The sequence below is a fragment of the Budorcas taxicolor genome, chromosome 2, assembly GCF_023091745.1.
Source record: "Budorcas taxicolor isolate Tak-1 chromosome 2, Takin1.1, whole genome shotgun sequence".
NCBI lineage: Eukaryota > Metazoa > Chordata > Mammalia > Artiodactyla > Bovidae > Budorcas > Budorcas taxicolor.
Window position 1 is genome coordinate 153,004,713 of NC_068911.1, and position 144,179 is coordinate 153,148,891.

Below are 144,179 nucleotides of genomic sequence, written 5' to 3' on the forward strand. Positions count from 1 at the left end.
CTCCCTATAATCTAGTGCCAAGTTTCAATTAACTGTAATTCAAGGTGTACATAATTGCAACTCATCCAGAAGAGATTATTTTTTTTTGAGAGCTTCAAAATGAGAAAATGTGCACATTCCTTTACAGGTTTCATTGAAAGAAAGTTGATTTAAATAAATCTACAGGCACATATACTGTAATGATTGATTTACCCCAAACAAAATGTACTATTGACATCTGTAGAAATATACATAGTAATTTATTTCTCATATTACTATTATCTCATTAGTGATGTCATGAACTACAAGTAGAAATATCATTTGAGTCACCATTTTGCAACTTCTCTATAAAATTCCAGTTCATGTTTGGATTTATAAGACAAAAATGTGTTTTTAAGTCTGAACTAGATATATTTGTATTGTCTGGTTACAAATTAGTTCCCAGTGATTCATGAGGTCATCACAGGAAAATGTGAGAGATCCCTTTGGGGTATCATAATACTCTAACAGGGAAATAAGTATTAACATCTGAAGCCATAAGAGCAGGGACATCTATATTTCAAGGAAATTTCAATCCTGTCATAAAAAATGAGTTGCAACAAAATTACTCTCCAGAGTCACTGAAGAGTATCTCTGTGAGATAACTGAATTAGCCACTCAGGATGTTAAAGACAAAGGTGGATCTTGTTCAATCAAAATGTTTATTCTGCTTATTAGTCCAGCTGAACACTTCTGTGAAATCAAAACAGTGTAAATGTTTGAACTAAATTTCAATTCAGTCAGAATGATCCATCTTTAGGCTTATGTTTCACACACAAACAATAAAAATATCAAATTGTCTCTTATATGTATGAGTCTGGGTACAAAAGGTAAGGACAGAATTACATCAAGTTTTTGACTTTGATTTCAGTGAGTCACGCAAATCTCTGTCACAAAATGGAGAATCATAAGTAAGTTCATTGCAGATAAATGATTTCAGAGCAGCCAATACCCATTCTGGCCAAATTGCTGAGTTCCCAGATTATCTGGAGTCTTGACCTTGCCTCTAAGGGTTTACTTGGGTCTTGAGAGAGGGGACAGGCCTCCCACTATGGAGAAAAATAAACCAAGTCAGTTGGTTTAGATTTAGGTCTTAAAAAGTTCAAAGGTCTTCTGTGGCACTTAGGGAATTCCCAGCCCATTCTAGATTTGAGCCTTCGAAATATTGAAGGGTCCATCTGGTCACTGGATGAGAGCCATGGGAACTTACAACCAAAGGCTACCAGGAAGTACCCTAGAAAAGACCCTAATTTGCTTTTCATCAATCTGAATCTCAGTGACCCGCTTCTACTTTTAGCACAGAAAGCTGACCAAATTAGAATGTTACTACTAGCAATCAAAGCAGTTTTTATTATTATTATTGCATTTTAGACTTCGGCTTCTGCCAAGAATTAGATGCTGAATTGAAATTAACCTCTCCTTTGCCCACAATCCAAGTATACTTTGTTTCTACAACTTACGAATTACTCATTACAGTCTGCACTCATTAGCTTAGAAACACAGATCTGCCTATATAGTTCTTCAAACCTCCAATATTTCTTGGCTTCATATTTAATATACTTCCTTCAATATTTTTTGGCTTCATATTTAATACACTTCCTTCAATATTTCTTGGCTTGGTATTTAATACAGTTCTTAATCTGGCCTAGACTTATACCTTTACCATCTCTTTTCACTTTTCTCAACACAAACTTGATTTCTTAGCTGTATCAGGTTATTTGCTGTTTGCAAATAACGTCTTTTGATGCCTTTGCTTGCATTGTTCTCTCTGTCATTGTCCATCTCATCACTGACATTCATCTTTCAAAGTCTATCACAAATATTATCTACCTCCATACACATTTCCTCAACTCTCACAGACAAAATTAGTGAACTCCCTAGCATGGTCACTTTAATACTTCACACTTCTTCTGTAGTTGCTCAGTTATAGTAGCACTTCCCATATAAAAACTAGTGAGATAGGAGAGCTTATTATTTCCTGTGCTGAAAATTGTATTATTTGAGTTCTGATAACATATCCTTGGGTAGGAAGTGGTCCAGGTGAACCTGAGAGGTGGGGAGGTCTGAAAATTCCTTCATGTTCATGATGAGTCATGCAAATAATTGTAAGTGAGATGCATAGGAAGGCAGAGCTAGGGGCTAAAATTTTCTACAAATGAGAAGGATGATCAGGAGTTTGTAGATGACCACATCAATTGAGCCCAAGAGTGACATATTTGCATGATATGAGTTTCAAGAAAGCAGCAGTTTTGGCAAGAAGTGGGGGTTAGTATTGGACTAGAAGTGGCAATGAGAATCAGGAAGGACATTCCAACATATGAGTGAGGCAATAAAAGTCTCCTCCACGTGACCAGTCTTCAAAGCAGTACTTTGAGGACAATTGGGTTTTAGTTAAGACAAGAAATGAGAAGAATGTTCTGAGAAAGGATGATGGGTGGGAGGAATATTTAACTGACCAAGGTTTGAGAGGGAGAGGAAAAGAGAGGGATGGGTCAGATTAAATGCACCAACCAGGATAAAGAGTGTCTGGGTTGGCAGAGTAGACTTTAAATGGCAATGAAGAGTATGGTGGTGTGAGGCATAGCATGTTGGTCTTGCTGTGTACCTGGACAATTGGACAAATTTCCATGATTTAAAAAGCTTTCCTCTGTGATATGATGGCTCAAAGCACCAGGGCTGTCTGTGACTTCTTGGAGGTTGATGATTTATGTGGTCTAGAACTTAATCCTGGCTTTGCCTTGGGGTGTGTACAAATGCAGGCCAGTGGTGCACCTCAATGGACTTCTATCCCCTTGCATATAATACAAGGAGATTAGATCTAATAATCGTGGAGCTTGACTCTAGCTATTAGTCTACAAAAAGTTTATTTATTTTTCAGTGAGTTTAGGCAGTCCATGTTTCTTGAGTTAATTTAACAGTTGAAAGAGGGCTACTTCCTAAAGACTAAAAGAAGGATATATTATTTTCTTCACTTTCATGCAGGAAGAATTTATTAAGCACTGATTTTGGGTCTCACTTGATGTGCTATGAAGAAATGTATATATTCTGTGCTCTGGAAGATCTTTCAAACTACTAGGAGCCATAACATATGCTCAGAAATAAATGGCGAATGCTGAAGACATATGGCTTCATGAAAGCTTTTAAAATGAGACTCCCCTCACCCTGGTCCACTTCTTGCTTAGACAAATTGCTTAACATTCACCATTTTTATTTGCCCCTCACTATCTTGTAGGGTTAATTGGGAAGTTCATGACCTTACATCTAAAGTTCTTGAAGATTCTAGTGATAAGGTCTGATTTAGACTGTCTTGGCCTCAAGATCGTACAATTTTAATACCAGAGGCAGAGCTGGTGAAACACACACATAGCTTCCTCCTCTCCTTTCCATTAACAGTTTATTTTCCTCTGGGAAAATCTGAAAGTAGGAAATGAGAAGATATTTCTTGATTCCTGTTCACAGGTGGAGGAAAAGATTCAGGTAGCTTGCAGCTGACTGATCTGAAGAACCACTGCTTACCTGACCAGGCACCTTGCTACTATCAAATCATAGCAGAGAATGACCTAGACAGGGGTCATGAGACTTCTGTTTTAAATTTTTGCTCAGACACTAATTCATTGAGTGATCTATGAAAATCACTTCTCGAAACTGGTCCTTCCCCCTTGGGAAAGTGAGAGATTTGGGACAGAGAGTTTATAACCCTTTCCAGCTTAAATGTCTGTTGTTCCAAAAGTCCACCTTTGAAGTGCTGGGATCAGTAGGCAACTGGCTTTTAGGTGTTTGAATGCTTTGGCATTCTGCGAACAGCTGATATATGGGATCATTTTCATTCAAATTCAAAATTCATTTTTTAATTGTAAAATTTTGTTCAGATATATTTTGGAATGATTTTTGTTCCTCTGCCTGGACAAATGTCTCTGAAAAGGGATAGAGGTGATAATTTAATGATACCGATAATTTATGCATAAGGTAGTTTTGTTTTGTTTGAAAACACATTCTTGAATCCCTGGAAACCCAAGGAAGAAAATGTAATATTTCTCAGAACAGGCTCCAGATGAGTTCAAGACCATTCAGCTATGAGGAAATATGTGTTAGTATTTTAAACCAATTTTTCTTGGAGTATAGTTAATGTACAATATTGTGTTAGTTTCTGCTGTACAGCAAAGTGAATCAGTTATTTGTATATATATATATTCACTCTTTTTTAGATTCTTTTCCCATATAGGTCATTATAGAGTACTGAGTACATTTCCCTGTACTGTGCCATTCAATACCTCATGGTTTGCCATATTCCACAGGCCACCAACTGGTTATCTCTGGTTAGGAAAATACTGCTAGTGAATGAGGTTGTCTATTTGGGTTACAAAGAAAGAGGCTGTGTCACAATCTGGCCATGTCTAATAAATGGTTGTTTTAATTTATTTACTTTACAGTTACAGCTATGTGTACAGTTGTTAGTCTGGACCATTTCTGTGTGACTTTAATAAGTTATTTAATTGTTTAGAACTTTCTTTCCTTCATTTGTTCAAGTAAGCACATCAACTTCACGGAACTGTTATAAGAGTTTTATAGATGATGTTTGTGAAAACATATTTTAAACTGTTAAACACCATTGATATTTGGGTTATTGTATCCAATTGGACAAGTAATGACCCAAACAAATTTATTTTGCTTTTGTAAGCCCTCAAAGACAATATTTTTTTCTACACCAGATTTTTTTCTCATCATTGTTTTGCAAAGTGTAATCTACTCCATCTACTTTTGGTAAATTTGCCAATTTGGTAGCTTTGGATCAGATTGGACAAATTTTCTGTAAATCCATTCTGAGCAGGACCCTGTTATTGTTGGAAGCCCAGATTATTAATTGATGCTTGCAGCTGCCAAGACTTTACCACAATTGGAGAAATAACTGTGGAAATTAAACTCACACCTGAATTCCCTTAGATTTGTTCATTTAAATCTGATCCTCAAAGTATTTGTTCTACTCATTATGCTACCTAATTTGCCAAAAATAAATCAGGAGCCAGTCAACACCCAGATCCTGGGGTAATTGGAGTTTTCAGTATAAGCAGTAATGCCTGCTAGTTCTGCAAGTGTGGAGTGTGTGTGTGTGTGTTGGAAATATGAACTAAGAGGATTCCGTTTGCCTGCAATTGCAAATAGTATTTGGGAGTATTTTCAGCACATCTGGAAATGGATTTAAAATGCTACAATCTAATAAAAATAAAAGGCTTCTTGTTTTCAAATACCAATCTTACCAGAAGAAAACAGGATGTTTTCAAATATCAATCTTACTTGAAGAAATGGACTGGAGGAATATATCCTAACTTATTGTCATAGAAATATGGGTAGTATCTTTCAAAATTAATGTATGCTTCTGATGCAACAACCTTAGGGGACAAGTAAGCGTGTGAATACAGCCATTAGAATAAGACAGAATAACATTATTCTGACATTAGTTACTTAATGATTCTTTGTAAGAGTGAGTAAAAGAACAAACAGGCTTCCCTCGTGGCTCAGACAGTAAATAATCTGCCCACAATGTGGGAGACCTAGGTTTGATCCCTGGGTTGGGAAGGTCCCCTAGAAGCGGGCATGGCAACCCACTCCAGTATTCTTGCCTGGAGAATCCCCAGGGACAGAGAAGCCTGGAGGGCTACAGTCCATTGGGCTACAAAAAGTTGGACATGACTAAGCACAGCACAGCACAAAGGAAACAAACACACGACAGGAGACAGATTCATTGTGTTGACTTGATAGTCAGCAATGGTACCCTGACTGCTTGAAATCTGTGTAGTATTTTGTTATGAATAACTGTCAGGAAATAAATAAGAGGTGAGGATTCAGGCAAGTAAAATTCTCACTTACTCGGTAAAAATTGTTTAGATATTGGAGGTTAGGGGGCCTGCTTTTTATTTAGGGCTCTGAACAGAGGGAACTTCACAAAGAGAAGGACAGGCAGGGAATCATTCATTTCTGCCCTGTACTTTGTGAACTGGTTCTGTACTGATGGTTTCTCCTCACTCATTTACCTAGTCACCAGCAGAGATGATGGAACAGCAGAGAAGTTGGGAGAATGGCTAAGGATTCTGTGAGTGCTCAGCCACTTCAGCGGTGTTTGACTCTGTGTGACCCTACGGACTGGAGGCCACCAGGCTCCTCTGTCCATGGGTTGCCATGTCCCCCTGCGGGGGATCTTCCCTACCAGGGATTGAACCTGTGCCTCTTGAGTCTCCTGCTCTGAAGGCAGATTCTTTGCCACTGAGCCATCAGGGAAGCCCAGGGATTCTGGCTTGGGTTTTCCCTTGCACCGCCGAAGAATTCTCAAATACCAGCTGAGCATCCTACAATTCAACTCAATTCTGACACTATCTATGATCAGCTGCCACAGGTTAAGGGCTAGTCTCACAAGACTGCCCTCCACTTCAGAAAGAGTGAAAGTGTTAGTCTCTCAGTCATGTCTAAGTCTTTACGACCGCATGCACTGTAGCCCGCCAGGCTCCTCTGTCCTTGGAATTTACCAGGCAAGAACACTGGAGTGGGTTGCCATTCCCTTTTCCAGGCGAGCTTCCTGACTCAGGGATCAAACCAGGCTCTCTTGCATTGCAGTTGGATTCTTCACCATCTAAGACCAGGGGAGCCTTATGGGCCACCAAGGAGATGACAATCACAAATCCAGGTTGTTATCTGTACTTCTGACTGGCAGGTTATAAATATGAAGTTTCTACAACCCCTTCTTTGGTTGATTAATTTGCCAGAACAGCTTACAGACTCAGGAAACCAGTTTGCTCACTAGGTCATCCATTTACTTCAAAGAAATATTAATCAACCTTCAGATAAAGAGATACTTAGGGTGAGGTCCTGAACAAAGCAACTTCTGTTCCTATGGAGTTTAGGGCATAACACAATGGTACATGGAAGCATTCTGGTTCCTCAATCTGGAAACTCTCAGAACCCAGATTTTTTGGTTTTAATGAAGGTCTCATTATACAGGCCTGATTAATTACATCATTGACTGTTGGTGATAATTCAATTTCAATCCCTCCCCGCTTCCTCAGACCTCAGGGGGTGAGACTGAAAGTTCCAATTCTCAAATTACATGTTGGTTCCTTTGGTGACCAGCCCAATTTGTAGACTTGGTGGGGTCTACAAGTCATCTCATTCACCTAATAAAAGACACCTTCATGATTTTTATCACTTAGGGAACCTGAAAAGTTTTAGAAGCTCTGTGTCTGAAAAGAAGACAATGATACAATATATATTTCATACCATCACACTGGGCCTGGGGTCTTGGGTATATCATAGGGGAACAAAAAGGAGAGGAGATGGGCCTTGTGGAGCAATGACCTTGAACCCCAGTAAAGTGGCCCAGCTATGGTTGGGATGATACCAGTAAGATTGGCTACTTTTCCCTGGGGGAGGAAAGAGAAGAGTGGAAAGCCAGAAACAGTATAAGCTCAGGCCAGTGCCAGCTGTGGGGGATAGCAAGGATGGCAGAGACCCCCCTGAGCACTCTGGAAGAGACAGAAATACTCAAGAAAATGTCTCTGCCTTAAAGAAGCTAATCAACCTGTGAAAGCACACACCACATTTCTTTTTGCACAGAATGAAGACAAAAAAATTCCTATACATTCTAAAAAATAGCATCCAAGAAAAATGTCTGTTTATATTTACATGCTTTAGATCAAAGTCTTTAAGAGGGATTGGAGGAAATTCTTAGTGGACAGGTTGGCATTTGGGGAGATATATGAATACGTGCTTCTGCCGTGGTCTCCATTTTGGTTCCAAGATAAGGACAGTATTTTCTGCAACAAAATCAATGGATTGATTCTGAATAATGAGATATAATATTTGAAATGAGGACAGACCTAAATATTACAATCTGGTTAATCTCTTTTTTTTTCCCATAGACCATGACCTGCAGCAGCTAAACCAGGACCATGCCCTTGCCCAGCTGTTATCTCCAGTTATTCACTTCACCAGATTAATGCAGAGAACTGTTGCCCTGTTATTAGAAATGGAATGGTGATTTTAATAGACGTCTTCATTGACACCCAAACTCAGATAGCATAATATGAAATGTTGTGATCCTCTAAGTGATTACTGTGGTTCTGAAAGTCAAGTCTGCAAGATTTTCTGAATCCTTTCATTTTCATCCAACTATCTGGTTGTCATATTGATATTGGGTGTAATTAAATGTAATTAAATGGCAGTGTTCTGTGCTGCTTTCCACAAGGAGTCTGTTGCCTAGAATATATAGGAATTGTGAGGCAGCGTGATGTTTCTGCCGAATGTGGAAGTGTTTTTAGATCAGACACAGCAGACAGAGGCTCTTCATCCTTTTGGAGTTTAAAGATTGTCCCCTGCCAAGTGCCCTGTCCCCTCAGCTTTCCACTCTGTGCAGGGAATGCTGAAGCCTCCATCCTCACCCCAGACCTCCGCAATGAATGATAAAAATCCCTGAGATGATTCATGCTGAAGCCTCACACACCTGTAATGAGCAGGGCACACTGAAAGGAATTAAGCATCTCTGCAGAAACTCACTGAGGCAAAATCATTTTCCAAAGATTGGTTGGAGACACTGTGACCTCAGAGTAATGGACTTCCTGATGGAAGAAGCAACCCAGGACATGAGGGGAAACAGGGACTCTGGGGAACAGACAGAACAATGAAAAACTAGCTAGGGAGGATCACCACCAAAATGAGTGAGGAAGAACCAGAAATTCTTGTTAAAATCTACCATATAGTCTTTAATTATGTCAAATTTGTCTATTCTCATTGAGTGTAGATCTTGTCATTGTCAGCAAAAACTTTTGATATCTTTAAAAGACCAAGTTAAAAACTTCTTCCAGGGTTAGTAAAAGTGGACACTTTCCCCAAGATCTCTGTTTATTAAGAGACAAGACATGATGCCTATAGTTGGCAAAGCTGGCTAAGCAGCTCCCTTAGAGCAGGGATGATCTGAGGTTGAACTGATGTAATAATAATAATAAATAGAAATAAAGTACATAATAAATGCAATGCTCTTGAATCATCCCCAAACCATCCCTCTACCTGGGTCTGTGGAAAAAATTGTCTTCAACAAAACTGGTCCCTGATGCCAAAAAAGTTGGGAATTAGAGAATTCTGACCTAACAAAGTTTCCAGAAACGTAGGGAGAACAGGGGTCAGCAAGCTATGGCCTGGGGGCCAAATCTATCTTAAACAAAGTTTAATCAGAACATACCCATCCTCACTTATTTGTGGATTGTCTATGGTTACCTTTGTTGACAGCCAAGTTGAATAGGTATAGCAAAAATTATATGACCCACAAAGCTGAAAATATTTCCATCTGACCCTTTCTAGAAAAAGTCTGCAACCCCTTGTGATTGACTCACACAAAACATTGCTTGCCACAAGCATCTACAGTTAGAACCATAGACATCTATCTGTTCACTGTTTTCTGTTCATTTGCAAACATTCACTGGGCACCTACTATCTGTCCCACTCTTCTGGGATGCTTAAATGACTGAAAAAGACAAAAATTTCTTTCTTCATGGTGCTTACTTTCTTATAGGGAGAGACAGACCATAAATAATAAAATAAAAGTGACATTATTTGCTAAGTGCTGAGGCAAATAAGAGAGCAGGTGTACAAGGATGGGAGCCCTTGGAAAGCACTGCACATTGTGGAAGCCAATTTGAGAAGGTGATATCTGAATGAAGACGTGAAGGAACTCGAGGCTGCACATCTGGAGGAAAAATGTGTCAGACCAGGGAGCAGCCAGTGTGAAACTCTGAGTAACAGCTTATGGGACCACAGGCTGGCTTTCCAGATGCGTGAAAATAATCTCCAAAGTCCACCCCCTAAGCCCAAGCCGATTTTAGTGACTCCTGCAGATCTTGATCTAGAAAGTCTAGGGTGGGGACTGGAAATTTGTATTCTGTGAAATGGGGGAGCATTTTTATTTTTTTAGGTGTCTCATTTTGGGAATCACTATCTAAATCAAAATCAGAGTGCCCTCCAAATATGCTGAGTGTCATTCAGCCTCTGCTTAAACATTTCCAGTAATGGGAAGCTCTCAACTCTTTGAGAGAGTTCATTCCATAAAACATTTATAACATTTAATTAATTTATTCATTTATTCAACAAAAGATGTATAGCCTTCCTACTGTGAGTCAGGTACCAGGGATATGAGCAAACACATTCTGTGTCTTCATTGTTTATTTTGCTTGTCTGTTTCTGATTGCAAAATGTTTATGGTATTTTAATTTTAGACAGATTGGAAAAAAAATAAAACACATAAGATAAAGTTACTCTTTATCTTACAAGTAGCTATGTTAGTATTGTGGCATTTTTCATTTTCTTTCTAGATTTAAAAATTTGAGCTCCCTTTTTCAACTAAGTTTGTTATGAATATTTCTGTTTTTACAAAAATTTTTTGTTATGTGCTTTTAAAATAACAGTTTAGTATTCTATTTTATACACATAAATATATTCCATATATACACACTATATATATATATATATATATATATATAATGGCTATTTAGGTTATCTCAAAATGTACACTACTACCCAAAACTCTGCAAATAATTAATTTTATTTTAAGTTTTTTCCAACATTTCTAGTTATGTAGGTAAATGTCTACAAGTGAAACTTCTGAATTAAAAGATATAGACTCTTAAGTCTTTTGAATACTTTGCCAAATTGCCTCTCCAGAAAGAATGATCCAATTTCTACCTCCATTTCAATTATATAAAAATATTCATATTTTCATACCCTTGGCAATACTTCTATTTTATTCTTTTTAATAAAAAGCTATAATTACTAGAAAGTTCTTTTTTTTATGCTGAGCTCAATTTTGCCTATTCAAATCTTCAATCTATTGATCTGACTTTTGTCTCCTGGAGTTTTGTGGGTAAGTTCAACCCCCATTCTTTAAAATGAAATCTCAAATATTTAAAAATAATGATCATGCCTCTACTGTACTCTGACTCCAGTTAGATAATTACTCTTTTCACCCACTTTCTAGACTCTCCGTGGTTCTGGTCTCACTGTTCTAGATAAGCCTTTGTTAATCAGTCTTTCTCTTAAAATGTAGTAACAAGGATTAACTGAAGACTGTCACTGAAAAACACCGACTTCTTTGTTTTGAGCAAGAGTCTTTTAATTGGTGCAGGAAAGGTAGGGGTTAGCGTTTCTTGGCAAACACGCTGTCCTTTTGGCTCTTACAGAGGTTGATATGAACCAAAATTCCTAAGCGTTTTTATGAACAATCTCGTTGTCATATCAGGCATCTGCTGTACTTCACTACTGTAGTTGTTTTCTGAGACCCAACTGAAGGACTTTAATAAAAATCAGCACAACCATTAATTCTAACTTGTCAAGTCCTTTTGAAAGCTGATTTCATCACCAGATGTATATCTTATACAAACTCGATAAAGATATCTCTTGACTTGTAATTAAGAAAAATACAAGCTCATGTCTATTGCAGAGTCCTGCCGCACCCTATTAGTCTGTATTGATCCATTAATCAAACAGACTCTGGGTACAACACTGAGTCCAATCAGGCTACTTGAAGCTCATCCAGTGTGTGTGTGTGTGTGTGTGTGTGTGTGTGTGTACGGTATTCCCATTGCTAAGGATGTACAGGGGAACTCTCTAAAAAAAACACAAACAAAATATTTTATACTTGCTGAAATCAATGCATGGCATTTCCTTGACCCTTCTGCCTATGATTACTTCTTTTTTTTCCTAAAATGGAAATTAGTTTGGCATAATGAGTCAGTTATCCATGTTGGATCTTTGATTTCAGCTTTACTTCAGAATGGTTAGGGTCAACATCAAGCTAAGCTTGATGCAATTTCTAGTTTATAACTTTATTTCTCCATTTTGAAACATTGGAATATTTGCCCATATCTTATCCACTGGAAGCTCTTGCTTTTCTACAAAATTAAGAATTGTGTTTTTTTCCCCTATTTTTCAGCTTGCTTGGTGTATAGCTTATTTGGATCTGAGGGTTTTTATTCATTTCAAGCAAAGAGATTTTTTTTTCCTATCTCTCTAGATCTTCTAGTACCTTTAATTTCAGTTTCCCGATAACTTCAAAGGTATCTACACTTTCCAATTTGAAAGTCATTCTGCTTGATGGAGAAGATGATTTTAAGTAGGACTTGAAAGCATGTGCTTTTGTATTATTTCTTAACAATGTGTTATATATCTCCATTTGTAGATTTAAGCCTTTCTCATTTTAATATTATAATTTTAATGATACAATTCATTATTCCTGACACTTCTGCCACATCTGTTTTTAACATATATGTGAAATGAATTGCTCTATCATAGTTGATCTCTACATGCCAAACAATTCAGATTATTGCAAAAATAGTTTAGCTCTAGGAGAAGGCAATGGCACCCCACTCCAGTACTCTTGCCTGGAAAATCCCATGGACGGAGGAGCCTGGTAGGCTGCAGTCCATGGGGTCGCTGAGAGTTGGACACGACTCAGTGACTTCACTTTCACTTTTCACTTTCATGCATTGGAGAAGGAAATGGCAACCCACTCCAGTGTTCTTGCTTGGAGAATCCCAGGGGCAGCAGAGCCTGGTGGGCTGCCGTCTCTGGGGTTGCACAGAGTTGGACACGACTGAAGTGACTTAGCAGCAGCAGCAGTTTAGCTCTGGTGATATTTATATGTGAATAGATCAGTAGTTAACTCAGGCTTGCTTTCTTATATGTGTGCTGCTTTTAAATAGTTTCAAAGCATTTTGTACTTTTGATCTTAAAACCTATATCCAGTCATAAAGTTAGATGGATCATGTCTAGCTTTATACCATTTATACTGTTCAGTATAAAAAGACAAAAAGATATGGCACCAGAAGATGAGCCCGCCACCCCCCCAACAAAGTCGGATGGTATCCAATATGCTACTGGGAAGAGCGGAGGGCAATTACTAATATCTCCAGAAAGAATGAAGTGGTTGGGCCAAAGTGGGAATGACACTCAGTTTCGAATGTGTCTGGTGGTAAAAGTAAACTCCAGTGCTGTAAAGAACAGTACTGTATGGGAACCTGGAATGTTAGATCTTTGAATCAAAGTAAATTGGTTGTGGCCAAGCAAGAAATGGCAAAAGTAAACATCAACATCTTAGGAATCAGTGAGGTAAAATGGACCGGAATGGGTGAATTTAATTCAGATGATCATTATATTGACTACTGTGGGCAAGAATCCCATAGAAGAAATGGTGCATAGTAAACAAAAGAGTCCGAAATGCAGTACTTGAGTTCACCCTCAAAAACAACAGAATGACTTTGGTTTGTTTTGAAAGCAATCCATTCAACATCACAGTAATTCAAATCTATACTCCAACCACTGATGCTGAAGAAGCTAATGTTGATCAGCTCTATGAAGACTTCCAAGTCCTTCTAGAACTGACACCAAAGAAAGATGTCCTTTTCATTATAGGGGATTGGAATGCAAAAGTAGGAAGTCAAGAGATACCTGGAGTAACAGGCAAATTTGGCCTTGGGATACAAGATAAAGCAGGGCAAAGGCTTACAGAGTCTTGCCAAGAGAATGCACCGGTCATAGCAAACACTGTTTTCCAATAACACAAGAGACAACTCTACATACAGCCATCACAAAATGATCAATACCCAAATCAGATTGATTACATTCTTTGCAGCCAAAGGTGGAAAAACTCTATACAGTGAACAAAAACAAGACCTGGAGCCAACCATGGCTAATTATCAGCTCCTTATAGCAAAATTCAGGTATAAGTTAAAGAAAGTGAGGGAAATCACTAGGCCATTCAGGTATGATCTAAATCAAATCCCTTATGATTATACAGTGGAGGTGATGAATAGATTCAAGGGATCAGATCTGGTAGACAGAGTGCCTGAAGAACTATGGACAGAGGTGTTGGCTCAGATCAGACATGAACTTGGGTGAACTACAGGAGATGAAGGGGGACAGGGTACGCCTGGCATGCTGCAGTCCGTGGGGTTGCAAAGTTGGATACAACTTAGTGACTGAACAACAACAAGCTCTCATTTACTTGTGAGGTGGTGATGAATAGATCGGAGAAGGCAATGGCAACCCACTCCAGTACTCTTGCCTGGAAAATAGATGGAGATAATTGCATTTTCTTAAGGATAAGAATTATGTATATGTACATGTGTATGTATATGTATGTAGATGAATAAATCATTTCTCTGTGCTCTTTATTTGGGAGTTACTATAGTTTCTACAGAACTTAAAATATATATAAAACAAAACGAACTGGCTTTTTACTAAATATAGGAAAGGAAATTCAATCATTTCAATGTGAGAGTTGTCTTAAAATAAAACAATGTAATATTTGACTATAGTTTTTTCCTAGGGTGATCCACCATTCCCAGTTGCTGGAGACTGGGTAGTTTCCCAAGATGCAGACATTTCAGTGCCCAAACTGGGAAAGTTATGTGCAAACTGGGATGATTCAGTCAACTTCTCTTTATCCTAATTCTTCCCACATGGCTACCATTTTAGAAAAGCTAAAATAGTTCACTACTCTCCAATTCTAAATATGACCAGTTTTTATTTGGCCAATTCTTTGTTTTAAAATATTAATTTAAGATACTGTTGCTGGCTAGTCTATAGACTACTCTTTTATTTTTTTAAACTACCCACCCTTCTCTCTTTTACTCATCAATTTTCCTTTCTTTCTTTCTTTTTTTCTCAATGAGAGAGAACCTGGACACAAAGTGCACCATTAATACATCCATTTCCATGTCCAGTGACCGTAAAATGATTATTAATACCTCCAGATAATTAGTGTCTGTATTTTCATGGAGAAATTCATGCTATCTCTGTGTCTATGACCTATATTTTTGTGATTTAGACTCTTAATTGAAGAAAAAAAGAGGGACGTAAGTTTTATGAAATACTTTTAAAGGTCAGGAGTAACCAGCCCACCAGAAATTCTTGAAAGTGCCAGCATGATCTTGATGTTTTGTCCTCAGATGCCATCAAAATTGTGAATCCTTTATTGGTTGATGGAGCCAAGGTTCACACAGGGCTCAGTTACATGTGTTGACTCCATCCATTCTGACTTACATGCTACTTAATATAGTAATCAATGGTTACAAATGGGTGCTTATGTGCAAAAAGTCTGTGATCACCATGTTACATAACAATATCGAAAGACCTGTGAATACGGTAGAACTTCCTCATTTCTCACTTGAAGAAACTGAGATCTAGAGAGATTAAGGAAATTTCCTAATATCAAAACTCTGGTTAGTGGCAGAGCTGAGCTCTCCATCACCCAGAATCCATGGCCTCATTCCAGACTCTAAACTGTCAAAGGGGAGGAGCTTAGACAGAGTAATAAAGGCAAGATTGTTCATGATCCAGCCTCCTCACAGTCATTTCCAGTGGAAACAGGCTTGAACCAACTTTGTAAAATATCTCCTTGCACCTTCTTCTTCTCTGGCCGCTTTGCAGCCTGAGGCCTATCCTGTGACCAGCACTGGGGTCATGCCCTACGTGCTCAGTTGCTCAGTCTTACAGACTCTTTGTGACCCTATGAACTGTAACCCACCAGGCACCTCTGTCCCTGGGATTCTTCAGGCAAGAATTCTGGAGTGGGTTGCCATTTCTTACTCCAGGGGATCTTCCTGACTCAGGGATCAAACCTGCATTTCCTGCATTGGCAGGTGGATTCCATTGCGGTCACTGGTCTCCTTATTTTTATTCTTGCTCATTGTTGCCCAGATTTGTCCCCTAATACATTTCTTGCTCTTCCCATTCTCATTTCCTTGAACATAAAATTTTAATTTATGGAGCTCCCACTTCATCTAGTCTTGATGACTGCCTAGAACAGCTTCCCAATTGACCATTGAAAAGCAGAACATAACTACTGTGGGAGCTGTCATTCTGAAGCGCTGTTACCTTTATCTGTTGCTTTTATTCTTGCTTACCATGTACTTTTTGTCTCTGTTTATCATAAAGCTTCTACATGACTAATAATTACTAGTATTGTTGAACACAATATGTTTTTGAAGCTCTGCCCCTCTAGGTCTGTAATTTTCCCCCATCCTTCTTACATAACAGAAAATTGCATATCTTTAAAATGTTTATTGAAAAACTCTTATGCTCTAATATCATTTTAATAAGACAAAGTTGTAGCCTACAATTATTTTAAAATTGACTTTAAATTTTGGAAAAAGTGGAAGTTACCAGAAAAGTTGCAAAGAGAGCATAATGAGTGCCCCAGTGGTTTTTATTCCATTTTCCTCTGATGTGAACATCTTACATAACCATGGTATATTTGTCCAAACTAAGAAATAAATGTTGGTGCATCACTGTTAACTAAACTACAGACTTTATTTGGATTTCAGTGTTTTGTTCCACTGACGTCCTTTTTCCTATCCAAGATCCAAACCATGGTTCCACACTGCATTGTGTCATAGCATTTTCCTAGTCTTCTTCAATCTGTGATAATTCTGGAGTCTTCTCTTGTTTTTTAAGATCTTGACAGTTTTGAGGAGGACTGCTCAAGCATTTTGCAGAATGTCCCTCAATTTGGGTTTATCTGACATTTTTCTTGTGATCAGGCTGGGTTGTAGATTTAGGGAAAAATATCACAGACATGAAGTACCCTTCTTATTAAATCCTATCAGGACTGCATACCTTCAACATGTTTTATCACTGATAACCAGGTGATATTGACCTTCATCACCTGGTTAAGGTTGTATTTGCTGGGTTTCTCCACTGTAAATTTACTATTTTTCCCTTACCATGTGCTTTTCCTTGGGAGTGAGTTACGAAGTCCAGCTCACACTCAGGGGAGGAAAAACCATCCTTTTACCTCCAATCTTTTAACCTATTTTATCTCTGCTGGTCAGCTTGTCTCATTAGAGTCTAAGCATCTCTACCACTAGGTGGACCACATTTATTTCCTACTCCTTTTCTAAACACTGTACTCCTTCCCTTGTTTGGTAACCAACTCCCTAAAACTTCTCCATTTTCATATATTCTTTCTTCTCTGCAGCATCAATCTTATTTTAATTGTCTTCAACTGAAACTTAGTGTGGTGTACCATGGCTCTTTTTCCCTGATTCCCGAAAGTCTAAATTGAAAAATGAGGTGTGTTGGGCTAGGAAATTATTTACGAAGGAAGAAAGAAAGAAAATGTAGACTTAATAAATAAAAAGTTCAAATAACTCTCTTGACAAGCTAACAACGGATGAGAAAGCTACTAAGTAAATATGATATAAGAATTTCAAGGCATGTTCAGAGAGATGCAAAGATCTCTGTGGAAGGAGGCCTTCTTTATTAATCTTCTTACATTTGTCAACTAACACACTGAAAGGCACCAAGTTCATACCCAATATATCCTTGTTGTTTATACAGATTTGTATATGTACATTGATAGAAACATATACCAATTTCTATATGACAGAAAAAGCAAAACTCTAGGAAAACCAAAGCATTGCTACATTGTAGCAAGACCTCCCAGCAGATGTGGTGCTTCACTGCCTGGATTTAAATCCAAGCTCAGCCACTTACTAGCTTTGTAATCATTGACAAGTTGTTTACCCTCTCTGTGCTGATTTATAGGATGAATATATTGTTAGCAATTATGGTACAGAGAAGTTGAGAGAAATAAGTGAGTTAATTCATATAAAGCTCTTAGCGGAGTGCCTGACATGTAACAAGCATTCGGTTAATATGATTTACTGTTACTGTTATTACTCATGAAGTTTTAGGTATAGATCAAACCATGAGTTTCTTCATATATATAGGCTTTTAAGGTAGATTCAGGTTCATAGCTAAATTGAGAGGCAAGTACAGAGATTTCTCATGTACTGTCTGCCCCCTCACCTGTACAGCCTTCCACATCGTCAACATCTCCCTTTGTTACCATTGATGAACCTATACTGACACATCATAACTACCCCAAATCTACTGTTTACCTTGCAGCTTAGTCCTAGTATTATAGATCCTATGGTTTGGACAAACATGTAATGATACATGGAGCTTCCCAGGTAGTAGTAGTAAAGATTCCACCTGCCTATGTAGGAGCTACAGGAGACACAGGTTCAATACTTGGGTCAGGTATATCTCCTGGAGGAGGAAATGCAACCCACTCCAGGATTCTTGCCTGAAAAACTCCATGGACAGAAGAGTGTGGTGGGCTACAGTTCAGTGGGTCACACAGAGTTGAACACAACTGAGTGACTGAGCACACACGTGCAATGACATGTATCCATCATTATAATATTATACAACATATTTTCATTGCGCTGTGCTCTACCTATTTATCCTTGACCAAAACAAGTTCTTTTTAAAAGTAAAATCATTTCACAATAAAAATACCAAAGTTACCCAATGAATTAACTTCAAAATATTAATATTAAATTGTTTCTGTGAAGTGATTAACTCCATTTCTCTCTTTTAAAGCAAAATTATCAATTTAATCCTATCCATTTTTTAATGCTAAACTTTTTCCTGCAGTTTGGGTTCCATCATTAAGATATTTTAAATAAAGTGGCTCTGCAACCACTAAATACAAAATAAGATTCTGGCCAAAAGTTTTTGCTTTCTTTCACTTGATATAGGATAGTTTTAGGCAGAAGCTGCTCCCTGATCTAGGTGTCCTGACTCTGGTCTTCCAGAGCAAGGCAAAGACCTGGACCCTGAGTTTAGATTATTGGATGATTTTAGCAGTGTTTAGGTCTTCCCCTGTGACTCAGTGGTAAAAAGAATCTGCCTGCAATTCAGGAGACTCAGGTTTGGTCCCTGGGGTGAGAAGATCCCCTGGAGAAGGACATGGCAACCCACTCCAGTGTTCTTGCCTGGAGAAGCCAATGGACAGAAGAGCCTGGCAAGCTATAGTTCACAGGGTTGCAAAGAGTCGGATATGACTGCGGTGACTGAGCAAGCACACGCACAGCAGTTTTTATATCTTTATCAATGGTGATCTTTGCATAATTTGAATTTTCCAAAAGACAGATTAATTAAACCATACATCTTTACCAATTAGGCCTCTTCTTCACTGATAAATATAGTCATAAATTATTTGTAGACATAGTTTTGAGATTAGCTACGAACAACTCTTTCACAGAGTAATTTAGTTAGTGAATTAAAAATATCACATCCGACTACAAGTAGCTGATCCCAAAGAACTGCTGAGTTGGGTTGCCATGTATTAGTTCATTATGCAAATAGGCATCCCAAGAGGGCCATCCCAAAGACGATTAGCCTCTTTCACCTTTAATAACCTAAGATCTCCTGTTCGTGATGTGTGCAGATGAAAATATGTTCCGCCTGTGGGTAAGGGTGTTATTAATGCATAATTCTTTAGCTTCTTTCTCCCTACACTGGAATTCTATTTTGGCAAACCTCTTGGGTTCAGTTGTCAGAGAGATAAAAGTCTGTGTGTACTGCAGTAGAATCCTGAGTGAATTTTAGTAAATTTAGAGGGTCAGATCTACTGTCTTTATCTGTGGATAAAACTACATCTCCTCTACCCAGTTGTACATTTTCCTTTTTGTTTTTTTCTTCAAACTTTACACTTTTTATTTTGTATGGGGGTATGCTGCTAAGTCACTTCAGTCGTGTCCGACTCTGTGCGACACCAGAGACGGCAGCCCACCAGGTCCCCCGTACCTGGGATTCTCCAGGTAAGAACACTAGAGTGGGTTGCCATTTCCTTCTCCAGTGCATGACAGTGAAAAGTGAAAGTGAAGTCGCTTAGTCGTGTCTGACTCTTAGTATTGGGGTATAGCCGATTAACAGTGTGATAGTTTCCAGTGAACAGCAAAGGGACTCAGCCATGCATATACATGTATCCATTCTCCCCCAAACTCCCCTCCCAGCCAGGCTGCTATATAATATAGAGCAGACTTTCATGTGCTATACAGTAGGTCCTTGTTGGTTATCCATTTTGAATATAGCAGTGTGTACATGACCTTTCCAAAGTCCCTAACTATCTCTTCCCCCTAGCACTTGATTGTACCATTGATTGTGCTGCAAGGAGTCTAACTGTCTCTCCTCGGGTTGGAAACCTTTTAAATGGGATGCATTGTCTGTAGATATAGACATGTCAAAAAAGCCAACTGGAATTCAGACACAGCCTTGGGTCCAGGAACTACTGATTCACAGGCAATATTAGTCTTAAGCAGATTGTGCCTGTACATGGAAGAAAGTCAGCCAGGGCCCTTGGCAGGCTCAGAGAGAGTGTTACCATTTGGTGACTCGAATGGTCACTTCCAAAAATAAAATGTAATCTTACAGCCTTTTGGAAAGATATTTGCTGGATGCAGGCATCTGCTGACAATGAGAAGGTGTGATAGTTCACAGGTCTGAAATAGTTATCATGGGTGTTCCCAGCAGTGAATCATCAGTAGCTTCAACCTTGGAAAAGTTCAAGAATGCTATCAGTGTAAGTGACTGTCGATCCTGATGGGCAGGATTTTCTGGCTTTGCTGAAAATGGTTCAATTAGTTAGTGATTTATAAAAAAGTAAATTAAAAGAAATGCTTTTTGCTCCATCTTTTTTTTGCCCCTGAGAGTTCTGCTAGGAATTCCCTGTCACAACGGAGGATTTGGGGATATGAAGGCAGACTGCTTTTCTTGGAAGGATCCAATACAGAGAGCCTTTAGAGTATTTGGAAATTCTTGGCCACTTGATTCATCTCCTGTTGGTGGCAATATGTGATGGAACAGTGACCAGAAGCTGTGCTTTATATGTCCCCGGTACTTAAAGACAATGCCAAAAGGCCAAGGAAAACAATGCATTAAAAATCCAGCCAGCATTTTAGAGAAAGAGGTGATTCAATTTCTTTTATTACCTCCTTTAAATAATTTGTTGTACTTCATCCAAAGGTTTCCTTCTTCTCCATCATCCTCTTCTCCAGGGTTCTCTAGGGACCTGCCCTTGTGAATTGCTGCAGTCATCGTTTCCAGATACTAAAGAATATGGCGCTTTCGCATGATCCTCTATTCCTCTGTGCTGAAGTCTGATGTTCCTTCGTCTGACTCTTTCTCTGGCACTTTTCTTTTTCTTTTCCTTTACTTATGTGCTGTGCTGTGCTTAGTTATTCAGTCATGTCTGACTCTACTTTCTTTTTTTTTGATGAGTGAAAGATTAAATTATTTATTGAGATATAGGAAGACTAAAAATACGTCCACTTTAAGATGCCTATATTTCTTAGAATATGTCTAATGAATGAAAAGAGCATTTATATATTCTTTACATAAATACACTAATTGTTAACAATTTGTTATTCCCCTTCTCTCTTTCTACACACTCAGACACATTCACACTCATGTTTAAAAGTAATTTATAAATATCATGACACTTCAGCCCTAAATATGTCAGCATACATCCCCTAAAAATACATTTTACTGCTGAACCATAATTATCACACTATTCAAGAAATGTAACATTGGCACTTTATTGTTATCCAATATGCTATGGGTGCGTGCATGCTAAGTCGCTTCAGTTGTGTCTGACTCTGTGTGACCCTGTGAACTGCAGCCTACCAGGCTCCTCTGTCCAGGAGACTCTCCAGGAAAGAATACTGGAGTGGGTTTGTTGTTTTTCCTTCCAATAAGAGGTGATGTTAATGGTAAAGAAATCTCCTGCCAATGCAAGAGGTATAAGAGACCTAGGTTTGATCCCTGGGTCGGGAAGATCCCCTGGAGGAGAGCATGGCAACTCACTCCAGGATTCTTGCCTGAGAATCCCATGGACAGAGGAGCCTGGCGGGACATGGTCCACAGGGTTGCAAATGGTTGGGCACACCTGAAGCGTCTTGGCACCCATGCACACACACAGGCCCTATGTATCTGCATGTTTACTTTTGATTCTCAGCCTTTAAGGCTCATTCTTCTCCTCTTCTGATGTCTTTCATGCCCTCAAATACATTCGGTCAAACCTGGTCAGAGAACAAGTTTCATACCTACTATCATAACTGTTTTCAAGGTTTTAGATCAATAAGAACCCTTTAACCTTGGTATCTCTTCTTCACAGATGGGAAACTGAGACCCTGACTGATCAGTTTCCTGAGATCAGACAGTGGATTGCTAGAAGAGTGAGAGTGGTAACACAGGTTTCCTGAGTTCCAAGAAGTGATTAGCCAAGTGAACTCTCATTATTGAACATGTGGTCCCTGGACCAGCGGCATGGGAATCATGTGGAAATGGGTTAAAAATACAGAGTCTCAGGCTCAGCCCCAGACCTCCTGAGTTTGCAGCAACTGCATTTTATCAGTGTCCAAGGTGTTCAGTTCAGTCCAGTTCAGTCGCTCAGTCATGTCCAACTCTTTGCAACCCCATGAACTGTAGCATGCCAGGCCTCCCTGTCCAACACCAACTCCTGGAGTCCACTCAAACCCATGTCCATTGAGTTGTTGATACCATCCAACCATCTCATCCTCTGTTGTCCTCTTCTCCTCCTGCCCTCAATCTTTCCCAGCATCAGGGTCTTTTCCAATGAGTCAGCTCTTCCCATCAAATGGCCAAATATTGGAGTTTCAGCTTCAACATTAGTCTTTCCAATGAACCCCCAGGACTGATCTTCTTTGGGATAGACTGGTTAGATCTCCTTGCAGTCCAAGGGACTCTCAAGAGTCTTTTCCAACACCACAGTTCAAAAGCATAAATTCTTCGGCACTCAGCTTTCTTTATAGTACAACTCTCACATCCATTAATGACCACTGGAAAAACTATAACCTTGATTAGATGGATCATGGTTGGCAAAGTAATGTCTCTGCTTTTTAATATGCTTTCTGGGTTGGTCATAACTTTCCTTCCAAGGAGTAAGTGTCTTTTAATTTCATGGCTGCAATCACCATCTGCAGTGATTTTGGAGCCCAGAAAAATAAAGTCCACCACTGTTTCCAGTGTTTCCCCATCTATTTCCTATGAAGTGATGGGACTGGATGCCATGATCTTAGTTTTCTGAATGTTGAGCTTGATTCATGTGCAAATTAAAGTCTGAACAACTTTGAACTAGACTCCTCTGTATTGAAGCAAATCTCCCTGAAACACACTGTGTAGCATTGATAGGTTTGCTTTGCATCTGTGAGGTTTCTTCTGAGACCTGGATACCCCTGATAGAAGTCTATGAGAAGAAAGACACATGCTTTGGCCTTTCAGCATCTTGATTCTGTAATTTGGATTTCACATCAACTGCACTTTTGAAGAGTTTCAAGAGCAGTGACAAAGCAAGTGGAAATTCTTTTCTAAGCAATTAGTTTTCTCTGTGCTTCAGTTCAGTTCAGTCGCTCAGTCATGTCCAACTCTTTGCAACCCAAAGAACCACAGATGCCAGGCCACCCTGTCCATCACCAAATCCAAGAGTTTAACCGAACTCATGTCCACTCAGTCAGTGATGCCATCCAACCACCTCATCCTCTGTTGTCCCCTTTTCCTCCTGCCCCCAATCCCTCCCATCATCAGAGTGTTTTCCAATGAGTCAACTCTTCGCATGAGGTGGCCAAAGTACTGGACTTTCAGCTTTAGCATCATTCCTTCCAGAGAAATCCCAGGGCTGATCTCCTTCAGAATGGACTGGTTGGATCTCCTTGCAGTCCAAGGGACTCTCAAGTGTCTTCTCCAGCAACACAGTTCAAAAGCATCAATTCTTTGGTGTTCAGCTCTCTTCACAGTTCAACTCTTACATCCATACATGACTACTGGAAAAACCATAGCCTTGACTAGGTGGACCTTTGATGGCAAATAATGTCTCTGCATTTGAATATGATATCTAGGTTGGTCATAACTTTTCTTCCAAGGAGCAAGCATCTTTGAATTTCATGGCTGCAGTCACCATCTGCAGTGATTTTGGAGCCCCCCAAAATTAGGTCTGACACTGTTTCCACTGTTTCCCATCTATTTCCCATGAAGTGATGGGACCAGATGCCATGATCTTCGTTTTCTGAATGTTGAGCTTTAAGCCAACTTTTTCGCTCTCCACTTTCACTTTCATCAAGAGGCTCTTTAGTTCCTCTTCAATTTCTGCCATAAGGGTGGTGTCATCTGCATATCTGAGGTTATTGATATTTTTCCTGGCAATCTTGATTTCAGCTTGTGATTCATCCAGCCCAGGATTTCTCATGATGTACTCTGCATATAAGTTAAATAAGCAGGGTGACAATACATAGCCTGTTGTACTCCTTTTCCTATTTGGAACCAGTCTGTTGTTCCATGTCCAGTTCTAACTGTTGCTTCCTGACCTGCATATAGGTTTCTCAAGGGGCAGGTCAGGTGGTCTGGTATTCCCATCTCTTTCAGAATTTTCCACAGTTTATTGTGATCCACACAGTCAAAGGCTTTGGCATAGTCAATAAAGCAGCAATGGATGTTTTTCTGGAACTCCTTTGCTTTTTTGATGATCCCGCAGATGTTGGCAACTTGATATCTGGTTTCTCTGCCTTTTCTAAAACCAGCTTGAACATCTGGAAGTTCACGGTTCACATATTGCTGAACCCTGGCTTGGAAAATTTTGAGCGTTACATTACTAGCATGTGAGATGAGTGCAATTGTGCAGTAGTTTGAGCATTATTTGGCATTGCCTTTCTTTGGGATTGGAATGAAAACTGACCTTTTCCAGTCCTGTGGCCATTGCTCAGTTTTCCAAATTTGCTGGCATATTGAGTGCAGCACTCTCAGCATCATCTTTCAGGATTTGAAAGAGCTCAACTGGAATTCCATCACCTCCACTAGCTTTGTTCATAGTGATGCTTTCTAAGGCCCACATGACTTCACATTCCAGGATGTCCGGCTTTAGGTGTGTGATCACACCATTGTGATTATCTTGGTCATGAAGATATTTTTTGTATAGTTCTTCCATGTATTCTTGCCACCTCTTCTTAATATCTTCTGCTTCTGTTAGGTCCTTATCATTTCAGTCCTTTATCGAGCCCATCTTTGCATGAAATGTTCCCTTGGTATCTCTAATTTTCTTGAAGAGATCTCTAGTCTTTCCCATTCTGTTGTTTTCCTCTATTTCTTTGCACTGATCGCTGAGGAAGGCTTTCTTATCTCTTCTTGCTATTCTTTGGAACTCTGCATTCAGATGCTTATATCTTTCCTTTTCTCCTTTGCTTTTCATTTCTCTTCTTTTCACAGCTCTTTGTAAGGCCTCTCCAGACAGTCATTTTGCTTTTTTGCATTTCTTTTCCATGGGGATGATCTTGATCCCTGTCTCCTGTACAATGTCACGAACCTCCATCCATAGTTTATCAGGCACTCTATGTATCAGATTTAGTCCCTTAAATCTATTTCTCACTTTCACTGTATAATCATAAGAGATTTGATTTAGGTCATAGACTGATTCCAAATAGGAAAAGGAGTACGTCAGGGCTGTATATTGTCACCTTGCTTATTTAACTTATATGCAGAGTACATCATGAGAAACGCTGGGCTGGAAGAAACATAAGCTGAAATCAAGGTTGCTGGGAGAAATATCAATAACCTCAGATATGCAGATGACACCACCCTTATGAAAGAAAGTGAAGAGGAACGAAAAAGCCTCTTGATGAAAATGAAAGAGGAGAGTGAAAAAGTTGGCTTAAAGCTCAACATTCAGAAAACAAAGATCATGGCATCTGGTCCCATCACTTCATGGGAAATAGATGGGAAACAGTGGAAACAGTGTCAGACTTAATTTTTTGGGGCTTCAAAATCACTGTAGATGGTGACTACAGCCATGAAATTAAAAAATGCTTACTCTTTGGAAGAAAAGTTATGACCAACCTAGATATCATATTCAAAAGCAGAGACATTACTTTGCCAGCAAAGCTCCATCTAGTCAAGGCTATAGTTTTTCCTGTGGTCATGTATGGATGTGAGAGTCGGACTGTGAAGAGAGCTGAACACCAAAGAATTGATGCTTTTGAACTGTGATGTTGGAGAAGACTCTTGAGAGTCCCTTGGACTGCAAGGAGATCCAACCAGTCCATTCTGAAGGAGATCAGTCCTGGGCTTTCTTTGGAAGGAATGATGCTAAAGCTGAAACCAGTAGTTTGGCTGCCTCGTGTGAAGAGTTGACTGATTGGAAAAGACTCTGATGCTGGGAGGGATTGAGGACAGGAAAAGAAGGGGACGACAGAGGATGAGATGGCTGGATGTCATCACTGACTCGATGGACATGAGTCTGAGTGAACTCCAGGGGTTGGTGATGGACAGGGAGGCCTGGTGTGCTGGGATTCATGAGGTCGCAAAGAGTCAGACACGACTTAGCGACTGAACTGAACTGAATGGTCTAGTGGTTTTCCCTACTTTCTCCAATTTAGTGTGAATTTGGCAATAAGGAGTTCATGATCTGAGCCACAGTCAGCTCCTGGTCTTGTTTTTGTTGACTGTATAGAGCTTCTTCATCTTTGGCTGCAAAGAATATAATCAATCTGATTTCGGTGTTGACCATCTGGTGATGTCCATGTGTAGAGTCTTCTCTTGTGTTGTTGGAAGAGGGTGTTTGCTATGACCAGTGCATTCTCTTGGCAGAATTCTATTAGCCTTTGCCCTGCTTCATTCCGTATTCCAAGGCCAAATATGCCTGTTACTCCAGGTGTTTCTTGTCTTCATTCTTTTCCATTCCAGTACCCTATAATGACAAGGAAATCTTTTTTAGGTGTTAGTTCTAAAAGGTCTTGTAGGTCTTCATAGAACCATTCAACTTCAGCTTCTTCAGCATTACTGGTTGGGGAATGGACGTGGATTAGTGCGATGTTGAATGGTTTGCCTTGGAAACGAACAGTGATCATTCTTTCGTTTTTGAGATTATATCCAAGTACTGCATTTCAGACTCTTTTGTTGACCATGATGGCTACTCCATTTCTTCTAAGGGATTCCTGCCCACAGTAGTAGATATAATGGTCATCTGAGTTAAATTCACCCATTCCAGGCCATTTTAGTTCGCTGATTCCTAGAATGTTGACATTCACTCTTGCCATCTTCTGTTTGACCACTTCCAATTTGCCTTGATTCATGGACCTGAAATTCCAGGTTCCTATGCAATATTGCTCTTTACAGCATCGGACCTTGCTTGTATCACCAGTCTCAACCACAGCTGGGTATTGTTTTTGCTTTGGTTCCATCCTTTTAATTCTTTCTGGAGTTATTTCTCCACTGATCTCCAGTAGCATATTGGGTACTTACTGACCTGGGGAGTTCCTCTTTCAGTATCCTATCATTTTGCCTTTTCATACTGTTCATGGGGTTCTCAAGGCAAGAATACTGAAGTGGCTTGCCATTTCCTTCTCCGGTGGACCACATTCTGTCAGCCCTCTCCACCATGACTCGCCCATCTTGGGTGGCCCCACAGGCATGGCTTAGTTTCGTTGAGTTAGACAAGGCTGTGGTCCGTGTGATTAGACTGACTACTTTTCTGTGAGTATGGTTTCAGTGTGTCTGCCCTCTGATGCCCTCTTGCAATACCCACCATCTTACTTGGGTTTCTCTTACCTTGGATGTGGGATATCTCTTCACAGCTGCTCCAGCAAAGCACAGCCACTGCTCCTTACCTTGGATGAGTGATATCTCCTCACCGCCGTATCTCCTCACTCACCTACTCACAGGGTATCTCTGTGCTTACTTATTTGTAGTTTGCTGATTCAATTTAATATCTGCAAACCTATTGGTAAAAACAGAGGCATCATCTCTTTAACTGTCTTTATCTGTTTTTTTGAATATATTGTCTGCCATTTTCCAAGTGCCTCATGGGATATTTCAATATCCAAAATGATTTTTATTGTTTTCCCAAACTGTAATAAAAGAGGTGTTATCGCTTTCATTCCCCTGACTGGATTTTAAATTTAGAGGAAGCGCAGTGCATGCATTTGACAAGGAGAGGTGTAAAGTAAAATCTATTTGATACCAGAATTGAAATGAATCACTGGCATAGGAAACAGTGATGAATATTTTCTTGCAGAGAGAAAGTGTTGTCAGATGTAACCTCTATCATATCAGTTCATGTATAAGGGACACATTCCAGCTTAGGATTTTAAAAGATAAGTGCTGAGTAATCGTGAAAAATGGGTGTTAAAGGAATTTCCAGGTAGGAAAGAATAAAGAACAAAAATGAATCTTGAGGAAATAAAAAAAAAAAACCACTCGAATATTTTTCTATCTTTTTTTTTTTCATTTTTCAGTTCCAAATAAACATCCTTTTCATATGAAAGGCTCTCAAGAAGGGATTGTAATGGAGGTGTGTCAGTCCTGCACATTCATGAATGTATCCGTGATTTGAGATTGAATTTATTTTATGTTCCTGAGTGTTTCTGCCAACTGAGAGGAGACCTTTAGAATGTACATTATTTAAGAAGTTATGAGACAAGCCAGGGATGGTCCACAGATTGGCAGCCTCTGCCCACCATAATTTGAACCTAGAATCAGTGTTTTGCTCAATATCACAGCAAGCCTCAGCAAGTCGAGTTCCTGAAACTCATCTTCTATGATTCTTCTAACTCTATGTGCCTAAAAATTAGGATGAATTGGCAAAATTAAAGCCACCTTCCCTCCAAAATTCACTGAACCTATTGCTTCTATCTCTGATACAGAGGAGAATCTGAACATGACTAATGCCTTCGGACAAAGGTCACAAATACGAGGATTCAACGTTCAGAAATATGCAGAAAAATCATCCCTCCAAACTTGCCAAAATATTTCTTTAGTCACACACAAGTTTACCTAATGTCAGTAACTCATAATTAATTAGGAAGTAGATGAGGAAAATGAAAACCCAATAACACCGTGCCTGGCAGAAGGGGGACAAGAAATGATGGCTGGTGCACTGAGATGACCCAGAGGGATGGTACGGGGAGGGAGGAGGGAGGGCGGTTCAGGATGGGGAACACGTGTATACCTGTGGCGGATACATGTTGATGTATGGCAAAACCAATACAATATTGTAAAGAAAAAAATTAAAAAGAAAAAGAAAGAATGGCTGATGTGACCCTCACCCTAATCCCCTCATGGAATATTCTTCACTTGTCCATGAAGAGGAAGGTCATAATCATTCAGAAATAGTTTTAGACTCTGGCCATTAGCTAGGCTGACAGTTGTCCTCACACACATTCTCACTTTTGTGACCTTTTGGAGGGGGACCTTCCACTCCCTCCCCATCCTTTACTCCCACCTCTGAAGAGTTATTGCCTGAGTCTGCTAAAATTCTCTAGCAGTTATCTATGATGATAACTTTACAATTACAGAAAGTGATGCAGCTTCTGGAAGGCAAGATAAAAATGCATCTTATTTCCACTTTGCCATGTTGATGCATTTACCTTACTTTCAATTTTGAAATTCCTCAACAGTGAGCAAAAGAATGTTCTTTGACATTTGTGGTGATGTTATTATTAACTCAGTCTGTACTGTTTAGGAGGTGCAAAGTGATGCTATTTGAGAGGAAAATTTAAAATTCCCTGGCTTCTATGCTCTCTCTCTCTCTATATATATATATATATTTATATATTTATATATACAACTTCACATTCAAAGAAAGAGGATTGTCTTAGTACTTTAGTAACAGAAAGGATATTTTTGTTGAAATCTAAGTCAAAAATTCACAGTAATTCCCAGTAGCATACAAATGATGTGTTCTATATATTTTACATTAAGGTAACCTAGAATACTTTTATGCTATTCTAATTACCTTCCTTCTTAGGAATTACTCTTGAAAATTGAAGAAAAAAATATGTGCTAAGAATCATGGCTGCTTTGCAAACAGTTCAGGTGTACTTTTGAGGCATCTCAAGCAAAACGCATTTTGGAAGGCTTTGGTTTATATCTTTCATATATCATTTCTCCTTTTGAAGACTTTCATACACTTTGAAATCTCTTCCTTGAAAGAGAATAAATGAAAGATGATAACATTCTTAAATATGAATGATTCATTGATGTTAAGCATAGGATTTTGGCTCTTGGGTGTATCTATAAAAGGCATATTTGAAGAGTGTTTCATGTCCCTCCCACCAGCTCTTCCTTTACTCAAGTTCTAATGTTGGTTCTGAGCAAGTGCTACATTTACACTAGTATCTCAAGGTTCCTGTGAGAGAAGTATTTCATGTTCAGTTAAGTCAGTTGTATCCAACTCTTGTGACCCCATGAACTATAGCACGCCAGGCTTCCTTCAACATCTCCCAGAGACTACTCAAACTTATGTCCATTGAATCAGTGATGCCATCCAGCCACCTCATCCTCTGTTGTCCCCTTCTCCTTCTGCCTTCAATCTTTCCCAGCATGAGGGTCTTTTCAAATGAGTCGGCTCTTTGCATCAGGTGGTCACAGTTACGCAGCTTCAGCTTTAGCATCACTCCTTCCAATGAATATTCAGGGTTGATTTCTTTTAAGATTGAGTGGTTTGATCTCCTTCCAGTCCAAGGTACTCTCAAGAGTATTCACCAACACTACAGTTCGAAAACAGTTCTTCTGCGCCCAATTTTCTTTATGGTCCAACACTCACATTCATACACGACTACTGGAAAAACCATAGCTTTGACTATGACTAAAAACAAAGCTTTGTTGGCAAAACAATCTCTCTGCTTTTTAATGTGCTGTCTAGGTTGGTCATAGCTTTTCTTCCAAGGAGCAAGCATCTTTGAATTTCATGGCTGCAGTCACCATCTGCAGTGATTTTGGACCCCAAGAAAATAAAGTCCCTCACTGTTTCCACTGTTTCCCCATCTATTTGCCATGAAGTGATGGGACCAGATGCCATGACTTTAGCTTTTTGAATGTTGAGTCTTAAGCCAACTTTTTCACTCTCCTCTTTCACTTTCATCAACAGCCTCTTTAATTCCTCTTTCTGCCATAAGAGTGGTGTCATCTACATATCTGAGGTTATTCGCATTTCTCCCAGGGATCTTGATTCCAGCTTGTGCTTCGTCTACCTTGGCATTTCTCATGATGTACTCTGCTTATAAGTTAAATAAGCAGGGTGACAATATACATCCTTGACGAACTCCTTTTCCAATCTTGAGCCAGTCTGTTGCTCCAAGTCTGGTTTTAACTGTTGCTTCTTGATCTGGTTACAGATTTCTCAGGAGACAGGTAAAGTGGTCTGGTATTCCCGTCTCTTTAAGAACTTGCCACAGTTTGTTGTGATCCACACAATCAAAGGCTTTAATGTAGTCAGTGAAGCAGAAGTAGGTGTTTTCTCAAATTCTCTTGCTTTTTCTATGATCCAATGGATGTTGGCAATATGATCTCTGGTTCCAACATAGTGTAAATGTTTAAATAAAGCATTCAGGTAGTAGTCATAGAGTATACATATACAAACTATTTGTGCCATGCCATAGTTGAGCATCAGTGGCATATTTCACTTATTCATTCATTCTTCAGCAAATATTGAGTGCCCATGTATCCATATATATTCTTTTTTCTAAGCTTTGAGACTAGGGCACTGAACAAGAAAAATAATCCCTGTTCTCATGAGGCTTACTTTCTCATATGGTAATCAGAGAATAAGAAACAGAAGTACTGATGTGGAAAAATTAAAGCAAAGTAAGAGAGAGAGGATGAAAACTATTTTAGATAGTGTGGTTAAAAAAAGCCTCCTTGATATCACATGTGGTTTGTCTTTCTCTGTCTGACTTACTTCAAATATGCCAGTCTCTAGATCCATCCATATTGTGGCCAGTGACATTATTTCATTCTTTCTACTGGCTGAATAGTATATGTGTGTGTATATATATATATACCATATCTTTTCTATTCATTTATCTGTCAGTGTGTATTTAGGTTGCTTCCATGGCTTGGCTATTGTAAATGGTTCTGCTATGAACAGTGAAGTCTTCTCAGATGGTGCTAGTAGTGAGGAGCCTGTCTGCCAATTCAGGAGACATAAGAGATGGGAGCTCAGTTCCTGAGTCAAGACGATCTCCTGGAGGAGGGAATGGCAACCCACTCCAGTATTCTTGCCTGGAGAATCCAAGACAGAGAAGCCTGGCAGGCTATGATTCATAGAGTCACAGTCAGACATGACTGAAGCCACTGAGCACACACACATGAATATTGGGGTGCATGTATCTTTCTGAGTGACAATTCTCTCTGGATATATGCCTAGGTGAGAGATTGCAGGATTGTATGTTTGCTATTGCTGTTTAGTCGCTAAATTGTGTCCAACTCTTTGTGACCCTATGAACTACAGCCCATCATGCTTCTCTGTCCATGGGATTTCCTAGGCAAGAATATTGGAGTGGGTTTCCATTTCCTCCTCCAGGGGATCTTCCTGATCCAGGGATTGAACCCAGGTCTTCTGCATTGGCAGGTGGATTCTTTACAACTGAGCCACCAGGGAAGCTGTATATGTGGAATCTAAAAAAAAAAATGTACAAATGAATCTATTTTACAAAATAGAAATATGTATTTTACAAAACAGAAATATGTCTATTCACAGACAAACAAAACAAATTTATGTTTACCAAAGGGGGTATCTGGGGAAGGAGGAGAGATAAATTAGAAGTTGGGGATTAACAGATACATAATACTATTTATAAAATGGTTAAGCAGTGAGGAACTATGGTGCAAGGAACTACACTCACTATCTTGTAATAGCCTATAATGGTAAAGAACCTAATAAACTGTGTGTCTATATATATATGAATCACTTTGTTGAACACTGAAATGAAACACAACATTGTAAATTAATAGTACTTCAACTGAAAAAAAGAATGGGGAAAAAAGTAAAGAAAAGCTATTGAATAGCTGATATTTGAGCAGATATCTGAATAAAAATTAAGAATGAGCAATGATGAACCATATATAGTTGTGGGTCTGGAAGAGTGTTGTAGATGGAGGGAACAACAGGTACAAAGACCCTGGAGGCAGGACTGAGTTTGGGGTCTTAGAGCAGTGCTCTACAATAAGAATATAATGACAGCCACACATGCAATTTTAAAAATTTTAGCAAGCACAATAAAGAAGGAAATATGCTTTCAAAAGTAAAAACAAACAAGTGAAATTGATTTAACTATATGTTTTACCATTTAAATGTAAAATCAAGGTCAGCATTATGAATAATATTTTACATTTTTTTACATAACTTTTTTTTTCCAAATCTGGTGGGTATTTTATATATAAAGCATATCTCAACTCAGAAGTGAAATGTTTATTGAATGTAATTGATCTGAATTTTGATTCCATAAAATTTGTAATTGACAAAATAGGTTCCCTGTCCTTCTCTGAAGGACTAGGAAGCCTGGCATGCTCCAGTCCATGGAGTTGCAAAGAAGCAGATATGACTGAGTGACTGAACAACAGGTTCATGTATCCATGTTGTCTGGACATACCTCAAGCTTTTCTGAGCATTAAATTGGTATCCATTTTAAATTTAAATTTACTGAGAATTAAGATAAGAAATTCAGTTCTTCAGTCTCCTAGCAAACATTTCAATTACTCAAAAGGAACATATGGCTAATGGCTACTATAATGAAACTAAGAAGGTCAAACTGGCTGAAAAAGACCAGAGTATTTGGAGAGTTAGACAAAGGCCAGGAGACAGAAAGCTTAGGCATCTTGGTGGGGAAATGTTTGGATTTCATTTGGCTTGTGCTTGGAAGTCTTTGAAAGTGTGTGAGTAGGTGAATGACACAGTCTGATGTGTGCCTAAGTAGATCCACTCTGACTTCAGTAGGAGAGAGAGTAGAAACATGGAAACCCAGTAGAAGATCATTAGGTAGGTAGGTAAGGGATGAAGCTGGCTTGGTCCAATGCAGGAGGGAGAAGTTGTTGGTTTCAGGGTATATCCTGAAGTTTGAGTTGATAGTAGTTGCTACTGGATTGTTTGCAGGGTAGGCAGCAAAGAGGAGTCTAGGGTGATTTCTTGGATTTGGACTTGAGCAAAATGGCAGCCCACTCCAGGATTCTTGCCTGGAGAATTCCATGGACAGTAGAGCCTGGCAGGCTATAGTCCGTAGGGTTGCAAGAGTCAGACACGACTTTGAGACTAAACCACCACCATCACCAACACTATGAATGGTGGTGCTGCTGTTGAGATGGCTGTGACCAAGGTAGGAGGGAATTGGAGGGAGGGCATAATATGGAGACTTTAATTGAGACTTGTGTATTTAGGCTTTGGAGTGGACAGCTGAATTTGGAATGCAATGGGAACGGTTAGGACTGGAGACATCTATTTAGTGGTACATATTTAAAGTCATCTGAAGAGATCACTGAATGAATGTAATATTTTACGTACATTACATACATTCAGAGATCACTCAGGGACTGAGGGTACACAGGAAAAGGAATCAGTTTGAGAAATGAGTCCAAGGGCACTCTAAGATTTAATGTTATGAAGAAGAGATGAAGTCAGCAATGAATAGTAAAGATGGAATGAACAGTAAAGAAGGAAGAAAACTATGAGAGTGTGAAGTCTTAAAGCAAAGTTTAGCAGTCATTTTTGGCTAGGAAAATATAGTGCACTCAAATAGGATATTTGAAGAGTTTAATAATGAGACATTTCACAATGGTGTGATGAGAAGGTAGAGGGAGCCCAAGGAAATAATTTAGTTATCCAAAGAGTAGTCTTGATGTTACCACTGCTAGGTCTGAAGGGACAAGAAGAGAAAGAAAACAAGAGTGAGAGCAAGAAATTGAGAAAGAGGATGACAGAGACCAAGAGATAGAGACAGAGATAGACAGAGAGAACTTGGGGGAATCACCCAATAGGATTTGAGGCTTTAGGTTGAAGGATAGCAGTCTATGGTGCAGGAAACAAACAAGGAAACTGATAATCCAACCTCTCTTTTCTCCTATCTTCCAATGTTCTGACATTGGCTGAATTCATACAGAAGCCAAATCCTTCCAGAAGGGACCTGTTGCCTTAGTCTATGCATCCACCTCCCAGGGCATAGTGCAGAATGGAGGTGATAAGGTGTGAATCTGGAGGGGACATGCAAGATAACCAGCTTGCCAAGTGAAGAAAGCTGTTAGCAGGATTATAAATGAGGATGATGTGAAACAGAATCTGCCTGCAAGTTTTTTTTTTTTTTTTTTTTTAACTTATATCCTAATTGAAAGATGCTTAACAAGAGACACCAGATGGCCGAATCCGGAGATTTTGAATCATTGTCCTTGTGTGCCTTCTCTCTTTCTTCCATCTTTTTAAATTTCTTCTTCCCTACACATTCCACTTAGCATTTCATTTTTCTTTTTATTCACTTCCCTCTTTTTCTTTTTTCCTCTCTTTTGTATTTTCATTACCGTTCTATTTCTTTCTCTCTTCTTTTCATTCAATCCTATGCACTCTAGTCTTTACCCCTTGTTTAACGACTCGAGTTGGTGCATGGAAGCTTCTAAGAACAGCTTAAAAACAAAATAGTGTTTAAATGCCACTTACACTTTTTTTTTTTTTTCGCCTAGATAACTCCATGGATAGAAGAGCCTTACAGGCTACTGTTCACAGGCTTGCAGAGTTGGACACAACTGAAAACACAAAACTCACACCAACTTAGAATACAGAGAGAAAGCATCAGTATCCAAAAATTATATATGGATGGCAAGTAGACCTAATATCTCTGCATTTTAAAATAATAATTTCTCTTTCATAGTTGAGTGGATGAGTGACATGAGCAAGTATAATTGGAAAAAGCTAAATGTATTAGGCTAGAGAAAAAGCTCTATAGCAGAGTTTCACAAACTTGAGCAGGCATCAGGATCACCTAGGGGCTTATTAAACCACAGACTTCTTGGTAACATTCCCAGAGTCCCTGATTCAGGAGAACTGGGGTGAAGACCAAGAATTTCCATTTCTAACAAGTTCCAGGGTGAAGTTGCTGCTGCCACTGGTCTGGGAAGAAGCATGGATATATAAAGACAGAGAATACCAGTAGACCCTGACATGGGATTGGGAGTAGAGAGAGTAAACATAGGATGAATCACTAGATGCTTTAAGAGGGAAGTGGGAGGATGGTGCATTGACTAGTGATAAATTTTATGCATTCAGAGGGAGACTAGTGACTCGCTAAGAAATGTGGGATGAGCAGTGATATAGACAGAAAAGAATCGCCAGGGTCCTATGGATTTCAGCGTGATGAATACATCCAAAACAACTGGCATACCAAGGGAGATAATTACATTAAGGCAACTAATGTTGAATACCTCTTATGTGCTCAGATGATCCACTATCTACTAGATTTCTCTAATAAAGTGTCTCATGGGTACTTTAAACTCAATCTCTTCTAAAGTCTTTTTATCACCTCCCCTTCATCCTCAAACCTCTTTTCCTTCCTATACTTGCCACCTGCATCAGTGACCCCACTTGCAAAGTCAGAATTCTTTTTTTTTAAAAATTTTTATTTTTAATTTATTTTACTTTACAATACTGTATTGGTTTTGCCATACATTGACATGAATCCACCACAGATGTACATGAGTTCCCAAACATGAACCACCCTCCCACCTCCCTCCCCATACCATCTCTCTGGGTCATCCCCGTGCACCAGCCCCAAGCATCCTGTATCCTGCATCGAACATAGACTGGCGATTCATTTCTTACATGATAGTATACATGTTTCAATGCCATTCTCCCAAATCATCCCACCCTCTCCCTCTCCCTCAGAGTCCAAAAGTCCGCTCTACACATCTGTGTCTCTTTTGCTGTCTCGCCTACAGGGTCACCATTGCCATCTTTCTAAATTCCATATATATGTGTTAGTATACTGTATTGGTGTTTTTCTTTCTGGCTTACTTCACTCTGTATAATCGGCTCCAGTTTCATCCATCTCATTAGAACTGATTCAAATGTATTGTTTTTAATGGCTGAGTAATACTCCATTGTGTATATGTACCACAGCTTTCTTATCCATTCATCTGCTGATGGACATCTAGGTTGTTTCCATGTCCTGGCTATTATAAACAGTGCTGTGATGAACATTGGGGTACATGTGTCTCTTTCTATTCTGGTTTCCTCAGTGTGTATGCCCAGCAGTGGGATTGCTGGGTCATAAGGCAGTTCTATTTGCAGTTTTTTAAGGAATCTCCACACTGTTCTCCATAGTGGCTGTACTAGTTTGCATTCCCACCAACAGTGTAAGAGGGTTCCCTTTTCTCCACACCCTCTCCAGCATTTATTGCTTGCAGACTTTTGGATTGCAGCCATTCTGACTGGTGTGAAGTGGTACCTCATTGTGGTCTTGATTTGCATTTCTCTGATAATGAGTGATGTTGAGCATCTTTTCACGTGTTTGTTAGCCATCCATATGTCTTCTTTGGAGAAATGTCTATTTAGTTCTTTGGCCCATGTTTTGATTGGGTCATTTATTTTTCTGGAATTGAGCTGCATAAGTTGCTTGTATATTTTTGAGATTAGTTGTTTGTCAGCTTGTATATTTTTGAGATTAGTTGTTTGTCAGAATTCTAAGAGCCACTCCCAGATCCAATATTCCTTTCAGTTTGTCTTCCTGTATACGGACATGACTGAGTGAATGAACTGAACTGAACTGAACTGAATAATTTCTGAACCCTTCTTGTGTTTTTCCCATCCCCTACTAACGCTGTCTCAGCTCAAGCTCTCAACATTCCTCGCCTGGAGGTAGACTCCTGCATCTAATTTTTCCTCCTTGAATTGCTCAACCACGCTTTGAGGAGTGTTATGTTCTAAAATACAGATCTGGTCTTACCCTTTTTCATCCTTCTCCTATGAGGTTCATATGGTGTATGCAGTCTTTATGACAGGATACCTGGCTAGTTTCCTCATGCCTTCCTGCTCTCCCTGTTTCTTAATGCTTCCTCCTCAAATTTATTTTCAAGCAATAACAAGTCATGCATGTTTCCCCAGTCACATCACATTTCAGCAAGCCTGTGTCATTTTCTTGACCTGTCTATCTTCTGCAGTCATTGCCACAGTCATCTGCTTTCCTTTCCAAGCTCTGTGAAGTTTACTCCTTGAAGAAATCTGATCCAAGACAAAAGCAAAATTTCTCTTATGTGCTCCTTCTTCTCCTTTGGCAAATTTTAATTTCTGCTGTTAGTATATGACATGGTTATTATTATTGTTTTATACATCTGCCCAGGTGGTGCTTGCTAATAGTGAAGAACCCACCTGCCAGTGCAGATGACATAAAAGACATGAGTTCAATCCCCAGATCAGGAAGATTCCCCTGGAGGAGGAAATGGCAACCCGCTCCAGTATTATTGCCTGGAGAATCCCATGGACAGAGGAGCCTGGTGGGCTACAGTTCATAGGGTCGCAAAGGGTCAGATATGACTGAAGCAACTTAACATACCTTTACTCATTGGACATTAATTTGAGCAAACTCCAGGAGATAGTGAAGGACAGGAAAGCTTGGTGTGCTGCAGTCCATGGGGTCACAGAGTCAGACACCACTTAGTGACCAAAAACAAAATCACTTTCTATGATGTCTGTTGCTTGAGGGGTGAAGTTGCAGCTTTTTCATCTTTCTATCATCATAGCTTAGCAAGGTGGTAAAATTTAAGCTACAGAATTATTTCAGGACACTGGGAAAACTTATTCTAGATTTGGATTAAATTGAGATGAACTGGAGACTAAGAGGAAGAACACTCAGGTCATCTGATTTTAGTTAAAATGTGTCAAGCTCTACTGAAGGGGATTCTGTGTGAGGGATGCTCTTGAACATCCCATCAGACTTTGCTCAGCTTTCATCTCATTGAAAGCATCAAGTACAAGTTCTTGAACCCAATTAAGTCTGCCAGCTGTCTTCTTCATGCCCTAGGCGATGTACTTATGTTTTTTTAAACACCATTTTCCAAGCGCTGTACTGAACACTTGGGTTGTTATGATCTCATTCAATCTTTCCAGTAACCAGACCATTACCCACAGTTGTATCAAACCTCTCTGATTCAAGCCATGAACTCTAACCAGCTTACCAGGTCTTGGAGCAAGTTATTTAACCTCTATAGGCCTCAGCTTTCACATCTCTAAAACAGGATTGCTAATAGCATTTACCTATATATTTGTTATTCACATGGGTGAGTCAATATTGTAACATAGCTGAGACCTCCTGAAACATGCCAAGTGCTATGTAAGTGATTGTTAAAGAAATTGTATTGTTCACTTCTTTCTAATTTCTCCATCTTCGTTCTGCCAACCAAGCGTTTCTTCTCACAGCTTCTCTCAGGAGTGGTGTTTTCTTTTCCAAAGGTTATAGGGTTGTCTGAAAATATGGAATTAGATACCAGGAGGACTGGGATCTATTTCAGAGTCTGCTACTGGTGCCTGTGTCATCTTTAGCATATCATTAACTCCTCAAGTACTCAGATCATTCACAATGGGGTTGACATAAGTATTACTGTCTTTAAAGACCATGGGAAGGTCTAATGAAAATATTCATATTATACATTCATGTATATATACACATGAATTATAAGCTGTAAGAGACTAAAACAATGTTAAATGAAGAACAATGATAGCAATAGCTATAAATGTAGCTTATACAGCTGACCTAGTCTTCAAATCACTCAAATAACTGCCGCATTGTAGGGAGGCCATTCCCACCACCACTGTCCAACTCTTCTGGGTTAGGGTGTCCCTGCAGCCATATCTTACCCTCCCAACCAAATATGAAGAAATATAGACAATGATGGTCTGGAATCCCTTTTAAGGTCTGGAATTCTTCAATCATCTCCGACACATGATTAAACACATTCAAGTATTACATGACACAGAAAGAAGTAATACCACATGTTCAATCACAGCTTTTGTTCCTGTTGACTCCTAGGAGCTTATTAACTCCTACACGGCTTTCCTTTTCTTCCTCTTGTCCCACCCACACCAATCATTATTCTTCCTTCTCCTGAGTCAAAATAACATCTCAAGACTATAAATTAGTCCACATTTTATTTCCTTGGAATTCCTTCCCTTTTGCTAATCTTTACGCACAAAAATTATGAAAGCCATTGGATCATTTTTAACCTTATCCAATGAATGCTTTATACTTATTTTAAAAATTTACTCCTCCTTTATGATTTTGATCACTTCTTGGTAGTTCCAACAGTTTTCAAAGCTACTATAAATTTGAAAACTGTTATCTTGACATTGTTGAAAATTTTCTTTGGAAAATAGGAGGTGGGGTTTCATTTTATTCATCAAGTTAGATTTTCCTTTGACTTTGAGGTCACTCTGGGTCTTTGTTTTTTTGCAGCCCTGGGCAATCTGTGGGGCATCTTTTCATTTAAATAATATTGCAGTAAACAGAGAAATGTCAGAGACCAGAAGGAGAACAACAGGGAAATATCACTTAAGATGATATTCAGACAGATCTTCTATAGAGTTAACAGGTTTTAATTCTGAATAAATTCAACAGTGAGTTTTCCAAAAAAATGTCTGTCTCCCACTTTGATGATTATGATATACTTACAAATAAATCATAGTTGAATTCATAGACCCAAATTATTTATCGTAAAGAAATGAACATGGCAATATGCTTTCTATGCCTTTCCAATTAGAGTTTAGATCAATTTATCTTTGTGAAGATATTGCCTGGTTGAATTTTTTTTAATATATTATGACATGTTATTGGAGCCAGCTAGCTGGAACACAAGGTTCCTGAGACTCAACATTCATTATTTATCCATTTATACTAATAAACCTTTATATCCCACATGTCCCCAGCTCAGATTTGAACAGGGCCTCAGAAGCACAACCTGCTTTAAATTTATGACACAGCAGCAATTGCTTATGACAAAGAAGAATGACATAAATGTGCATCCATTTTCCCCCCACAGGAAGACAAATGATAAGATACATTTTTTTTTAAGAAATGGCATTTCTCTCTCTTCTTAGAAGAAAAATTAGCCTTAAGAAAAAGAAACTCAATGATCATAAGCCATAAAAGCAAAAGAAAAATTGACTTTGGGATGTAGGATGGGATTGAGTCATAATATAGAAGTGGCTGGTCTTTTACTACCGAAGGGCAGAACCAATTGATTTCTGAATCACAACTCTAAACTTGCTTTCCTTCTTCCTCTTTTCCCCTCCCTCTCCCCCTAGGAAGAGACTGTAGATACTAGGTGGCGTGTCTCTTTTGATTTGCCACACTATGTCTTAATTATCAGTGCTCGAAGATCAGGCACTGGTATTTTCTAACTTCAAAGGCTTCAGCAGCCCGAGCAGCATGAGGCAAATCAGATGTGCCAGAATGCAGAGCGACAACAATATGGTGTCCTCATATTTTCGGAGTCTCAGCTCATTTTTTATTTGTGGTACATCAAAGTGAAAACGAGGACACGAGGAGGGTTTTACTCTTTGTTATTCTCTTCGTAAGTGACAGCAATGTCTTCCCGTTCAATGCCTAGGCCAGGGTACTTAGAGAACAATGCTTCTGACTTTAATATGCCTCCTACTTACAGAACTTGGAAAAAATAGCTATGGATGATGAACTGGAACAGAAAAGTATCATGCTTATAAGGAAACATGATTAGAGATTCCAAGGGGATGTCTGGAGTAATTTACACACGGCTAGGTATTCATGAGTAATAAGAAAGTAACAGTAATGAGAACAATAATAGTAGCAGTAATTGCAGTGACAGCAGGAGCAGCTAATATTTATTGCTTGCAAGTTGTCAGACACTATGTCAACCGCTTCTATATATGATAGACTGGAGGCTTGTAGAGGTTAAATAACTTGCCTAATGTTATGCAGTATGGCATGGAGTCAGGATTCTAATCTAGATCATTGGACTCGGAGCCCACTATGGTGATTACTAACAGTTTAGTGGAGATGTACCTTAAAATGGAGTGTAGATTCTGAATTCAGTAGAGGGGGCAAACATCATAATAGTCAAAATTACCCTCGAGTACTATTAAATTGGTCATAAGATACAGCATACCTTTAAATTACTGGGTGTGTAGGTTCACCTGGATGAGGGCACGGCAAGCCACTCCAGTATTCTTTCTTTCCTTAGTTCATCTATTTTTAATTGAAGGATAATTACAATGTTGTGCTGGGTTTTGCCATATATCAACATGGATCAGTCATAAATATATATATGTCCCTTCATTCCTGGAAAGAGTAGGATGGAAATATATACAGTAACATACGTAAAATAAATAGCCAGAGGGAATTTGCTATATGACCCAGGGAACTCTAACAGGGGCTTTGTGACAACCTACATGCGTAGAATGGGCTAGGAAGTAGGAGGGAGGAGCACTTCAGTGTTCTTGCCTGAAGCATCCCCATGGACAGAGGAGCCTGGTGGATTACAGTCTGCTTCTCTCTTGCAGAGAGTTGGACACAACTGAAGCAACTTCAGATACCTGCACATGTGGGTAGAACTTCCCTGCATTGCTTATAAGGAATATTTATTAAATAGAAGAACATAGTAGTAAGATGCAATTTTAGATTAATTTTAAGATGCAAAACACACAGTGAACATAAACAGTTGCATTTGCATGTATAGTATGGATGTGTAACTTGTGTGCATGTGTGTGCTAAGTTGCTTCAGTCATGTCTGACTCTTTGCTACCCTATAGGCTGTAGCCTGCCAGGTTCCTCTGTCCATGGGATTCTCCAGGCAAGAATACTGGAGTGGATTGCCTTGCCCTCCTCCAGCGGATCTTTCTGACCCAGAAATTGAACCTGTGTCTCCTGTGGCTCCTGCATTGCAGGTGATTCTTTACCTCTGAGCCACTGGGGAAGCCCTGAGTAACATGACTTCAGTGTAATATGAAGATAGTAATATGATGATACTGGATGTAGATTTCTCTATTCTAAAGGAGGCAATGCAATATATAGGTTATAAACACAGCATTTGAGTGAATTTATGACTTCTTTTCCCCAAGGAAATGCACCTTTCACTTCAGTCTAATGAATGGTGTAACTAAGGGATGTGGAGGTTGGCCCTGCTCAGAAGCAAGGGCTTCAGATGATTCAAATACTCTAGTCTGCTTGACTGCTACTCCTCTGTGCCTTAGTGCATCTCACCGCAACTCTGTGGGCTTGAGAAATATTTCAAAAAATGTTAGGTAAGTGAATATTTAAGGATGTTAAGATTTAAGGATGTTAAGTAGCCCATCTAAAGTCACACAGCCACTACATTTTAGGGATTTTCTGGGAAATCGTTAGAAAATCTTCTTCTGTCCTTTTGTTAGGTGGCCATCTTTCCTTCACCTGTGAAAGAGACGAGCTTGATAAATTGCTCCTGGGAGAGTGTGTGCCACGGGGATTGGCCTCTGATTCTCTAGGGATATCCTGTAAGTACCAGCAAGGGGAGCAGATAAAGGCAGGGCATGTTCAGCAAAATGTATCTCTCATGTCCTGTTTTCTGATAAATTATGCATGCTGGCTGCCTGGAATATTTCTGGTTGAGAAGAGAGGACACCCACCTCTTAGCATCTAAATTGAGAAAAGAACCGTTGTTCTTAGATGTCATCACTGCCAATCAACCCTGAAATAAAAGAGGGAGTCCATTTCTACAGGACCCCAGGGAACTGGTGAACAGGCTGGTCCACAGAGCTTGACAGGTTTCTCTTTCTCTTAATTGAGGGCAAGGGAGAGCTTCACTATCACTTTGGAACAAAAAGAAGGAAACCTCACAAACCAGAGGGCTGAGAAACCTATGTAGATACTATCTGATTATTTCTTAACACCCTCTTAGAAAATTAAAAGGATTTTGGAGAAAAATCCTTGAGTCTGATGGCTGCCCACTAGAGTTTTGAATACTTCACTCATGACCTGATAAGAAGGGCCACTTTTTTCTACAAAAAGGAGGATATCGCCCATGAAGTATTGTCTTCTGATCCACTGGGCTTTCCTTGTGCTCTTCTGTCTCCCATAGACCCTTGGAGAATTGCATGGTGGATTGTAACCAGCTCCCCCTGGTTTCTGGCATGGCATTGTGGATGGGCTCATCTTTGAATGGAACCATATTCACCAAGATAGTTTTGTGTATAGATATCTCTCAGAACCTATCATTAACATTAGAACACTTTGGTTGACACATTTCTATGAGGGCATGGCTGGGTGCTTGTGTTTGTAACCAACACACACACAAATCTTGTTTTCTAAATCAGTTGATTTTTAAATCTCTTTTGTTAACCTCACTTGTCCAGAGTTAAATCAATCAAATCATCCTCAGTTCATGGCTCATTTTCATCCTTGGTCCAAGTAAGACTCTTTTCTTGTTTATTTACTTATTTTTCTCTTCACCCTCTTGGCTATTTACCTCATCAAACCACTCATTCTAATGTGTTATCATCAAACACATACTGTTGTTGTTGCTGTGATGTGAGTAGTTGCTCAGTCATGTCCAGCTCTTTGTGACCCCATGGAGTATATAGCCTGCCAGGCTCCTCTGTCCATGAAATTTTCCAGGCATGAGTACTGGAGTGGGTCGCCATTTCCTGTTCTGGGAGATCTTCCTGACCCAGGGATCAAACCTGAGTCTCTTGCATCTTCTGCACTGACAGGCAGATTCTTTACTACTACTGTCACATGGGAAGCCCAAATACATATTGGGTTTTACTTATATTTTTGATTTTTACAAATGGCTTTGGATTATAGATCTCAAGCTGTTTTTCTCTTATTTTTTCACCTATACTGTATTTGTTGCAACCATTTATGTTACTTCCAAATGCTTCCTAGTCTGCCATGGTATTCATCCACCACATTTTACCTATCCATTGCCTCCAAATTTCACCACCATAAACAGAGTTGTAATAACCATATCTGTACTTGTTTATGTGTGTATTTGTTTGAGTTTTTGTTATTCAGTCTATTATCAGTCATATCTGACTATTTGTGAACCCATGGACTACAGCACATCAGGCTTCCCTGTCCTTCACCATCTCCTGGAGCCTGCTCAAATTCATGTTCATCAAATCAATGATGCTATCCTACCATTTTGTCCTCTGTTGTCCCCTTCTCCTCCTGCTTTCAATCTTTCCATCAATCTTCACATCTGGTAGCCAAAGTATTGGAGCTTCAGCTTCAGCATCAGTCCTTCCAATGAATATTCAAGGTTGATTTCTTTTAGGATTGAGTAGTTTGATCTCCTTGCAGTTCAAGGGACTCTCAAGTCTTTTCCAACACCACAGTTCAAAAGCATCAATTCTTGTTTGATAATTTTCTTAAAATATATTGTTGGGGACAGAACTGGCATATCAAAAAGTAAATCTAAGGTTAATTTAATGAAGCACTGTCAGATTAGCACCTAGAATTGCTACATGTGTCTATACTTCCAGTACAATATAGCTTAGTTTGGATGCATAGTTTTCTAATGATTCATGGTGCTCTTCTATGGACTTCTTGTCCTGTAATCTGACATTTGTAAATTTTCCTCTTTTTCTATTATGACTACTGATATTTGATTTTTTGGTCTATGTTTGTAGAAGTTCTTTGTTAATTTTAAAAATCATATGCATGTCATCTCAATCTGCCATCCGTCTTTCAAGGTTATTTGTGAGGTTCTTTCTTGCCTTCATTAGCAGGTAAAGTTAAATGCGCTCTGTGATGAAGAAACAGTCATTCTGAATTGCCTCCTAGGTGTTTTACAGTATGGCACCACTGCTCACACCCAGAGTCTGGATATTTAGATTAAGAACTTGAGCTTGGGATTCCAGCCACAAGTTCTTGCTTTGCTCTTCTTGGGGGACATTTTTAAATAACTACTTTGAGTTGAGCCCAGAAAAACTCAGTGAGCACAGGCCCAATCGCCCCCATAAGTAACAGGTGCCTGCTATCCTGCTCTGTATCTCCTGCTCACTTGTGACCTGGGATGAAGGAGTGTAAGCAGTGCCCTTTCCTCAGTTCACTGGGCCCCTGCCTCCCCATCATCATTTTTGGGATTGGTGAGTAACACATTGGTGATTTCACTTTCTTTGCGTGAGTGTATTGAAACTGTACCTTCAGTCAAAACAGTCCAGGAGTTTTCACCTCCCCAGAGTATGAGTTCAGATACTGAGAAAGATCAACCAACCCTGTGAGTATGATTTGCACCACCTCACTCTGCAGGACACAATCTGTATAGTCTTAATACACCAACAAAGGGAACTCTGGCACAGTAGGTTCTTCTTCATTCCCTTTCAGTCAAGGGGAAAAAGGTGACATAGTTCTGGACCTTGAAATGTAAGCAAAAGCATTTGCTTTTCCAGTAAAGGGATGGAGTTTGTCATTGGATCCTCCTTGCCTCCTTGCTCCTTGGAGCCTGATGCATGATTGTCTATTGGCAACTCAATAGCATTTTCTCCCTTTGATGTTCTTCCTGAGCTATAGGGCCAGAAGCTTGAGAACTACTTTTCTCAGATTTCTTTCCAGCAGAGTTTCCATATAAAGCCAGCACTTATATGAGATCTGGAATGCAGAAGAGAAGCAAAAGCCATTTCATTGATCCTTGGACAGCAGTGAGCAGATCCATAGACTTCAGCAGAGGAGAGATATTTGCAGTGGTTTCTGGTCATTTTCCCCCGGAGATGGAACTGGCAACCCACTCTAGTATTCTTGCCTGGAGAATCTCATGGACAGAGGAGCCTGACAAGCTCCAGTCCATGGGGTTGCACAGAGTCGGACACGACCAAGTGACTAAACATGTATGCATGCTGGTCATTCTCTTTAGTGTCACCAGTTTTGATGCTGAGCAGGGCAATCATGATCAGTTGTTTCTGTAGTTTCTGCAGCTTCCTAATCCCCAAAGCTAGTTGCAAACTCTGAATCAGCAATGACTTATGCAGACCTCCATTCTTTCAGACCACCATCCCGATAATTCCATAAACACTGAATCCCCTTTTCATTTAAAATAGCTACAGAAGTTTCTGTTTTCCCCAATGGCCTTGACTGATACAAACAGAAAATGTGATGCTAAACCCTGTAACTTCCATCTCTTAAACAACCCTGCAGCATTATTCCAACCAGCTGAGAGGCTGACACAGAAAGATATTACATTCTTGATGATATTGAGCCAATGGACCAGCTCCAAACTGCTTTATACTTTCACTGTTTTTTAATGCAAAGAAAAATAAAATGTATTTGTTAGCCATATTAGTTATGTTCTCATTTTTAAACAAAGCATTCCTAATGTTTCCCATTCCTCAGCTTGTAATCTGTAAACTGGGGCCACAATGAAGTTCAGTATGTACAACAAAGGTGCTTAGCATATTACAGCCACTTAAATGTTGGTGATTAATACTGAATAATTTTACTAGTCCTCAAATTAAAAATAAGATACATCTCTCCCTTTGCATGGAGTTTTCAAGAAGGAGAATAAACCATGTATATAGATTATGCTTTTCTAACTTCAAGCCTGAATAATCAGTGCTATTAGTGAATGCTAAGTAATAATATTTTTGGATGGATATATTTTATTGCATTGACAAATACGTTTAGCAGAAGTATTACATAGAGATCTGTGTATGAACTGCATACCATATTTTCAAAACATAAGGAAGAGATTGAGCTTGAGATAGCCCTATGCAGTGTACAGAAAAACAAACTTTAATGTTATGGGTATAACTTTCTCTCCTAATGGAATGTTCTATAAATATTTCTCATTTCATAATAACTTATTTAAAATAAGGTGACCATTTACAAATGTTCAGCTGGAGATCAAAAAAAAAAAAAAAAAAGAAAATGTTGATTATATCTTGTCAACAGAGGATAACTGAGAGGTCATTATACTCCTTACTGTTCTATGAAACCAAGACTATAATCAGTGCTTTGGTCAGAAAAATCTCTTTTCCTCACCCAGTGGTTTTACAAGCATAGTGTCTTTAATATGGAAAGGTATTTGGCTTGTCCAACTTCTCTAGCAGTGTTCATAAATCAAGATAATCAGTATCAGCAGAAAAAACAAGAGGAAAATATTATGACAAAACATAAGTGAGACATGAAAGAATATTTTCAAAGGTACAATACTAATGAAAAACATAAAACCATTATTTTTTTTTCCAGAATGATTTATCTGCTCACAATGAATCTTTCCAAATTTGCTTCACTCTCAGGATATTCAAAGACTACAGAGATGTATTAGTATTTTGGCTTTGGAGTCATAAAATTACTTGTATTTTTGAATCAAGTTTTACCTTGAGGTCTATATAAATAAAATCGTTTTCGTAAGTGCTAGTGTTTCATAATTATCTTTGCATTGTTGCTGTAGCGCAAACTATAATTTCTTCAAGAAGTCAAGGCTTTTAAAATGTGATTTAAATATTTGCTAATAGTAATAATAAGATCCTTTTTTTTTTCTTCTTACCACCTTGAACAGTATTCTGGTCTCGGTGGACTGATACCAAATTGACAAACCACAGTAAAATTGCTCATACACTGAACCTGGGAGATAAAACTGCTGAGTGACAGGTGGGACTAATCAGTTGGTAGGTAAAAAATCAAGATTGGATTTGATGAGGGGATTTCTTGGTCCGTGGTGCATTCAATCCTCTTTTCAATATACTGAAAAGTCTTTTTTTTTTTTTAAGCTAAGTTTGATTTTCATTATTCCCCAACCGTAGGTATGTCAATGTTCTTCAACGGATTGCCTTCTCACCGGGCCTAATTCTGCACCCAACCAAGTGGCCTGAGGGGAAGATTCAGAGGTAAGGAGCAGCGGCTGTGTTTTGCTGGAGCAGCCGTGAAGAGATACCCCACGCCCAAGGTAAGAGAAACCCAAGTAAGATGGTAGGTGTTGCAAGAGGGCATCAGAGGGCAGACACACTGAAACCATACTCACAGAAAACTAGTCAACCTAATCACACTAGGGCCACAGCCTTGTCTAACTCAATGAAACCAAGCCATGCCTGCGGGGCAACCCAAGACGGGCGGGTCATGGTGGAGAGGTCTGACAGAATGTGGTCCACTGGAGAAGGGAATGGCAAGCCACTTCAGTATTCTTGCCTTGAGAACCCCATGAACAGAACAAAATGGTAGGGAGAAAATTAAATGCCTGGGCTCCTGTGAAATCTTGCTTTGAAGACCTGCTGTTGTTATGTCAGTAGTTAGTTGCAAAAAATAAGTAAATAAATAAAAATAAAAGTCATTCAGTGAGGTGGCATCAAGTTGGTTACTTTCATCTGGTGACAGACTTGGCTCCTCTTCAGACCAGTCCTTTCCTGATCACCCATAGTGGTCAAGAGAGGCGATCATTTTAACACCCAAATTAGGTCTATAATATTGTAAGAAATCCTACACAGATAACGTTTCCTTTATTCGTCTCTAGATTAGAAACTCTTTTTTAAAAATTTACTTTCATGGAGTATAGTTGAATTATAATGTTAGTGCTGTACAGCCAAGTGACTCATTTATACATACATATACATTCTTTTTCATATTCTTTTCCCTTAGGGTTTATTGCAGGATATTGAACATAATTCCCTAGGCTACATAGCATTACCTTGTTGTCTATCCATTCTATATATAATAGCTTGCATCTGCTAATCCCAAAGTCCCAATCCATCCCTCCACCACAGTTCTTAACAAAAGGGTGTTTCCAGGTATCTGGAGGGAGCATTGCCTAAATTATACAGTGAATTCTTTCTCTGTCTGTTTAAGAGGTTCTGCTAAGTTAAGTGCATTTCTGTTAAAAAGAAAGTGAAAGGAAAGTGAAGTCGCTCAGTGTGTCTGACTCTTTGCGACCCCATGGACTGTAGCCTATCAGGCTCCTCCATCCATGGGATTTTCCAGGCAAGAGTGCTGGAGTGGATTGCCATTTTAAGAGCTTACAATATCTTGATTCTCCACTCTTTCTCCTTGCTCTTTCTCACTGCTATGACCTTGCAGCATTCAATGGTTTGCTCTGTTATGGGGTGGAAATTCATATACTGAAGTCCTAAGCCTCAGAACTTCAGACTATGTTTGGAGACAGTACCTTTAAGGACCTAACAGACAAAATGAGAGCCTAAGTGGGTGGGCCCTAATCCAGTATGGGTGGTGTCTTTGTAAGAAGAGGAGATTAGGACCTGAACACAGAGGAAAGGTCATGTGAAAACCCAGGAAGAAGGTGGCCTCCTTCAAGCCAAGCTGAGAGGCCTCAGGAGAAACCAACACTGCTGATACTATGGTCTCAGACTTCCAGCCTCTGGACTGTGAAGAAAATACATTTCCATTGTTCAGGCCATCTAGTCTGTGGCACTTCATTTTTGCAGCCCCAGGAAACTGAGGCACTCTGGGCAGCTACACTGGTGGTTGAGATGCAGAGAGCTTCCTTGGTGATGGAAACACTAAGGTGGGTCAGCAGGTGGGGGAAGATACACACGATGTTGCCTCTATAGGCACTGGGGGAGAGGGTGTGGGGACTGTGTGCCGTGTGGGTTCAGGGCAGTGTGAGGAATTGAAAACAAGAAGGCCTGGGCATTGCTGACACAAAGTCCAGATGTTTAGGCTGCCAGGGCTTAATCTTCCTTCATTGACAAGGTTAATTTACTTTAAAAAAGGCAACTAATAATTGTTTTTAAAAGCATAACAGGAGAATGCTTGTGATGAAAGCAGCCATCCTTTGCTCACCCTCACCCTTCCTCCCAGTAGCAACCACCTTCAACTCTTCTGGCTGTGTCCTCTACTATTAAGTTCATCTTTTAAATAATATGTTTATATTCTTATTCTATTCACTCAATGAATATTTAATAAGGTTCAGAACTAGTTGCAGGTACCCAGCAGTGAATAAAATAGTCCAAATTCACTGTCCCCATGGAGCTGATATTTCCTTGGGGGAGGAGAGCGAGGAGCAAAATGAATAGGTAAATTGTGTGAGATGTAATAGTGCTACTGTGAAACCATGTCATACAAGAATGTGATATCTGAATTAAAAAGCACACCCCTAAAACTGGAATTAAGCAAGGGAGTGGCCCGTAAGGACATCTGAGGATGAAGATTGCAGGGACAGAAAACACAAATACAAAGCCCCTTAGGTGGGGTTGCTTAAGATGTGCTTTAGAAATAAGAGCAATGAGGAAGTGGAGTGAGCAGGGGTTGTCCTGTGGATGTGGCTGGAGAGGACAAGGAAAGTGCAAGGAAGGGTGATGGAGGGTCTTGAGCCCACCAAAGCCTTCAGCTCTCACTCTGAAAGATGGAAGCCATGGGAGGATTTTGAGTAGAGAAGTGACAAGATCCAGACCAGACAAGCTTAGCAAGAGCCTTTCTGGTTGCTGGTGTAAGATGAGATGGAAGAGGGGCTGAGCTGGAAGGAAGCAGTAACCAGGCTACTGTAGTCACATGGCCTAGAGGATGAGGAATGGGGGAGCTTGGGGCATATTTTGGAGGTAGAGTTGGTTGGATTAGCTGATACATTGAGTTGAATGAGCTGATACATTGCATGTGGGGGGTGCTGGGAAGAAGACAGTCAAGGATGACGCCAAGCTTTTTGGCTTTAGGAACCGAAGAATGGAATTTCCACTAACAACACTGGGTGAGCTTTTATAAAAAGCAAATTCAAGAGGGAACAACATGGTCTAGGACAGTTTTAGTTTATCTGTTGTCATGATGGAATTAGCAGCAGCTTCCTTTCCCTCTCAAAAGCACCCCTGTTAGTCTGATTGTTGTGGTTGCCTTGCTCTTTAGTGGGGATGTCAAGAAGGCAAAAGAGTAGGGGATTTGGTGAGAGGCTGTGCCGGGTACAGACTCTCAGATCCTTCAACATCTCTACCATTTGCACAGCAAAATAAGTTTAAAATTCTTCAACATGTCACTTCCAATCTCCACTAGAGATTTCACTCCTAGGGTTCGCCATGTATTTATATAGTTAACAAACACAGTGAACACATTAGGTGCCAGGCACGGTTCTAGGTAGGTTGTAAATAGTTACTGACTTTATCATCATAATGGTTTTACCGGGGAGAAGAGTGGTTATAGAAACTCATGTTGAGAAAAAAGAAATATTGTTATGAATTTTGAAAGCCTTTCCCAATATCTTTCAGATCTCAGAGTCCACTGTTGTTGAGAAATCATTTTCATTCTTAATATATGTTATCTGATCCACTTTTGTAAAGACTTCTTGTCCCTAGTTTTCTAAAATGTCAAGAACCTGAGTGCCAACATTTTTGGATCATTGCATTTTGTCCCTACAATTTGGAGACTCAAACGTATCTGTCTGGGAAATTCATATTCATTCTCTCCCTCAGAATTTTTTCTTTTTTTCTTTGTGAACATCTTTTATTGGGTTTCTCTCTCTTTTTATTTTGTTTTCTATCTTCTGCTCTAATTTCTGGAAAAAAAACCTTCTAACTCTTTTCTCAAACATTTTATTTTGGCTTTATTTTTTTAATTTTTATTTTTCTCTCAAGAACTGTTACTTCTCCTCTGATTGGCCTCTTTTCTTAGCAGTTTGTTTGTGTTTCATTGGTGCAATATTTTGTCTTATTTCTCTGGGGATGCTTATTTATTTTTGCTGTTCCTTTGGCTTCCGGAACCATTCTGGCTTCTTTCAGTAGTGCCCTAAACTTTGGGGGCATATATTTGTTGATTTGATTTAGTCTCTCTGTGTCAGGATGGAGGCTTTTCATAAATGTCCAGTGATGCTTGGTTTTCTAGTCGTATCAAGATATGAGGCTGAAAGTTTGTGGAGAGCTCCCTATGCCTCTTGAACTTGTCTTCTACTGGAGGATGGCTTTGCAGTGAGATGCCTCATCCCACCCTTGCCTACCTCTTTTTCGAACGGTTCTTCCAGTTCTTCAGAGAAAACTTCTGTCTAAGAGATATTGGACTGGAGGATAGGGGCTAGCTTCCCACCATCCAGTGTACATTTTCATTTTGTTTCCCTGTTTTAATCGGAATCTGACCTCCACTCCAGCCTACTCTCACTGTGCTTGGTGCACCTAATCCTGAGTTTCTCAGGTTTTTTTTTTTTTTCTTTTTTCCTACCATAATTCAATTACATGGATGTGGTAGGGACCTGGCTTCATGGACCAAGAGGGGAGTTCTATAGTTCCAAACTAACACACAGACTTTCCACCCATCTCCCTACTATGAGCCCCTGGATGAAATCCCAAGCCCACAGCAGGCTTAATGGACTTGCTTTTCTTCTGTATTCTCTTTTGCAAGCAGCATTTACATTTACTGGGTCTGCTTTTGTTCCTCCAAATTTTTAATACATTCTCTCATCCCTTGTCATCTTTCCTGTTCTCTTTGTCTTTTCTTGGATTTGATTGCTTTTTTAAAAAAGTTTATGTCTGTTTTTTCAGAGTTTGGAAGGGGCAGAAAATAGATCCATGCTTGCCATGCAATTAATTGACTTTTGATCTAAAACCTATCCACAAAAAAATAAAATAAAATCCTATTTTGGATACATTGTTGAGATAGATAAAAACTACATTTTGAGTTATCAATCAAACTTATGCCTCTGCATCTTATAAGTTTCAACCTTACCCTTGAGGAAAAAAACAAATACATAAGCCAGGTCAGTATCTTATTGAGTCAATTTTGAAATGCATTGAAAGAAAAAAGAAAGTGCTAATTTAATTTTTTGTCTCAAAAGCATTCAATAATTCATGTAAATTGATCCATTATTTTAGGAGGAGCTAGCCCCTCCCCTCACCAACCGCATGTTGGTAGGCTGCGCTTTCTCTGCCTTTGTGCTGATTCTGACTTCTTCTGTGACAGTGGATCAGGTTGAGAGCAGTTTTCTATGAACAGCCCACTGTCTTTCATCAGAAGTAAAGTTTCATGATGTATTCATTCCCATGCCTTTGCACTCAGGTGATGGGATAGTCTGTCTCCCAAGAGAGTTGACAGGGCTTTTGGAAGGTCAGATCAGAGCTTTAGGGGTCATTCAGATCATGATGATGAAACACAGGACTGAAGCTGTCTGCACAGCTCTCAGTCCTGGCTCTTGGTCTTCATGTGTGTACACATGATTTTTTTTTTTTTTTTTACACAAATGGTATCATACTCAATGAGACTGACATGCTACTACTGTGCTAATGAGGCACCTATGGTATCATACCATGTGTGCGGTTTTGCAAGTTCTATTTTCATGCAAATATTTGTTTTGGAGCTTTTTCTGATGTTGATTCATGTAAACTTTATTCATCACTTTTAACTTCCGAATACCATTCCAGTGAATAAAATGCCATATTTTATGTATTGGCAAGTTTTCTAGAGCCTCCAGGTGTCTCTCAACTTAAGAAGCCTACAGAAGGATGTCTGAATCATGGGCTATAAGAAAGGCTCCTCCTTTAAACTAAGATTTCTAGTCCTTTCAGCAAGTTCTCCATTCTCTGCTGGACCAGGTGTTTCTCATCCCTTGCCAGAATAGAGGTACCTGGACAGATGCCCTCAGATGGCCATCTCTTCCTTATTAATTGATGGGATTAGCAGGCAGTCAAAGCAGAGATTTTATGCACCCATGTCTTGCAAACGTCACTGGGTACTAAGGTGCCCACTGCTAACACTTTCAGGAAGTGGGGGTGCACTGCTGCAAATGGGCTCCTACCCTTAATCACTGCCTCCAGTTGAGCTTGTGGGAAATCAGACACCAAGGCATCATTCAGGGCATGTTTTGAGCAAGTTAATGCAATCATAAGACACAAATAACTATCATCTGAATTGCTAGAATGGTTGTGAGGAATCACTAATTAAATAGATTATAAAGCATTTTATTATTATTATTTGCAAAAAGCCCATCAGAGAAATGGAGTCTTAGAGGCTGGCATCAGGTCAGCATGAAATCTCCTTCTCAGGAAAACAGACTCCATCTTGCAATTCATGAAGCTATGAAATTTCTAATTTGAGGATTTGTGAAAAGATGCACAATCTGTTGCTTCATACAGTCCATGACTGGATACGGTTTGGCCCATCTGCTCATTGGAGAATCACTTGGGTATGCCTTCTATTTAGTATTTTAATTTCAGGTGTAGGTGTTTGGAAAAGGGAGTTACTAAAATTAATTGTGTCAAGATGAGATATGTAAACTTATAAAGTGAAGCCACATGTTTAGCAATGCTAAACAATAGTTCTGTCCAGTTATCTCTGCAGAAAGTTCTGATGGGCACAGATATTTATTTACTTCTATGTATTAACCACCTTTCTATTAAGAGAGGAAACATTTTAAAAAATATTTTGTACTTAGCTCAGAATTTGGTGAAGAGAATTTTGACAGTGGTGGTGAGCATTTCAGGGTGAGAGGGAGTTTCAGTTATTTAATTAACAAATAGTTTCTGTTTGCCTCCTTGATGTCAGAGCTTGAATTGAATGCAGGGTTAGGAAAAACAAAGATCGTCTTTGCCTTTCTGGAACTCTCAGGCTCCTGAGGCTCAAAAATAAATAACCATGCTAATGCGTATGTGATTTCAATAGTGGAAGTGCTGTGGGTGGCTGTACCATATGTCACCGTGAGGAATGACCTGGCTTGGGAATCAGGAGAGTAGGATACGGCTTTCGTCTTGAAATGTGAGGAGTCAACAGGATTTTAGATGGGCCAGAAGGGGTGGATGAGCAGTAAGTGTGAAAATCTGTACCTGAAAGGTGACAACACCTTTAAAGCCCTTGTTGTGAGGCTGGGTTAGGGTTGGGGGACAGAAAGCCCTGTCACCTGTCCCCAGAGGGTAGAGAGAATGGGCAGGTGGGAAAAGAGGATGCCTGGAGTGTAAGGAGGAGCTGAAGGGGTAGGGCTTGCTCTGAGGTTATGCTGAAGGCAAAGGGAAACTGATGAAGTATTTGAATAAGAACGCTTTGGTTGCAGAGTAAACAAGGAGAGAAGAGGGACTGGGAGCCCAAGGCAGCTGCATCTGTCCAGGTGAGAGTAATTTTATAAAACACACTACATACCCATAGTGGTGAGGAGAGAGAGCGAAAGCAAGAGATCTGCAGACATGTGTGTATGTGCGTGTGCGTGTGTGTGAAAGAGAGAGAGACAGAGAGACCTGCAGACATGTGTGTATGTGCGTGTGTGTGTGTGAAAGAGAGAGAGACCTGCAGACACATGTGTGTGTGCGTGTGTGTGTGTGAAAGAGAGAGAGAGAGACCTGCAGACACGTGTGTCTGTGCATGTGTGTGTGTGAAAGAGAGAGAGACCTGCAGACACGTGTGTGTGTGTATGTGTGTGTGTGTGTGAAAGAGAGAGAGAGACCTGCAGATATGTGTGTATGTGCGTGTGTATGTGTGAAAGAGAGAGAGAGATGAGTTCAAAACCTGAGGGGCTTGGGTTTTAAAGTCAAAGCTGGGGATACCATTCTGAGACAATTATAAAATTTAAACTGGGTCCTCGCTCTGTGACATCAGGGTGGTTAATAGAGCAACCCACAAAGAGAATTACAATGATAAGCTTCAGCTACAATGGTTTATATATTTTTCTACCACTTTTCATACAAGAACAACAAAACCAAAAGCTAAATTTAGCTCTGCCATGTTCCAACCGTGTGACTTTGAGCAGTTTCTTAACGCTTTGAGCCTTAGTTTCTTCATTTCTGTTAACTAGTGCTCAGTGTTCCTTGAGAGTTGAACAACCAGTGAAAGCACATAACACGTGTGTGTCTGTGTGTGTTTTTGTGCTTGTATGTGTATGTGTGGAGGGTAGTGGAGGACAGAGGAGACTGGTGGGCTACTGTCTATGGGGTCTCAAAGAGTCAGACACGGCTTAGTGACTGAACAACAACAATAACGTGTATATGTGTGACTGTGTGCATGTCTATGTATATCTGTGTGTGTGTGCGTAAACTGGCTTCCCCTTCTCCTGGACATGGCACAGCAGGCACTCCCCACCATCAGTGTGAACCCCTCTCTCTTCCTTGGTGATGTGGTCCAGGCCCACACCTTCTCTTGTTGCCTTCAGGCAATGGCTCCCTAATTTAACTCCAAGGAGAACTGCTTCAGGAGTGAAAGACTGAACTCAGACCTGCTTTTTCAAATGTGTATGAGTACCTTTCTTTCAATGTGTAGTTAATAATTTAAACTCAAGTAGGTCTATTTGGAGATTCTATAGGAAAAACACTGACTTTGGGGGAGGCCCAGGTAGCTTTGGGCAAGGACTCAAGTCTCTTGGGCCTTGTTTTCTTTAGCCCTCAGGACCCAGGGAACTCAGGGTTAGAATCAGGGTCAACCCCTGCCTGGTTTGCAGATAAAGTCTGATTGGAACACAGCCACATCCATTCATTTACTTAGTGCTGAATAGTTGCCACAGAGACTAAATACTTGCCAGTGGACTGTAAACCCTTAAATATTTATTATCTGGCACTTCACTGACAAAGTTTGCCAACTGTTGAGATAGATCCTTGGTCTCAGCCTTCCCTTTCTTCCTCTTTCGTGTTTTCTTCGTCCCCTTCACCCCAACTCCTTCTTTCTTCTATTTCTTTCTTTCCTTCTTCACATCTGACTCTTTCTACCAACAATATATTATTTATTAATAAAAGCCTTATACAAGACAAAAATGGGACTCATCTATTTCAAAGATGCGGATGTGGGGATGGTTTTCAGTTACTTCAATTTGAAAATCACTAAACTGGATCGTGGCTTCCTTGGTAGCTCAGCTGGGAAAGAATCTTTTGGCATTTCAGGAAACCCAAGTTCAACTCCTGGGTTGGGAAGATCCCCTGGAGAAGGGATAGGCTACCCACTCCAGTATTATTGGGTTTCTCTGGTGGTTCAGATGGTGAAGAATCTACCTGCAATGGAGGAGACTGGGCTCGGGAGACTTGGTTTTGATCACCTGGGTTTGATCCCTGGGTTGGGAAGATCCCCTGGAATAGGGCATGGCAACCTACTCCAACGTTCTTGCCTAGAGAATCTCTATGCACAGAGGAGCCTGGTGGTCTATTCTAGAATTTATATCTTGACTCCTGAGAACTCCTTATAGAGTTTAGAAAAATAGTCAAGTGAAACAATGTGACTTGCCACCTTTTCCCATCCCATCCCCTCTCCCCTGCTGGCAAAACCTTCTTTTATTTGTTTTCATCTTCTGTTCCCCACGTGTTTCTTGTCACCCCTGTAAGTCAGTCTGAGATCTCCAGTCCCTGCTGCCATCTAGCTGCCCAGGAACCCTATCCAGGGTATGCACTTGACCTTTGCCCCAGCATCTGCAGTTCCAGGCTTTTCTGGATCTCATCTCTGAGGGAGAAATTTCAGGTACTCTCCTCAGTATCTGCTTCCTACTGAGTGACAGCTGGATAATCAGATACATTAAGGCTTTTAATTTTATAAAGACTGTTAATTTTTACTAATAGCTTAATGAATTTATTCCTCCCAGGTAACACATTTGCATTCTAATCAGGGCTTTCAGAATGATGGTGTGCTAGTTAACCCAGAGGAAGGACTTCATCGGAGGGAATGCAGGCCATATTCAGAGAATTTAAGAGGCATCTAGAGTAAGAAAAGCTTCTGGGTGCGGCTCACATCTCTGTAAAAATGGCAATCCATTCCTCTTGTTCTTGCCACTTCACTATTTCATGCCACTTTGCTCAGATGAGTAGGCAGCTTCGTATAGTAGGCTGTGTCCCTTCTACTTATAAGCCAAATGACCATGAGCATGTGACATGACATTTCTGTGGCTCAGACTCTATCTGTCCATTGCAGTGATAAGAGGAAATCAGCTTAGTTTTCTGCATATAAAGGTCTCAGTAAATGTTCCTTATTTTCCCATCAAAGTGCAATGCAGACCTCTTACATATGGGATAAGAAATTTTCATCTTTGTCTCATGCACAACAGGTTCACTGATTTAGAAGATAAAGCTTTTGGGGGGACCTTCTTTGTGGTCCAGTGGTTAAGACTTCACCTTCTAGTGCAAGGGGTGTGGGTTTGACCCCTGGTAGGGGAGCTAAGATCCCACATACCCAGCAGAAAAAAAAATCAAAACATAAAGCAGAAACAATTTTGTAACAGATTCATTAAAGACTTTAAAATGGTTCACATAAAAAAAAATCTTAAAAAAAAAACTTTTTTGTCTTTTTCTCTTCTCTATCTCATTCTTCAAGGGGACAATCATTGAAATCAGAGAAGTCAAAGACACAAGAGACATTTTTATTTACATCTCAAATGCAAGGAGAGCCTAACTGGTTTATTTAGGGTCATCAGAGGTCTAGTTAGCAGCAGATGGAGGGCTGGAAAGCAAGCCTCCAAATCCCCAGTCTCTGCAAGTCAGAAAGCAAATAACACATTTCCTCCCCTGAAACTTCTATCCTATACCAAAGAAAATGCTGAATCTAAACTCCACCTTTGGAAACGTAAAGAATTGCTCAAGAAACCTCCAGGACTGGTAAGGTGGCATATTTCATCCCATTTGGACCAGGGAAATGGTCAAGCTCTCAAATCCACTTAACGAAGCCAAAAAGTAGGTCATTGTATCTTGCTCATCATTTATCATCTGTTTCTTAAGTCTGTTTCTGTAACTAGCAATGAAACATGACCTCATCACATTTATTATGGGATGAAAACTGAGCTTCTGTGTGTTGATGGCACAGATCTGGGGACTTACCCTGCCCACTTGAACTTTAAATAGACCTCTTACCGTTTATGCTGTATTCATTCCACCATGCAAAGAGCTCTCTCCTCATTGCTGGAGAGCCTAACAAGAAAGTGGCCAGCTGCTTCAAGTAGCCCTAGTCTTGAGGGTAATAACAACCTAGCCGGCTGTGGGTCTCTCCTCCCACCCCTCTTTTCAATCCCCATGCAACTGTTTGAGTCTCTCCTTGCACCAGCTGCCCCACCCTCCCTTTCAAAAATTACTTTCAGTAATTACTCCAGCTCAAGGATGCTGTCCAATCTAAAAGAGCTAATGAGAACCAGTCCTTCAATCTAAACTGTAATCAGCTTATAACAAGCTCCCTTTTCCTGTGCTTCATTACTGTGACACAATCTATTTTTCATACCTCAAAATGATAAGCCAGAGTTGGGGGAAAAGAATCTCTATCACCAGGCTTGCATGAAAGGGAGATGGGCTTAAGCATGCAGAATTGATTTATTTGCATTCTTCTATTGCTTTGGTGGCTGCATCTTTGAAAGAAGTTAATATCGTATTTTTGATTTGGCCCTAAGAACAGCAGGGCCTGACAATCAAGCATGCTTATTACCAGCCAGGAAGGGGAAAAAAAAAAAAAAAAATAGCCCAGTGGCGCTCAAGTGCATCGTGATTTATTTGGACATGTGGAGACTTGGAGCAGAAAAGCATTTTAAATTCTGTTGGGGCATCTGCCAATACTTTCTTTATCAGAGTGTTTGTTCTCCCTGAAATATGGATGATTGTTACCTGTAAACCTATTAGCTACTTACCTGCCTTACTTTTCATGTGTAAACTCTTCATTGTTCATTTCCAAAGAAAGAACATGGAGGGCGCCGGCCACGGGGGTTCTCACTAGGAGTTTGGGAAATCTGCTTGCCTAATATTGTAGAGTCTGTTGATAAACACCCAGACTATTTTAATCTCCTTTCCAAGTTTATCCTCCTGAGTTCATTTCCAAACTGTCATGTTTTGCCTGGTGTGATTAAAGCCGGGCCTGACGAAGCGGCCGCATTCTCCTGGCATGATTTCCTAGGCAAGGAGGCTGTGGCAAGAGCATGCCTATTAATCCCACCCTAATGATTAAAGAGGCTGATGGGCTGCAACATCTGATGGGTTAATACCGGTAGCCGAGTCCTTGGGTTTAATCCAACTCAGGCATCACTTTGAATGAGACAGTTTGATGAGTTTCAGTAAGGCTGGGGCTGCTGTCATTGTCCATTTTAGTCTCCAAATACCAGGAAAAGATAAAAGCCAGTCTCAAAGAGCTAGACAGCTCCTAGGAGTTTGAATGTCAATAGCATAAAGATATCAAATGCAGATTGGAGTATTTTTGTTAAATAACTGTTAACGGGCAGAGAAACCACACAAAGAACCCCGGTGCACTATTCTACTAACCTCCCTGCCAAGAAGAGGAAAAAAAAAAAAAAAAGAACTCATTAGCCAGATTTTAAAAGTTGTTTTTCACTGCTTTATCTAAAAATGTGTACAACATGAGGTTAAATTGGAAAATCTTTTACCCCATTCCTTCATTGGTAGAAAATAAATGCGTACAACTCATTTAAAGCTAGAGGCTCAACAATTTACTCATTAGACACAATAACCAGTAAGCTGGTACCTCCACTCAAGTGGGGTCTTGATCAGATAATCAGGGAAGGTGGGTCTCTGCTGCCTCTCCGTCTTCAAGAGCACTGGGATCCAACTTGCTTTTAAAATTGCAAGGCTGTCAGAGGACCCAGATAGAGCATCTGCACTTCAGGCAAGTCCATAAATTAACTTCTAGTAGTTATGGCATTCTGAAAGAATGGAGCTTTCATTGGAATTCATGGTTCGTCTGTTTCAGGAATGTTATGTAACCATGCCTGTTATGCAGGGAGAACGTTCTAACTCATGTTTGCAGAAAGGAATTTTTCTTGCCAAAGCAAGACTTTAGGTTATCATCCTCTCCTCCTTCTGCCTCCCTCCCTTCCTCCCTCCTGGACTCTTTCTTTTTGAAGGTGACCAGCTGAAAATATGTAAAGGGGAATGCCTTTACATTTGATGCCAGGGGACAGAATTCATAGCCTCCTCCAGACTTTTCAATCAGGATTTTCTTGTATGAGTGTTAGATTTGAAGGAATTTGAGTTGGCTGGCCGAATATATGAATTTATACATCACTGTATTATTTTCTTAACGGATGTTGATTTCCAATATGCTTAGCCTCTCTCATGTTTTATCCACCTGCCCATAAGCATCACAATTGTGAACAGTGTTGCAAGTAAAAACTCAGGTTTCTGTCATGCATATAGGTCTTTGCTAAAGATAAAAGTGAAAGCACCAGATTGTCTCAGGAATAATATAAATTTACACTCCTGTATGGTGACTTTCATCTTAGTCAACATACACACAATGTGCAGTAAATCTTTATTTCTAACTAAGAACATTTATTGACACCTTCTGTATGGTGAAGAAGAACACTAGGTATTGAGAATATCAGACGTGTAATTCCTGGAATCTAAATAAAGATTTTTCTTGATAATGTTAAGAAAAAGGGGAAATAATAATTTAAAAAGCCTACTCTTAATGGTATACCTAAAAATAATATTCAGATTATAGTCTGGGAAGATACATTTCTATTGGTGATATAATGAAGCTAGTCAGTGTATCCACGAGTATTTAAAGATGTTTGCTTTGTTTGATGACCGATTTAGGATTATAGTTTAAAGTTTCCCCAAATAAGCCAGGGAATATGTAAATGATTTTAAACACATGATAGCTTCAGTGCAATTTCTTAGGATGTAAAGACACATGAAGAATCCTTATTGTCAAGGACTTTAAAACCTAATAGAAGATATAGAAACACTGAAATCAAAGTTTAAAAATACCCACATATTGTATTTATAAATATAGTTTAAATTAAGCTCATACATTTTTCAACAGCTAATGCATTTTTAAGTGAAAAAAGTTCAAAAGAGTACCTGGAAACTTATATTGATTAGAAATATTTTGAGTAAACTGTTTATGACTTGTGGCAAAAAATGAATGCTGTGGTGATTTTACACTGAGGGCCACATAGAAGGTGGGGAAGACAATCAAGATAAAACGGCTGCAGGTCCATGTGCCTAGATTTTAGAACTAATGTTTCTTGTATGTTTCATTTTGTTTTCCTCTCTCCCATCTTTCCTACCACTTCTCCCTACCTCCCTCAAGACTTGGGTTATCATGTAACTCATCTGTGACTTTTTCTCTTTAAAATTCACTTTTATAGAAGAATATTATTCAAAAAAAATACATTTTGTTATAGAAAACAGTCTAATTTCTTAAAAGAGAGTTTCATAATATACAATTTTATCATGGTAACTTTATCATTAAGAACACTTCATGATGTAACCTCATTATTGTTAATAAAAAGCTGAAATAAGCGCCTTAACATTTTCACTCAGTGTTTTTAATATGAAACAGTCATGGGTTAATCTTTCAGAGAGGGGCTTAATGACAATGGAATATTATGAAAATATATAAATATTATAATACAAATTGGTTCTAGTTAGCAAGCTTGCATCCTCTTGATGGAATATAAAAATAATCCTTTGAGGATTTATTAACCTGAGATCCAAGCATTAGTTATGGATTTTCTTCTGAGAGTTCATTTGGTCAGTTAGCAAATCTAAGTTTTTAGCTTTGCCTTGAACTGAAAAACGAACTTCCCAGGTGGCCCTAGTGGTAAGGAACTTGCCTGCTAAAGAGACACAGGTTGGATCCCTAAGTTGGGAAGGTCCCTTGGAGTAGAAAATGGCAACCCACCCCAGTATCCTTGCCTGGAGAATCTCATGGACAGAGGAGCCTGGCAGGCTATTGTCCACAGAATTGCAAAGAATTGGACACGACTGAACCGACAACACAAGAATGAAACTGGTGACTGAAAAGGCAGAGAGAAATGGAATTAATAAAATGTTATTCATTGCCAAGATTTCTAATCTGGGCAATAAATTCACATGATAAATAAATTCAAACAATAAATTCAAAGAAATAAATTCAAACAATTGCAGTGCACCATTGTTTTAGGCCTGGGCATGGGCACCTGTGCATCTCATGTTTTCTATTTTTACATTTACATCTCATGTTCTACTTGGTACTGTGGGGGGTCAGAGGGCACCCCAAATATGAGTGACAGGAGATGGTGAAATAGGGATAGGCATCCAGGAGGACGAAGTGGGAAGATCCCAAGTACCTTGAATAGTTTTAGAATTCTGCTTTAGAGTAATCAAACCAGAGGTCCACATGGATAACGATACTATAAGTAACACTAACTCTTGGTGTTAACGTATTTCTTAGTTCTGTTCAATAGATGTCCAGGAAGATATAGAACTGGTGGCTGTGAGCTGGGAAATCAAAGAGCAAAATTTGAAAACTAGGAGACAGAATAAGAACATTCAAGAAAGAATGCACTGTGTATAAAGAAGAAATGCTTCTGGGGAGTATTTGATTTACAAGTTGCAGACATCATCTAGTTCAGTTCAGTTGCTCAATTGTGCCTGACTCTTTGCGATCCCATGGACTGCATCACGCCAGGCTTTACTGTCCTTCACCAACTCCCGGAGTTTACACAAACTCATGTTCATTGAGTCAGTGATGCCATCCAACCATCTCATCCTCTGTCATCCCCTTCGCCTCCCACCCGCAATCTTTCCCAGCATCAGGGTCTTTTCAAATGAGTCAGCTCTTCCCATCAGGTGGCCAAAGTATTGGAGTTTCAGCTTCAACATCAGTCCTTCCAATGAACACCCAGGAATGGTCTCCTTTAGGATGGACTGGTTGGATGTCCTTGCAGTAAGGGGATCTCAAGTGTCTCCTTCAACACCACAGTTCAAAAGCATCAATTCCTAGATGCTCATCTTTCTGTATAGTCCAACTCTCACATCCAACATGCCTACTGGAAAAACTATAGCCTTGACTAGACAGACCTGTGTTGGCAAAGTTATGTCTCTGATTTTTAATATGCTGTCTAGATTTGTCATAACTTTCCTTCCAAAGAGTAAGTGCCTTTTAATTTCATGGCTGCAGTCACCATCTGCAGTGATTTTGGAGCCCGGAAAAATAAAGTTTCCACTGTTTCCCCATGTATTTGCCATGAAGTGATGGGACCGGATGCCATGATTTTAGTTTCCTGAATATTTAGCTTTAAGCCAACTTTTTCACTCTCCTCTTTCATTTTCATCAAGAGCTCTTTAGTTCTGCTTCACTTTCTGCCATAAGGGGGGTGTCATCTGCATATCTTCTGCTTCTGTTAGGTCCATACCATTTGTGTCCTTTATTGAGCCCATTTTGTATGAAATATTCCCTTGGTATCTCTAATATTGATGTTATTGATATTTCTCCCAGCAATCTTGATTGTAGCTTGTACTTCATCCAGCCCAGCACTTCTTATTATGTACTCTGCATATAAGTTAAACAAGCGGAGTGACAATATACAACCTCGACATGCTCCTTTTCCTATTTGGAACCAGTCTGTTATTCCATGTCCAGTTCTGACTGTTGCTTCCTGACCTGCATATAGATTTCTCAAGAGGCAGGTCAGGCGGTCTGGTATTCCCATTTCTTTCAGAATTTTCCACAGTTTATTGTGATTCATATAGTCAAAGGTTTTGGTATAGTCAGTAAAGCAGAAATAGATGTTTTTCTGGAACTCTCTTGCTTTTTTGATGATCCATCGAATGTTGGCAATTTGATCTCTGGTTCCTCTGCCTTTTCTAAAACCAGCTTGAACATCTAGAAGTTCATGGTTCAAGTATTGCTGAAGCCTGGCTTGGAAATTTTGAGCATTACCTTACTAGCGTGTGAGATGAATGCAATTGTGCGGTAGTTTCTGCATTCTTTGGTATTGCCTTTCTTTGGGATTGGAATGAAAATTGACCTTTTTCAGTCCTGTGGCCACTGCTCAGTTTCCAAATTTGCTGGCATATTGAGTGCAGCACTTTCACAGCATCATCTTTTAGGACTTGAAGTAGCTCAACTGGAATTCTATCACATCCACTAGCTTTGTTTGTAGGGATGCTTTCTAAGGCCCACTTGACTTCACATTCCAGGATGTCTGGTTCTAGGTGAGTGATCACACCATCGTGATTATCTGGGTCATGATGATCTTTTTTGTACAGTTCTTCTGTGTACTCTTGCTCCCTCTTCTTAATATCTTCTGCTTCTGTTAGGTCCATACGATTTGTGTACTTTATTGAGCCCATCTTTGTATGAAATATTCCCTTGGTATCTCTAATTTTCTTGAGGAGATCTCTAATCTTTCCTATTCTATTATTTTCCTCTATTTCTTTGCACTGATCACTGAGGAAGGCTTTCTTATCTCTCCTTGCTATTCTTTGGAGCTCTGCATTCATTGACCAATGTGGCAAGGAAGCTCTTTTACATAGGAAAAACTTTAGTAAAAAGAAGTGTTTTATAGTACTTACAGGATTTATCCATATTTACACTTTACTCTAGGGCTCAATTAGTACAGACAGTACCATTGCTAATATGATATACAAGAAAAAATAGTTGTTAATTATACTATAGACTGGAGGTTATCAGTACAAATAACAAAATCATAAAGGTTTGGTGAGTTCACCATAGTAAGTCAGTTGGGGAAAAGTATGCTAAAACAATACACATGCAATCACTGATTGTTAACTTAAAAAAAAAAAAAAGAAAAATCCTCATGAGTCAGCCAGAAACGTCACAGTCTTGCAGATTTTCTCTTTTTAGACCAAAGTAAATCCGTCTCTAAGAGGACATTCTCTGTCTGAGTCACACTGATAAAACATGCTGAACAGAGAGACAGGAAGATGACACCTAAACAGTTTCCACCCCTGGGGATGATCAGCATGGTGGAGGAAAAAAAATAATGTTTTTCAAAGGCTAATTCTGTTTTCAAGTTAAACTAAACTTGGAAAATTATCTTTTACAAGAGAAGCATGTTTTCTTGTCATGAAAAGGCTTTTAACCACTTTTCACTCGTAAAATTTGAAATGTTTTTAAGCATGGTTTTGGTTTGGGGTAATTTTTGCCTCCACAATTGTTCATGGTGAGAAGTGTAACTATCTGGTGATTAACGTGTGCGTGCATGCTAAGTCGCTTCAGTCATGTCCAACTCTTTGCGACTCCATGGCCTGTAGCCCTCCAGGCTCCTCTGTCCAAGGGATTCTCCAGGCAAGAATACTGGAGTGGGTTTCTGTGCCCTTCTCCAGGGGATCTTCCCCACTCAGGGATTGAACCTGTACCCCTTTATGTCTCCTGTGGTGGTAGTCCAGTTCTTTACCATCAGCGCCATCTGGGAAGCCTGATGATAAACACATATTTATTGAAATGCTTTCTACAAGCAATGTTTATAGAAATGCTTTCTATAACTGCTTTGGGTGTTAAGAGCATTACAATAATTTATTTTACTTTGAAAATAACTCCTCCAGCCTTCTAGTGCTGCTGGATCTTCTTTGCTTTAGGAAAGTGAGTAGTTCGTGCACAAACTATGCTGAAGCAAGCTGATGTAACAAATGCTATGAGGTCAGGAGGTCAGGTTTCCTTGGTTCTGGCTCCAGGGATCTGAAGAGTGCTTCCTTCAGTTCAGTTCAGTTAAGTCAGTCAGTAGTGTCCGACCCTTTGTGACCCCACAGACTGCAGCACACCAGGCCTCCCTGTCCATCACCAACTTCCAAATTTCCTTACTCAAACCCATGTCCATTGAGTCAGTGATGCTATCCAACCATCTCATCCTCTATCATCCCCTTCTCCTCCCGTCTTCAATCTTTCCCATCAGGGTCTTTTCAAATGAGTCAGCTCTTCGCATCAGGTGACCAAAGTATTGGAGTTTCAGCTTCAACATCAGTCCTTCCAATGAATATTCAGGACTGATTTCCTTTAGGATGGACTGGTTGGATCTCCTGGTTGTCCAAGGGACTCTCAAGAGTCTTCTCCAACACCGCAGTTCAAAAGCATCAATTATTTGGTGCTCAACTGCTTCTTTGGAAAGTGAAGTCGCTCAGTCATGTCCAACTCTTTGCGACCCCATGGACTCTAGCCTACGAGGTTCCACCATTCATGGAGTTTTCCAGGCAGGAATACTGGAGTGGGTTGCCATTTCCTTCTCCAGGAGATCTTCCCGACCCAGGGACTGAGCCTGTGTCTCCCACATGGTAGGCATTGTAGGCAGACACTTTACCATCTGAGCCACCAGGGAAGCTGGGATGTTATGTTCAAAGTAGTTTAGTTACCTTAGCCTTGACTTTGTTGGGAGCAAAAGTTTGCCCCCAAATTTCCAGAATTTCAGTACTTTTTATTTCCTGGGTAGACTGGAGTGGTTGCTTATTCTAACAATACATACTTAAAATATCTCGAGTTTGAAGCAAGTACTTGTCAGCCAGACCTATACTTTGCAACTGAAGAAAGGCACAGAGACATGGCAAATTTAGCACACCTGCTCTAAAAGCATAATGAATTCCTCTCATCTCTCCTTTTCTCTTTTTCTTCATCTAAACTTCCTTGTCTTTTATTTCATTTCTCACCTGCCCCCTATCATTTTCAGGATGCTTTGGAGAGTACCTACCCATTCACTAAGTTTAAATATTGTGTTTGCTATATATATCTTTTAAAAGGAATTGTTTGTGGATCAGCTTTCTGTCACATAAAAAGTACAGATTTCATTTTAGTTGGATCTTCCTGGACTCTTAATCTTAGCACTTAAATCCTTTCTGGGAGACAGTATTGAATAGTGACTATAAATTTAGACTCTTGTGACTCCAGCTTTGTGATCACCTTTGTGCCACTTATGACCTCAGTTTTTTGACCTCAGAGCACCTAACAGCTTTAAACCTTAGTTGCCTTGGTTCCATTTCACAAAATGAAGATGTGACAGAGGTGAAATGAGATAATCCACTTAAAATCCTTAATGTAGTTTCTTGGGGCTTCTGTGGTGGCTCAGATGGTAAGGGATCTACCTTCAATGTAGGAAACTTGGGTTCAATCCCTGGCTCAGGAAGATCCCCTGGAGAATTGAATGGCTACCCACTTCAGTATTCTTGCCTGGAGAATTCCATGGACAGAGGAGCCTGGAAGGCTACAGTCCATGGGGTCATGAAGAGTTGGACACGTCTGAGCGACTAACACTTTCACTGATAGTAATTCTTCAGTTGAGTTGAATATTCTTTATCAGCATCATCATCATCTTTGTCAAGGTGCCAAGTGGTAGAGGGTATCTTTTTGGAACATCAATTGTGCTTGAGAATTTAAGGAAAAGAATTAACTGACTTTACTCATAAATAATTGAAAGTATCATTTGTACATTGAAATAAATGCAGCCCTATTGCAGAACAGAATGCAAGTCGTCATATGGATTTCTCAAAGTAAAATAAGACTTAACATAATTTTGTACTTGTAGCAGAAAGCCTCTGATGGAGTCTATTCACTTTCTTCTGACACTTGGGGTATTCTACTCCAGGGGATATTTTGAGAGGTGCTGCTACTGGTTATGGGCTTCCCTGGTGGCTCAGAGGATAAAACGTCTGCCTGCAATGCAGGAGACCTGGGTTCGATCCCTGGGTTGGGAAGATCCCCTGGAGAAGGAAATGGCAACCCACTCCAGTATTCTTACCTGGAGAATCCCATAGACAGAGGAGCCTGGCGGGCTACAGTCCACGGGGTCGCAAAGAGTCGGACATGACTGAGTGACTTCAAATGGGATATAAAAGAGCCACAATACACATACAGTGGCATATGTGGTGGATTTGTAATGTAGCAACTTAGCTAAGCTTGTGTTGCATTTCCAACAACTTCTTTTCCGGAACAGTTTTGAATTAGCAAGGACTATCAGAGACAGTTTTGGGGAGATGTAGATGGTGCATATGGAGTGATCATATTCCTTTTTACTGGAGAGGTCTGTGGTAATCATGAGGCATCATGGCCATCTGCACCTGTTGTCATTTACCTGACAGCTCACCTGCTTGGCGTTGGGCAACAGCTGGACCCTCCGCGTCTCCTTCTGGATCTTGTATCTCCAGCTCCAGGTTCATGATGAGAGGCAACCGCCTTTATAGCAGGTACAACTGGATACACAATTTCTGAGGCCTGAATATACAATGAAAATATGGAGCCTCTGCTCAAATATTATGAAGAATTTCAAGATGGCAACAGCAGAACATTAAACCTTCTGTGAATAACCATAGGAATGAGGTCTCTATACCACAAAGCCATCCATATTTTTCACAGTGTTATTTCAATGACACCAGTGGGGTTTCTCTATTTTCTCTAATTCCTTCACTGAGGATATTTATTTATTTTTAGTAGTGGGAATAATATTTGAAAATCTTGAGAAGATCCGAGACTTAACAATGAGAAAACTGCTGAAGATGACAAGATGTCAGGTCCTCCTTCAAGAACATGGGGGGATCTGAGGAAGTGGAGAATGTCCTTTGGACAGACATACAGGCCACTGAAAGAATAGAGGTGGGGCTCGAGGGCAGATGTCAGCACACTTTCCCTGTGAGGGGTGAGAGAACACATATTTTAGGGCTTGTGGGTCATATGTTCACTATTGCAACTACTCAGCTCTGGTATAGTAGTACCATGAAAACAGCCATCCACAATATATAAATGAAAGAAAGTGGATCCATTCCAATAGAATATTATTTATTGACACTGAATGTTGAAATTCATATCATTTTCATGTGCCACAAAATATTTATTGATTTTTTCCAGCCACTTAAAAATGCAAAACCATTCTTAGCTTTCAGGCTGAACAAAAACAGGCAGCAGACTGGCGCTTGCCAATCTCTTTTCTAGAAGCAAACATCCCTGGTTATGTTTGCCTAAACTTGACTTGGCCACTAGACCAGAGTTTATGGTGGGTCACTAGGCACTGGGGTCACTGAAGAGCTATCACAGTGAAGAATCCTGAGCCTCAGAAATCAGTATATGGAACAACTACTCCAGATCAACCCTATGTAAAATAACTTTTTAAAACTATATATGTAGAATTTAAGTAGCCTTTTCTCTGATTCCCCCTCTTTGCTTATGAGAAATAAAATTTGAACACCAGACAATTCTAAAGGCTGAGACAAAACTACACATATAAATATATTTGGACATGTATCTACACATTCATGTTTGGATAATATCCATCTAGGTACACACATGTGTGTACTAATGACATATGTATGATATTCCATATTTCTATCTATGAACATGTATGATTATGGATGCACTGGTACATGCTCATGCAATACAACATGTACAAAATCTTGTTTTGCAGCTATTTAAGACAGTGATGAAAACCCAAATGTTCATTTGAGAAAAATATTGGTTCCATACCATATACATGCTTTGACATAGGACGGAGTAGAAATGATCGTAGAACACTGTCACCTCTGCTGAAGTTGGCGGTGGGGGAAGCAAATGTTGTTTGCTCCAGGCTTCAAGCCTCATTAATGTGTGTTGATGAGGTCCTTCATCACATCAAAGAAGTAGCATCTTTTAGAGACAGTTGCTTTGAATAAAAGGTTTAAACATGGGTACAAAGTAAATTTTCTTAAATTTACTAAATCAGCACACACATTCAACTATTATTACAAATATTACTCACTCATGGATTTTATAGTGATCTGATTAATTTGAAATGATTTTCAGATGAAGGACAAGACCATTTAATCTCCTTAAAATGCTATTCTTTGATTTTAGCCTACCTTTTTTCTTCCTTTAGTTTGTATAGTTTTGCTTTAAACTTGACTTTCCCTTTCCCATTTAGAGAGATGTTCTCAAACACAAGACTAATTCCTGCTGGTAATGTTGCTCATTAGGAACATTTCCAGCAAGAGAGGTGAATGGTGCAGCAAATATCTCTTCATTTCCAGCATGGCAAATAATCTGTCAAGACAACACCCTAGCCAATTGTTTAATTGCGTATCAGGTTTAGGTGACAGAACTTGGACATGACATGACAAAAGGGCTTAGGAAGGGCTATCCATCTTCCTTCCCTTTAGAACAGCCGAGTCTTCAATAAAGACATCTGTTAAGTCTTTATTTCCTAAGGCATATAGAACCAGCCTTCTTACCTTTCAATTAGTAATGGAGGAACTTCAAATAGGTGAGGTTTCATTTTGGTTTTTGCTATTGCTGGCAGGTTTCAGATAGATACTTGGAGAGTTTAATGGATTCCATCTCCTCCTCTTCCCTGTTTTTTTTTTTTTTCTTTTTCATACTCTCAGGATGGTTCCTATTAGAAGTTCATTGGCTTCTTTTTCTTCCTTGCATGCAATTAATTATTTTTGAGATATTGGCCAGGAGAGAAAGAAAAGAAAAATCTTTTTGAAAAGATTATTTTTCTTCTTTTTTTTTTTTAAAAACAACCACCTTTTAGAGCTGCTGAATGAACTCATCTGAATTACACCTTCACACATCATCACTTGCAAATAAATTCTTGAATTTAGTTTCCTAAAATTTTCATAAAGTTTAGAATGTGCCCAAGATAAAAAAGGGTCTTTCTGTATTAATCCTATTTTTATTTTAAAGTTTGATCTATTTTTGGATCCTCTTCTTTTTAACAGTTCCTGAACTAGTTTGTTGGAGCAGGCAATGGCACCCCACTCCAGTACTCTTGCCTGGAAAATCCTACGGACGGAGGAGCCTGGTGGGCTGCAATCCATGGGGTTGCAAAGAGTTGGACACGACTCAGCGACTTCACTTACATTTCACTTTTATGCATTGGAGAAGGAAATGGCAACCCTCTCCAGTGTTCTTGCCTGGAGAATCCCAGGGACGGGGGGAGCCTGGTGGACTGCCGTCTCTGGGGTCGCACAGAGTCAGACACGACTGAAGTGACTTAGCAGCAGCAGCAGCAGAACTAGTTTGTATCAAACTAGAGGTTAAGATTTCCAAATTATTAATACATGTACATCTGGAGACCTGATCCATGGTACTAGGTACAGCTACTTGCTGTAAATGTGTTGGAATCTCCCTTCTAAATGTATTTCTTCTCCTATTTCTACTTTGTGCAAGAGGAGACTAAGCCTTATTTTCACTTTAACCTCAGCCTAACCGTAGTGATCGCTATACACTAAATCACTCACCCATTCGTCCATCCATTTAATGTATTTTACTAGGTACCCACTCTATGCCTTATACTTAGCTATTTACTGGAAAAATAATGGTGGGATTAAAACTCAGACACAGTCTCTTCCTCAGAGAACTTGGAGTCTAGTGAGGAATAAGATACTAATTTTTAAAAATCTCACAAATAATTATATATTTTCACTGGAGGAGATGTACATGGGAACTTTTGATAGGACAAGGGTACCTGGTCAGGACAGGCAAGGAAGACTACCCCAAGGAAATGATGACAGAGCTGAAGAATAGAGGGTGAAGAAGAGGAAGAGGAAGACAAGGAGGGGAACTGGGGAAAAAAAGCAGTGGAAGAATGGAAACTAGAGAAGCAACGAACTACCCTTCCCCCACCTCCAAATCCCACGTTGAAATAACAGCACTCTATTTTTATGTTATGTATGACTAGGGCTTGCACATGTGCTTTAAATAGTGGTGATGGAAGGATGGGTTTTCCTTGAGAACCACAGAGGGTTTTGAGTCCTAACTAGAAAACAATATAGAATAAAAACACCTGAAGATCTATTATGTTGGAAAAAGTGTGCCTTTTCAGAAAACATTTGCAAGTGGGTTTCTGTTTCTCCTCCCAGCCTATCAGTCTTTTTTCATGTGGATTATCTACAGGAGACATGTTTGATCACTTTTAACCAGTTAGGTAACAATATTCCCACATCAAATCTTACATTGTGTCTCAACTCCTATTATTCTGGTCTTGGAAGAGTTAGGAAATGGCATATCAGATGTGGAGTAGGATATGTACTACATATATGAGTTTATGATTCAGGACGTGAGCTTGAATTAGGGCTTAGTTTAAACCTCAAAGGGCTTCTCTTGTGGCTCAGATGGTAAAGAATCTGACTGCAGCGTGGGAGAACTAGGTTTGATCCCTGGGTCAGGAAGATCCCCTGGAGAAGGGCATGGCTACCCACTCCAGTATTCTTGCCTGGAGAATTCCATGGTCAGAGGAGCCTGGCAGACTAAAGTCCACGGGATCGCAAAGAGTCAGACATGACTGAGTGACTAACACTTAAAACACAAGTTGAGCCATTTCTCCCTCAATGTTCTTCCCATAACGTCAGTGCAATGTGTCCTCAATAAATATATATATATATATATTTTTAATTTTTAAAGGAAGAAAAGCCTTACCTTCTCACAGCATCTTTAATTTTAGAAAGACAAAAAGCAAGCCTGTCCAGAGATGGAGGCTTTCTTCTCCCATAATTTTCTCTCTTCCATTTTATTTTATTCCTAAGCTTCTATTTTAGTTCCTTTTACAATTTCATCTAGCCAGCCTTTCTTCTCGCATGCCCAGGGCTTGCAGGGGATGCGACCACACTCTCTGCCTGTGGACCTACAGCATTTAGCATTTTGCACTGTCGCCTCCTTGCCGAGCTAGGAAGCCTGGACCAGATTGGGAAGGAACACGTGTGAGCAGTTGTCCTTTGTTCTTGTCTTGGCTCCTCGCTCTGGCCATGTGTTCTAGGCAGGACTTCCAATTAGGGCGCCTGGAAGAAACGAGCAGATTGGAGGTGCCATGTCCTCCTCCGCCGCCAGCAGGGCTGGGGGTGGCATAATATGCCACCCAAAACTCATCAGGAAAGACTTGTTTCCAAGGAAGGAAAATGTGGCATTTCAGCCCCCAGGTAAAGGATAGAGGAACACATGGGAAGTGTGGTGGATCTGGGGCAGGGTGTACATAAATCAGTGAGTCCATATTTTTGTAGTAAGATGAATATGTCCCAAACCTGAGTATAATTTTTGATTGTAACTGTTGCATATGTTGAAGTGCTGTGTCCTGAAGTGAGCTATAAGGTCATTCAGCCTTCTTTTCCCTTAAGCCTTCTTTTTCTGTTGTTACACTCACTATAGGTACTATATGATTAATACATGCATTAAACACTTGTAGGTAAGTATATAAGTACCATAAATACAGATACTTGGGGTTTTGTTTGCTTCTATATCCTAGTGTCTGAATGGAACCTAGCACATGGTAAGTACTAGCATAATATTCAGAATATTTCTTTAATTATCGATTCAGTACCGGTAGCAACCATTCCAAGGATGTAAAAACAACCAGTATACTAGGATGAACATCAATCTTGATAAACTCTCAATGAATGTTGGTTGAATGACTTAATGAAATACACTGTTTCCACATAAGTGCTGAATATATACTTTTAAATTGATTTTTGAGAACTTACCTATTTAAAATAGGTCTGTATGGATGTGAGAGTTGGACTTTAAAGAAAGCTGAGCGCCGAAGAATTGACGCTTTTGAATTGTGGTGTTGGAGAAGACTCTTGAGAGTCCTTTGAACTGCAAGGAGATCCAACCAGTCCATCCTAAAGGAGATCAGTCCTGGGTGTTCATTGGAAGGATTGATGTTGAAGCTGAAACTCCAATACTTTGGCCACCTGATGAGAAGAACTGACTCATTTGAAAAGACCCTGATGCTCAGAAAGATTGAGGGCAGGAGGAGAAGGGGATGACAGAGGATGAGATGGTTGGATGGCATCATCGACACAATGGACATGGGTTTGGGTAGACTCCAGGAGTTGGTTTGGACAGGGAGGCCTGGTGTGCTGTGGTTCATGGGGTCGCAGAGTCAGATACGACTGAGCAACTGAACTGAACTGAGTCATTTCACACACACTTACTAAAACGTGTATATGAATATAAAAAATCTTCAGCTTGTCTAATAATCAAAGACATACAAATTTAACATATTGTATTGTTGTTTCTCTGAACTTCCAAAATGAAGACAAATAATGTTTCCTTAACAGATATGAACGTTGTGAGTGAACAGCTCTGGAGTCCAATTATTCTACAGGTCACTCTGTCTAGCCTGGAAAATGGTTTCATTCACATTGACCTGTAACAGGATAAATGGATAAAATATTACATGTATTACACAAACTTTTAAAATATATTTAACAGCGTTTTGCTGAGTAATTCCTCCTGTAAATTTTATCGCAAAAAATTACTTTATGAATGCACAAAGTTATACTTATGTTCATCATACCATTTTTGATAATAATTAAAAAATGAGAGTTGCTCAAAATGTTCAAAAACAGAGAATCACTAAAGACATTACATTGCATCCACGCTAGGTTATCCTGTCTATGCAGCACCTGATCAAAGGGACTTTGCACATTATAATAACACACAGGAGTGATAAAGATTGATATTTATTCACCAAATTGTTATAGCAAAGGTGGTCTAGCTACCAAAAGACCACATTCCATTCAGAAATTATTGAGCATAAAAAAGAACGACCCCCTCAACAAAACAGTATTTATACTTTTATATTTTTGTTTGAAAAACACATACCTGTATGGAATACATGAAATCAGATGGCACTAAGTACAGAGTATCTGTGCTCTAGAGTATCTGTCAGTCAGTCAGTTAGTTCAGTCACTCGGTCGTGTCTGACTCTTTGTGACCCCATGAATTGCAGCACGCCAGGCCTCCCTGTCCATCACCAACTCCTGGAGTTCACTCAAACTCATGTCCATCAAGTCGGTGATGCCATCCAACCATCTCATCTTCTGTCGTTCCCTTCTCCTCCTGCCCCCAATCCCTCCCAGCTTCAGAGTCTTTACCAATGAGTCAACTCTTCGCATGAGGTGGCCAAAGTACTGGAGTTTCAGCTTTAGCATCAGTCCTTCCAAAGAACACCCCCCCCCCCCTCCCCGGGACCAATCTCCTTTAGAATGGACTGGTTGGCTCTCCTTGCAATCCAAGGGACTCTCAAGAGTCTTCTCCAACACCACAGTTCAAAAGCATCAATTCTTTGGCACTCAGCTTTCTTCACAGTCCAACTCTCACATCCATACATGAGCACAGGAAAAACCATAGCCTTGACTAGAAGGACCTTTGTTGGCAAAGTAACGTCTCTGCTTTTGAATATGCTATCTAGGTTGGTCATAACTTTCCTTCCAAGGAGTAAGCGTCTTTTAATTTCATGGCTGCAGTCACCATCTGCAGTGATTTTGGAGTGCAGAAAAACAAAGTCTGACACTGTTTCCACTGTTTCCCCATTTATTTCCCATGAAGTGATGGGATCAGATGCCATGATCTTCGTTTTCTGAATGTTGAGCTTTAAGCCAACTTTTTCACTCTCCTCTTTCACTTTCTTCAAGAGGCTTTTTAGTTCCTCTTCACTTTCTGCCATAAGGGTGGTGTCATCTGCATATCTGAGGTTATTGATATTTCTCCCGGCAATCTTGATTCCAGCTTGTGCTTCTTCCATCCCAGTGTTTCTCATGATGTACTCTACATATAAGTTAAATAAGCAGGGTGATAGTATCTGTAGTATAGTGTAGATATTACAGCTTTATCTACATATCACTACATAGATAAAGAGATAAGGAAAATCTGAAGCAGTCTATCCAGTATGTTCATGGTAGTAATTTACTGGGAATTGGATAAGTATTTTGCTTTCTCTCTTGTTGTCTTTGTTAATCTGCATTTTCTAACTTTTCTACCATTACCATGCATTTGTTGTGAAATTAAAAATGAATAATAATAAATGGATAGAGAGTATCCCTTTGGGATTTTGGTAAAGTGAAATAAAGTGAAGTGAAGTGAAGTGAATTGAAGTCGTTCAGTCTTGTCTGATTCTTTGTGACCCCATGGACTTTAGCCTACCAGGTTCCTCCATGCACAGGATTTACCAGGCAAGAATACTGGAATGGGTTGCCATTTCCTTCTCCAGGAGATCTTCCTGACCCAGGGATTGAACCTGGGTCTCTTGCATTGTAGGTGGATGCTTTACAGTCTGAGCCACCAGGGAAGTCCAGAGATGATGGTAGGAACTGGCAATCCTGCCTAAGGAAAATGGCACAGGCTTTGTACCTGGAGAGACCCCTGCTCCATTCCTCAGTCAGTTCTGTGTAACCCCAACTAAATCACCTAACCACTGGGGTAATACCTGAATTGTAGGACTAGTTTGAGGAAGAGAGACAATGTTAAGATTTTGACATACTTCCAGCATAGAGTAGACCCTCTGTCAGTTGTTATTTATTGTTACTGTTATGAGGAGACAATTCCTTGAAGTTTGAGAGCAGGTGTGGACTTTTGGTCTTTCTAAGCTCTGCCGACTAAAAAATATAGTCACATCCTGAAAGTAGTTATTTTATTTGGTGGGAATGTTTAGGACTCTAATCCCAGGAGACAGCATATCAGTAACTCTGAGAAAACTGCGCCAAGGAGGCAGGAGGGGAAGTTAGGCTATATACAAGTTTGCAACAAAGGAAGCAGGCAGTCTGTACCTGGAAGATCAGGTATCAAGTTAAGGAATTTAGCTTTCTATGTATGGGCAGATGCAAGCCTGTGAACTCACTGAATTCATTCCTTTCATATGCAACCCAGCTCTCTGGGGCTAATCCTGTTTCCTTGCTCACCTTGCCTCATGCATTCCCCCAGCTCCTTAGTAGTCATTCTGGTGGGTGGCAGCATCCACTGATCACAGCTTTGGGAGCCCTCATTCACATTTAGTGGCCAGAAATCACTGATGGCTGTGACCTTTTTTGTTTATTGATATGGCAAGAGATATTTTCACTTCACAGACTCATCTCCATGTGCCCTGATTGAAAACCTATCCATTAGGAAACCTGCTGTTGTCATGGGTACTAGTCACACAGTGACGCCTTGAGACAGGAGCCCTGTGTAAGGAAAAGGAACCAAGTCCTGAAATAGTTAAGGAGGGAGTTTAGGATTTTGAGCTTCCATCCCTAGGTCTGGGTTTTAGTTCATGTCTGCTCAAGAAGTCCACATCATCTTTTGAGAGTGATGACCCCTCTTTGGGGTTTCCCCTGTGGCCCAGAGGTAAAGAGTCTGCCTGTGAAAGAGAAGACAAGAGAGATGCAGATTCAATCCCTGGGTTGGGCAGATCCCTGGGGGGAGGGCATGGTAGCCCACCCTAGCATTCTTGCCTGGAGAATCCCGGGGACAGAGGAGCTTGGCGGGCTACAGTCCATGGGGTCACAGAGTTAGACATGACTGAAGTGACTCAGCACACATGCACGCAACCCCTGTTTGACAAACACATAGAACCAAGAGGCAATCTGTGTGTTGGATTTTCCCTTAAAGCTAAAATAATTAGAAAATGCACAGACACAGAAGGCTATATACATAGACACATGAGCCTAACTGCTTCCACCAAGCTCAGTTTTCTGCTTTCACATATAACAGTTGATAATAAAAGGGGGCTGTGTCCTCATCCTCTTTGCATTCTTGGCCATGTTTCTGTGCCTCCTAAGAATCAAGATGATATTACAAGAATACTTTCTAGGGACTAAATACATAATCCAGAAAGAAGAACAGACCTTGTGGATATGAACTGGAAATTATTCTAACAAAGGTTTAGGATAGTGGGGGGCTGAGGGTCCTCTCGACTTTCTCATCTGTTCCCCTGTGGCAAATCACAGCTCTACAGAGCAGGGTGTTTAGAGTCTGCTACTGTAGAACAGAGTTGGCTTTGCTGCAAAGTCCTTGTCTCTTACCTTTTTAATTTAGAACTAAACTAATGAACTTAATTAAAATGTAAAAGAGTAAACATCTTTCCAGATTTAAAAACAAAGTGCTGGGATATAGGCAAGATTATTAGGTAGATGGGCTTCCCTAATAGCTCAGCTGGTAAAGAATCTGCTTGCAATGCGGGAGACCTGGGTTCAGTCCTTGGGTTGGAAACATCCCCTGGAGAAGGGAAAGGCTCCTCACTCCAGTATTCTGGCCTGGAGAATTCCAAGGACTGTACGTATAGTCCATAGGGTCACAAAGAGTCAGACATGACTGAGCAAATTTCACTTTCACTTTCATTATGTCGATTGCAGATTTACAACTGTTTATGATTAGATATCTTTTAAAAACAAGGTCTTAAAAGATATGTTAATACCAAAGAGGGAAAGTGTCATGCCAGTTTTCTAGGCACAGTAAATTAATTCTGAACTGGAACTTAATACCTCTAACAAACAACCTGCTTGAAATCTTTTTATGGTGCTCTTATTAAAAGGTAAGTATCATTTGAGGAGGTAAGTATCATTTCAGAAAGTCTTCCCTGGTGGCTCAGATGGTAAAGAATGTGCCCACAATGCAGGAAACAAAGGTTGGATGCCTGGGTCGGGAAAGATCCCCTGCAAGAGGAAATGGCAACCTGCTCCAATATTCTTGCCTGGAGAATTTCATGGACAGAGAAGACTGGCGGGCTATAATCCATGAGGTCACAAACAGTTGGACACAAATGAGTGATTAATACACACATCATTTGAGGAAATGACCATCAGTGTTTAGCTCTTCTCTTAAAAAGGTCTTCCTTCTTTATGGCATGTATTTTTGGCTTTTGCAAAAAAGAGTAATACTTCAGGAAAAGTAAAGAAAAAACTTCCCGGAACCACTCAAAATGTATTTTGTCAGGGTGGGGGGGTATTTTATGATTAATTTGATCTTCAGCTGTTTCAGTCTACATAAATTAGTTTGGGATAATATGATTGAATCCCAGAAAACTAATGAATCCCAGAAAATTAATGTCTTTTTCTTTTACATTTGTGTATATAAGTAGGCCTGGCTCATGAAAATGTTGATAAGTAGTTAAAGCTTATATTTTATGACTAAGTCAATCTGAATCTGTTCTTTATCCCTAGTGTTCCCAACACATGTTCCATTCCCAGTTAGTCTAGTTCTTAGGTAATTAGAATAATTCCCAATGGCAAGATATGCTTTACTCCCAGAGAAATTTCTTTAGGAGAAGGGAATAGGGAATTAGAAGGTTTGGTTTCAAGATTCAACCCTGCCACTTGCCAGCCATAAAACCGCTGGTAAATAAACCACACTTTCTGAGGCTGAATTTCTCATCTTAAAAGAGCTCTACTATAATACCTGTATCAAAGGACTGCTGTGAAGAATAATTTAGATAGCATATCAAAATTGTGGAGCATTATGTAATGTAAGGGCTGATTATAATTTAGTAAAGATTGGCCAATTGCATAGATTACATAGTTAACTTGATCAATTCTGCAGCTAATTGAATCAATGTAGATAGCAAGCCATATAATCAAATCCTCAAAGAATTACCCAGAGTTGGGTGCTTAAGGGTCCCCCTGGATAAAATATATTTTACGTTTCTAGACTGTTTCCTCATTTGAGAAAAGAAATCATTGCATTTGAAGATTTAAGGTCTTTCCCAACACTGACTTCTATGATGATATAAACCATTTTTTCAAAAGTTATTGAGTCTTTTTAAAGTAAGACATTTTTCACAGTTTTAATTCCTGTCATTTGATCCTTTTTGCAATAGAATAAAAATCTGCCACTGAGATCTGTTGTGTTGGCATCACAGTGTCAAAGATACTCAATAACAAACAGATAAATAGAAAGTGAAAACAAAAAGGTCAGAGTGTCATTTGGGAAGCTGGCAGACAGCATGGTGCCAACCAGCTCTCAATTACAGGTGATCTGGGGGTTCAAATGCATTGGTTTCATTTAACTCAGTGGGAGGCTGGTACCTACCACTGTTTCCTAAACTGGTTCTTCTGTGTCATCCAGGATTTCATGCTTAATACTGAAGTGATCAAAGCCAGCTTCACCAACTGACTCTGGGTTGTAACTGGTCATCCAGCCCCAGAGGCTTGTATATCATAACATTGCTGCACTGGGTGACTACAGAATTTTCACACTGCTACTATATTGTGAAGCAGAGTAACTGGAAATTAGATCAAGGGGATAGGAATGTTCTTATAGACCAATGAAGATTTCCTGTGAAACTGTTCTCTAGGAATTCCCAGTAAAATGACACGATTAGGATGCGAAACAAAAGTATTCTATAAAATGAAGAGCTGGATAGTGTAGCTAAGATTTATTAAGCACTTACTATGTGTCAGAAATTATTCTGGTTATTACACACATCATTTGATTTGGTCCTCTCAACTTTTCTTTAAAGAAGTCATGGTTAGCTCCATTCTCATAAACAAATGAAGGGACTAAGGTGTTGAGAGGTTAAATAACTTATCCAAAGCCACACACATCTGTGCAATTTCCAACATGCACAAAGAGGCAGAATAGCAGCTAATTGCAGATATGAACCAAACTACAGTGTTATGCGTACTTAGCTACCCACAGTATTCCCTCCACTGTCTATACACCTGTGTGAATCATAACACTTTCAATATACTGACATCCCTGCACAGAGAACATTATACTCCTCCATAGCAGGTGTTCAACACACAAGATTTCAGCCAGCACCTATGAGCTCTTTTTTTTCCTTCCATAGGAAAGAAACAACTATGACAATTCCAAGTTAATTTCATCCTAAAGGGACATGATAAAAAACGATTGATTCTTTTAGTTTCATGCCCTTTGGTACCATTTCAAAATTTAATACATCCTGAACAGAAATTGATTACAGCACACTTTGGTAGTTCAACCATCTTTCCCTAAGAGGAATGTGTGTGTGAGAGAGAGAAAGAGAGAGAATTGGATGGGTATAAGCATGTGCCTATGTAACTGTGAGGTTATTTAAGGGAAAGTCCCCTTGAAAAAAAAATGCAAAGACCAAATAGAATAAATAGATTTCCAAGAATGTCTCAAAAGTTTTGTAGTTATATTAGGATTGCTATTTATTGCAGAAAAGTGGGGCAGCATCGTATTATGCTCAGCATTTCCATGCAGAGTAGAGAAGACTGACATCAGGACTTAATCATAGCACTTACTTTATGTCATGGAAAGTGATGTCAGTGCAGCTTCCAGGAGGTGTGTTCAAATGAGATTTAGTCCTTAGGGCAGTGATAGTTGTGGTGTCACCCAAGTGAAAATCTAAACAAGTTCACAGCAGAACACATTAACTCTCTAAAGCATTATTTCAAGCTTTCTCTAAAATAAAAGCTCTATGAGAAGTTACTTTAAGTGTCTGCATGCAAATGTATTTTCACCTTGGTGGGGATTAGAATCTAAGTTTAGAATGGGAAATGAGTTTAATTGAAACCTTTCAGCATCAGTGCTTTTGGAGGCAGACCGACAGATACAAGCATGCATCCTTTCAGGAGGCAGATCCCCACTGCTCTTCTGATGGCTGTCCATTGGGTACCACTCACAGAATGCATCTCCTTTACCTCCACAACATGGCAGCTTGGGAGGATGGGGAGTGAGAGAGATCAAAAGAAAGGATTGTAGCAGAATGGGAAAATAATCAGAGTGATATTTTAAATGACAATAGAGATTATAATATCCTACCTATGAAACTGTGGCCAGTATATAAAAATTGAATGCACACTTGCTCAAGGACTAGAAATGCCATATGAATGAAAACATTGATTTGGCTAAATAGGATTGCAGACAATTCTGATTCAGATTTACCTTTTCAGTTTAATATTTTTCTTTACGTAAAATAATATGAGTTTGAAGCAATTACATCTTCCACATGACTCTGCACAGTTATTTAGATGAAACTTATGCTTAACTTTTTTGACTCAAGAGAAGAAGCATGTGGTCAGGCCCTATCATTTGACAGAGAAGGAAATGAGGTTCAGTGTGCTGAATATACTTGGTTAGGTTCATATAAGCAGGGATAGCATGGATTTTGAATGCATGGGACTCTTTCCTCTACACCAAGGTGCCCTCCTGCCATCACTCACCATGGGCAATGCATCTCCTTCCTTCCTAATCTTTCATAGCCTCACGACTCCTATGGCAGGCTGAATCTGACTAATGGCCATATGAATGTATTAGGTTGTAATTCCTGGAAACTACAAAAGCCTAGTTTATGTGGAACAAAAAAGTCTTTGTAGATGTGATTAAGTTAAAAATATTATGATGAGAAGGTAATACTGATTATGTGAATGAGCCATAGATGTCATCACAGGTATCCTTATAAGAAGAGATACAGCAAGACTCAACATACGCATAGAGGAGGAGATGAAAAGACGGAGGTTGCAGAGATGCAGGCGCAAGCCAGGGAAAGGCAGAAGTCCCCAGAAGCTGAACACATAACTCTTCCTTAGTGCCTCCAGAGGGAGGCTATTCTGTGCTTGATTTTGGCATTTATGGCTGCACTTTTTTTATTTTTTGCTTCACCGTGTGATCTGTGGGAATCTTTATTCCTTAGTTTTCTGACCAGGGATCAAATCATGCCTCCTGCAATGGAAGTTCCAGGTCCTAACCACTGGGCTGCCAGAGAAGTCCCACATTTTGGCTTTAAGATCTGCAAGAGAATAAATTGCTGTTGTTTTAAGCCACCACACTTGTGGTACTTTGTTAGGGCAGCCACAGAAAGCTAAAACAACTTCAAAATATATTTTATTTCAATTTCCGTACTCTCACTTGCTGTCTTCTCCTCTCCCCTCAACATGCTTCTGAGCTCAGGCAATCTGTCACCCATTCCTAATCGTGCTAGATTTTACCTTCTTTTTTCTCATTCCCAACATCTAATTAATTACCAGATCCTCGTGATGTTATCTTGAAAACAGGCTTCTTGGATCTTCACTCACTCTCCATTCCCAGAATTTTATCACCTTAAGATTTCTGCCATGTTCTCTATATCCCTTATTCACTCCCTATTCCACCAACAGAATTGCCTTTCAAAAATGGCAAATTTGACACATATTCATGTGCTTAAAACTATCTATAAATTTAAGTTCACTAAAGCAGTGACAGAATGTGGGGTTTCACTCAGGGCTGTGCCACTTACTGTGTGAATGTAGGCCGGTTACTTCTCAGGGCCTCATTTCAGCTTCTCGATATTGAGGATAGTAATAATGCCTCCCTCAAAAAGGGGTCATCAGGAATAAATGAGTTAAGACCTGTAAAGCATACAGAAGAATATCTTGGCCACCCAAGAATTAAGCAGAAAAACTATGGCTTGTCAGTAATAACAACTATAATATTTAAAAGAAGTATTAGCTGTTTTTAATATTTGCAGGACAACCATTAAATTCTTTACATGCTTATCATGTCTCCCGCTACAATCTCATCTTCTGCCACCCTTTTTATTAGTTAGGGTTCTCTAGAGAACAGACGGAGAAGGCGATGGCATCCCACTCCAGTACTCTTGGCCTGGAAAATCCCATGGACTGAAAAGCCTGGTAGGCTACAGTCCATGGGGTTGCGAAGAGTCAGACACGCCTGAGTGACCTCACTTTCACTTTTCATATTCATGCATTGGAGAAGGAAATGGCAACCCACTCCAGTGTTCTTGCCTGGAGAATCCCAGGGACAGCGGAGTCTGGTGGGCTGTCGTCTATGGGGTCGCACAGAGTTGGACACGACTGAAGCGACTTAGCAGCAGCAGCAGCAGCAGCAGCAGAGAACAGAAGCAACAGAATATGTCTGTGTGTGTGTTATGAATAGATACAGACATATAGATAGATATAGGTAGGTATAGAAAGGCATAGCTATAGTATACCTATATAGTTACAGATAGACATAAATATAGATATTGATAGATATAGCTATAGTACAGCTATCTATAAATTTGTTGTTGAGGTTGTTGTTCAGTCCCTAAGTTATGTCTGACTCTTTGTGATCCCATGGACTGTAGCGTACCAGGCTTCTCTGTCCTTCACTATATCTTGGAGATTTCTTGAACTCATATCCATTGAGTCAATGATGCCATCCAATCATTTCATCTTCTGTCACCCCTTCTTCTCCTTCCTTCAATTTTTCCCAGCATCAGGGTCTTTTCCAATGAGCTGGCTTATCACTTCAGGTGGCCGAAGAACTGGAGCTTCAGCTATAGATAGATAAAGATACAGATATAGAAAGAGATTTATTATAAGAACTTAGCTCATATGATTGTGGAGGTTGACAAGTCTGCAGATTTGCAATTGGTAAGCCCTGGAGACTCAAGAGAGCTGATGATATAACTCTAGTCTGAATGCTGGCAGGCTTGAGGTTCAGTAAGAACCAATGTTTCAGTTCAAAGCCAGAGGCAAGAAAAGACCAACGTCCCAGCTCAAAGGCAATGAGGCAGGAGAAGTTCTCTCTCACTCAAAAGCAGGTCAGCCCTATTGTTTACTCAGGCCTACAGCCAATTAGATGAGCCCCTCACCAGGTTAGAGAGGGCAATCTGCTTTACTCAGTCTACCAACTGAAATGTCTAGCTCTTCCAATCTCACAGAAACACTCCGAATAATATTTTACCCAACTGGAAAAGATCCTGATGCAGGGAAAGATTGAAGGCAGGAGGAGAAGGGGAAGACAGAGGATGAGATCTTTGGATGGCATCACTGACTCAATGGACATGAGTTTGAGCAAGCTCTGGGAGTTGGTGATGGACAGGGAAGCCTGGGGTGCTTCAGTCCATGCGCTCACAAACAGCCAGACATGACTGAGTGACTGAACAGCAAATATCTGGGTTCCTCATGGCCCAGTGAAATTGACACAACATTAACCATCACACTTTCCTAAGTACTGTCTGTGCCAGCTCAGCAAATATTTGGTGATTTCCTGAGAAATCACCTCATACTTTCTGTTTGTTTTCTTAGATGGTCCTTTATGCTTCTTCTATGTCCCTCCTTCTCTCTGGCCTGGAAAAGTCCTTTGTATTTTTCACAAATGTGTCAAATGTCACCTCCTTTTCTACTTGGAAATTCAATTCCTTCTTTTTTCACTGTGAAATTGGATTTGTCATGCCCTGTACCACCAGACAGCACTCAATTCACAGAAATGATCACCTAGTGTTACAACTGGATGGGCAGCATCTAGTCAAAGTCAGACCTTATGGAGGACAGGAACAAAGCTTCCCATCTTATTTTTCTAGGAGTTTGAGTGACTGACCTGGTGCCTGGCACATTCAGTTCAGTTCAGTTCAGTCGCTCAGTCATGTTCAACTCTTTGCGACCCCATGAACCACAGCATGCCAGGCCTCCCTGTCCATCACCAACTCCCAGAGTTTAACCAAATTCATGTCCATTGAGTCAGTGATGCCATCCAACCATCTCATCCTCTGTTGTCCCCTTCTCCTCCTGCCCGCAATCTTTCTCAGCATCAGGGTTTTTTCAAATGAGCCAGCTCTTCACATCAGGTGACCAAAGTATTGGAGTTTCAGCTTCAACATCAGTCCTTCCAATGAACACCCAGGACTGATCTCCTTTAGGATGGACTGGTTGGATCTCCTTGCAGTCCAAGGGACTCTCAAGAGTCTTTTCCAACACCTCAGTTCAAAAGCATCAATTCTTTGGTGCTCAGCTTTCTTTATAGTCCAAGTGTCACTTCCATACACGACTACTAGAAAGGGGATAGTTGTTCAATAAATGCTTGTTGAATTAATTCTTGGTTTCTTTGGGGAAACAGAAAATATGAACCTTGACGATAAGCAATGAGGGGTCATTAAGAGGAATTCTAGTTAGTGCCAGCTTTACCACTCCCTAACTGAAGTTTTTCTCAAAAGGCATTCTGCCGTTTATCCCCTGCAGAGGGAATCTGAGGACTGCCAGCCAAACTGCCCTGGCTGAGTGAATCACTGTGATGGTGCCTAGGGAGAGAAGCAATCTTTGAAGCACCCAGGCAGTAACCTTTATTTAATGGGCAAGATGGAAATCAATGACACATATGGCATTAAGCAATTTTAGATTCTGGATTAGTTTGCAGTGATAGCTGTGGATCAAAAGAAAAATAGATTTAAATAATCTTCAAACCATTTTTTTCCAGTAAAATTCCCAGGGCATTTGTTGTATTTCTTAATAAAAATTCAGTTATTTAAATTTGCACGCAGAAGGAAAAAAAGCAATTGTGTAAACAGTTATCTAAAAAAAATGCATACACTAAATAAAGATCACAGACTGTAAAATACGGCAGATTGTCCCCTCTATTTCTTGCCTGGTGAGAGATATGTCTATTATTATCTATTGCTTTATTCTAAACTTTAAACATCTTAAAGATATGCAAAATATTGGTGTACACAAATCAAGAAGCTGAGAAAAAAATCTCTCTTAACCAAAATAAAGAATATGTGTTAGTAACAGTCTGTATCACTCAGAGTTCAGTATGTGAAACAGAAACTACTTTAGACATATAAGCAGAAAGGGATCTAATACAGGAAATTAAGGGCTTAGAAGATTGTTGTGAAGGCTGGCACCGTGGATGTGAAGGGCCACCTCTGTGGCTACAGAACAGGCAGCTCATTGACCAAGATGCTGCTGTGGCTGCTGCGTGCATGCATGCTCAGTCACTCAGTTGTGTCTGACATTGAGACCCATGGACTGTAGCTCTTCAGGCTCTCCTGTCCATAGGACTCTCCAGGTAAGAATATTAGAGTGGGTTCCCATTTCTTATTTCAGGGGATCTTCCAGACCCAGGGATGGAACCAGCATCTCCTGCAATGGCAGGCAGATTCTGTACCACTGAGCCAGCTGGGAAGCCCAGCTGAAACCATTGACTCCAGACACCCAGATGCTGGTGATCCAACAGTGGAATGCATCCCTTATCACTGACATTTCCCTTGTCCTGTCATTTGATGGGCCAGACAGCAATAATAGTACAGCCTTAACTATAGAGTCAACACAATATACCCATCAACAGTCCAAACTAACCAAGGTGTCCTTCAGTAGGTGATGGACAAGTAAACTGTAGTAATTCAGACGGTGGAATAGTTACCAGAGCTTAAAAGAAATGAGCTATTGGGCCATGAAAAGACATGGAGGAACCTTGAATGCATACTACTAAGAGAAAAGAGCCAATCTGCAAAGACTACATACTGTATGATTCCAACTAGGCTACATTGTGGGTAAAGCAACATTATGGAGTGAAAAGATAGTGGTTTCCAAGATTAGGGAGGAAAGGGTAGGATGAATAGTAGGATCATAGAGGTTTTGGGGAGGGCATTGAAATTATGCTGCGTAATGCTATAAAAGCTGAATACATGTCATTATATATTTGTCCACAGAGAACGTGCAACCAAGAGTAAATCCTACCATAAACTACAGACTGGGTGATAATGATGCATGCATCAATGTAGCAAATATACCACTATATCAAATATACCACTATACCAAATATACCCATCAACTGCAGCAAATATACCACTCTGATGAATGATACTGAAAACAAGGGGAGGTTATGCCCAGTGGAGGCATGGCAGATACAGGAAAGCTTTGCATCTTCTGCTTAATTTTGCTATGAAACTAAAACTGCTCTAAAACTGGTCTTCTTCTTCTTCTTCTTTTTTTTTAAGGCCAACCTCTGGCATATGTGTAATTTGTTGTACAAACTTTGAAGAGGAACTTACAGATCTAGTCCAAATCCTATATATGAAAAATAAAGAAACTGACACTTTGCACTGAGAACATTTTAGCTGGAAAAATAGCTGAGCTGACACATAAGATCAAATTGTCAAATTAGATTTTCACAAGTTAGACTTTCCCAGAATGTATCTTTCCTAAATAATTTTTGAGAGAAGCCACTGAGGGCACAGGTCAAGAACAGAAGAGTGCAGCCCCCTTGGTTCCTTCCTTCCCCCCGCATCCACATAATCTGATCCCCATTAGATGAAGTCTAGCCAAAGGACACAGGTCACCTCACACAGCAGAGAACATCTGGGTTGTGAAATATCTCAGTTTTGTACCCCAGATGGTCACCTAACTTATATGACTTTTTCTAGGCATCCAGGTCTCATAAATCCACAGATCCCAGGTAGGTCTACCTTAAATAGCCCTAAAACAGTCACATTCTGCTAAGAACATTCCATAGTTATGGATGCTCTTCCTAGGAGATATTGGTAACTTATTTACGAAGAACTACAGCTATCACCATGAAAATATGACAGTTACCAGCCCTCCCACTTTTTCTCTTTCCTTGGGATTATATCCCTTAGTAATGAAAAGAGAAACCGACTGCGGGCCAGCTGCTCTACGTCCTTCTTCCCTAGTATCAGCCCTACAGAAAAGTTGAAAGAATAGTAAAATAAACTCATCTAGATTCACTACAGATAACATTTTATGTTATCTATTCCTTCCTTTCACTCTCTCTGGTGTCCGTATATCTTAGATTGGATGTCCCTAAAACGGATCCTAAGATGAGGATTTCTGTGAAAGTGATTTATTAAAAATGTGCTCACCTGGGAAAAAGGAAAGAAAGTTGGGGAGAGCAGGAAGACATTAAGAAAAGGGTGTGATTTCAGGCTAAAGTCAAGTTTCACTCTAATCCTATGTAGATTTCTTGAAACCACGAAGCCTTAAGTGTGGGATGTTAGATGGAAAAAGAAAAATTGGTGCATGGACACACAGAAATTAAAAAAAAAGGGATCTGGAAGAATAACCAATCTCACAAACAGTGTGTGTGTTTCTGTGTGTGTGTACACATAGCCCTTCATACATATATCTTTTGGTGAATCATTTGAAAGAAAGTTGTAAGCATCTTTGACACTTCACTTGCAAACACTTGAGCTCTTATCTCCTAAATAACATAACCATAATACCATTAATACATTCAAAAATGTTAGCACTAATCTAATGTTAATCTAATATAGATTCCTCACTCAAATTGCCCTAATAATGGTTTTTAAATTGTTTGATTTTTTCCCTGATTCAGAATCTTATCAAAGGATCACACATTCCTATAATTGTCATCTCTTTAGACCCCTCTAATCTAACACTGGAGTGGGTAGCTATTCCCTTCTCTAGGGGATCTTCCTAACCCAAGGATCGAACCCAGGTCTCCTGCATTGCAGGTGGATTCTTTACTGTCGGAGCCACCTGGGAAGCCCAATTATTTGATTTTTTTTTTTTTTTTTTTCTGATTCAGGGTCTACGGAAGGATCACACATTCCTGTAATTGTCACCTCTTGACAATTAGGCTAGTTCCACCAACTTTTTTGACTTTTATGAAATTAATACTTTTAGAGTCTAAATTTTATAAAAGATCCCACTGTTTCTATTTGTCTGACTGTTTCCTTACGATCTGATGCAGGTTGAATAACTACGGAAAATACAAATAGGTGATATTTTGTTTTATCGGAGTATCTTAGCAGGAGATGTACAAGGTCTGCCATCCCACTATTGGTGGTATTGTTTCATCACTTAGTTGAGATGTTCACCAGATTATGATACCCTGAAAGTATCATATGACTTAAGCTGTCTTACAGCTGTCTTGTTCTACACCACAGTTCTTGCCAAGCTCTCACTGACAATGTCTTTATCAATTTCTAATTCTCTAGTCATATAGTTTTGAAATCAGCAAACAGAAACAAAACTGTTCATACAAATCTACATATTGACGATCCGTTCTCTTGCCAATTTTCAAGTTTCTTCCTTTATGCTGTTTCTCAGATATATTCCCTTATTTCCAATATGCAACCTAATTTAGTCCTTAAAATTTTGCTCCATGAACTCTTGGAACAGATGTTATAGTCAGCTCTTTTGTATTATAGTCAGATTTTTCTATTTCCATTCTGGACCTATTCGATAATAAAGTTGACTTTTTAAAAAGTATTTTAGCTGTTAATATAGTAGTTATAAGAAATTGATTTGTCATTTTTTTCTCTTTAGTTGATATGAAAGTTAGTTTTCAAATAAGACTAAAATTTTAATTATAAGATTTAATGGTAGTCATCAATTTCACTGACTACCTCCAACTAAAATTTTAACTGTTGATCCAAAAGACAGATCTATTCTGTGTTATTTAGATTTTGAGCAATGTTTTCCTATTAATATTTCACTGTTTTTTTAATATTCATAGGGTTTTTTGATATTTATTTGTTAATTATCTTTGGATCCTGTGTTTGTTTATTGGGGCCTCTGTAACTACGCACTGGGGACTTAAATAACAGAAATTTATTGTTTCAGAGCTTGGAGGCTAGAAGTCTGACATCAAAGTGTCAGTATGATTGAACCTGTTTTGTGTCTCTCGCCTAGCTTTGATGCTTTGCTGGAATCCTTGTATTCTAGGTTTGTAGAAGCATTGCCCCATTTCTGCCTTCATCGTCACATGGCATTCTTCCTGCTTTTTATAAGGACACTAGTCATATTGAATTAGGATCCCATCATATTCCACTATGACCACATCTTAAAAGTGATTAAATCTGCAACAGCCCTACTTCCATACAAGGTCACATTCTGAGGTATTGAGGGTTAAGATGTCAACATATGAATTCTGTTGGGACACAAGTTAGTTCAAAACAAATCTTTATATACACTCCTATATGCCAGGACATGAACTATTGCTTTATAAATATTTGATCTAGTGAAAGCATCATTTATAATATCTTGCCTGAAGCCTTTCTTACTTAATTCTAATCCAGTTATTTTCTTGTAGAATATTCCATTAAAATTTCCTTTACACTTACCATCTGCTATGGTAAAATCAGATCTTTACTAATGTCTATAAACACTGATTGTGTTTATGTACTAATTGGGTACCATTTGTCATCAAGTGAAAGGAACCCATTTCATATAATCAGTGTTGGGGCTGAATCTAGCGCCACAAAATAGAGCATGGGGATATTGTCTGGGTTTCTTGCATTTAACTTCCTCCTGCTTTGACTACATTTTCAGACTAAATTTTTCCCCTTGGTAACCATTTTGACATTGCCAGGTCCACGCTGATAGCCTATCAACTGAGCAAACCAACTGGAAATAAAATGCATATTCTTTGCCAAAAGATCTCTTGCAGACTACTGATTATGCATCTCATTGACCAAAGCTGGGTCATATATTTGTCCCTGAACTGATAACTCAGTTCAGTTCAGTTCAGTTCAATCACTCAGTTGTGTCTGACTCTTTGTGACCCCATGAACAGCAGCAGGCCAGGCTTCCCTGTCCATTACCAACTCCTGGAGCATACTCCAACACATGCCAGCTGAGTTGGTGACGCCATCCAATCATTTCATCCACTGAGTCCCCTTTTGCTCCTGCCTTCAATCTTTCCCAACATCAGGGTCTTTTCCAATGAGTCAGTTCTTCGCATCAGGTGGCCAAAGTATTAGAGTTTCAGCTTCAACATCAGTTCCTCCAATGAATAGTCAGGACTGATTTCCTTTAGGATGGAATGGTTGGATCTCCTTGCAGTCCAAAGGACTCTCAAGAGTCTTCTCCAGCACCACAGTTCAAAAGCATCAATTCTTCAGCACTCAGCTTTCTTTATAGTCCAACTCCCACATCCATACATGACTACTGGTGAAACCAAAACTTTGACTAAATGGACCTTTGTTGGCAAAGTAATATCTCTGCTTTTTAATATGCTGTCTAGGTTGGTCATAACTTTTCTTCCAAGGAGCAACTGTCTCTTAATCTCATGGTTCCAGTCACCATCTTCAGGGATTTTGGAGTCCAAAAAAATAAAGTCTGTCACTATTTTCATTTTTTCCCCATCTATTTGCCATGAAATGATGGGACCAGATGCCATGATCTTAGTTTTCTGAATGTTGAGTTTTAAGCCAGCTTTTTCACTCTACTCTTTCACTTTCATCAAGAGGCTCTTTAGTTCCTCTTCACTTTCTGCCATAAGGGTGGTGTCATCTGCATATCTGAGGTTGTTGATATTTCTCCCAGCAATTTTGATTCCAGTTTGTGCTTCTTCCAGCCCAGTGTTTCTCATGATGTACTCTGCATATAAGTTAAATAAGCAGAGTGACAATATACAACCTTGACGTACTCCTTTTCCTATTTGGAACCAGTCTGTTGTTCCAAGTCCAGTTCTAACTGTTGCTTCTTGACCTGCATGTAGATTTCTCAGGAGCCAGGTCAGGGGATATGGTATTCCCATCTCTTTCAGAATTTTCCACAGTTTATTGTGATCCCACAGTCAAAGGCTTTGGCATAGTCAATAAAGCAGAAGGAGATGTTTTTCTGGAACTCTCTTGCTTTCTCAATGATCCCGTGGATGTTGGCAATTTAATCTTTGGAATTGATAACTGCAGCAGTGTAGTTGGTGATGCTCTGGAGCTGCAGGCAAAGCTTGGATTGAGGAGTGAAGTGAAGTGAAAGTTGCTCAGTCGTGTCCGACTCTTTACGATTCCATGGACAATACAGTTCATGGAATTCTCCTTGCCAGATTACTGGAGTGGGTAGCCTTTTTCTCCTCCAGGGGAGCTTCCCAACCCAGGAATCAAACATATTTCTCCTGCATTGCAGGAGGATTCTTTACTAGCTCAGTCACAAGGGAAGCCCATCTTATTCAAAGGAAATCCAGGATTTTTTTTTCTTCACAAGAAATTAATGAATGCTGATGATACAAAACAAACAAACAAAAACCAAATAACTCACCATATGTTCACTATAGCTTATGTTTTTGCTTCTCATATTTTGATTGGCACTTTTAATAAATGAATATGTATGCATTTACACAAATGTATCTGAGTTTCACAATTTCTGCAGTGCTGTAGAAAATCAAGTGGATGCAAATCTCCATATCTTGATTAAGAGAGTTTTCAAGAACACACCTCTCTAGGGCAAAGTGCAGTATGCTTTTATCTTGCAGGAATAACATATGGATTAACCAATACTTTGAATATAAAAAGTACAATATAAACGTATCCTTTAATTATGCTTCTGAAAATAATGTCTGTGTTCCCTGTCTATTAGGAATAACATCAGGTAGCAGAAGTAAAACCTAATGAAAGAGAATGAAATTAATCATGCTGGGACCAAATAAAAGACTGAAGCAAAAGAGCTAGGCAGAGACTCTTTCTTCTTGGATACAAAACCAAATCCAAACATGAGTTCAACTTGCTAAAAAATAAATCACGTCCACTTTCTTCACACGCTTCTTTATGTATTGCAAAAAATGACCTTTAAACTACCTTGAGAGATAGCAGCTGACTAGAAAATTACAGTTATTAGCAGGATAACCAGAGATTAGAGTATTTAGAGTATTGTAAAAAAAAATGCTAAGAGACAGATGTTAACAATTTGCAACCTTAAAAGACAGCTACAATAAAACCCTATATTGTAGTGTTTCTAAAGGATGATTGGGGATTCTTGATGATATACTGTACCTAGAAATCTGAATGTGGTTAAGTAACAATATCATTTTTCAGAAATTTATCATAAAATTTTGATTTGGGAAGGTCAGAGGAAATGACAATGTTTATGAAGTAGTCACCTCCATTCCAGAGATTTTTAAGTGTAATGTTTTCCTTTTGTAAAAATAAATAACTAAAATGCATATAATTTTTGAAAGACACTTTTAAAATAAAGAGTACCTAGCTATTATAGTCTGTTCAGTGTTAACCCTTCAGTAGAAGGGCAAATGCAAGCGTAAATTAGGTGTTAGCAATCTTGTGTTATACTCATTGTGGTTAATTTCCCTTCAATCCTGGAGCAATCATTTGATAATCATTTTTCTTTACTTCTCAGAGGGAAGCTCCAGCGAAGTTTCTTCTGGGCAAAAGTGGGAGGAAAACATGAGCTCTGGAAGCAGGTGGATTTGTGTTTCAACCACACTATGCCCCTAAAGTCTGCAAAGACTACATAAGATCACAGTTAAGCTCGCAGACTCCAGAACCAGCCTGATTGGGTTCAAGTCCTGGTTCTGACTCTTGTTTGCTGTATAACCTTACTCCAATGACTTAACTTTCTATACCAGGGTTTTCTCATTCCTCAAATGAAGATGATAATAATACATGCCACTGCAGCTATGAGAAGTAAAAGGTTTAATATTTGTAAAGAGCTTGCAACATTGCCCAGGGCGGGATTTGCTGTTACCTGCTATTTGAAAGCTCTTAGATAACCAAACCCATTACCTCTTCAGTGAAACAGAATTGAAATGATGTTATGAGATATAGTTTATAAAATGCCTAAATGTTTTATTCGGAGTAGCCATCCAGAGAATGATAGTTGATTTCCAACTGATGAGAATTTTCCGTGATGATAGCTGAACTTGACTCCAGGAGATAGTCTATAAAATGACACAGTTGTCTTCACTGAAAGCAACTTCAGATTTTAGTGTTGGCTCTAGGATATTCTCTTTCCACCACTGTAACCATATACTTTTAATGTTTGCTATAGATTCATATCAATGTAATAAACCTTTATTAACTTATTTTGTGTATTACTCTCTCAGGTACTGAATTAGGAGGCAGATAAAAGGAGGAAAACAGTTATTTGACATCCCTACTGGGATTCCTATTTTGCTCCTATCCAGTGTTTAACACTTATATGTTCCTCACTTTAGTTAATGTACCACCATGTCCCTGGTTCTTCAAAACCTTGAGCTTCCTCTTTTCTGCGCTCCACATGCAGCCAACAGCTAAGCCTTGTCAAGTTTCTGCATAGAGCCTCTGCCCACTGCCACTGTCTCAGTCTTGGTCCTCATTTTCCTTTGCTTACACTCTTGATGTAGCCTGATGAACACCCCCAACACACATGAGCCCCACCTGTTCTGTCTATCTCGGCTTTGGGTGCAGATTAACAATAAGATACTGTTCAAATTTCTTGGAATAGCATTGGTTTCCAAGCTGCCACTCCAACGGGCTTTTACATTTTCTCTTTATGCATAACATGATTCCCTTGTACCTACCTTTCTGCTCTTCCTGTAATGTCTTTACTTGGGCTGTTTTCTTTACTTGGGGGAATGTACCTACCCATTCTACAACCAAATCCCACCTATCTTCAGTGGGCGATTTCAAAACCTGTCTTTTTCCATGAAGTCTTCCCTGGTTTTCTCTTCTTCCTCTCTGCCCACTCCCTCTCTCACTATTGAAGTGATCTCCATCTTTACCTCTCTTACATCACTTATGTTAATCTTGTATCATATTTATTTTCTGCTGCTCTTTTATTTCCTACACTGTAAATTCTTAGAGAATAAAATATAGTCTGATTTATCACAGTGTCTCCATAATGCCTAACATAGTGAATATGCACACTCAAAACTACTTATTTAATGATTGAATGAATAAAAGGGAAAAAAGAGTCATGGCATTTATCCTTCAAGAGTTCGTAACTACTGAAGATTAGCTATCTACCTACACAACCTAAAACACAAAGATGACTCAAAAAAGGTAAAACAAACAAACAAACAAGCAATTTGTGAGAACAAGAGGGCAGAGGAGTAGGTGGATGTGGAGTACATCCTCTCCATGGATACATCAGGAATACACCTTCAGACACAGAAGTGCATGCAGAACACCAGCTGAGAGCAGATGGGAGGACTTGACCGGTGGAAAAGAATATATAGAACCATGCAAAACTTGGTAGGATGAAGGAACTGGGGTGGGGGGGGGGAGTGGAAAGGAGTGTTAGTAGGACTGGACCTGCCCTTGGCTAGTGGGGGAACCGAAGCAGGGGTCTGACCCCCACATCAGGGCAATTGTCTGAGTGAGAGCAGAAACACTGAAGGCTGAGAGTGAAACAGCTGATCTGTGGCAGCCTAAATGGAATGAGAATCAGACAGTCCTTGGTGCAGCCATACTTATCCTGGACAGGAATGCACGTCCCCTGGAAGGTGCAGCAGCTGGGAGCTGGAGTTTAGGGATTGTGGAACAATCCCAGGGCAAAGGCTGCTGTTGACTGAGGAGAGAGGAATCAAGGGGATATGAGGGAGGAGACTGTGGTGGGAAATGCCTGTGGAGGAAAGCTGGGCAACCTTGTAAGCAAGGTGATACTGCTGAGTTATGCATAGGGGGTGGAGCCATCACCATAGCCTCTCTCCCCACATGCCAGCATCACACATACATACAATAGAGACAATAGAGAGGACAATAGAGAGGCTGGACCATCAAATGCCTGACACACTGCACTACAGAGTAGGACCCCACCCAGGGTGCTCCTTTAAGTGACTGATGTGCTGAACTACAGAGCAGGACCCCACCCACAGTACCCCTTTAAGTGCCTGATGTACCGATCTACAGAGTAGGACCCCAGCCAGGTGGGGGGCCCTCTAAGTGCCTGCTGTGTGGCACAACAGAGAAGGACCCCAAGCAAGGGAGCCCTCTAAGTACCAGAAGAGGTGGAGCTACGAAGAAAGACTGGCCAAAGAGGTTTTCTGATTGCCACCTGCAAGAGGCTTGAGAAAAGACTCTGTTAGGGCCAGAACTCCTGCAGTGGAGGCAGTCCGTGTCCCTGCACACTTGGTGCTGCCAGGGTCCCTGCAACCAAGCAGCTGCACCACCTTCATGCTCAACTCTGCCTGGGGCAGAGCTGCCACAGGGAAAAGATGTCTTGCATCTGTGCATGCAGGGTCACTTCGGTAGTGTCTGACTCTTTGTGACCTTGTGGACTGTAGCCTGCCAGGCTTCTCTGTCAGGGAGGGGAGTTCTCCAGGCAAGGAGACTGGAGCATATTGGCCAATATTGGTTGCCATACCCTTCTAGAGCACTATATTTCCTGCTGCCCTAGCTGCCAACTCCCCTGAGTACCTGGTGCTGCCACAACCCCTGAGACTCAAGCAGCTGCACCACCTCCACACCTGGCCTCACAGGAGCAAACCCAAGTCCTCCAGGGCAGCCCCAGGAGCAAATCCGTGTGGATGACCCACACGGAGAGGTGGAAATAAAACCACAGTTGAATCCAGGGGCAGTGTGGCTAAGGAAGAAGACCCGAAACCTTCCCACCAGCCATACAAGCTGCAGATTAAATCCATATCACCAGGAAGACTCTCTGTCTATGGAATATATAAAAGGTCATTGAGAGCTCACACACACACACATGCTCTAGTTCTGATAGCTGTGGACATTGGAGGCAAAAATACACAGGAGTAGTACCAGATTAGAATCTGAGCTGCCCCAACATCAGGCCCAGAAATCAGCAGTGTTGGAGGGCATCCTGGGGAGGTGAGGTGAACTGTCACTCCCACCACAGGGAAGGACTCTGACAGCAGAGACTCAAGAAAAACATTCATTATTCTTATGTTTTGACTTGTTCTATAGATTCTTTTGGGTATTTTTTCTTCTCTTTTTTTTCTTTTATTTCCCCTCTGTTGTAGTTGTTGATTTTATTGGCACTATGAAATCTAATTAAACTTTTGAGCTTTTTCCCCCTCAGTGACGTTTTTTATTGTTATAAACCTCTGCCTCTACACTGGGCTTTTGCAGTTCTGTGGAGTTTTCTTTTTTTCTCTCTCTTTTTTAATTTTAATTTTTAAATCTATTTTTATTTTTTCTACATTTATTCTTTTGTTTGTTTTTCCTACTGTTCTTTTCCCCTTGCAGTTAATTTTTAATGTATATAAATCTTTTTTTATCTACCTCTATTTAACGTTGCATATTTATTTTTTCTTTTCTTTCCTCTTAACATATATATTGGTTTTATTTTCATTGCTTTATTCCCCAGTTGGCACCTTGCTTTAGTTTTGTTTTCCAGTTTGTGCTTTAGTTAGTTTTGTTCTTAAATGGTAAATATAAGTTTTGATTTCCTTTGTTTGCTGGATCAATCTACTGTACTCTATTTCTTTTGGACTGTTTTTACTTTGCTCATGGGTATATATGTATATGTGCATATTCCATTATTTTAATTATTATTTTCCTGATTTTGTAACTGCCATTTGTCTGGGGTTCATCTTTGGTATCTCATTTTTGGATATTTATTTTAATCTCACTTATTTCCATAACAAACCACTTGTGGAATCTTCATTCCTAACCAGAGATCAAGCCCTGAGCCTTTGGAGTGGGAGCACTGATTCCAGGACCCTAAACTGCCAGAGAACTAACCCTAGGGAATATCAAATAGTGAGAACTCACACAAAGGGAACCACTTGAATATAAGACCCGGCATCACCCAACCGCCACTAGCACCTTGTGCAGGATGCCTCATCTAAACAACAAACAAAACAAAAATACAAACCCAATCATCAGCAGACAGGATTACCACTTCACTCAGCCTTGCCCATCAGAGGAAAAACAAACAAACAAAAACTCAACACAAATGTCACCATCTACCAAGCTTACACAAACCACTGGACCAAACTTAGGAAGGAAGAAACCAAAAGGAAGAAAGAATTCAATCTTGAAACCTTGGAAAAGGAGACCTCAAACACAATAAGTTAAATAAAAAATAATGAAAAGGCAGAGAAATACTACACAAATGAAGGCAAAAACTAGAAACACAGAAGTCCAAATAAATGAAGAGGAAATAGACAAACTACCTGAAAAATAATTCATAATAATGATAGTAAAGATGATCAAAAACTTTGAAAGCAAAATGGAAAAAATGCAAGAATCAATTAACAAAGACCTAGAAGAATTAAACATACGGAGGCAAACAACATAATTACTGAAATTAAAAATACTCTAGAAGAAATCAATAGTAGAATATCTGAAGCAGAAGAACAAATCAGTGAGTTGGAAGTTAAAATGGTGGAAATAACTTCTAAAGAGCAGAATAAAGTAAAAAGAATGAAAAGAACTGAGGATAGTCTCAGAGACCTCTGAAAGTGAAAGTGAAGTCACTCAGTCATGTCCGACTCTTTGCGACCCCATGGACTGTAGCCTACCAGGATCCTCAGTCCATGGGATTTTCCAGGCAAGAATACTGGAATGGGTTGCCATTTCCTTCTCCAGGGGATCTTCCCGACCCAGGAATCAAACCCATGTCTCCTGCATTGTAGGCAGATGCTTTACCGTCTGAGCCAACAGGGACAATATCAAACGCACCAACGTGCAATTTATAAGGGTCCCAGAAGAAGAAGAGAAAAAGAAAGGGTATGAGAAAAAATTTGAAGAGATTATAGTTGAAAATTTCTTCAACATGGAAAAGGAAATAGTCAATCAAGTCAAAGAGGCACAAGAATCCCATACAGGACAAAGCCAAAGAGAAACATGCAAAGACACATACTAATCAAACTAACAAAGACTAAACACGAAGAGAATATTAAAAGTAGCAAGGGAGAAGTAACAAGTAACATACAAGGGAAACTCCATACTCTTATCAGTTGACTTTCAGCAGAAACTCTGTAAGCCAGAAATGAATGGCAGGATATATCTAAAGTACTGAAAGGGAAAAAACAACAACCAAGATTACTGTACCAGCAAGGATCTCATTCAAAATTGATGGGAAAGTAAAAAGCTTTTCAGACAAGCAAAAGTTAAGAGAATTCGGAACCACCAAACCAGCTTTGCAACAAATGTTAAAGGGGCTTTTATAGTCAAGAAATACGAGAGAAGAAAAAGATCAACAAAATCAACCCCCAAACAATTAAGAAAATCGCAATAGTAACATATATATCAATATTACTTTAAATGTAAATGGATTAAATGCTCCAACCAAAAGACACAGACTGGCTGAATGGATTAAAAACACAAACCCATATATATGCTGTCTACAAGAAACCCACTTCAGACCTAAAGACACAGATAGACTGAAAGTAAGAGGATGAAAAAATATATATATTCCATGAAAATGGAAGGAAAAGAAGGCTGGAGTAGTAATCCTCATATTAGACAAAATAGACCTTAAAATAAAGAAGATTATAAGTGATAAGGAAGGACACTACACAATGATCAAGGGATCAATCCAAGAGAAAGACATAACAATTGTAAATATCTATGCACCCAACATAGGAGCACCTCAATACATAAACACCAAAGCAGAAAAAAAGAGAGATTGATAGCAACACAATAATAGTAAGAGACTTTAACACTCTACTCCACCAATGGACAGATCATCAAAACAGGAAATTAAAAAGGAAACACAAGTCTTAAACGATACATTAGAGGAAATGAAGCTCATTGATATCTTCAGGACATTCCACCTAAATGCAGAAGAATACACCTCTTCTCAACTGCACATGGAACATTCTCCAGGAAAGACCACATTTTAGGTCATAAATCAAACCTCATTAAATTTAAGAAAATTGAAATCATATCAAGCATCTTCTCCAACCACAATGTTATGAGACTAGATATCCATTAAAAGAAAAAAACTGTAAGAAACAAAAATGCATGGAGATTAAACAAAATGTTTCTAAATAACAAACAGGTTACTGAAGAAATCAAAAAGGACATAAAAAAAAATCCTAGAAACAAATAACAGTGAAAACACAACAAATCAAAACCTATGGGCTATAGCAAAACCAGTTCTAAGAGGGAAGTTTACAGCAATACAATCCTACCTCAAGAAACAAGAAAAACTTCAAATAGACAACCTAATTGACACCTAAAACAATTGGAAAAAGAATAAAACCCCTACAAATTAGTAGAAGGAAAGAATCGTAAAAATTTGAGCAGAAATAAATGAAAAAGAAATGAAAGAAACAAAAGTAAAGATTAATAAAATTAAAAGCTGGTTCTTTGAGCAGAGAAACAAAATTGACAAACATTTAGCCAGACTCATCAAGAAAAAAAAAAAAAAAAGAGAAGACTCAAATTAAGAAAATTAGAAATGAAAAAGGAGAGGTTACAAGACAATGTAGAAATACAAAGGATTATAAGAGACTATTATGAACAACTATATGGCAATAAAATGGATAACTTGGAAGAAATGAACAGATTCTTAGAAAAGTTCAATCTTCCAAGACTGAACCAGGAAGAAATAGAAATTATGAACAACCCAATTACACACACTGAAACTGAATCTGTGATCAAAAATCTCCCCAACAACAAAAGCCCAGGACCAGATGGCTTCACAAGAGAATTCTGTCAAACATTTAAAGTAGAGCTAATGCCTATCCTTCTAAAACTCTTTCAAAAAATTGCAGAGGAAGGAACACTTCTAAACTCATTCTATGAGGCCACCATCACCCTAATGTCAAAACCAGATAAAGACAACACACAAAAAGAAAACTACAGGCCAATATCACTGATGAACATAGATGCAAAAATTCTCAACAAAATTTTAGCAAACAGAGTTCAGCAACAGATCAAAAAGCTCACACACCATGATCAAGTTGGGTTTATCCCAGGAATGCAAGGATTCTTCAATATGTGCAAATCAATCAATGTGATACACCATATTAACACATCGAAAGATAAAAATCATATGATAGTCTCAATAGATGAAGAAAAGGCCTTTGACAAAATTCAGCACCCATTTATGATTAAAATTATTTAAAAAATGGACATAGAAGGAACCTACCTCAACATAGTAAAGGCCATATATGATAAGCCTACAGCAAACATTATTCTCAGTGGTGAAAAACAGAAAGCGTTCCCCCTAAGATCAGGAACAAGACAAGGGTGTTCACTTTCACCACTGTTATTCAACATGGTTTTGGAAGTCCTAGCTACAGCAATAAGAGAAGAGGAAGAAATAAAAGGAATCCAGATAGGAAAAGAAGAAGTAAAGCTCTCATTGTTTGCAGATGACAAAATGCTGTACATAGAAAACCCTAAAGACAGTATCAGAAAATTACTAGAGCTGATCAGGGAATTTAGCAAAGTTGCAGGATACAAAATCAATACACAGAAATCACTTGCATTTCTATATACTAACAATAAAAAATCAGAAAGAGAAATTAAGGAATCAATCCCATTCACCATTGCAACAAAGTATTAAAAGTGTTAAATATCTAGGAATAAACTTACCTAAGGGGTCACTAATGAAAGAAATCAAAGATGACATAAACAGAAGGAGAGATATTCCATGTTCCTGGGTAGGAAAAACAATATTGCGAAAATGACTGTACTACCAAACACAATATACAGATTCAATGCAATCGCTATCAAATTACCAATGACATATTTCACAGAACTAGAACAAAAAATTTCACAATTCATATGGAAACACAAGAGACCTCGAATAGCCAAAGCAGTCTTGAGAAAGAAGATCAGAGCAGGAGGAATCAACCTTCCTGACTTCAGATGATACTACAAAGCTACAATCACCAAGACTATATGGTACTGGCACAAAAACAGAAATATGGACCAATGGAACAAGATAGATAGCACAGAAATAAACTCATGCACCTATAGGTACCTTATTTTTGACAAAAGAAACAAGAATATACAATGGGGCAAAGACAGCCTCTTCAATAAATGGGGCTGGGAAACTGGACAGCTACATGTAAAAGAATGAAATTATAACACTTCTTAACACCGTACACAAAGGTAAATACACAAAGATAGACTCAAAATGGATTAAAGACCTAAATGTAGGACCAGAAACTATAAAACTCTTGGAGGAAAACATAGGCAGAACACTTGATGACATAAATCAAAGCAAGATCCTCTATGACCCACCTCCTAGAGTAATGGAAATAAAAGCAAAAGTAAACAAGTGGGACCTGATTAAACTTAAAATCTTTTGCACAGCAAAGGAAACTATAAGCAAAGTGAAAAGACAACCCTCAGAATTGGAGAAAATAATAGCAAACAAAACAACTGACAAATGATTAATTTCCAAAATATACAAGGAGCTCATACAAATCAGTACCAGAAAAACAAACTACTCAATCAAAAAGTGGGTAAAGACCTAAACAGACATTTCTCCAAAGAAGACATACAGATGGCTAACAAACACACGAAAAGATGCTCAACAATTCTCATTATTAGAGAAATGCAAATCAAAACTACAATGAGATATCACCTCACACCAGTCAGAATGGCCATCATCAAAAAATCTACAAACAATAAATTATAGAGAGGGTGTGAAGAAAAGGGAATGCTCTTACACTGTTGGTGGGAATGTAAATTGATACAGCTACTATGGAAGATGGTATGGAGATTCCTTTAAAAACTAGGAATAAAACCACTATATGACCCAGCAATCCCACTCCTAGGTATATACCCTGGGGAAACCAAAATTGAAAAAGACACATGTATCCCATTGTTTATTGCAGCACTATTTTCAATAGCTAGAACACAGAAGCAACCTAGATGTCCATCAACAGATGAATGCATAAAGAAATTGTGGTACATGTGCACAATGGCATATTACTCAGCCATAAAAAGGAGCACATTTGAGTCAGTTCTGATGAGGTGGATGAACCTGAAACCTATTATACAGAGTGAAACGAGTCAGAAAGAGAAAGAAACATCATATCCTAACACATATATACAGAATCTAGAAGAATGGTACTGAAGAACTTATTCACGGGGCAGAAATGGAGAAACAGAACAGAGAATAGACTTATGGACATGGGGCGAGGGAAGGAGAGGGTAAGATGTATGGAGAGAGTAACATGGAAACATATATTACCATGTGTAAAATAGATAGCCAATGGGAATTTGCTGTGTGGCTCAGGAAACTCAAACAGAGGCTCTGTATCAACCTAGAGGGGTGGGATGGGGAAGGAGATGGGAGGGAGGTTCGAAAGGGAGGGCATATATGTATACCTCTGGCTGATTCATATTGAGGTTTGACAGAAAACAACAAAATTCTATAACGCAATTATCCTTCAGTAAAAAACAGAAAAAAAGGAAAACAAACAAACAAAAACTCTTGTAAAAACATCTTTTAAGCAAGTATAAGCTGAGGAATGCTTCGTTCTGACTGGGAAATTTGAAGGCAGTAGCAGTAGCAGCAGCAGGACTTCTTAGGGGAGGTTAAATTTTAGTTGAACTTGGAAGGCAGGGTAGAAGAAACAGTAGCTTGGAATCAAAGACACTTAGTTCTGGGAAGTATTGTCTCCTTTAGGAGGGATGCACTGTCAGCATTGTGGACCTAAGTTGACTACTGCTTCTCCAGGGTCAAGAAGACCTGCCTCCCTCCTAAGGCAATAAAATGATTGACAAGATGAAATAAAGTTTTAATTTTTCCATTCTTAACTATGGTGCTGAGAGTTGGACTTCCTCTTCTAATGGATAATGGCACAGAATCGCAAGCATGCATCATTTCTCATAACATAGAGCAAGATTTAAAGGGTTTGAAGACCACTTCATGCATTTGTCCATTCTTATGCTTTTTATTAATTATCTTCTGGGACTGGAATTGCACAGGACCTGCTGTACCAAATTTAAAGAATAGTGGTGACATTTTATCAGCCTATCTTTTCCTAGAAGGAAGAATTTCCATAGTCATATAACCAAGAAGGCCACTGTACAGAGAGGAAAAACTAGAGTCCCTTCCATTATTCAGAATGCGGAGCACTAATATTTAAATCAAGACTGTATTTAATATTTAAATCAGTGCTGTCTTCAGGAAGCAGTGCCCAGACTGGTCTCATTTGGACTTGTTATCCATGAACTTATCTAAATGTTATGATGGTGACCCTCATAAGTACATTCCCCCGGGATGAGTTTTTCTTCTCAATATGATCTAAGCTGAATTAATGTGATAGAATTGCTTTCTTAATATTATGTGGGGACAACTGCATTATTGAATACTACGTATTTTTGTGAACTATAGACCGCTCCCTTTACTCAGTGTAATTGACAGTTACTAAAAATTTAAGGAAGAGATGTGCTCATTCAACATTTTTCTTACTCGCCATTCTGTTTGATGATGGCAGAGTGAGCTGCGAATCAAACTTAATATGTATCAGTATGATTTTTTAGTGCTATCTCAAATCTAATTTTGAAAGAGTTAATTCATTTAAGGGTGACGATAGGACATGTAGGTTGACAAGCAGGAAAATTTGAGTGATGAAATGCTGCACACGTAAAAATGGTGCTTAATAAGTGAAGGCTAACTTGAACTGGTAGAGTGGGGACCCATGAGACCGTCTGTGCGGTGTTTCCCCTCTTGCTCATCCACCTTCCACAGTGGGAGCCAGTATGTTCCAAGGGGGTACACACAGACAGTCTTGGTTTCGAGGCATATAATAAGCTCTATTATTTAAATATAAGGAAATCCCTTCTTTTTTTAAACTTAGTTTTTCAGTTGTGTTTTGGTCTTTTTCTACCCAAAGAGTTGAAGCAAATTTAATTTACCGCAGCTTTCTTACTTATATATGATTATCCTGAGCTAAAAAAAAATTCTATATGCCATTAAAAAAACCCGTCAAGTTAATATTTTACATATAATAATGATTTACAACTTGTAGTAGACTTCTAAGCATCCTAGCTATAGGTTGATGATTATTTTTTAAAGTATTTTTTAAATCAAAAAATATATATTGGTTCCTGCAAACCAGGAGACCTAGGTTTGATCCCTGGGTCAGGAAGAATTCCCGGAGAAAGGAATGACAACCCACTCTAGTATTCTTGCCAAAAGAATCCCATGAACAGAGGAACCTGGTGGGCTACAGTCCATAGAGTTGCAAACAGTCAAATACGACTGAGAGACCGCTGCTGCTGCTGCTGCTGCTAAGTCGCTTCAGTTGTGTCTGACTCTGTGCGACCCCATAGATGGCAGCCCACCAGGCCCAGGCAAGAACACTGGAGTGAGTTGCCATTTCCTTCTCCAATGCATGAGAGTGAAAAATGAAAGTGAAGTTGCTCAGTCGTGTCCGACTCTTAGCGACCCCATGAACTGCACCCTACCAGGCTCCTCCATCCATGGGATTTTCCAGGCAAGAGTACTGGAGTGGGGTGCCATTGCCTTCTCCGGACTGAGTGACTGACATAGCTGATTTGCAATGTTGTGGTTAGTTTCAGGTGTACAGAAAAGTGATTAAGTTTACATAAACAAATGTCTATTATTTTTTAGATTCTTTTCCCATTTAGTTCATTATGGAGTATTGAGTAGAGTTCCCTGTGCTATACTGTAGGTCCTTGTTGACTATCTTTCTTACACATAGTAGTGTGTATATGCTAACCCCAATCTCTTAATTTCTCCCTCCCCCTAACTTTCTCTTTTGATAAACATAAAATTGTTTTCTAAGTATGTAAATCTATTTCTACTTTTTAATTAAGTTCATTTGTATCATTTTTAGATTTCACATGTAAGTGATATCGTATGATGTTTGTCTTTGTCTGACTTACTTCACTTAGTATGATAATCTCTAGATACATCTAGAGAATCTCTAGATAATTTCTAGATACATCTCTGGATACATGTGTTATTGCAAATGGCATTATTTCATTCTTTTTTATGACTGAATAATATTCCATTGTATATATGTACCATATCTTCTTTATCCATTCATCTGTTAGACATTTAGATTGTTTCCATGTCTTTGCTATTATAAATAGTGCTGCAATGGACATTGAGGCACTCCAATGATACATGTAGGCTTCCCTGGTAGTTCATCTAGTAAAGAATCCCCCTGCAATGCAGGAGATCTTGGTTCAATCCCCAGGTAAGGAAGGGATAGAGAAGGGATCTCCATTAGAGCAGGGATAGGCTACCTACTCCAGTATTCCCTGGCTTTCCTGGTGGCTTAGCTGGTAAAGAACCCACCTGCAATGTGGGAGACCTGGGTTTGATTGTTGAGTTGGGAAGATTCCCTGTAGAAGGGAACAGCTATCCATTCCAGTATTCTGGTCTGGAGAATTCCATGTACGGTATAGTCCATGGGGTTGCAAAGAGCTGTACATGACTGAGTGACTTTCACTTTCTTTCAATGATACATGCATCCTAATAATTATTTTTTTGTATAAAACAAGTGTTAGAAAGTGAAGACTTTTTCTCCAAATAATAGAAACATTCCTTAAATGCTATGTAAGCTTGGCTGGTTGCAGCAGAATCTCCATTTTTTTTTTTCTAGGAATAAAACACTAGTCTTTAATATCTAAGCTTCATTGTAGAGGGAAAAGATATTTATGATATGTCTTACAACATTTCCCTTTTATCCTGGGTACTCTTCTGCAAAACCAAACTTCATATCTAGTGTGGATTCTGGCTATATCAAAGAATCATTTCACAAGAATTTCTAAATCTGGAGTCTATGGAGTTGAAACAAAAATCCCATTTGATGGCAGAGGCGGAAAGATATAAAACTCATGTGCTGTGGACTTCTACATTCTTATGAAATGGAGAAATATTGTGAGATAGCATGATCTTGACATCCAGAACAATCAGAAAGAAGAGATGGAAAAGAGGTGGCCTTAACATGCCAGGTCACCGTTGATGTTGGGTGCAGCGACATCTTTGTCTTTCCAGCTGCTTGGAGTGCTAACTTTGGATTTTGCAAGTCATTATCATTCCATTCTACTGGAACATGTTGGAGAGTGTTCTTGTAAGTTGTGGCCAAACCTCTATAAACTCTCTGACTTATTTTGAGAGTCAGGAAGCTGAAGGTAGACATATGAATGGGGAAAGACTAGATGACAGCCTTGGGATATGGAGGAAATGAAAATTGGTGGCCCTGCTTAAGCTTGAAAGAGGGAGACCAGGTGAAAGAAAAATACCTGACCTGAAGCAAAGGATATCAAATGTTCCAATAGTTATCAGATAATCTCCAAAATATACAAACAGCTGGTATAGCTCAATATCAAAAAAACAAACGATCTGATTAAAAAAAAATAAGATTAAAAACCTAAATAAGCATTTCTTCAAAGAAGGCATACAGATGGCCAACAAACATAAGAAAACAGGCTCAACATCACTAATTATTAGAGAAACGCAAATCAAAACTCAATGGAGTATCACTTCACACTGGTCAGAATAGTGATCATGGAAAAAAATCCACAAATAATAAGTGCTGTAGAGGATGTGGAGAAAGGGGAAACCTCTTACACTGTTGGTGGGAATATAAATTGATACAACCATTAACTGGAAAATGTCAGTTTTCATTCCAATCCTAAAGAAAGGCAATGCCAAAGAATGCTCAAACTACTGCACAATTGCACTCATCTCACATGCTAGTAAAGCAATGCTCAAAATTCTCCAAACCAGGCTTCAGTAATATGTGAACTGTGAACTTCCAGATATTCAAGGTGGTTTTAGAAAAGGCAGAGGAATGAGAGATCAAATTGCCAACATCTGCTGGATCATCGAAAAAGAATGAGAGTTCCAGAAAAACATCTACTTCTGCTTTATTGACTATGCCAAAGCCTTTGACTGTGTGGATCACAATAAACTGTGGAAAATTCTGAAAAAGATGGGAATACCAGACCACCTGACCTGCCTCTTGAGAAACCTACATGCAGGTCAGGAAGTAATAGTTAGAACTGAACTGGACATGGAACAACACACAGGTTCCAAATAGGAAAAGGAGAACATCAAGGCTGTATATTGTCACCCTGCTTATTTAACTTACATGCAGAGTACATCATGAAAAATGCTGGGCTAGAAAAAGCACAAGCTGGATTCAAGATTGCTGGGAGAAATATCAATAACTTCAGATATGCAGATGACACCACCCTTATGGCAGAAAGTGAAGAGGAACTAAAAAGCCTCTTGATGAAAGTGAAAGAGGAGAGTGAAACAGTTGGCTTAAAGCTCAACATTCAGAAAACGAAGATCATGGCATCTGGTCCCATCACTTCATGGGAAATAGATGGGGAAACAGTGTCAGACTTTATATTTTGGGGCTCCAAAATCACTGCAGATGGTGATTGCAGCCATGAAATTAAAAGATGCTTACTCCTTGGAAGGAAAGTTATGACCAACCTAGACAGCATATTAAAAAGCAGAGATATTACTTTGCCAACAAAGGTCCTTCTAGTCAAGGCTATCGTTTTTCCAGTAGTCATGTATGGATGTGAGAGCTGGACTGTGAAGAAAGCTGAGTGCCGAAGAATTGATGCTTTTGAACTGTGGTGTTGGAGAAGTTTCTTGAGAGTCCCTTGGACTGCAAGGAGATCCAACCAGTCTGTCCTAAAAGAGATCAGTCCTGGGTGTTCATTGGAAGGACTGATGCTAAAGCTGAAACTCCAGTACTTTGGCCACCTCATGTGAAGAGCTGACTCACTGGGAAAGACCCTGATGCTGGAGGGATTGAGGGCAGAAGGAGAAGGGGACGACAGAGGATGAGATGGCTGGATGGCATCACCGACTCAATGGACATGAGTTTGGGTGAACTCCCGGAGTTGGTGATGGACAGGGAGGCCTGGCATGCTGCGACTCATGGAATCGCAAAGAGTTGGACAGGACTGAGCTACTGAATCGAACTGAACTGAACTGATCAACCACTAAATGTCCATTAACAGAGGAATGGATAAAGAAGGTGAGGCACGTATGTAAAGTGGAATATTACTCAGTCAGAAAAGGAACAAAATTGTGCCAGTTACAGAGATGTGGATGGACCTAGGGACTGTTGCACAGAGTGAAGTACATCAGAAAGAGAAAAGCAAATATCATATGCTAACACATAAATGTGGAATCTAGAAGAATGGTCAGATGAATCTATTTGCTAAGCAGAAATAGAGACATTGATGTGGAGAATAAATTTATGAATACTAAGTAGGGAAGGGGGATGGACTGGGAGATTGAGGTTGACATATATACCCTAATATGACGTATACACGACTGAAGCGACTTAGCAGCAGCAGCAGCAGCACGATGTATAAAGTAGATAGGTAATGAGAATAACTGTATAGCACAGGGAACTCTACTAAGGTTCTGTGGTGACAGAAATGGGAAAGAAATTCAAAGAAGAGGGAATGTATGTATAAGTATAGCTGATATACTTTGCTGTACAATAGAAACTAATGCAAGATTGTAAAGCAACTATACCCCATTTAAAAAAGCTAATTAGAAGACAGCCACTATGAAAAAGTCCTCTGGGTAGGAATAAGGGGTCTATTCTCAAGAGCCTAGGGCTTTGTCCAAGGGTGGGAAGGGAACGTGAGGATCCTCAGGGTTCTGATGCTTAAGGACTGACTCGAGTGCAGGGCCACCTTCACAGCAATGCCCAAAAGAGGAGGACTAAATAAATATTGGTTAGGGTTTGGGAAATGATAGAAAAAAGCAATAGTCCTTCTTCCTCTCAAACCTGGAAAATGAATCAGCCTCACCCACTGCTAGTCGATCCCGATAGCCCTGAACTTTGTTAACAAATATGAAATTGCGAGAGAGCCAAGGAGAGTTCTATATATTTTTAGGGACAAAACGGGCATTTCTTTAGAGTACTGATATTTCAGAATATGTTTACATGAAACAGAGAATTTGGACAAAATCATCCCAGATCAGAAAATAGAAATGCAATCTGAAGTAGGGGCTTGCCTGGTGCCTCAGTGGTAAAGAATCCGTCTGCCAACGCAGGAGACACAGGTTTGATCCCTGGGTCAGGAAGATCCCCCGGAGAAGTGACTGGCAACTCACTCCAGTATTCTTGGCTGGGAAATCCCTTGGACAGAGGAGCCTGGTGGGCTATAGTCAGGGGGGTCACAAGAGTCAGACACAACTGAACAACTAAACAATAACAACAATATGAAGTAGATGCTTGGCCCAAGCTCTTCTCTGAGAAGTCTAAATACTAGTCATTGTGGGGTTCTTGAGTCCAGCTGGATACTTAGTTTTTGTTGCTGGCTGCAAAGCAGATAAATGTTTCAGAGGGCAGAGTTAGGTGCCGCTTGTGTTTCAGGAAAGTAAAAGCTGTTCCATTGCACAATCAACTGACATGGAATTATGAAACACCTTATGATTTAGTTCAGCAAAAACTGTCAGAAAACTCCCTCCTAAAATTCCCATCTTACCTTGGGAGATGAGGCGATACAAAGGTTTTTGTGAATAGCATGCTTTAACTTTCCACATCAGGTTACTGCAAAGCCATAAATCAAGACTATTTTTCATTCTTCCCTCCTGTGGGCACCCCTCTGTCTGGCTACATCCTGGGGTGGAAGGCCTTTCCTCTACCCCAGATGTGTTTGGAATGCAGTAATTCTCTCACTCTTCTCTGTCACTAATTGCCTTGTCTCTTGAAGCAGGCAGTTGCAAGTTGAGTGCACAGGAGGATGTGACTATGAGGTCTTATTAAATCAGGGCCAGTCAGGTTAGAAGCTGTGACATAACTTATGTGTGACCCCAAACTTGCTTACCCAAATTCCTGAACCTGAACTCACATTACAGTTCATTGCATTAATTATGGTTGTATAATTAAAAAAAAAAAAAAGAAACGAAAAACTTCAAAATATTTGACAAAAGAAGGGTCTGAGAATTTTACTGGGTTTCCCTGGTTTGGTTTGTGTTCAAATGGTGAAACATTAATTTGTCCACTTTCTCTGGTCACCCCGTAGCTCACTTATCAAGAGAAGTACCACTTTTCTCCATTCTTTAGAGTCTTTCTTCTCCTAATAGACTGAGGTTAAGAACATATTCATTTAAAATAAGTGGTAATTTAGATTCCTTCACATTTGTATAAGATTAGCACACAAAGCCTAACCTATAGATTACTCATAACCATCCTGTGTGGTAGCAGTTAGCTGCCAAGTTGAACAAGCCTGCTTTATCATGGTGGCCTTAGAAATTATAGGAGTCATATTCACCCTAAATTCCTTTCTGGGGAGAGAAGGGCATGATAGGGCTTAATATACACACAAATAAGTGGGAAGCAAGTTGGAAAGCTGAGCCTTTCTTTTACATAGGGAGCTCTATGCTACACAGATAAAGGGATTGCACTTCTGCTCTTATTAATCATAAAGGAGGTACATGCTTAGCCCAATAAAATGTCTTTATTACTTTATTAGCTTTCTGGGTGGCTCAGATGGTAAAGAATCTGCCTGCAATGTAAGCAACCTGGGTTCGACCCCTGGGTTGGGAAGATCCCCTGGAGAAGGAAATGGCAACCTCCTCAAGTATTTGTGCCTGGAGAATTCCATGGACAGAAGAGTGTGGTGGGCTACAGCCCATGGTGTCACAAAGAGTCAGACATGACTGAGTGACTAACATTTACTTACTTACTTATGCCTTCTTTGTGCCTAGGCTTGCAGTATGAATTCTTAAAGTGTTTTATATTCTCTCTTCTACCTGGGCTGAGCACAAGTCCAATCTTTGTGAATTCACCAAATAACCCAATTAGCTAAAGAGGAGAGCAATGCTAATCTCTCTGAATGGGTCTGCAGGATGCCACATACCTCCAAGCAAACACCAAAACAGCAAATGCTTTCTGAAGATCTGATCCTCTTATAGCACAAAGTGTTGATTAGATTCATTGAATTTTTCACTCCTCTCCTGGGTATTTCCTTGGTCTGTCTTAACAGTGTGCAGACAAAGTAGTAGGACTGCAGTTCTGAACCCTGAGAGGCTGTACTTGATCTTACCCAGAATTCCTCTGAAGACACATGTGATGAATGATGGGACCTGCTCTCCTGTCATAAATCCCAGCAAACAGAGGAGGGAGACCAGGTTGACACTCCACCTCTGTGGACTGGGCTACAGACTCCCAGCTGATTTATCTGCCCATTTCTACTCATTATAAAAGATGGAAATGGTTTAGCTCCAACGTTTTACAGAAACATTTGGTCAGGGTGCACCTATTTCAAAAAGAGACGATTGTTTTCATTCCATTTATTATCCTCCAAAAGCCATTGTTTTTTAATCTAGAGAGGTCACTACCAGGCCTCCACCAACAGACCCTTTTTTGTTCTTAGAAATAAAAAGCGAAACACTGGAATTGGCTAAGCCCTTCTATTCTTGAGAAGAAACGTGTATACAGGAAGCTCAACCTTTCCTGATACCAAGTGATGGTTAAAGTGAATAATATTGAGGTATCAGGCAGATGTGTTCTAAAGGTTTTTCAGCTACTTCCCAGCTGTGTGATACTATTACTTTCTATAAAATATTAATAATTATCAACATTTATCTATAAGCATAATATTAATATATAGTCTATCTTAACATATGATGTTCATAATTATTGTTATTAAATGATAGACATTACCTTCTGAGACTCAGTTCTTCATCTGCTAAATGGCATGCATCATAATGCCTGTCTCCTAGAGTTAAATAACACTTGTCACATAGTAATTGCTAAATAAATAATTGCTTTCACACATGAGCAGCATCTTTACATTCCTACCAACATGAAAATCAACAGTATACAAGGAAGGAGATTTTATGATTTTTAGCCTTGATGTCTCTCTTCCATTAGATCTTGACACTTTAATACCCAGGAAATTGTAAATGGTCTACCTGGCTTGGGTTCATGCATACTTGATCTTGCATTAAATGTTGCAATCATCTCCATTCACCTATAGAATGAAGTCCAGTTTCCTTAGTTTCACTTAACACATTTATACATCCTCATACTTGACCTCATTTACTGTGTACTTTTTTCAGCAATCTGTATATTTCCCATGAGATCATCAAATTGCTACATTTCATTGAAATTGTGTGCCTATATATCTATTTTTCCCACTAGATTAGAAACTATCCAAGGGCAGAGATGTTCATATCAGTGTCTGATACTAAGAGGTGCTTGCCCCAAACCTGATTTTAAGGTGGTTTAAGCTTGGTGTTAGTCCCCACATGGTACAGTGGTAAAGAATATGCCTGCCAAGGCAGGAGACACAAGAGACACAGGTTTGATCCCTGGGTCAGGAAGATCCACTGGAGAAGGAAATGGCAACTCACTCCAGTATTCTTGCTTGGGAAATCCCATGGACAGAGGAGCCTGGAGGGCTACAGTACCTGGGATCACAAAGAGTTGGACACAACTGAACACACACACACACACACACACACACACACACACACACAGAAGCTTAGTGTTGGGATGGGAGTGGCTATGTGAATCTCTTTCATTGTGTGTATGAGTATAGAAAAAGCAAATGTGATTACAGGTGGTCCTCTATAAAAATATTTATAGATATGCATATATACACAGATTAATGTATACATATATATTTCTTTGCTGTCTTAAATAAGCAGACAGACATAAAGAAAGGGCAGCCTAGTATCAGTGAGCACATCTATCATCCAGATGCTGGTTTCTAATATTTTTCTCTAATTAAAGGAACCACAGATTCTTGGAAAAAATGACTGATTCTAGGATTGGGGCAAGAAAGTTACAAGATAAGCCTAAAGCTTCTTGTCAGTCCTAAAATAAGGAAGTGTTAAAACACATACACACACAATAAGAGGGGCACCAAAACAGATTAAAATTCCCAATTGCCAAAAGCTGGAATAATTTGACCAAAACACTATTAAGGTAGTAGTAGATAGTAGTTCAAAAAAGAGACAAATATCTATGAGTCTCTACTGATATAAATAAATGCATAAATAAAATGATGAGTGGGAGAGAAGAGATAAATGTCCTGAGCACACTAATTTATGCATGTACCTAAAGGAGTAGGATGGCATAACCCATCATTCTTTAAGTGTGGGTTGTATATAGAGACTTTCTCCCCAAAAGCAGAGCATGGAAAGGGAGGGGGGGTGGAGAAATAGTGTAACTTTACAGTAGAGAAACCTGACCCACACTACTTCAGCCAGGTGATTGAGGTCAACATCAGTAGTCATAAGCTATGTAGATAGTATGTAACCTTGATATGATAAAGTGAAAATGGCACTTCTCTGCAATCTTCCTCTCTAAATCTCATAACCCCAGTCTAATCATGAGAAAAACCTCAGACAAATTCCAGCAGAGGGGCATCCTACAGTATTCTTGGCCAATACTCCCTCAAACTGTCAAGGTCATCAATAACAAGGAAAAGTCTGAGAAGCTCTTGCAGCCAAGAGGAGTCTAAGAAGACATGATGACTAAATGCAACATTGTGTCCTAGATGAAAACCTGGAAAAGGAACAGGATGTTAGGAAAAGAAGAAGGTAATCTGAGTAAAGTATGGACTTAAGTTAAAACCAATGCATCATCTGTTCATTAATTGTGGGAAGTACACCATACTGATATAAGATGTTAATAATAGGGGCAACTGAGTGTAGCATAGATTAGAACTCTCTGAACTATCTTCTTCATTTTCCTGTAAATCTAAAATTGGTATAAAAATAAAGTCTATTTAAAATGTCTAAATATAAAAATAAAAAAAATAAGTGAGGAGTAAAATCAGGATTATCTGACTAATGTAGAAGAAATATTACTTCTTTCTTAACAGAGATGCCCTTTTCCCTGCCATTACTGGATAGTTCAGGTGAAATATCTAGGACACAAAACAAGTCAATCATTGCCTCTCTCTTCTGCTTGATTATGTGTATGTGGATATGAATGGAAAGAAGATTCATGGGATCTTTCCCATAATAAAAATAATATGTTTTAACACAAGTCACATTTTTAAAATCAGAAGCTTCACGGCTTAATACACATTTACTCATCTTTTTTGTAGTGCCTCAGAGGTGGTAGACTGCTTCAGAATAAAACCCAACCCATCTCCTTCCTGGCCACTGGTCAGAAACTCATTGAAGAGGATGATGAGCAAAAACTTTGTACCTTTTAAGAGAAGTGCATCTATGGCCACAGAAGTTGCTGCTGACTCTCTGGGTGAAAAACAGAAGGGTTAAATGCTGTGGTCTGAATCAGTGGTGGGAAGGACAAGCAGGGTTTCCTTTTGAAGAAAACCGTCTTCACCTATGGATGAGTCCGCCTGCTACAAAATAAGGGGCATTCCTATTACAGACCAGGAAGGACTGGAGAAAGAAAGTGCAAATCTGTATCAAGTTGCATCATAAATGCTAACCTAAGTGTTTTCAATTTGGTCATCATTAAAAAAGGGAGAAGAATATTAAAGGACTCACCGATACTACGGTGCCTTTTCACCTGGAGCCCAAAAGAGCTAGCAGAATCCACAAACTTTTCAGTGTTTCTAAAACAGATGATGTCTGCCAGTATGTTATAAGAAAGCCCCTAAACAAAGAAGGTTAGAAACCTGGGACCAAAGCACTTAAGATTCAGCATCTCTTACTCGACATGTTTTGCAACTACATATCAGCAAATTACTCTGAAGAGACAGAATTCTAAGAAAAAAGAGGAAGAGGGTGCTAAACTTTTGGCCAAGAGAGTGAAGGAGACCAAAGAAAAATGCCAGATATGAGATGTTCTAAGAGTGACAAATAAATAAGATCAAATAATAATAATAATAATACATGTTCACCCTAGTCCTTGCTTTGTCCAAACTGATATTCTGGGTCACAAAGATGAATTCCCAATTTTCTATAAGAGCTGACTTTCACATTACTCTTGGGCAGAAGTATTGGAAGAATTCAGTTCAGTTCAGTTCAGTTCATTTCAGTTCAGTCGCTCAGTCGTGTCCGACTCTGCGACCCCAAGAATCGCAGCACACCAGGCCTCCCTGTCCATCACCAACTCCCGGAGTTCACTCAAGACTCATGTCCATCCAGTCCGTGATGCCATCCAGACATCTCATCCTCGGTCGTCCCCTTCTGCTTCTGCCCTCAATCCTTCCCAGCATCAGAGTCTTTTCCAATGAATCAACTTTTTGCATGAGGTGGACAAAATACTGGAGTCTCAGCTTTAGCATCATTCCTTCCAAAGAAATCCCAGGGCTGAGCTCCTTCAGAATGGACTGGTTGGATCTCCTTGCAGTCCAAGGGACTCTCAAGAGTCTTCTCCAACACCACAGTTCAAAAGCATCAATTCTTCAGCACTCAGCTTTCTTCAAAGTCCAACTCTCACATCCATACGTGACCACTGGAAAAACCATAGCCTTGCCTAGACGGACCACTGTTGGCAAAGTAATGTCTCTGCTTTTGAATATGCTATCTAGATTGGTCATAACTTTTCTTCCAAGGAGTAAGCGTCTTTTAATTTCATGGCCGCAATCACCATCTGCAGTGAATTTGGAGCCCAAAAATAAAAGTCTGACACTGTTTCCACTGTTTCCCCATCTATTTCCCATGAAGTGATGGGACTGGATGCCATGATCTTCGTTTTCTGAATGTTGAGCTTTAAGCCAACTTTTTCACTCTCCTCTTTCACTTTCAGCAAGAGGCTTTTTAGTTCCTCTGCACTTTCTGCCATAAGGGTGATGTCACCTGCATATCTGGGGTGATTGATATTTCTCCCGGCAATCTTGATTCCAGCTTGTGTTTCTTCCAGTTCAGCGTTTCTCATGATGTACTCTGCATATAAGTTAAATAAGCAGGATGACAATATACAGCCTTGACGCACTCCTTTTCCTGTTTGGAACCAGTCTGTTGTTCCACGTCCAGTTCTAACTGTTGCTTCCTGACCTGCATACAGATTTCTCAAGAGGCAGGTTAGGTGGTCTGGTATTCCCATCTCTTTCAGAATTTTCCACAGTGTATTGTGATCCACACAGTCAAAGGCTTTGGCATTCTGCTTTTTATCAATAAAGCAGAAATAGATGTTTTTCTGGAACTCTTGCTTTTCCCATGATCCAGTGGATGTTGGCAATTTGATCTCTGGTTCCTCTGCCTTTTCTAAAACCAGCTTGAACATCTGGAAGTTCATGGTTCATGTATTGCTGAATCCTGGATTGAAGAATTTTGAGCATTACTTTACTAGTCGGGAGTGGAGTGAGATTCTGAAGATGTGAATGGAAGATTTCCCCCCACATAAAGCTAAGGAGCATCCCAAAATGTGGCAGTCTGGCTTATGAGGAGGAGAAGCAAGGAGACTGAAATGAATGAGCCTGTGAGGTGGAAGAAAAATCGATAAAATGATGTCCCAGGGTGGCGGGGTGGGGTGAAGAAAATGTTTCAAGAAGGAGAGATCACTGTGTTGAATGCTGCTGATGAGTAAAGTAAGATTACTTCAACATTATCACATTTTGAGACCCTTTGAGATTGTAGACGGCTCAGCGATACCTGTGAACTATCAGATTGCCCAGACCACACTGTAACTACCACTCATCTTGTTAGAAAAGCCTATGGCTTGGAATCATTTTCCAGTATCTGAAGACACACATTTGAAGCCAGTTGGGTCATCTCAGCTCAGGTGTAAGTCCCTCTTGATGAGCAAGAGCAGCTTACATGGTTCTAGCACAATATTCAGTCCAAGAAAAGCCTGAGTAGATTGACATTGTTCCTTCCACTGCAGTTGGCCCACTGCCACGATGCCTACCAAATGAAGAATAAATGGTTTGGTATTAAGGATTGTCAACTAATATATAACCCAAAAGGGTTAACTCGACACTAAGCCTACTTGACTTTTTTTTTTTTAAGAATATAATCAAATCACAAAGAACAAAGAAGCATGTTCATAGAGAACTCTTGCTGACCCCAAAGGAAAGAATGCCCCAACCATTTGCCTTCCCACAAGCAGGGATAAGGGAGGAGGACTCATTAGAGGGAGAACAGTTCTCTTCAGTGTCCTTGACTAAAGCAGAATGACTGATGCTCTTCGTGGTTAGACTGAAGGGATCACACACTTGGGAGCTACTCAGATCAAGGCAGTTGGAGAAGTTTCCAGTAGGCTATGTTCTGTGTCCTAATGAGACCACTGAGAGAGCAGGGCTAGGCTAGACGGGTCAATGGATCCATTTTGCCAGTGAGTGACGAGGCATTGGTGGACAGACCCCAGGCATCTTAGGGGTCACTGTTCTGGGCAAAACGCCAAAACTGGAGCATGTTCAACTGCTGCAAAGGGCTACAAAGAGTCGGCAGGGAGCCTGAGGGCAAATACAGACGTCATGGTGTTGGGTCAGATAGAGTGTAGAAACGAGGAGGCCACAGGGCACACACGCTCTGCGGTCTGGCCCTCCAGAGGTCAACCAGGGGTTTGATGGGCAGGCCAGAGGGCAGGCAGCAACGGCAGGAAGCCGGCTCAGCAGCCCCAGGTGTGGAGGTCAAGCATAAGCCCTCAGGAAATTTCCAAGCGTGGGGAGGGACAAGGATTCTCGAGAAACATGCCTGCTCTAAATGGAAACACATGCCCTTGTCAAGGAGGGGACCGCTGGAGCTATTGCTCGACCTTGAGTTCTGGTCTTTTCTGTGCTGTGAGTGGTGTCAAATGCCAGGTCCAGATGGTCTCTCCTGAGGCCTGCAGGTGGAGCTGACAACTGGCAGCCAGCTGAGGCGGGTGTGCGACCCTGAGGAGAGAAGGGACCATGGCTCCCCAACCCCTGTTGTGTCTGCACCGGAGGGTGGGCTGAGAGCAGGATGAAGCAGTGCCGCCAACCCCACCCCTGATTCCTGCCACTCCCTTCTTGCCTGTCTCATTATTATTAATGTCCTTATCATTATTATCAGTTTATTGAATGCTCCCTGCGCAATACAATGCACTTTGTTTTTTGCCTTTGTTTCATGTAATGCTCTATAAAGAAGGTGTGTGTGTGTGTTAGTCGATCAGTCACGCCTGATTCTTTGCAATCCCATTTCCTTCTCCAGTAGATACGCTTATTATCATTTTGCAGATGAAGATCCTTAAGTCAAAGAGTATGAGAAATTTGCCCAAAGTTGCCCATTTGGGAAAAGACAGAGCTAGACTCAAAGCCTAGTCAGTGTTATTCCAGATCCCTTGTCTTCCTAGGTGGCTCAATGGTAAAGAATCCACCTGCCAATGTAGGAGAAGCAGGAGGCGCAGGTTCGATCCCTGAGTTGGGAAGATGCCCTGGAGAAAGAAATGGCAACCCTCTCCAATATTCTTACCTTGGAAACCCCATGGACAGAGGAGCCTGGTGGGCTACAGTCCATTGGGTGGCAACGAGTTGGACACAGCTGAGCTACACACACACCAGAACCCCTGGGCATGTGATGGGGCAGTCACAAAAGGCATGTTTGGTTTAAGAGGCTGTGGTCACCATTTCATACTTTCTAACATTTTTTTGACAAAAAGCTTGCATTTTCCTTTTCCCCAGGGCCTCACCATTTAGATGGCCGGTGCTGCTCAGACCTTTTACTGTTTACTGTACTTCACTGCCTTCACCCAACCACAGACTGCCATCCATTTGTAGAATTGAGGAGAGTTGATTTTCCAAGGCAATTTAACTTTATCTAATCTGTCATTAATTTTTGCCTGAAAGGAAATGGGAAAAGATACTAGCTGGAGCCAGAGGGCGACTGCAGTTTTGCATATGGGGTTTGGAAAGTTGAAGGAAGTGCATACATATAAGAAATTGTGAATGAAATCTTTTTTTAATATAGTTGCTTATTTGGCTGCACCGGATCTTAGTTGTGGCATGTGGGGACTTCAGATGTGGCCTGTGAACTTTTTATTGTGGAATGTGGGATCTAGTTCCCTGACCAAGGATTAAACCCAGGTCCCCTCCATTGGGAGCTCAGAATCTTAGCTACTGGACCACCAGGAAAGTAGCTGTGAATGAAATCTTAACCAAAGATTCTTGCACATCAGGATGTGTTTGCATGGGTTTGCCTGGGAAATCTCATGGACAGAAAAGCCTGGGGAGTGGGGGGCTACAGTCCATGGCGTCTCAAGGAGTTGGACACAACTGATCATGTGCACATGCCAGACCCCTTGAGTATGTGACAGGGCAGTCACACCACAGGTTTATAGAGATGTGACAAAGATGTGATATCTCCATAAATGTTTGCAAATTAAAGACATTCAGCCAATCACCTGGATGATTTGCACAGGGAAGTGAATGCATCCAATTACACGATCAAAATCACTACAGTTTCCTCTCTGCTGGACCACCTCTGGTGTAAAACCCTCAAGGTCAGAGCCAATCCTTCTCCCAGCCAGCTCTGGGCCCCAAGGAGGAACATTAATTTGCTGACCTGGGCCACCCTGTCACGCAGACATCCTCTGCCTTTCTCCCACACCACTGTTTATCAAAAGGACTTAGATGAAGATATCTCTGAGCAAGGACACAAGACACATACATAAAATTAAGCACAGGTCTGTGAGCATGGCCACCTGAGAGCTACAAGCCAACTTTTGGCTTCTTTATCAAGCTGATGAACAGGACTTACCTCAGCAATTTCTGCTTGAACCAAAACATTTATTTATTTATTTATTTATTTAGCCCAGGAAATAAGTCACTGACTGTGGGTACAGTGACAGAGAAGAGTTTTTTAGATGAAACATGATGGTTTCTGAGTACTGGCATCCAGTTTATTTTTATTGATAGGAGTTTAAGGAAAAATTGTCCCTGTGTAAACCCAGTGAGAGCAGACTGCTGCTCAGACTTCTTTCACTTACGTTGGTGGTGGTGGTGGTGGTGGTGTTTAGTCACAAAGTCCTATCTGACTCTTTTGTGATCCCATGGATTATAACCCACCAGGCTCCTCTGTCCATGGGATTTCCAAGGCAAGAATACTGGAGTGGTTTTTTGTTTCCTTCTCCAGTGGATCTTGCTGGCCCAGGGATCAAACCCATGTCTCCCACCTCGGTAGGATTCTTTACCAATGAACCATCAGAAAAGCCCTCTCCTACCTTCATTACTGTTTCACAAAATATTAAAGCCTGTTCTAATTTTTAAAACAAAGGTCTGTCTAGTCAGGGTATGGTTTTTCCAGTGGTCATGGATGGATGTGAGAGTTGGACTGTGAAGAAAGCTGAGATCACAATGCTTTTGAACTGTGGTGTTGGAGAAGACTCTTGAGAGTCCCTTGGACTGCAAGGAGATCCAACCAGTCCATTCTGAAGGAGATCATCCCTGGGATTTCTTTGGAAGGAATGATGCTAAAGCTGAAACTCCAGTGCTTTGTCCACCTTATGCGAAGAGTTGACTCATTGGAAAAGACTCTGATGCTGGGAGTGATTGGGGGCAGGAGAAGAAGGGGATGACAGAGGATGAGATGGCTGGATGGCATCACTGGCTGGATGGACATGAGTCTGAGTGAAATCCAGGAGTTGGTGATGGACAGGGAAGCCTGGTGTGCTGTGGTTCATGGGGTCGCAAAGAGTCAGACACGACTGAGCCACTGAACTGAACTGAACTGAACTGATGGCCTGGGAAGCTGACTCTGTATATTTCAACATGACTTCTGTGCCTGTTACCGGTTGAATTGCGAACCCCTCATCCAAATTCATATGTGGCAGTCCTAACCCCTAGTATCTCATAGTGTGGTATGCCTCACTATGAAATAGGATCACTACAAATGTAGTCATACTAGCATAAGTATTCTCCTGAACCAGTATGACTGATGATCTCATAAAGAGGGGACATTTAGATGCAGGGTGGCTCAGACAGTAAAGACTCTGCCTGCAGTGTAGGAAATCCAGGTTCAATCCCTGGGTTGGGAAGATCTCCTGGAGAAGAAAATGGCAATCCACTCTAGTATTCTTGCCTGGAAAATCCCATGGACAGAGGAGCCTGGTGGGCTACAGTCCATGGGGTCGCAAAGAGTCAGACATGACTGAGTGATTAACACTTTCACTTGGATATATTGGGAGAAGGCCATGTGACTAGTAAGGCAGAGGTCAGGGTGATGCACCTATTAGGCCAAACACAGAACTGTCATACCACTAGAGGCTAGGTGAGGGGCATGGAGTAGATTCTCCCTCAGTCCTTAAAAGGAGGCAATCCTGCCTTGACCTTGGACTTTAGCTTCTAGAACTGTGGGATAAGTTTATGTTATTTCTTTAATAAGTAAATCACACAGCCCCCTTTTTTCTTGGCAGATTTGTTTCTTTTTGGTGGTGGTGGGGGAACACAGCTACATCCATTTATTTACTTATTTTAGTTATATATGGCTGTGTCAGGTCTTAGTTGGGCTTCTCTGGTGACTCAGTGGTAAAGAATCTGCCTGCAATGCAGGAGACCTGGGTTCGATCCCTGGGTTGGGAAGATCCTCTGGAGGAGGGCATGGCAACCCACTCCAGTACTTTTTCCTGGAGAATTCCATGGACAGAGGAGGCTGGTGGGCTACAGTCCATAGGATCCTATGAAGTTGGACATGACTGAGTGACTAAGCAGCAGCAACAGGTCTTAGCTGCAGCATGTGGGATCCTCATTGCAGTATGCACACTTTAGTTGTGGTGTGCAGGCTTAGTTGCTCTGTGACATGTGAGACCTTTGTTCTGGCAGACTGTTAACCACTAGACCACATAGCTCAGTTGGTAAAGAATCTGTCTGCAATGTAGGAGATCCAGGTTCAATTCCTGGGTTGGCAATATCCCCTGGAGAAGGAAATGGCAATCTATGCCAGTATTCTTGCCTGAAAAATCCCATGGACAGAGGAGCCTGGGGGGCTATAGTCCATGGGGTCGCAAGAATCGGACATGACTCAGCAACTAAACCACCACCACCAGACCACCAGGGAAGTCCCTGTCTACATTATTTAAGTCATCCAGCTTGTGTTACTTTGTTTCAGTAGCCCTGGCAAACTCTTGTTTCTAGTTGAATTTGGCCAGTGGGGACCTGGCAGGAGACTGGAGGGAAGAAGCTGGGTGGATCAGTCTGTGTAGACCTTGGCTCCTCCCCTGTGAGTGTGCTTTGGATTAGTTATATCCTGGCCAGAAGGACTGTTCACATAACTCTCCTATGGTTCTGACTACCTCTGTCTTCCCTCAAGACTTCAGGCAAAAGGCCTGTATTACCAGCCTTTGCAAGGGATACAGCAGCTGAGTCCCTGCTAGCCTTGAGTGACATGGTGTCCCTTGTGACTGACTGCCCGACATCTTTCCACCCTTAAAATCTATTCTTTTGTAAATAAATCTTCAATGCATTCTAAATTTGAATATGCTATCTGTTTGGTGTTGGGGTATTGACTCATACGGACCTTCTCTCTTTTCTACATGTACTCATTCTCTTTGACCACCTCCTCCCTGTTCATGGGGCTTCCCTGATAGCTCAGTTGGTAAAGAATCCGCCTGTAATGCAGGAGACCCCTGTTCAATTCCTGGGTTGGGAAGATCCACTGGAGAAAGGGATAGGATACTCACTCCAATATTCTGGCCTGGAGAATTCCATGGACTATATAGTCATGAGGTTGCAAAGAGTCAGACATGACTGACTGACTTTCACTTCCCTGTTCATGACTGTAGATACTGTATTCAATGCTTCTCCACTGAATTCCAGGCTTCTCTAACTGACTACTTGTTATTTTCTCTTAGTTGTTAATAGACATCATAAACTCTTACATATTCAAAATCAAATTATTGACATTGTCCCCTCAACTTTCTCCTCTTACAAGGTTTCTTGTCTCACTAAATGGAACCTTCTATTCTTTCAGTGGCTGAGGACAAAACCTTTAAGTAACAGGTTATTCCAAGGTTATGTCTCTGGCATCTCACATTCATGTTCAATAGATGAGGAAATCCTCTTGAGTCTAGAGTAAAAAACAAACAAACAAACAAAAAACACCCAGTATGGCAAAATGGGAACCCTTGTATAGTGTTTGTGGGTATGTAAACACAGTGCAGCTGCTGTGAAAAATATTTTGGTAGTTTCCCAAAAGGTTAAATGTAGAACCACTATATAATGTAGCAATTCCACTTCTAGGTATATATCAAAAAGAAATGAATTCAGGGATTTGAACAGATATTTGTAAAAAATGCTTACAGTATGATTATTCACCATAGCCAGAAGATAGAAACAACCCAAGTGTTCATCAACAATAACGAAAATTAGATAAAATGTAGTACATATATTCAATGGAATGCTATTCAGCAATAAAAAAGGATACAGTCTTTTAAAAGTTTGTATTGGAGTATAGTTGATTTACAATATTGTGTTCAGTTCAGTTCAGTTGCTAAGCCGTGTCTTTCTCTTTGCGACCCCATCAGTTGCAGCACGCCAGGCCTCCCTGTCCATCACCAACTCCTGGAGTTCACTCAGACTCACATAGATCGAGCCGGTGATGCCATCCAGCCATCTCATCCTCTGTCGTCCGCTTCTCCTCCTGCCCCCAATCCCTCCCAGCATCAGAGTCTTTTCCAATGAGTCAGCACTTCTCATGAGGTGGCTAAAGTACTGGAGTTTCAGCTTTAGCATGATTCCTTCCAATGAACACCCAGGACTGATCTTTAGAATGGACTGGTTGGATCTCCTTGCAGTCCAGAGGACTCTCAAGAGTCTTCTCCAACACCACAGTTCAAAAGCATCAATTCTTTGGAGCTCAGCTTTCTTCACAGTCCAAATCTCACATCCATTCAAGACTACTGGAAAAACCATATCTTTGACTAGAAGGACTTTTGGTGGCAAAGTAATATCTCTGCTTTTTAATATGCTGTCTAGGTTGGTCATAACTTTTCTTCCAAGGAGCATGTGTCTTTTAATTTCATGGCTGCAATCACCATCTGCAGTGATTTTGGAGCCCCCCAAAATAAAGTCAGCCACTGTTTCCCCATCTATTTCCCATGAAGTGATGGGACCAGATGCCATGATCTTAGTTTTCTGAATGTTGAGTTTTAAGCCAACTTTTTCACTCTCCTCTTTCACTTTCATCAAGAGGCTCTTTTTTTTATTCGCTTTCTGCCATAAAGGTGTTGTCATCTACACATCTGAGGTTATTGATATTTCTCCTGGCAATCTTGATTCCAGCTTGTTCTTCTTCCTGTCCAGCATTTCTCATGATGTACTCTGTATATAAGTTAAATAAACAGGGTGACAATATATAGCCTTGAGGTACTCCTTTCCTGATTTGGAACCAGTCTTTTGTTCCATGTCTTGTTCTAAATATTGCTAGTTGACCTGCATACAGATTTCTCAGGAGGCAGGTCAGTTGGTCTGGTATTCCTATTTCTTGAAGAACTTTCCACAGTTTGTTATGGTCCACACTGTCAAAGGCTTTGACATAGTCAATAAAGCAGAAGTAGATGTTTTTCTGGAACTCTTTTGCTTTTTCTATGATCTAACTAATGTTGGCAATGTGATCTCTGGTTCCTCTGCCTTTTCTAAATCCAGCTTGAACATCTGGAAGTTCATGGTTCACATACTGTTGAAGCCTGTCTTGGAGAGTTTTGAGCATTACTATGCCAACGTATGAGATGAGTGCAATTGTGCAGTAGTTTGAGCATCGTTTGGCATTGCCTTTCTTTGGCATTGAAATGAAAACTGACCTTTTCCAGTCCTGTGGCCACTGCTGAGTTTTCAAAATTATTGGCATATTGAGTGGAACACTTTCACAGCATCATCTTTCAGGATTTGAAGTAGCTCAACGGGAATTCTGTTACCTCCACTAGCTTTTTTTATAGTGATGCTTCCTAAGGCCTACTTGACTTCACATTCCAGGATGTCTGGCTCTAGGTGAGTGATCACATCATCATGATTATCTGGGTTGTGAAGATTTTTTTTTGTATAGTTTTTTTTGTGTATTTTGGCACCTCTTCTTAATATCTTCTGTTTCTGTTAGGTCCATACCATTTCTGTCCTTTATTGTGCCCATCTTTGCATGAAATGTTCCCTTGATATCTCTAATTTTCTTGAAAAGATCGCTAGTCTTTCCCATTCTATTGTTTTCCTCTATTTCTTTGCATTGAACACTGAGGAAGGCTTTCTTATCTCTCCTTGCTATACTTCGGAACTCTGCATTCAAATGGGTATATATTTCCTTTTTTCCTTTGCCTTTCCCTTCTCTTCTTTTCATAGCTGTTTGTACAATACATTATTTATCATTTTAATTATTTAATTCTTTAGTATACAATTGAGTGGCATAACATATATTCTCGACATTGTATATCGAACATTCTCTTTTTTCATAGCTGTTTGCATGTTTGTGTTATACAGTAGCTTATTAGCTATCTATTTTACATACAGTAATGTGTATATGTCTAACCCAGTTGGCCATTTATGCCTTTCCTCTTCCCCCCTGGTAGCCATGACTATTAAGAATGAAGTTTTGATACATCTTAGAGAAGGGCATGGCAACAACATGTATTGGACCTGAAAAATTTTGCATTTAATAAACTAAGCCAGACACAGAGGACAAGTATGATTCTGCTTACATGGAATTTTAGAAAAGACAAATTCATAGATACAGAAAGTAGATAGATTGTTTACAGGGGCTAGAACAAGAGGGAAATGGAGAATTTTGTTTAATGCATCCAGAGTGTTTGTTTAGGGTAATGAAGAAGTTTTGAGTATAGATAGTGATGATTGGTATACAACATTGTGAATGTATTTTATACCACTCAATTGTACACTAAATAATTATATAATTAAAATAATAAATGATGTATTGTTTATATTTTACCACAATAAAAATAAATACAAATATACATATCTAGGATTTGACCCCTTCTCACCACTTCTACCAATATCATCTCTGTCCCAGCCATCTTGGCATCTCAAGGGCATCATGGTGATAAGGTCTGTCTAGTCAAGGCCTTGGTTTGCCCAGTGGTCATGTATGGATGTGAGAGTTGGACTATAAAGAAAGCTGAGTGCCAAAGAATTGATGCTTTTGAACTGTGGTGTTGGAGAAGACTCTTGAGAGTCCTTTGGATTGCAAGGAGATCCAACCAGTCCATCCTGAAGGAGATCAGTCCTGGGTGTTCGTTGGAAGGACTGATGTTGAAGCTGAAACTCCAATACTTTGGCCACCTTATGGGAGAGCTGACTCATTGGAAAAAACCCTGATGCTGGGAGGGATTGGAGGCAGGAGGAGAAGCGGACGACAGAGGATGAGATGGCTGGATGGCATCACTGACTCAATGGACATGGGTTTGGGTGGACTTTGGGAGTTGGTGACGGACAGGAAGGCCTGGCATGCTGTGGTTAATGGGGTCTCAAAGTGTTGCATACGACTGAGCGACTGAACTGAACTGAACTGAACCTGTTCATGGGTCTCTGTGCTTGTATATTTGTTTCCCTACACCATATTCTCCACATAGCAGCCAGAGTGATTCTGTTGACATCAAGATAATTCACATTATGTCCTTCTTCTGATCAACATTTTCTAGGAGCTTTCCATCTCTTTCAATGTCAAAGTCAACATTCTAATACCGGAAGATAAGGCTCTCATGGTCAGACCTCAGGGCTCCTCCATGTCTTATCTCCTTTTATCCTCCCCTTCTCACTCTGCTGTGACAACACCAGACTCCTTGATGCTCCTTGAGCACACCTACTATGCAACCTCTTAGAGGTCCTTACTCATCCTTTCAGTCATCACTGAGGGCTTCCCTGATACCCTCCATGAAGTAGTGCTCACATTCTACCCCTAGATGCCCTTTCTTCATCTCCTGCTTCACTTTTCTTCATAGAAATATGCATGCAAAAGCATTTGTTTATTATCTGCATTTCTCTCCCCACCACCATCCTTGAAGGTAGGCACTTTGTTCCCTGCTGTCTCCTCTCCACCTAGAATGACCCTTGGCCCATGATAGGTCCTTGGCAAGTATTTTTCAAAGAATGAATGAAGGCAAAAGCTATGCTTCTTCTGTTCCTGGCCTGATAGATAATTAATAAAATGAATGAAATTTCCCCATTGTCTTCTGTTTCTGACACACTTAGCCTATCTTTTTTTTTTTTTTAAAGTCAGTTTTTTCCTTATTTTCTTTCCATGTAAAGTAAAAACTCATGGAAGAGGTAAGACACCTCTTAAGGCAAGCTATGCCTCATTCTACCTGGTCTGTCCTTACATCTCTAGCTTCACAGCTTGATTTTCCCCACTCATTGTTCTAGACATCAGCAAGACTGGACTAAACCTGAACTTCATCCGATGTGTTGAACTCTCCCCAACCCCTAACACTTTACTCAGTGTATTACACAGGGTTCTCCAGAGAAATAGAATGTGTGTGTGTGTGTGTGTGTGTGTGTGTGTGTGTGTGTGTGTGTGTGTGTAGAGTGATCTATTATAAGGAATTAACTTACATATGAGAGTTGAAAAATCCCAATATCCACAATTGGCAAGCTGGAAACCCACAAGGGCCAGTGATACAAATCTTAATCTGAAAACTGTAGGCTTGAGGCTCAAGAAGAGCCCAAAAGTATGTAACGACTGATGTCCCAGCTCCAACAGCCAACGAGGAGGAATTCTATCTCATTAGCAATGAAAGTATTAGTTGCTCAGTTGTGTCCGACTCTGTGACCCCATGGACCATAGCCCGCCAGGCTCCTCTGTCCATGGGATTCTCCAGGCAAGAATCTTGGAGTGGGTTGCCATTTCCTTCTCCAAGGGATCTGCCCAACCCAGGGATGGAATCCCGGTTTCCCAGATTGCAGGTAGATTCTTTAATGTTTGAGCCACTAGGGAAGCTTTGTCTTATTAAAGCCTTCAACGGATTGAGTGATACCATTCACAAAGGGAGGAACATCTGCTTTACTCGGTCTAATGATCTGATTGTTAATCTCCTCCAAGGACTCCCTCAAAGACACACAGAATAGCATTTGATCAAATATCTGGAAACCCAATGATCCAGTCAAGTTGACACATAAAAAATAATTATCACACTGAATTTTAGCTTTCTCTTCACCTAACTCTAACTCCTAGATATTAGCTGGGATATTCCTCTTGGGAAATGGTCTCTAATCATCTCTGGTCATCTAAGACATTCATGGGGCAAACTGTTTCTTCCTATAATATTTTGTACCTCTGGATTCCAGTTTCAAATTGGTTTAGGGAGCAGCTTTTTCTGTTTATGGCTGCCTTCTAGAGCTTGGCACAAAGCCTGGAGCAGGGAAGTTGCTTCAGAAATATTTTCCAACTGCAAAAGAACTGAAGGCCTGGAATCTCAGATTCTTTTCGACTGAGAACACGAGCAAAGGATGCTGAGTAAAGGAAGAGGAAGGAGGTGGTAAAGCCGCCTAGTGTGATAGGATCTTGGAAACTCTAAGGCTAAATGGGGGCGGGTGGGGGAGGAGAGAGAGACAGAGAGTTTGAATTACAGGGCAGTTTTGAGCAACCATGACAAAATTCATAGCTTTAGGGAAACTTCCAAGAACCCAACTTCAGATGGGGCTTCAGAGCCCTCATATATTAATTCTGACTCCACTCTTCAGTTCTAGTGGTGGAAATGGGACAGCAACTTCAATATTACAGGGGCTTTGTGAGAAATACAGAATCCCAGGACTTACCTCAGACCTGCTGAATAAAAATTTGCATTTTACTGTGATTCTCAGGTGACAGAGCAAGTGTGAGAAACTCTGAGTTTTGCTACTAAACATTTGCATGAATTGGGAGAAGATACTTGACTTTTAGACAGAAATATCTTATTTGTAAATTAGGGACAAATACTTAGAGTTGCTGTAACAACCAAGTGAGATCCCTCCTATTTGCAGTGTCTGGAACAGAGTATAATTTCCATAGGTTTGAGTTTTCCTTTCATTATGGAAGCCAGGGGTAAATGGCAGTGGGTAGAACAGATCTGTGTTTGCCTCTCTGGATGCTGCCACAGGACTGTGCTCACCACAGTACTGACACTCTTGGGCTTCTAAGCTTGCTTTTGAAGCTCCAGTGAACTATAAATACATGTAAAGAACATGGTCAGTACCACATGGTTTGCCCATGGTATCTAGTAATATATTGATTCTTTACTCTGAATATTCCTTTCTTTTACCTTCTGGGGTCTACTTTGTATATTTACTGGATATTTACCAGTATTTATTGGATACTGCTGCTGCTGCTGCTAAGTCGCTTCAGTTGTGCACGAGTCTGTGCGACCCCATAGACAGCAGCCCACCAGGCTCCTCCGTCCCCGGGATTCTCCAGGCAAGAACACTGGAGTGGGTTGCCGTTTCCTTCTCCATTATTAGATACTAATTACATGTAAAGCCTTGTGTTAAGTGCTATTGTAGACTCAGAAAATTTTTTTTTAAAAAGCAAAGATTCTTTCCTGAATGAATTTGTAATATATTAGAGGAGCATAAACAGATATAAATAAGTCAGAAATCGAAAGGTACCAGTCTAGCTGCTAGGAAAGTTAGAGAATGGAAATATTTCTTATTAGTATATACTCCGTGTTTCTATAGTAGCTGTTGTCTCAGTATACTTCTCATCATTGAAATACATATTTAATAAAAGATATCTTAGTTGTCTCTACAGAATTAATGTTCTCTTTCTAACAGTGCCTTCGTTTTGAGCAAGATTTATTCTCTTTCATATTAAAAAAATTGGAATTAATATGCTCTTTCTGAACAGTTCAATTTAATTACTACTTTAAAATTCAAAGAGAAACATCATTAAATATTAATAGGTCAATCTGCAAAAACAAATTTCACTGCAAGTTTGACTTAGGTAAATGGGAATTTGAGAAAGTATGACAGAGATTAAGAAGTAATAGAACTGGGAAGCAGTTTGCATTTTCTAGATCTCCATTTACTTATTTACAAAAATCTGAGTCTTAGGATTATGACTCCTAACAATTCTATAGGTCTATGTCCGTGGTCAGCAAGAAAAAGCACTATAAAAGCCCTGCAGGTGATATTAGTGAGACAGGTGGTCTGGTATGACCTTCAGAAGGGAGTGATGGAGACGAAGGCAAACTGCACAGACAAACCTGCTTTGTGTAAGTGGGCAGACATCATGGGAGTTGAGTTGAACATGCCACGCAGGATGTCTAGAATGTCTTTTTAAAGGAAATTAGAAATTTATATTTTTGTGATATATTCTATTAAAAATATTGTTTTGATTTTAAGCATAATACATGCCAAACTAAGGTCTACCTGCTAAATAAAGCCCCAGGCTTCAAGTTTGCAACTTTTCATCTCTACCAAGCATCCATGAGCAGTCAATCATCAATTGCGATTGACCGACAGAATCAACCACCACCCAGTGCTTCCCAGTCCCCAAAGCATTAGGCTCATTTGAAGCACATTTTACATCAGCAGGACCTACAGTCCACCTGCAGAGACTCTGATTCAATCAGTCCTGGGTTGGCATCTGGCATTAGTAGGCTTTAAAACTCCAGGGGTGATTCTAATGTGCAACTAGTTTGAGAACCGCTATCTCAAGGAAACATTTCCACCTCCCCCATGGATGCCAGCACCTGCCAGCACCTTGTCTGGCTTCCATGACTCCTGGGGTCCCCAGGGCTATGTGAGGCCTTCTTCTTACAAAGTTTGCCTTTGCCATCATTCTGGACCTGTTATTGGTGATGAGATGCTGAAGTCACAAATCTCTCCTTTTTTCAAGAATGTCATTGATTTTGCTCAAGAGTGTTTCACAGCAATGCTGCCCCCAACCTCATCCGCACTCCATTGTTTCAGGTTTTCATTTTCCTACCAGCTGCAGAGAGGGAAGGAGAAAATGAAGGAAGATATCCTCCCACTATTTTTCAATTTTATGCTGCCTAAACAATATTCATAACAAACCCGGTGGTAAATCTCTCATTTACTGTCACAGTTTTTCTACTGTTTGGGTGTACTTTTTATATTTTTACTCCCTCAAAGAATTGAAAACAAATTAAATTCAGCAAAATAGAAGATCCAGGGAATACAGCAAATAATTACTCCTGCCAAGCATGAGTATTTAGCACCTGCATGTTTGGGAAACATTCAAATTGGTTTGCTTTGTATATGCTGTAAAAGTGCTCCCTGGAGCTGAGGAAATCTCTTTTGAATTTACTTGTTATTTATGTATTTATTTGATTTTGAAAATATAGGCAACAGGCGAATTAGGTTAGGTTGCAAGGTCTCTGGGCGCAGCTACGAGATTTTTAGAATGTCTCATTTGGTCTGGATCTCATAGTGGAGTCAGGCTTGGGTTATTAATCTGCAGATCTGGGGCCGGATGGATTATATTAAAGCAAGACTTTGTACACTTTCATATAACTCATTTTTGTCATGCAGCATTATGTTTCTCAGTGGCTTAAGGTTCACAAATGGCTCATAAATATTTTGTGAATGAAGGTTTGGGGATGATAGTTTGTCATAGCCAGGATGAATTGATGTGAGAGATAGAAGAAAAGAGAAGTGAGCTGCAGAATTTTCATTGCTCCTCCATATCTCAGGAACTGATTTAGAGGCCTGAGTAGTTTCTCCTTAATTACTTCAGAGATGGTTTTGGAAAATGCAACTCTAAATGGAGCACAGGATGATTTATAGCACTATTTTATGAGATGGAATTAAAAATTCAAACCAGAATATGGCACTGTGGCAGCATGGGGCTACTCATTAAGCGGCAGTGAACGCTGCCATTCATTTGACTGCACCTGCCCTGGGAGGAACACGCTACTACCTGCCCATTTGATTGGGTTCAGCAGGATGGAATGAGAGATACCCAGATCAGTGATTGGAGAAAAATTCTTTGTGGGGAATTGAGAGACACTCCCCACTTTCTGAAATGGAAACAGCCAGCAACTTACACCATAACAGATGATTTGGGGGATTCCATGCTGCCCAGAATCCATACACACAGCCCTGCAACTTTAGAGCCTATGGCTCAGCTTCTTCATCTGTCAAATGGGTTTGGTGGTGCTCATAGGCTGTTCTATAAGGATGAGAGATAATCATATTTGGAGAAACCAGTGGTGAGCTAGATAATGGAATAAAAGTGTAATTTATAGTGTGTGATTCTAAAATCCCCAAGGAAACTCTCAAGATCCTTTCATGCATTGTTAGCATGAAGCAGAACCGTTGCTACACAGGTGGTGCTGTAAGCAGAGAGTGTTCCAAGAAGAACCCAACTTTGTAAAAATCAGACCACTAGCAACCATTTACTCTTTGTGGGGCTCTGGCTGTGTGCACTGATTATTTTGTTGGACTGGTACTCACAGTCTACTCAGACATGCAGACAAGATGCAGTTTCTTCATCACAGCTGTATCATCCTTGTGACCACCCTCCTGCTAAGTTGTGGGTATAGAGCAACTTAGAACCTCGAGCCTAATATAGGAATTAAAAACATCCCTTCAGGTTTCTCAGCCTATTGTCCAAAATGTTGTCTCTTAATTTCCATAATTTTCTCCCCATGACTTACATCCATACTAAGTCGCTTCAGTCATGGCCAGCCCTATGGCCTGTAGCCTGCCAGGCTCCTCTGCCCATCGGATTCTCCAGGCAAGAATACTGGAGTGGGTTGTCATGCCCTCTTCCAGGGGAATCTTCCCGATCCAGAGATCGAACTTGCCTCTCTTACCATCTCCTGCATTGGCAGGCAGGTTCTTTACCACTAGCACCGCCTGGGAAGCCCAACACCCATCAAAAATGGCTTCTGTGATCTCAAGAGGGCAGGATGATGGTTTTTTTAAGGTGCAGGTGGAATCCCGTGATCCCTCTGCTCTCTGAGGGATGTCCTTCTCTGTCTAGTCCCTCCCAGCATCTCTGGTTGGCACAACTTGTGATGACTTTGCCCTTGCCCTGCTGGGTTCAGTAGCACTCCTCTGTAACCAGGCCTCACCTGGTTCTTTGTAGTTCTCTTTGGTCTCAGCTATGTCCTCCTTCTACTCCTGGTCCAACCCTTCATCATCGGAGAGGCCTATTTTTTCTCAACTCAACTTCTTTGTAATCATCCCTCAGGAACTGGCAGGAAGTTCTAGATCCTACCTATACCTCACTAGAACCAAAAGAAGTCCACTGGCCATTCCTATGAGTACCATGTTGGAGTTATCAATTATCTTTGTTCTCACCACCTCTTCTCATCCACTACTCATCAGGTTGGTGCAGTGACAGTTGATAAAAGCATCTTTCCTAGAGTTCTTTGCCATTTAAAAAAAATACGTAAAGCATATTCTCATCTCTGAGCTCAGATCTGGAGAGGATTTTAGACCCTCATTGTCTCATTACTGCCTTAGCCCTGGTACTGCAGGAGGCTGATTGGGTTTGTCTTTGTAGCACATCCTCTGATTCTGGTAAATGAAAGGTACATCTCAGATACACTCTGAAAGACAGGTCAAGGTCTGAGCAATCCTCCAGCTTTGGTTCTTGATTTGCAAAAATGCTTTAACTTTTGCAGGCTTTCTCAACAAAGCCTGGTTTCAGAGTCCTTTGCCTTAGTGCAAAATCTCCTTTTAAATGCCAGAAACAGAAAATTAGTTATTTATTTTGATCACAGTAATTCAATTCACAGTTCTTCAGGATGGATCAGCTTCTATTCTAGGTGCTAAGGATGCTGTTTAAAAAGAAATAGAATTTTTGCTTCCAAGGAGCTGTCACTAGTGGGAAGAGAGAGATAATAAACCAAATGAATAAGCAAAATAAATAAATAAGTTAATGATATGTGATATGAAGCAAAATAAAGCAAGAGATTATGATAATAAGGACTAAAGGTGGAGTGCTGGGATTCACTTTAAAAATGACACATGAGTAAGACCTGACAGAAGCTAGAGAGCAAGCCACATGCATTAACAGGGAGAAGAAGATGCTAGAGAAGGTCACATAAAAATTAGAAGTAGAAATGTTTATTAATATTCTTCAAAATATCTCCATTACCTTGTCATCATCAATTCCAAAAAAAAAAAAATTATGCTTCATTTTAGGTGGAAATATCCAGACTGAATATTATTAAGAAATTATGCTTCCTAAAGAGTCAGTCACAACTGAGCGACTGAACTGACCTGAACTGAAAGTATCACAAGGGCTTCCCCAGTGTCCCAGCTGGTAAAGTATCCGCTTGCTAATGCAGAAGATGCAAGAGAGTGCGAGTTTAATCTCTGAATTGAGAAAATACCCTGAAGAGGGAAATGGCAACCCACTACAGTATTCTTGCCCAGAGAATTCCATGGACAGAGGAGCCTGGCAGGCTATATAGTTCATGGGGTTGCAAAGAGTTGGACACAACTGAGCACACACACACACACACACAAAGTATCACAAGGAAAATACCACATTCATATTTGAAAATCTTCTAGGAATTTTCATCGCTTATATGACAAAACTATTCATTTACTCATGCAGAATATAACTGAGTGTTGGGGATAAAAAAATGAATGTGATGTTGTCGCTGCTTCCGAAAAGCTCTGATCAATTAGGGAGGATGGACTTAATTATAAAAGCATGTAATGAAATCAGTACTAGAAACATGCATGCCAGCAAGGAGAGGGATTAGATACCTCCTCTCTTGGAAACAGACAAGGCATCTAATATGCCCTGGATTGGAGTGAAAGGTCAGGAGAGGTTTCTTAAAGAAAGCAATTTCTGAGCTGTGTCTTAAGGATTAGTAAATATCATAGAATAGGATGACCTGAGAAGAGGCAACACGAGTTCATATATACAGATGAGAACCTGCAGGTAAATTAAAAATAGCTCCAAGTTTCTAAGAGTGAGGTTCAGGGCGTGCATTGGAAAGTAAGGAGCCTGGAGATGTGGACAGATGAAGGAATTCTATTAAGTCCAGCTGCATTCTCAGGCATTTCTTCTGTACCATAGATATCTGTAGCAGTTCAGTCACTCTGGCCTCAGCTTTACTTGAGCTATACTGGGTGTCAGCAGCATCTACGTCTCAGTTCAGTTCAGTTCAGTCGCTCAGTCGTGTCCTACTCTTTGTGACCCCATGAATCACAGCACGCCAGGCCTCCCTGTCCATTACCAGCTCCCGGAGTTCACCCAGACTCACGTCCATTGAGTCCGTGATGCCATCCAGCCATCTCATCCTCTGTCGTCCCCTTCTCCTCCTGCCCCCAGTCCCTCCCAGCATCAGAGTCTTTTCCAATGAGTCAACTCTTCACATGAGGTGGCCAAAGTACTGGAGTTTCAGCTTTAGCATGAGTTTCCAAAGAACACCCAGGACTGATCTCCTTTAGAATGGACTGGCTGGATCTCCTTGCAGTCCAAGGGACTCTCAAGAGTCTACTCCAACATCACAGTTCAAAAGCATCAATTCTTCGGTGCTCAGCTTTCTTCACAGTCCAACTCTCACATGCATTCATGACCACTGGAAAATCCATAGCCTTGACTGGACAGACCTTTGTTTGTAAAGTAATGTCTCTGCTTTTGAATATGCTATCTAGGTTGGTCATAACTTTCCTTCCAAGGAGTAAGCGTCTTTTAATTTCATGGCTGCAGTCACCATCTGCAGTGATTTTGGAGCCCCCCCAAAATAAAGTCTGACACTGTTTCCACTGTTTCCCCATCTATTTCCCATGAAGCATCTACCTTTATTCATCTAAAGTGTTTTCATCTCCTAAAACCTGATTACAGCCTGCCATCTCTGGGCACCCCTCCTTCATTATATCTGTCTGGGGTAATCCAGCAAATATTTTCCATATAGCCTTAGTTTCCATTCATTTTAGTTCAGCCACTTGCTGCCTATTTTTTTCATAAATGTTTCATGCATGTCTATTTTCCTTGCACTGATTATTCATTTGAGGGCACCAGTAGTCTTATGCTTCTCCTACATCGTCCACATCAGTGCTCTACTTATAGTGGATGTCCAAAAGTCCTTGCTGAAAACACATTCTGTAATCTCAGATCTATGCTGTCTAATATGGTAGTTACCATCCCCAATAAAAAGAAATGCAAGAAGGCAAAGTGGTTGTCTGAGGAGGCCTTACAAATAGCTGAGGAAATAAGTGAAGCGGAAGGCAAAAGAGAAAGGAAAAGATCTACCCAACTGAATGCAGAGTTCCAGAGAATAGCAAGGAGAGATAAGAAAGCCTTCTTAAGTGCACAATGCAAAAAAATAGAGGAAAACCATATAAAATAGAGGAAAATAATAAAATAGAGGAAACAATAAAATGGTATCTCCAATTTTCTTCAAAAAATTTTCTTGAAGAAAATTGGAGATACCAAGATACCTTTATTGTGCAAAGATGGACACAATAAGGGACAGAAATGGCAGGGACCTAAAGGAGGCAGGAGAGATTAAGAAGGGGTGCCAAGAATACACAAAACTATATAAAAAAGGTTTTAATGACCTGGATAACCACGATGGTGTAGTCACTCATCTAGAGCCAGATATCTTGAAGTGTGATGTTAAATGGGCCTTGGGAAGCATTACCATAAACAAAGCTAAAGGAAGTGATGGAATTCCAGCTGAGCTATTTTAAATACTAAAAGATTATACTGTTAAAGTGTTGCGTTCAGTATGTCAGCAAATTTGAAAAACAGCAGTGGCCATAGGACTGGTACAGCTCAGTTTTCATTCCAATTCCAAAGAAAGGCAATGCCAGAGAATGCTCAGACTACTGTACAATTTTACATATGAGCAAGGTAATGCTCAAAATCCTTCAAGCTGGGCTTCAGCAGTATGTAAACCGATAAAATACAGACGTAAAAGCTGGATTTAGAAAAGGCAGAGGAACCAGAGATCAAATTGCTAACATCCATTAGATCACAGAGAAAGCAAAAGAATTTTTTTTAAAAAAATCTACTTCTGCTTCATTGACTATGCTAAATTCTTTGACTGTGTGGATCACAACAAACTGGAAAATTCTTAAAGAGATGGGAATACCAGACCATCTTACATGACTCCTGAGCAATCTGTATGCAAACCAAGAAGCAACATTTAGAACTAGACATGGAACAGCAGACTGGTTCAAATTTAGGAAAGAAGTACATCAAGGCTGTATATTATTACCCTGTTTATTTAACTTATATGCAGAGTACAGCATGTGAAATGCTGGGCTAGATGAAGCACAAGCTGGAATCTAGTCCAGAGAAATATCAACAACCTCAGTTATGCAGATGACATCACTCTAACGACAGAAAGTGAAGAGAAACTAAGGAACCTCTTGAGGAGAGTGAAAAAGCTGACTTAAAACTCAGCATTCAAAAAACTAAGATCATGGTATCTGGTGCTGTCACTTAATGGCAAGTAGATGGGGAAAAAGTGGAAACAGTGACAGACTTATTTTTTGGGGCTCCAAAATCACTATGGACAATTACAGCAGCCATGAAATTAAAACTGCTTGCCCCTTGAAAGAAAAGCTATGACAAACCTAGACAGCATATTAAAAAGCAGAGACATCACACTGATGATAAATGTCCGTATAGTCAAAGATACGTTTTTTTCAGTAGTCATGTATGGTTGTGAGAGTTGGACAGTAAAGAATGCTGAGCACTGAAGTATTGATGCTTTTGAACTGTGGTGCTGGAGAAGGCTCTTGAAAATCCCTTGGACAGCAAGAAAATCAAACCAGTTAATCCTAAATGAAATCAACCCTGAATATTCATTTGAAGGACTGGTGCTGAAGCTGAAGCCCCAATACTTTGGCCACTTGATGCATAGTGCTGACTGATTGGAAAAGACCCTGATGCAGGGAAAGACTGAAGGCAGAAGTGGATGGGATGACAGAGAAAGAGATTGTTGGATAGCATCACTGACTCAATGGACATGAGTTTGCGCAAGCTCCGGGATTTAGTGAAGGACAGGGAACTCTGGTGTGCTGCAGTTCATGGGGTTGCCAAGTCAGACATGACTTATTGACTGAACAACAGCCACAGGTGGCTAATTAAATCAGTTTTAAAAGTATGATTAAAAATTGAGTTTCTCACCTCATTAGTCATAGTCCACATGCTTAATAGCCCAAGAGTGGCTAGTGGTTACAGCGCTGGGTAACACAGGAAACACTTCCATTTTTACAGGAAGTTCTATTGGCCATCACTGCTTTCTCTTCTGCTGCTGCTGCTAAGTCGCTTCAGTCATGTCCGACTCTGTGTGACCCTATAGACGGCAGCCCATCAGGCTCCCCCGTCCCTGGGATTCTCCAGGCAAGAACACTGGAGTGGGTTGCCATTTCCTGCTCCACTGCTTTCTCTAGAATACTTTAAAAAAAGTGCTGGGGTATAGGTGCTTTACACAGTTGTGTCAGTTTCTGCTGTATAGCAAAGTGAGTTAGCTATACATATACATATATCCCCTCTTTTTTTTTGGATTTCTTTCCCAAAAGATCACTGAGTAGACTTTCCTGTGCTATACAGTGGTTCTCATTAGTCACCTATTTTATACACGGCATCCATACCCTTATGTATCCCAATTCATCCTACCCTCCTTTCCCCTGCTCGGTGTCCATACACTTGCTTTCTATGTTTATGCCTCTATTTCTGCTTTGTAAATAGGTTTATCTGACCATTTTTCTAGATTCTGCATGTGTGTTATGCGTGTTAATATGTGATATTTGTTTTTCTTTTTCTGACTTCACTCTGTGTGACAGTCTCTAGATCCATCTAGAATGCTTTCAAAGGCATTTTCAGATGAGAACCACTTCAAGTAACTTTGGAATCACACATATAAATTGTCAAAAGAGAACCATTCAGTTTTATTGCACATGATGTTAAAACTATTGATAAAGCATTATAATTTGGCTCCAGATAACTTATTTTTATAAGCTTGGCAATACACAAGATGTAGATATTTGTTGAAGAAATAAAAGTGGTAGTGTTTTATTGATATTTACTGTGTGCCGAACACTATCCTAATACTAATATGCCATGTATATTGTATGCTATACATATTTTTTTTCAGAATAGGTTTGCCTTTTCTTGTAGAGCATACATATCAGTGTATGTTATAGATTTTTATAATTTAATCTTCTTTAGAACAACTCTTTGAAATATATGTTACTAAAGGTGAAGGGCCTGAGCTCATTCTGGTGAAACAGTTTACTTGGAATACACAGCTAGGAAGTGAAAGTAAAACTGTGAACTGCTCTGTTGTGTCTGACTGCAACCCCGTGGACTGTAGCCTGCCAGACTCCTCTGTCCGTTGAATTATCCGGGCAAGAATACTGGAGAGGGTTGCCATTTCCTTCTCTAGGGGATCTTTCCTACCCAGGAATCAAACCCAGGTCATTCTTTACTGTCTGAGCCACCAGGGAAGACCATTGAAATGTTGTTGTTCAACCGCAAAGTCATGTCTGACTCTTTGTGACCGCATGGACTACAGCATGCCAGGCTTCATTGTCCTTCACTATCTCCTGGAGCTTGCTCAAACTCATGTCCATTGAGATGGTAATGCTACCCAAACATCTCATCCTCTGCCGCCCCCTTCTTCTACCTTCAATCTTTCCCAGCATCAGAATCTTTTCCAATGATTTGGCTCTTTGCATCAGGTGGCCAAAGTATTGGAGCTTCAGCTTCAGCATCAGTCCTTTCAATGAATATTCAGGGTTGATTTCCTTAAGGATTGACTGGTTTGATCTCCTTGCAGTCCAAGGGACTTTCAACACTCTTCTCCAGCAGCACAGTTCAAAAACATCAATTCTTTGGTTCTCTGGTAGAGAAGATTAAATTATAAAATTGTATAGCATACTCTGATATGTGTGTTTTATGATAAAAACCAAATTCAATGTATTTTGAATATATATATATATGTACATGGCATAAAATAAATAGGCAGAAGCAACATACAATATATCTATCTAGGACTTGTTGACCCTAAAGCCTGTTCAGGGTATATTTCATATATATAAATATATATACACACATACACACATATATATATATTCAGTGTCAGTCACTGTATCTAAGAAATGTTATGATTTTCTGGATTTGCTTCTTTTTATAAAATAGAGATCTACAGATTTAAAGTCATATTTCATCCTTCTCAAACCCATTTTTGTCTCTTTTCCTTCTGCAAGTATAACCACTATACTGAAGTTTGAATGTGTATTTCCACCTATGTCTTGGTATTTTCACATATACACTATACTATATGTATAAAAAAACCAGAAATGTAGCATTCTGACAATGTTGGTGCTTTTCTCACTTGTGAAGTAGAGATTAGGAGCATCTAAATGCTATTAAATGTAGCATTCTGACATTCCACTCAATATTTTGTTTCAAGATTAATTCCATTTGATGCATGTAGCTTTGGTTCATTTATCTCCACTGTTGTGTATAATTTTATTGTGAGAATGCAGTATTGTTTATTTATCCATTGACTATCCTATTGATAGTTATTTATGTTATTCCTCACTTTTGTTTATTATTACATGCCATGCTATAGGGAAGTACTGTCCTTAAGCATATTTCATGTATTTCTTTAGGATAAATATCTAGAAGCAATGGTTGCATGCAGGGTGTGTGGTTATATGTATCCACATATTAGTAGGCTTAGGTAAACTCTTCTCAAAATGGCAATTTCAATTTATATTCACATTGATGGAGCTTGAAATTTCCTATTTTTGCACATTCTTACAGTACTTAGAATTTTCAGGTTTTTTAGTTTTGTCATCTGAATGAGTATGAAATGGTATTTTATGTTTGTTTTAACTTTAATTTCCTTGGTCATAGTCAAGTTGAGCCTATTTTACTGTATCCAGTAGTCTTTCATATTTCTTCTTCTGTGACTTGCCAAACAATAAATATTGCCCAATATTTCCATTCAGCTATTGATTTAATTTTCATTTTGATTTGTGAGAGTTCTTTATATGTTCTGGTTACTAATCATTTGTTATTTATGTGAGCTGCAACTTTCCAGTTTGTCTTTTCTTTGTTTTTTCAATTTGTTAGCAGTTTTTAATTAAATATAATAGTCAGATTTATAATTCCCTTCTCCATGGTTTGTATTCTTGATATCTTGGTTAAAATGTACATATATATATATGTATATGTACATGTATTTCAACATTGTAAAATCTCATGTGTTTTCCTAAATGTTTTAAAGTTATAGTTTCTACACTTAAGGCTTTGGTCAATTTAGATTTTATTTTTTGTGTATGATGTAGTATAGGTACCCTGTTTTGGTTTTTCTACAGGTAACCAATTTGGCTAAGTTTTGAATAGCCATCTCTGTCACCTCTATAATTTATCAAGTCCCTGTATATGTGTGGGCTTGTCCTCTCTTCTTTGCTATTGGTCTCTTTGTTGCTCCATTGTTTATAATCTGGTAATTTCTTATGGTGAATTTACTTGCTCTCTTTATTCTTTGAAGTTGGTTTGGCTATTCTTGACCTTTTCTTTTTTCTTTTCAGTTTGTGGAACAGCCTGACAAGTTTTAATCTACATTTTTTTTTTTTCATTCTGCCCAACTGCCTATGTTTTGAGTCCCAATTTGGTAGTAACAAAGTTGAAAACTTCATTTTATGCTGTCTCTGAAAGATAAAAGTCCATCTCAGGAAGGATGAAGCTAAAATCAGAAAATTAAATACATTGCACAATTAAGCAGGGGTAGAACTGAGTATCAGACCCACCATGCACAGGATGATGAACTGAGATCCAGGCAGGAGAATTGGGCAGGATAGTGAGATCCCCAAGGTCTATGACAATTGCCTGGATACCCTGCGGGGGGTGAGGTGGGGATGTTAGTTACTCAACAAAAAGCTAATTCAAAGTCATTATAACTGGAAATAGCATTGCTCTAGTTAACAGCCATTCCCCAAAGAGGCAACTCCTCTCATTGTAATGAGACAGTATGGCACAATGGTGTAATCAGACCTTCCAACTCCAAAGGGCATGGGTTTCAATTCTAGCATGACCATGAGGAGTTGAAAGTCCTTAGGTGAGGTTCTAGATCCTCTCTAAGCCTCTATAAAGTGAGGATGATCCTAATTTCTACCTCACAAGTGAGAAAAGCACCAAGCAATGCACTTGGGAAATAATAAGTGCTCAAGTAATATTATTTTATTCTCTTAAAAACATCTACAGTCTATCAAAATGACCCCAAATA

At 39.8% G+C, this 144,179-nt stretch overlaps 1 pseudogene; it reads left to right on the forward strand.

Moving 5' to 3' along the window:
- Nucleotides 1-20,359: 20,359 nt before the first annotated feature.
- On the forward strand, nt 20,360-116,961 carry LOC128061097 (40S ribosomal protein S6-like; annotated as a pseudogene).
- Nucleotides 116,962-144,179: the final 27,218 nt, after the last annotated feature.